A 144179-nucleotide genomic window follows, 5' to 3' on the forward strand; every position below is an offset into this window, starting at 1 on the left:
GAGAATAATTTAAAATTCACAGATAATTTAATATCTTAAATATTTTAATTAGTCAAAACAAAAGCTTTATGCTTACAGGAAGCCCTGTAGGCTCAGGTGAAGATTGTCTACTCCCTTTGAGATAGAAATGCAACTGGCCCAGAAGGTGCTGTTAGTCTTCTGAGAGTCTAAATAACTTGAATTTATACACTGCCAAAGCCTCTCAAAGAGAAATGATTACAGATTATAGATTTCTAAGTCATCTCAACATGCTTGGCACTATGTTATATTTTCGTTTTAAATTGAGGGGTTGTCCATAATTTCAGGTACAATTATGATTGTAAGGATACATTTTAATTGCTAAAGAATAAACAACACTCAAGTATATATGCTTGGAAAGTTTGTAATCGTTTATCACTAAATGTCACCATTCTCAAAAACCAGAGTTTTAAGTTATTTGTGTTAAAGAAAGCAGTTCATGTTTATTTTCTTTAATTTTTTGATTCTGGTTTTTGTTTGTTTGTTTGTTTGTTTGTTTGTTTGAGAGACAGACAGATGGGGTGCCTGGGTGGCTCAATCGGGTGGCTCAGTCGGTTAAGCGTCAAACTTCGGCTCAGATCCGGCTCTCACGGTTCGTGGGTTTGAAACCCGCGTCGGGCTCTGTGCTGACAGCCAGCTCAGAGCCTGGAGCCTGTTTCAGATTCTGTGTCTCCCTCTCTCTTACCCTCCCCTGCTCACGCTATCTCTCCCTCAGGAAAAAAAAAAAAAAAATTGAGAGAGAGACAGAATAAGAATGGAGGAGAGATAGAGGGAGACACATACCCAGAGTCTGAAGAAGGCTCCAGGCTCTTGCCTGTCAGCGCAGAGCCTGATATGGGGCTCGAACTCATGAACCGTGAAATTATGACCCGGGGCAAAGTGGGGCGCTTAACCGACTGAGCCACCCAGGCGCCCCAGCAGTTTATATTTAAAATCACATATCCACAAAATTCAATCCTTTATGACCATCATTTTGTCTTACAGACATCAAATAAAAAAAAAAACAAGTTTATATATTTTGCAATGTAACCTTTTTAAGTAAACTCTAAATAAAAACAATGACATCAGCAGAATTTAAATAGTCCATATTTATTCAACAAATACAGAATATTTGGGGCGCCTGGGTGGCTTAGTTGGTTAAGCGGCCGACTTTCGCTTGGGTCATGATCTCGCGGTTTGTGGGTTCGAGCCCCGCGTTGGGCTCTGTGCTGACTGCCAGCTCGGAGCCTGGAGCCTGTTTCAGTCTGTGACTCCCTCTCTCTCTGACCCTCCCCTGCTCACGCTGTCTCTCCTCTCTCCTAGAAATAAATAAAAAACATTTAAAAAAAAAAAAACAAATACAGAATATTTGATGTATACTAAAAAACAGTTAAATAATTTAATGTTTTGTTTTAAGCATGAAGTACATGAGGCATAATTTTAAGTAATCTCTTTGAATAGAACAGTAATGCTTAATTTGGAAATTTTATCACTAAAATTAGATTGTTATTAAATTATCACTTTTTGAAAGATAATATGTACATGTCTTTGGTGAGATATTATGCCCTTGATGATTTGCTACACTACATAATGAAATACATTTTTTCTATTTAAAAACAGATCATTTCAATCTTTTTAGTTCACATTGTTTTCTAAAACATCCCTCAAATATAATAATTAAGTTAGACTATGAGGCAGTTGAATTAAAATAACTTTTCTAAAATGTATAATTAAATTAAATCATATAGCAAGTGAAGCTCATTCCACTTTCCAGCCATGAACAGCATCTACTTATTTACGGTTTTCTCTCTCAAATCTGTTATGTAGTTAAATTATAGACATGTTTAACACACACACAAAAGCTTTCAGGGCACAAGGTACTTATGTTTTTCCAGTAACTTTACAATTTGTGTTGGCCACAGTGAAGCATCTATTACCTTGAATTCATCTCATACACATGAACTGCCATTGGAGAGAGCTTTTTTACCTTTAATACATGAAGAATTTTAAAATTAGATTGATGAAATGCAACTGAACAACAAAATCCAAATGGGCAAATACCTTATGCATACCCAGCAGAAGCAGTAAACAAAGATTTCACTCTGAACCAGTTTATTGATTTCTGGGAATTAACTGCACCAGGAGTAAAAAATACTTCTGTCCTGAAGATAGATAGCAGTTGCTCACTCACGGTGTAATTTTATGTGTTTCACAAAGATATTATTATAGAAAGGCTTTAGAGCTTAACTGTTTTGGCTAGTTAAATGTATTTTTATGTAATTAATACATTGTTGAAAACACCATTTCTTATAACGATATATTCAAATAGTATATTTTAATGAGCATCAGTCTCTAGTGTTCTAATATTTTCATCTGAAACATAAGTCAAAATGTCTCTCAGAGGCCTCAATTAAAATAATTCCCACCTTTCTGGCACAGTAAATACATTCAAGTCTTTTTGCTAACTCCCTCATGTCAGCCATATTGATTTTCTAAGTTTTTTTTGACTCAGAGTAAGTTTTTCTCCCTGTCTGTTATTTTCTAGCCCTTTCTCCTACTAAAACCTTTATTATTTTCACCTGGCCTGAGTGCACAGAGCAGTCAAGAAGTGTTTCTGTGAAACCAAAATAAATATTTGAAATGGACTTTTTATTCAGATTTGTTTACTACCCATGTAATTCACAGTCCTTGCCAATTTGTGTAAGGGGACTTTTTCCCCAATGACTTGAGGGCATGTTGGCCTTGCGGTGGTACTGTTAAGGGTCAACATAGCATATGACATATTGTAGCTCTCTCAGTCAGATGGAGGAGAAAATCTCTGCAGACTACCTAGAAGTGCATAACAGCAATGTTACAAATGTATTAGAGATGAGCCAGTAGGTCAGTATCAGCATGAGAAGGCCACATTCACAGGAAGATGCCAACAGATACATTTGAGGGATACGTATTTGTTAATGATAAAGGACATGGTAAGTTCCCCAGATATTCCCAAAGCAAGAGAAACCATGATGTGTGACTCAGCTGAGATGCCAGACACTTAGAACTCTCCCAACTGTCACTGGGATGGACATGAGCTGATGAAGAGGCATACAATTGTGCCACATACACAAGCGAAATAGTCTCATTCTCCTCTTATTAATTTCCTCCAAACCCTTCCTGCCTCCTTTAATCTGGCATGCTTTCCATATGTAATTCTGTATCAACTTTGAGTGTTTAATGAAAGGCAGAGAGAATTTTCGAGCAATGTCCATGGTGTTTATACAGATGTACTATTCTTTAGCAGAGCCTAGCTTCAGTCTTGCTGGAAGCTATATAAAATTTTAAAAACCACTGACATATTTTCATGTACCAAATAGAGTCCGTTTATGTAGACCATAAAAATGTTATTTGGATGAAATAGTATTTTTAAACCAAATCTGGTAAAATCAAGAATGGCATGGATACAGCTTTAATTGAAATTTAACTCATACAAAATCTCTTCTAAAAAGCTATTAGTGTGGCATTCTTTCTATACTACCACAAGGTCTTAGCACAGCACAATTTGTGCATAAACACTCTTTAAAAAACACGTTTATTTATTAATTTCGAGAAAGAGTGAGGGAGGGGCAGAGAGAGAGAGAGAGAGAGAGAGAGAATCCCAAGCAGGCTCCACACTGTCTTAGCAAAGCCCAGAGTTGGGCTTGACCTCATGACCTGACCTTAAATCAAGAGTCAGTTGCTTATCCGACTGAGCCAGCCAGGCACCTCGTGCATAAACACCTTCAATCCTGAAAAGAAAATGGAAGAAAGGGGTATTATGCCAGTCTGTCATTATGTGTTTTGTATCAAATTTTTACAGTATTTCAGACTTTTCTATCTCCGGCTAATGGAGATATTAAATACTCCAAGTAAGCAGGCATGTCTGTGGGGTTTGAAGTGAGAGGAGGGGTTTGTGCCCTTGTTCAAAACTTGCTTGAACAAGTGATTTAAGGAGCAACATTATGAAATTATGAATACTGCCTTTTCAAAATCTGATCCATACTCCTGGAAAGTTGAGCTTTGTTTCATTGCCTAATATAACATAAATTAGAGCTTTTTAATTTCTTTTTTTCTTCAAACAAGCAGGCGTAGAAAACATGAAACACAGTTAGGAAGAATAAACACATACTTAAAACTTGTACACAGATGGCATTTGAAAGGGTGAAGCCAGGGGTGCCTGGATGGCTCAGTCAGTTAAGCATCTGACTTGGGCTCAGGTCATTATCTCATGGGCTCAGGTCATGATCTCATGGTTGGTGAATTCAAAGCCCATGTCAGGCTCTGAGCTGCCAGCTTGGAATTGGGAGCCTGGAGCCTGCTTCAGATTCTGGGTCTCCCTCTTTCTCTGCCCTTCCCCTGCCCGCACTCTGTCTCTCTGTCTCTCTCTCTGTCTCTCTCCCTCTCTAAAGTAAACATTAAAAAATTAAAAAAAAAAAAAAGATAAGACAGATGACACAGAATGTCAAAGCATTTTAAGGCACGAACTTTGGCATGAATCTATATTAGACAGATATAAGCTCATAAAACCAGGGTCCTGAGGAGGGTCAACCAAAGCTTTAATTTGTTTCAAATGTGTACTTATATGTTCAGTTTCACACCATCATGTTACACGGCAACAGTGGGGACTTTGCAAATTAGGAAGATGAGATGTGCCAGTCAAAACTATGACTCCTAACGCTAATCTAATTTGAATGGAACACCAGGGACACACACACAAATCAGTTCCTACAGCAAAACAAAACTCATCATTATATATATTTCAAAAATGTTATGGAAGCAGATGTTGACAATTTTCTGTAGATTAAGGCAGTTTACATGGGAATTATCTGTAGAGGCAGTATTATTACATACCTATATTTAATTTTTTTAAATATTTATTTATTTTTGAGAGACAGAGACACAGACAGAGTGTGAACAGGAGAGGGCAGAGAGAGGGAGACACAAAATCCCAAGCAGGCTCCACGCTCTGAGCTGTCAGCTCAAAGCCTGATGTGTGCCTCGAACCCACAAACTGTGGGATCATGACCTGAGCCTAAGTCAGACGCTGAACCAACTGAGCCACCCAGGCACTCCCAGTGTTAGTATATTTTGTCAAGAGTATATTTTCATTAAATTTGGTGTGGGATTTGTCTTATTTTATGGACCACCAGAAGCCTTCCAAGATCTGCCATAGTTTCACTTCCACCTTGGCTTTGCAAACTGTGTTGCAGGTAAGAGCTCCAATGTATCCACTGTGATTTGTCCTAGCACATTAGGTAACATGGACCTGAGCAACCGTACTGAGAGCACATGTCCCATAATGACAGGACTGGAGCTTAGATCACTCTTGATTCAAAGAGGCTGGGTGTCAGGATGTATTAGTGGGTTTTCTCTTTGTAGGAAAGAATTGGACAACTAGGTTCAAAAGAAAGTACACGGAGAGAAATGAAATCCAACTGGGAAAGCTAGTCCAAATAAAATGGGGAGTGGGGGGGAGAATTAAGGCTGAGAGGATACAAAAGAAATATCTGATCTTTTGTTGTTGTTGTTGTTGTTGTTTAATTTGACTAAGGTCAACTCTAAACTTAGGGAGTGTTCACAACCTAAAAAGAAAATCTTGTTTTCTTTTATTATATTATAAAAAATATAATATATAAATATAATATATTATATTATTCTATCATAACACAACTTTCACTTTTTAGGATTTCTTCTGGAATTGTCTTTATGAAAAAGCCTGTAGGAAATGCCATTTGTGCCTAAGCAAGCAGATTTCTTTGTAGTTTAGCTCTGCTTCTGTGGCAGTGCCATTATGTGTCAGCAGAAATCCACAGCCTGAGCAAGGTTAATCTCTGCTAATGCAGAAATATGAGTAAAAGCACATGGAATGTATAGCAGCTCTACTTTTCAATGTAGAAAGAGCTCTGGAATTGAGAAGCATAAGCCTCATACAATGAAAACATAGCATGGAAACATAAAATAGATTAATAAAGAAAGGAAATAAAAACGAAAAATACTCCAAATATCTTTAGAACAGTTTTGCTATGGATTATGAGAGGCAAAATTACATAAAAGTTAAATTTGACATAACATAAATTGGCAATACTATTCATTTTTACATATATTCCTAAAAGACATTACATCATCAAAACAATCATTACAATAGGCAAAGTAGTTTGGTGGCTAGAAATACTTCGTATGATAGTAAGAAAGTTATTTTCCTGAAGGCAAATTAAAGTGATTTTTTTTGCTAGCAACATTTCACTGCAATATCTAAACTCTAATATAAAAATTCAGGTGATGTTTACTTGTGATTTTGGATGAGATAAAGATAATTTCTTATTTTTATTGTCACAATTAGCCCAGCATTTCTTGAAGAATATTGTCTTTTTTTAATCTTTTATTTTAAAGTAATAACATAATTCCATTGATTTCAAAGGAATCAGAAAGCAGATGGTATACTCCCCAGATACTAAATTATTTGAAGTTTAATTATATGAAGATTAATTTAATAAAACAAAATATTTGGGGCGCCTGGGTGGCTTAGTCGGTTGGGCTTCCGACTTTCACTTGGGTCATGATCTCGCGGTTCGTGGGTTCGAGCCCCGCGTCGGACTCTGTGCTGACTGCCAGCTCAGAGCCTGGAGCCTGTTTCAGTCTGTGACTCCCTCTCTCTGACCCTCCCTTGCTCACGCTGTCTCTCTTTCTCTCTCTCCTGGAAATAAATAAAACATTTAAAAAAAATAAAAAATAAAACAAAATATTATATTATTTAAATCTACATATGTGTTGTGATTAAAGTTATGATATTTTGTTTTGAAAATTTTTAGTTATTTTAACAAAAATATTTTAAATATGATTGAAATTGGGAAACTCCACTGAGCATGAAAATATCAGAATGGAAATTTACATATGATCAACATTCTGAAAATTTAGTGATATTAATGAATAAAATCCAGGTCTGGGGTTTACTTAAGACATCTTTGTTCTTAGAAACTTTTGAAAATTTAGAACATAGAATTCTGGTAAGCAACATTACTGTTCTTCAAGATAATGTAACATATAAGAATATGAAGTGTTTATATATCTTGTACCTTTGTGTTTCTCCAAAACACCTCAGATCAGTGCAAAGGAACTATAGTTATTGTATTACTGTGTTAAATTCTTTTTGTGATATTGATAGACTGGATGAAAAGTATAATGAGAAAGTGAGAGAAAAAATATGAGAAATTGGATTTTCTTTGCATGGCACTTAATTTGAAGTAGGTTCCTGTAACCCTCTGTCCTGTAGGATTTAATGGCTTCATTGGAATTTCATCTGATGAAAGCCTCCATGGCAAGTTAGCAACATCTGTCAAGGGTAAAGAAAGGAAAATTAACATTCTGTGTGGGTAGATACTACAGCGCAATACAAGGAGGAGTCACAATAGAGGGCAGCAACACTGACTTCCAAGTTAACAGTAATTTTTTTTTAAATTTTTTTAATGTTTTATTTATTTCTAGGAGAGAGAGAGACAGTGTGAGCAGGGGAGGGTCAGAGAGAGAGGGAGTCACAGAGTGAAACAGGCTCCAGGCTCTGAGCTGGCAGTCAGCACAGAGCCCGACGCGGGGCTCGAACCCACGAACCGCGAGATCATGACCTAAGCGAAAGTCGGACGCTCAACTGACTGAGCCACCCAGGCGCCCCAACAGTAATTTTTAAAACACTGCTATCCTTACCTCACATCTAAACACATGGCCTCTTCTGTAGGAATTTTCTAGTGCTGTTTCTATACAGCATAGTTTTTCTTACCTGATCATATATAATTGATCTAGGAACATCTGTATTCTTCCAAATATAAAAAGGAGGAGGGTGAGAACCATGCATCAGGTTTCATATAAAGCAAAGACTAAAGCAAAGAAACAGAGGTCAGAGGAGGAACAAACACCTTGTAAAGGCCACTGTTTGTTTTCCTTTTGTTTTTGATGCAAATTGTATTTTTCTTAGAATTAATACCTTTTTCATAAGTTAGCTTCAATAGATATTCATTTATGCAATAAAATAAGTGAAGAATATGAAAGTGTATGTAGAAAAGTTTCCCCTCCCATCTTAAAAGAAATAAGAAAAAAGTATGTTAGAGATTTTGTAAATATAAATGCAAGATACTTACCAAAATCAATCTTCGGTTATTGAGAATCAGAAATGTTGGAATTGATGCGAAAATTTTTGTCTTAAAAGCATGTTTTTAAGATAACACACAAAACTCAGAACTTCATTGTTTCTCCTAAGTTTCTATTTATTTTCTTCCCATTGCAGATTTGCGCATTTTATTTCTCCTATTCACATTTTGGAAAATACGATGTTTAACATTAAGTCTGCGTGTAATATGTCCATTTATGTAGAGAAAGAATGTTCTTTCTTTAGTTTGTATTCCAGTTTCCCAGGGAAGAAAGTAATAGTGGCCCTGCCTCAACCAACCAACTTCCCTGGACCAAAGCCAGGTCTTTGTTTTCCTTTGGAGAGCTCCATGTAGCCAGTGAAAGTCCTACCAGGGCTGTGGAAGGGGGTGAGAACCAGAATTGTTCATGGCAGCCTAGTGGGACCCTCTCATTCCCAGTAGATTTAATTTAACATGTTGGGAAATAAGTTTCTTCATTTACAAAATTTCAGTATCAAAACATTCTCTGAGCTCAACATATTATTTGTGAAAAGTATATGTTTTGGTTTCTTCTTTCAGGTTCCTGGAGGAAAAATATTGAAACTTTTAACAAGTTAAATACATATGCTAAATTGCATGCTAAAAAGCAGCCATGAGCAATTCATTTAATACTGGGTAGTCCTTGGGCAGTTCTGTGCTCTCAAACCTAAGTCAAACATTTATTTCTCTGCTAGCCTTGGATTATTATGTTTCAGCATAAATTAAAACAGAAGTTTTATAGAATCCTGGAAATGGAAGTACTACTATTTATGGAATATGATAAACATTTCTTTAATTTTCTATCTCTATATTTTTACAAGACATTTGAAAACTTATGAATAAAATAAGTGCTTTCACCAGTAAACATAAATGAGTCAGTATTATTGGAGTCTATTTGTGAATACAAACGATTTCCTTGTGAAACTCCATCCAAAATCGTCATTAATTATCCATAACCAGTCTCTATAATAAACAATCAATAATGTCTAATGAATCATTGTGTATCTAGAAACCTATTCAAAATGAAGTCATTAATTTTTTTTTAATCATCACAAACTAAAATTTACTTACACTTTTTAATGCACTTTTCTTTGAAGATTAGTAAAGCCTTATAATGTTTACTAAAATAAGAGTATTCAGAGTTTAATAAATGAATAGATGACTAGTAATATTTAAGCTTTCTGCATATTCTGATAAATTCTCAGGCTGTCACAAAGTGTTATATAACATGATGAAGATATAGAAACAATGCTTAAAATAATAATTCTAATAATTCACCTAAGAATATTAGTAGAAAAAAATGGAGGTGTCATTTGAAGTAGGAATGGTAATTTGAAAAAGAGAAATGTAATTATTCAGACAATGTAATAGGAATATGAATATCAATAATGTTTACAAGAAAAAATAAGAAGTGTTAAATATCAGATATTAAAAGTGATTTATATAGTTTCACATAAATATAGTCAACTGATCTTAGACAAAGGGGCAAAGGCAATTGCAATTGGGAAAAAAAAACAGTCTTTTCAACAAGTAATGCTGAAGCAACTGGACATTCACATGCAAAATAATGAATCTAGACACAGTCCTTACATCCTTTACAAATATTAACTCAAATTGAGTCCAGTGTAAATGTAAAACAAAACACTGAAAAAACTCCTAGAAGATAACAATAAAAAAATCTAGATGACTGGGCCAGGCAGTGACTTTTTAGATAAAATAGTAAAGGCACAATCCATGAAAGAAATAATTGATAAGCTGGACTTCATTAAAATTAAAACCTTCTGTCTATGAAAGATACTGTCAAGGGAATAAGGCAAGTGACAGACCATGATAAATATTTGCAAAAGATATTATCCAGTAAAGAACTGTTATCCAAAAAATATAAAAAATAATTCATAAAATTCAAAAATAAGAAAATAGACAACTTAATTAAAACCTAACTAAACACGGGTAAAGGATGTGAATAAACACCTCATTAAAGAAGACAGACAATAAACAAGCATATGAAAAGATATCTATTAGGGAAACACAAATTAAAACAAAAATGAGAGACCACTACCTTGGGGCCCCTAGCTTGCTCAGTCGGTGAAACATCTAACTCTTGATTTTGGCTTAAGTCATGATTTCATTGCTTGTGGGATTGAGCCTTATGTCAGGTTCTGTGCTGACAGGTTGGAGACTGTTTGGGATTCTCTCTCTCCCTCTCTAGTGCCCCTCTCTCGCTCGTGTGTGTGTGTGCACACGCTCTCTTTTTCTCTCTCAAAATAAATAAATAAACATTTTTAAAAATGATATGAAGATATGAAGCAACAGGAACTCTCTCATTCAATGCTGATGGGAATGCAAAGCTATTTAAGTACTTTGGAAGACAGTTTGTCAGTTTCAAAATTAAACATTCTCTTTTCAGATGATCCAGCAGCAATCACACTTGATATTTACTTACTTAAATGAGTTGAAAACTTATATCCATACAAAAATTTGCACGTTGCATGTTTGTTGCAACTTAATTCAGAATCACCAAAACTTAGAACCAACCAGACGTCCTTCAGTAGGTGAATGGATAAAAAATCTGTGATACACTCAGAAAATGGAGTATTATTCAACAGTAAAAAGAAATGAGCTATCAAGCCATAAAAAGACATGAAGAAACTTAAATGCAAATTGTCATGTGAAGAAACTAGTCTGAAAAGGCTCTATATAGTATGATTTTAATTGTATGACACTCTTGGAAAGGCAAAACTATGGACATAGTGAGAATATCAGTGGTTTCCAAGGGTTAAGGAATAAGGAAGGATGAATAAACAAAGCACAAAGGATTTATAGGATAGTGAAACTATTATATATTATACTATTGTGGTGGATGTATATCATATATTTGTCCAAATCGATAGAATGAACAGTACCGGAGAATGATCCTAGTATAAAGTATGCACATGAGATGATACTGATGTGTCAAGATATGTTCCTCAAGTGTAACAGGTGCACCAGTCTGGTGAAGATGTTGATAATGGAGAGGTTGTCCATGTGCAGGACAAGGGGAATATGCCACTTGCTGTTCAATTTTGCTGTAAATCTAAAGCTGCTTACAAAAATAAAGTCTTAAAGAGATTTTTTTTAAAAAGGAAAAAATTACTGACAAATTTATCTACATCAAATATTAAATATTGTTTATTAAATATTCAAACAAGGAACTTTAGAGGATCAGAAACATAAGTACCAGTATAAAATTTTTCAATTAACATTTTTCTGTCTTAAAGTATTCAGGTATGAGAAAGACATTGGATTAATTAACACATATTTCTCTTATGACAGCATTCATTCTGAAATTTCTCAACATATTTGTTGTGAACCACAGAAACAAAATTTATATTCTGCATTTGTTCTTCCTTGATTATGATGTTATATGTCACTATTAGATACAGTTAGTAAAGTCAAATTTCAAAATATATTTCATTTTTTGTAACTTTATTAATTAAATTATTTTTAAAACAAAATCTTTCTTTCTTAAGGCTTTAGGCAGTTCTATTTGAAAATCCAAAGCAGTAAATATCTCAGGTGAAAGCAATATTTAGATAATGTCAACATAAAGCCAAATAATTGCCAATATTGTCATTAAAAACTTTTACTGTTGCGACACCTGGGTGGCTCAGTCGGTTAAGCATCCGACTTTGGCTCAGGTTGTGATTTCATGGTTTGTGGGTTTGAGCCTCATGTCAGGCTCTGAACTGACAGCTCAGAGCCTGGAGCCTCCTTCAGATCCTGTGTCTCCTCTCTTTGCTCCTTCCCTTCTCACACCCTGTCTCTGTCTCTCTCAAGAAATAAATAAACATTAAAAATCTTTTTAAATTTTTTATTGTTAAAAATAGAGCAATATCTAAATTCACTATTTCTATGTTTTATTATGTAAATTTATTTTTTGGAGGAGTCTATTCAGTATTGATTTTCATACCATCATAATAATAGTATATATAGAAATATTTCAAAATGGATTATATAACAATAAACTATCACCAACTAGAAGTAAAATCAATAATACATGCAAACAATTTTAGTGTTTTTAGTTGAAATAATCATAAATATTTTTCTGCATGTTTCTAACTTAAATCTCAAAATATTCTATTTTGAATTAAAAATATGAGATTCCAAATAGGAGATAGTCAGATACACTCATAGTTTCACTAGCATATCAGCTAAATGAAATAGCTTTGTCTTTGTTGTTCACCTATTTCATACATTATTGCACATCCTACAATTGCAATCAGGCTTGATTCAGGGTAGACACCAAATTAATGTATAAGTGAGTATTTGGATAAATAAATGAACATTTATATTTGTAGCCAAAATACTTGACTTTATTATCTGCCCACCTGTTAGAATACAAACTTCAATTAAGTCAAAGTCACATTTAAATCTGGAATTTAAAATGGCATTTTAAGTCAAATATTAGCAATATGACACAGCATAAAACAAAGAAAAATGCTTTTTTAACAGATACCTAGAAACACTTGTGAGAGTAAAATGTCATTTTAATTGCATAGGTCAGTTCATAATAAAATAAAGGTTATTTCAGGGGCCAACATGTAGAGTAGCAAAGGGTAGAGCTGAAGAAGTTAAAGCCGTTCCCAGAACATACTATGTAAAGCCTAAAATTGTGTACATATATAACTCTGATAAAATAAATAAAATTCGGTATATTTAGAGTCAATAGTTATTGTAAAGGAAATAAAAGGAAGAGAAAAAGAAACAGGAAGGAGGGAAGAAGAGAGAAAAGAAGCAATGCACATGACACACATTGTTCCGGCTTCAGATGTAGAGTAAGATAAAAAAATTGAACTTTTATAGAATATTTCATAAATAAACATTTCATAAAATAGGTCCCACCAGACCTTTCTGGTTTGTCAGCTTCCTTTCATACCAATAATTTAAAAAATCATGTAAGCTTGTGTTACAGACTATAGGCCTTCTTCTTTAGAAGCCATTGCTATCCTGGTTACCTTCATCCCATATTAAATGTGTTGGAAATAAATGCATCCTCATGTCTATACTTAGATTCTTCTTTATGAGTTTGGGACAATCTCACTTATGATAACTCACACTTATGAATTTGGGGCACTCTCAGAGTTTGGAGGAAAACAAGAGTGGGGGTAAGAGTACAAGTTGAGATTCCCACAGGTCTGATACTTTATTGGGGTTCTTCATCAGATAGGTGAGATACTGCTTGGTTGATCTGGGGAAAATGCATGAACATTCAATAAAGTAACAAAAATGGAGTGAGAAAACTACTCATCCTTTACTGAGGGGGACTAGTCAGGAAACAGGTACGTAACATTAAACGATAACCACAATTTGCTAAATCATGGTGAGCAATTAGATCACATTGTATCACATATCTCCAGTTTCAGAAAAAGAAAATCACAATTTCATAGGATGAAACATATAGTGGAGGTAACGTATTATGGACTCACCAAAGTGCAGTAATGGAAAGATATGAAATACAAGGAAAAGAAAGAAAAATATCTAGGGTTATGTATATCTAGCTGTGAAAGACTATGATTAGGTTGGATAAAGTATGAGTGAAACCACAATGAGGCTGAGTACTATTAACATATCTTGTGACAGGTAGGTTAAGCAGGAGTCATCACGAGTGAAATTAATGGGAATAAGAGTGATAGAAAGACATGACTATGTAGTGAAAAAATTATTTCAGAATTGAAAATATACAAAATAACATTTTGCTGTTATTTGTTGGTTGTCTAAAGTACAGTGACGATTATTATAAAAAAAAAAAAGTGAGGCCAGAATTTTAGAAGAGTCTTCACTGTGCATTTTTATGATTTCCAAAAAGGATGATAGACGATGATTTCAAGTAAGAAGATTGTGATGCATGAACAGAAATCATTGAAGGGAGAAGAGAATGAGTGTCATGAAGTTTAGTAGACAGCCCCAGTGAGAAAGATGGTAAAATGTTATCAGGACATAAAAAACATGGAAAGGGACTATTAGGAGACAGAGGGTTTAGGGGAAATGAGAACCGAAGCATATTCAATTCCTTTACCAAGGTTATCAAGTATTAAGAAGACATTAGAGGAAAATACAGCTGGGGCGCCTAGGTGGATCAGTCAGTTAAGTGTCCGACTTGGGTTCAGGTCATGATCTCACAGTCTGTGGGTTCAAGCCCCAGGCTGGGCTCTGTGCTGAGAGCTCAGAGCCTGGGGCCTACTTCAGATTCTGTGGCTCCCTCTCTCCCTGACTTTCCCCCACTCACACTATCTCTTTCTCAAAAGTAAATAAACATTAAAAGAAAAAAGAAGGAGAAAATGCAATTTACTTTGGGGAGCATCTCATAAGGTATAATAAAACTAGAAAAAAAATTTTAATTAATGAACAATTGCATATGAGAAGTCAAAACAATAAGGGAGTTTCTTCATGATAAAGATGTTATCAGAGAGTTATTGCAAAACCTAAGTATGAGAGGATCACATTCTAACACACTTTACATTTAGATTTTGACTTAGTCCCTCAGAACAAAGAGAGAGCCGTTAACACTTAGCAATTGGCTATGCATCACAACATGTATTTATTTTTTCATTCAAAGATAATAAGGATATAGAATTCTACCATGCTTTAGTAATGTCTAGCAATTATTTGAACTTTGCCACTGGCATGGTAAATATTCGAGCACACTCAAATAAATTCAAGGGTCCGCAAAAAAGTAATACATGATTGTTATTGAAGTTTGTGGATTAAACCTGCCTGGAATCACAAAGATCTAAATCTTGTTGTTATGAGATATTTACATTCAAGTCCATGCAAGTCATTAACAGAAGTAATCACATTCAGTATACTGTTACATAAACTTCAAATGTCATTTACTGGAACTTCTGATTCACTGTCAAAATGACAAAAATAAAATATTACTGTGACTGTTAATTATGAATCCTAATAGAACACTTAGTATGCTAGAAAAATAGGTTTAATTACAAATTGCATTTACCAATATTATTCTGAAAGTACTAAGTTATATTAGAACCCTAAGTAGTCATTACATATTTACTTATGAGAACTAAAAAGAACTATCATAAGCGGTATAATTTAGTTTATTAAAAACAGATACATTTAGTATCTTTCAGTAATAAAATATTATGTTTCTATAAATCAAAGGCAAATTCATCAGCTCAAGTCAATTACTCTGTATTTCATGTAATAATTATATACATATGGGGGCACCTGAGTGGGTCAGTCTCTTATGTGCCCCACTCTTGATTTCAGCTCAGGTCATGATCTCACAGTTTGTGGGACTGAGTCATGCATCAGCCTCTGCACTGACAGCGTCAAGCCTGCTTGGGTTTTTCTCTCTCCTTCTCTCTCTGACCTTCCCCACTTGTGCTCTTACTCTCAATAAATAAATAAACTTTAAAAAATGTTTCTACACATATTTAACTGCTCACCCTATTCCAATCCTATGCGAGTTGCCAGAGATACAAGAAATAGTAAAGATGGCTTATTTTAAATCATAAAAATCTTTAATCATTTTTATACTGAATATATTTGTCAATATTAATTAACTTAGAGTTTAAACGCATGTCAATTAAGTTGTCTCGGTGGGATTATTCAGTTCTTTGATAATATTAGAACTAAATAGTAGTGAATATTAGCCACTGAATATGCCATCCCAGATATAATGTTGGTTACTTCTAGCCATTATGATTCTATATAATACAAAATCTCAGTGGTGTCTAAAAGTGGTTTTATGCACACTCATGGTTCTGTGTGTTGAAGAGAGTGGCTCTGTCTTATATGTCATTCTAGGGCTTAGACGGAAGAGGCAGAATCTACTAGGGTATAGAGTTTTCTCACTGAGGAGACAAGGGCACATAAGACAGACAGAACGCACAATGTCTCTAAAAAGACTCAGGTTGGGAATTGGCCTGCCATCATTTCTGACCACATTCTGTTACATGACCATAGAGAGGCGGAGATGAAAGGAACCACAAAGTCACCACAAAATCTATAGCTAAATGCTATAGATTCAGGGAAAGGGAATGAAATGGGAATGATGATCACACTTCCAATATTATTCCAGTATAGGTAAAAGTGGCATACATTATTTCGACCTAACTGAATTTTCTGAAGAAGCTCAGTTTGAAGAAAGAAAAAGAAAAGTATGAAAGTGAAGCCTGAGTTATCATGAAAAAAGATAACTTACATACACTTGGTTATTCGTAAAATACCACTGGCAGGCTTCAGTGTACTCCTAAATACTATACAGAATAAACACATATTCTATAGTGGTAATTTCCAAATTATGTTGGGTGCCAGAATCACAAGGAAACCATGTTATATAAAATATTGATGTGCGGCCCATAAAATAAAATATTGATTTGGAGATTTTTTAAATAGGTGTTAGAGGACTCAGATATGTGAATTTTTAACAGAGTCCACAAATTATTCTGCTGCTTAACAATATTTCAAAACTATTGGTATAGTGGTATACTTTACAGGTTAAGTCAAAATTTTGTTACATTCAACCACTTTTTAATTATTTGCAAGGAGAGTTCCTATGAAATCTTCTTTTAAATAAAAAAGGAGAATGTGACAATGGCTTTATAGAATCCTTTTAATTTTCTTTTTAAATTTGAATATAGTTGACACACAATGTTACATTAGTTTCAGGTGTACAAATCATAATTCAATTTCTCTATGCATTATGTTATATTCACCACAAGTGTACATACATCTGTTCACCATACCACACTATTATAATATATTTGCCTACATTCCCTATTCTGTGCCTTTTATTCTTGTTATTTATTCACTCCATACTAAAGGCCTATATCTCCCATTCCCTATCATCCATTTTACCCATTCCTCACTTTCTTTCTCTGGCAAGCACCAGTTTCTTTGTATTTATAGGTCTGATTATGCTTTTTGTTTATTCATTAAAAAAAATTTTTTTAGATTTCCTATATGCCTGAAATCATATGGTATTTGTCTTTCTCAGTGTGACTTATTTTACTTAGCATGATACCCTCTAGGTCCATCCATGATGTTGCAATGACAAGATACCATTCTTTTTTACGGTCTATTATATATGTGTATATATAATACACACACATACACACACACACATGCATGGATGCACACCACATATTCCTTATTCATTCATCAATGGGTAGACTCTTAGGTTGTTTCCATATTTGGCTATTGAAATTAATGCTGTATTAAATATAGTGGCGCATATATCTTTTCAAATTAGTGTTTTTATTTTCTTTGGGTAAATAACAGTAGTGGAATTATTGGATCCTATAGTATTTCTATTTTCAATTTGAACAACATAATATTTTCCACAATGGCTGGCGGCACCAACTTACGTTTCCAACAACAGTGCACTAGGGTTCCTTTCTCTCTACATCTTTGCTAATACTTATTCTTGGCTTTTTAAAAAATTTTAATCATTCTGACAGGTGGGAAGTGATATTTCATTGTGGTTTTGACTAGCATTTCTTTGATAATTAGTGATGTTAACCATCTCTTCATGTGTCTGTTGGTCATCTGTATGTCTACTTTGGAAAAATGTCTATTCAAGTCCTATAACCAGTTTTTGGTTGGATTGTTTGCTTTTGGCTTTGAGTTGTATAATTCTTTATATGGCTAGCATATTAACCTCTTATGAAGTATATCATTTGCAAATATCTTCTCCCATTGAGTAGGTTGCCTTTCTGTTTTCTTGATGGTTTTGTTAATTGTGCAAATCTTTTTATTTTGATGTATTTTCAATTATTTGTTTATTTACTTTTTAATTTCTCTTGCCTTAGAAGACCAATCTAAAAAAAAGTTGGTACAGCAGATGTCAGACAAATTATTGTATTCTCTTTTTGAATTTTTATGTCTTTAATCACCTTTAGGTCTTTAATACATTTTAGATCTTTAATTCATTGTGAGTTTATTTTTGTGTATGTTGTGAGACAGTTACATTTCATCTTTTTGCATAACACTTTTCTTAAGCCAAGTTCAATTTCTGTTTTCACTTAAATGACTTACCCTTTATGTTAATATTCCAAATCAGTCACTTATTATAATAAATATTGTTTTCAAAATTAATAATATAAAAAATGGTATCTACAGAAAACACTCTAGCCCATAGGTAGTTTCTCAGGTTCACAGAATAATTTTATAATTTGCAGATGAAGAAATTGAGGCTCAGACAGGTTAATTACATTTCTTAGGATCAGGCTTCAAACTCATGTTGGTCTGCTACAAAAACCATGCTGTTCTCACTCTATGTTACTCTAGTAACATTAAGACAGAACTTTTATCTGCCTGTATACCTGGCTCAGGCAGTAAAGCTCATTGTTAAAGCATTCAAATTTGGGAGTATAGTAACTAACTGTCTGACCCTGAAAATAATTTACTTTTTTTTTTTTTTTTTTTTTTACCATTTTCCTCCTCAAAAAAGATGGAAATAACAGTAGTACCTACTTCATAGTATTATGGTGAGTATAAATGAGATTACATATTCAAAAGCAATCAGAATACTAGAGATTGGCATATACTGAGTGACAACATTTATTCAGTGTTTACTATAACCTCATAAATTTGGGCGGAGGTTTCAAGTGAGTAAATATAGATCAAAAGAGGGGCACCTGGGTGGCTCAGTCGGGTAAGCATCTGACTTCAGCTCAGGTCATGATTTCGCGGGTTCGTGGATTCAAGCCTCGCGTCGGGCTCTGTGCTGACAGTTCACAGCCTGGAGCCTGCGTGGGATTCTGCGTCTTCCTCTCTCTCTGTGCCCCTCCCCAGCTCTCACTGTGTCTCTGTCTCTCTCAAAAATAAATAAATGTTTAAAAAAATAGGTAAAAAGAGTCAAACTGTCCAGAACATGATAAAGGTTAGTAAAATGTAGTTTTACACTAAGTCCCAAGATTAATTGATTAGTTTTTCATTGTTCCTTACAAACTAAGAATATTGTAAATTAAGTAATGATTAGTAAGGGATCAGATTATATGTACAAATTTGACTTCATGTATCTAGGGTGATTTTTATGATTAGCCAATTTCATCAGACTTACAGGAAAAGATATATGTGCAATAAAACATAAGTTTTAAACAAATTTTAAATGGTGACTATCAACTGATTGATAATATGTGTACTTACCCAAAAGTTAGATTGTGTAAAGCTCAAGACAAAAAATATATCAGTAGAAGAGAATACATAAAGACATAAAATGGACAACTAAATATGTAATTGACATCATGTAGAGCAATGAGTAACAAGACAGAACAATTAAAATTTAAATCCAAAATTGATGTATAAGAGTAGGATATGTTATAGGAAAATTTTTATACCTGTAATGAATAGGTTCAGATGAACAGAATTCAGTGGAAGTAACCGTGACTTTACTTTTACTTTCAGAATTTAATCTGTTTCTTTGAGAAATAATTCATTAAGATCCTCAGCACTAATAATGGCTTCTAACTCCACCAGTATTTCAAATGAAACCAATTAAATAAATAGGGTGGCAAATACTGTTGTATGACTGTTAAAAAAACTACTGCAGTTCTTCACTTATTATACAGTATGTAGTCCTGAAATGACAAAGCCATTTGAGATTAGGGAAGAAAGAAAACCCACCAACGTGCTAGATTTGTTTCTTCTTTGATGTTTATATGCACTCACAGAATAAAGGTAACTAATGGATATATGCATAGAGCTGATGTCCTGATGTCCACACCACCTTTACCATTCACCACACCTGCACTCTGAATGCTATTCTCATTAAATACATGTTTCAGATGTTTTCAGATGTCATGATCAACTAGAACAAATTGGTGATTTGAATAATTATTGAGATTGTGTCTATAGTTAAGGCTTAATGAGCATGTAAACTCTGGCAATTTGTGTTCATATAACATTATCACTACCTGCTGACTGAAGTTACATAATTGGGTAATAAAAATTTACTTAATCTTTTTTTCCTAAAGATCTCTGTACTTTAACGACAGCCAATTTAAACAGAAGACGGTATAGTATTATCAACATGACAGGGAGTTTTGACGATTTGAATTAATCTACACAAAGTGCTTAGAACAGTGTTTGAAAAGAGTTCGTTCTTATTATTATTACTGTAATATGATGATTATCACTTTGATTCATTTTGGCTCATGTTGAACACATTATTACCTGGCTATCTCTAGTTATTTTGATCCTTGGGTGTTACCCATATATGGGGATAATGGAAATGTATTTTTTATTGAAGAGTAGGGAATATATGTACGTTTCTTTCAAAAGAATCATCAATACCTTTTTTTTTTTTGAATTCTGTTTTTGGATAAAAAGGATGGTGGAGCAGGGAAGAACTTACATTTATAGAAAGTGTCAAAGAACTAGTTCTCTTCTTTCAGGTCATTGCTTATGATCACGGAAAAAAATAGCTATTAAAAAGGAAATAAAAAACATATCTCTAGAGGAATGTGAGCCACATGTTTGGAAAAAGACTCACTGACTGATTCATAAGGGCTAATAAAACTGTGAAAGAAAATATTTTAGAGAACAGCTGCTTTGACATAGAAAGAACCATAGTGAGTGCATTAGTTTAAACAAAATCAAGACAAATCACAGGGAAGTGAAAGGCAGTAGTTTTGACCTCATAGAGTTGTAGGCCACAAATTGGATATGAATAGAATCCAAATGGACTGAACATTTTAACATAAGGAAGTGAATATAATCTTAGAGTAATACTAAGTATGATAGGATGGGATTTATAATGAAAACATCCCATAATAAGACCATGCATTATAACAAAAAATGGCCTTGATAGAGTGAAGAGTAAATTGTTATGAAGGTATATACTTTTATGGAAAAACATAAATCTGGGACTTCATAAAGTAAAATACATTAAAGTAAAGCCTCTCCCTCCAGTCCTCTGTCTAGAATTTCTCCCCTGACAACCAATGTACCAATACCGCAGGATTATTTGTCTTACTCTGATCATGCCTTAGGGTTTCAAATTCCAAAAATTGCTATTGTGTGTGTGTGTGTGTGTGTGTTTTAAGAATGCACAGCAATTATTACCCAATGGTCACTCCACTTTTACATTTAAGGGTTAATGCTCTCAAGGTAACCTAATGTCCTTCTCCTCTTCAAAACCAACACAAGTTCCATGTAATGTTTTGTAGATTCTATTCCAATCAGTGATATATCCATAAATCTTCCTCTTCAGTGGAGCTTCTGAGAAGCAATACTGTAGTCATTCATTTCATCATTATTTGTATAGATATGTGTCAGACGTTCTGCTAGGCACTGAAGATACAGGAATGAAAGAGACCTTAGCACATGAGGGAAACAGTGAGCCACCAAAGTTAGGGCTGAGAGAAGACATAGTTTGGTGCTAAAAAAATCTTGGTAGATTGAGGATTGGAATTTCTTTAAATTTTTTAATGTTTATTTACTTTTGAGGGAGAGTAACAGAGTGTGAGCAGGTAAGGGGCAGAGAGAGAGGGAGACACATAGAATCCGAAGCAAGCTCTGGTCTCTGATTTGTCAGCACAGAACACAAGGAGCTGCTCAAGCCCACGAACTGTGATATCATGACCTGAGCTGAAGGTGGACTCTTAACTGATTGAGCCACCCAGGCATGCTGAGGATTGGAAATTTTATCTTAAGTGATGAAATGCATTAAACTATTTGAAGATTTCAAATGCCACAGCCAGATTTGCATTGGATGATAAACAATGGATCTATGAAAAGGAAGAGAAAAACTTAAACATAGACAGAGCAATTAAGCATTGATTGTTAGGGGCCCCTGGGTGGCTCAGTAGGTTAAGTGTCTAACTTCAGCTCCAGTCATGATCTCACAGTTTGTGGGGTCGAGCCCACATCAGGCAATGTGCTGACAGCCAGCTCAGAGCTTAGAGCCTGTTTCAGATTCTGTATCTCCCTCTCTTTCTGACCCTCCCCTGATCACGCTGTCTCTCTCTCTCAGAAATAAAAAAAAAAAAAAAAAAAAAAAAAAACATTTAAGCATTTTTAAAAATAAATAGTGATTCTTAGAAGGCTACAAATTAATAGGATACTAATTTAAAGACCTGCAGAAGGATTGTGGCTGTATCCATCGAGAAATAAGGATGAATTCAAGAGTAATAGAGTCATAGTCACACATATCATGCACTTTCTCATGATACTTTCTCTTGCACACACATTATCCTTTGGTGGATTGGTGAGCATCTAGTTATTTTTTCAAGACTAAATTTAAGCAGCATGCACAAAATTCAGTTTATGGGTCATTCCAGATCCCTACACTTGAATTTTTATCTGGTCAGATCTTCCCTAGCATAGACTTATGTGATTCCAATGGTAATATAAGTTGCTGTTGCTGCTACTGCGACAACTATTGCTACCAGCTGAGGGCTCTCTGAAGCCACTACTCTTGATGTCTTTCCTTACTTCCATTCACACCCTCTAGAGCAACACCTCACACAAATGTTTCTGCTGCTGCTTGTCTCCAGATCTGGGGTGTCTTTATTACTCCTCCAACATGAGAAGTAGCAAAATTCAACAGGTATTCAACATGCTACCTGGAAATGATACATAATTAATTAGTCCTGGTAGGAAATTTTGATCAAGGGAAGATGAGAGGTATTTGAAAAGCATGGCTGTCTTTCTTCTCCCTCTGCTTCATGTACCATTCATAGGGCCTTTGTGAAGATCTCCAGGGAAACAGGAAAAAAATGCTTGTCAGGAAGTTGTGGCCAGCTTTTATTCATTCCTCTTCTTTGATTCTATCTCCTTCACTCCTTGTCATGCATTGTACTCCTTAATAAAGTTTTATTAATAAGCTTCTGCCCTTCTGTCTTTGTTTTTTAGAGATTCTAGTAGGAGTCCCCAAAATCTCTTCACTGAAGTTCATCATGGCCTAATTCCAGATAACATGGGACATGTGTTTGTTCTTTCTTCTATAGAATTCCACAGACATATACACACAATACCTATAAAATGGTACTTTTCACCTTTTAGTAAATCTACATGGCTATTTCTCTACTAAACCTTAAGTTCTTAAAAGATGTTTATATCTCTGAGACCTATCACAGGACCCCTCTGAATACAGTAAAAATGTTTAATTGATATTTGCAGAATGAATGAATAAATACGAAAGGTAATACAGTCATTGCAAACATTAATCTGGGACTTTAAGGTTTAAAAATGTTTGTCTCCCCTAAATAATTATTATGTTCTTTAATATTAGAATCCCAAACAATAAATTAATCATCAATCATCTTCTTTTAGTGTTTACTTCTTTTCATTTTTATCACACACACACATGCACAGTGCTTTCTTACTTTAAATTGCTGAACTTTCTTCAAATTTTGTTCTTATTGTTCTTATTTTTCCTTACTTATACTCCTCTTCTCTCCAGTACTTTTCTCTTTTAGGGAAAGTAATGATCACTAATACTGACAGTAACATTGATGAACTGGAATCTCCAGAGATCATGAAATGTTGAAAAATTCTGTAAAATAGATCATATTAAGGATTTTCAAAACTAATGAATATTTTTCTACAATTGCTAAACTATGATAAGATCATTTGCTAAAGAGAAAGAAATTCACATACTTTTCAAATAACAGAAATATATAATATAAATAACTTTTTTTAAAAGTTTATTTACTTATTTTGAAAGAGACAGCATGATCAGGGACAGAAAGAGAATCCCAAGCAGGGTCCACATTGCTAGCCCAGAGCTTGACATAGGTCTCAAGCCCACAAGCCATGAGTTCATGACCTGAGCCAAAACTAAGACTCCAATGCTTGATCAACTGAGCCAGCCAGCTGCACCAATAACTATTTTTAACTACAGGAAAAATACACCAAAGAAGACATTAAAAACATTGCTGGGTTATATAAAGCCCTCTTACCCAGTGTGGAATCACTTTTCATTCCATTTATAACATTGATGTCATATTTCTCTTTTATAATTTTAGCAATAGAGAATCTTCTACTACAACCAGACTAAAAACAAAAAAGAACCTGAAGCTCTTAAATAACTACAATTACAATAATTTAATTTTTCTTTTTAAAACAGCTTTAAATAGAACTTTAGGCTGATTTATACATTTAATTTCTATTTCATAATTTCAGTATTTTTCTTATCTGAATGTGACATTGTAAAACTATGAGATTACAGGCATTGTGAGCAGATTAGTTACATTCTTAGAGGTCTTTTTTTAGAGAATTTACTACTATCATAATTAGAAGTGATGGGTATGACTTATGCATGGTAATAGATTTTCAAAGGTTAAGAATTAAAATAATGATACATTTTAAAATGGAAGAACAGACCATAGAATTATATAAAAATGAGCAAATGTATTTTTGCCCTTGTATTGCTCTAATCATCAGAGGTTACCACATAATTCAAATAGTGGCTAAAATTTAGCATTATCCAAGCTGATAATTCATAGTTAGGTCTGAGTCACAAGCCTCTTTCTTCCCCAGTTTCTTTGTTTAAAAATAAAAGTGGTTATTATAATTTAACACTTCAGGATTAACACAAGAACTTCTCAAAGATTATTTTAATTATATAATGTTTGTTCCTATGGTTCCACTGAAACGTAATCATTGGCAAAGATGTGTTAAACTAGTAAAAATAGTCCTACATTTTCTGGCCTTTCCCCTATCACTCCTACAGATAAATTTGCCAGTCACTGATTAATTTGAAAATGAGGGGAAAAAAGAGAAAAATAAAATTTAAAAAAAAGAAATAAAAGGGTGCTTGTGTGACTCAGTCAGTTAAGCTTCCAACTTCAGCTCAGGTCATGATCTCACGGTTTGTGGGTTCTAGCCCCATGTCAGGCTCTGTGCTAACAGCTACCTCAGAGCCTGGAGGCTGCTTCAGATTCTGTATCTCCTTCTCTCCCTGACCCTTCCCTGTTCATGCTGTCTCTCTCTGTCTCTCCCTCTCTTTCTCAGATATAAATTTAAAAAAACATTAAAATTTTTTGAAAATGAGGGAAAAGTAAATAAATCATTGAAACATTGACCTTGAATTTTAACTCATCCAGGCTTTATTTTCACTAAATTTGACTGCCTTAAGGCAAATAAAACTTTACTTTGCTTCTGGGCTTGACTTATCTTTTAGCCTCTCAGCTAGTACATGAGAGTAAGACTACGAGGGTCTGTATTGAAATGACCATAGGACAACATGCATTGGTGAATGTATTCATAAACCAAAACATTATACTTTGCCAGTTCAGAGGTTTCCTACCAGTGAGCTCCAGTGAAATTCTGTTCCCTCTATCTTCTAATTAGTGCAAGTTAAAATGGAATTTCTTTTTTAAAATGTTTATTTATTTATTTTGAGAGACAGAGAGAGCTTGTGCATGAGTGAGGGAGGGGCAGGTAGGGTTAGTGAATCCCCAGGACATTAGGTGCTATCAGTGCAGAACCCGTGATGTGGGGCTTGATCTCATGAACCATGAGATCATGACCTGAGCCAAAATCGAGAGCCGATGCTCAAACGACTGAGACACCCAGGGGCCCCTAAAGTGAGTTTTATTTTGAAATTAGATTTGTTTGTTGTTACTTAGGACTTCAGTTATTACTGTTAATTTTATTAATTTAAATAACATCAGAATGTACTTGGTGGCATGATTAGACTTCTGAAAATGATAATTAAGTTTTGGTAATGGATGATGCCTCTATAAGTGTAAAAAACATTAATTATTGTCACTTGAGTGATTTTAATTCAATATAACTTCCTTTATCTCTTTTAATAATCTTTTATCCCTTCCAGTTTCCTTTATTCTTGATTTTTTTAATGGCATATAAAGGCATATTGGAATGACTTCAATTCCACTGAACGTGTACTTGCAGATCTTTTCCCAAAAAAGTACTCCCCTCCCACTCTTCTGCTTCCACTGTGTTTAATCAGTTATTCATGTAGATGATTTTAAAAACCTGCTATTTATAAGCAAATTGCTGTTTTATGACTACTTAAAATTAATTCTGGTGAAGGCCATTTGATAATAAGAAGACTACAGATGTCTATAGAAAGTTCTTATGGTCAGACCAATATCTTGTTCAGAGAACTGCTATAGGCACCAGCCAAAGCAATTGTGACTGTGGCTTAAAATATGTCCTCTTTCAGAGCAGCACCACCATATAACCTACAGGCATGTGACCTGACAAAGTCACTCAGTAATTACTTCCACGGCCATAAATTTCTTAATACAACGAAACTAACAAATAGCTAATTTTAGCTGATATACTCATATCATCTGCACTAAATAGTTATCAAACAGTTTCAAACTTGCATGAACTCTTTTTCCTTGGTCCTAAATCCCACTAGTCTGCCTGGTTGGTAGAAAATATATCTTAATTTTTTCCTCTTCTTCCTCATTCAGAGATGTTACAGACCAGCAGTTACTTTAAAATATTGCTAACCTTCAAGTTTATGACCTCACTATCAGGAATTCTACATCCAATTGAAAGCAGCTTGAAAGCTTCTCAGAATGCAGAAAACTGTGGATAAACTAGAGGGGTCATGTTGGGTCCATGACAACATCTTTAGAATTCATATGCCATTTGATTTTGTACATTCCTGTGGCACATAGGGTGATTTGGGGTCATCAGGGATATGTTTTCACAAGCTCTTTGATTAAACCATGTTGGCGAGACATGTCCTTTTCATGGCCCTCACTCTAACCATGAGGGTCTATATAGTATCTTCACACTGATTTGGGCCATTTTTAAAATTTGATATAACATGCTCCGCCCTGGGTATTTAAGCAAGATGGCATAAGGTCAACTACCCTCTTCCAACCTATTGCAACAGAGAAAACCCTCTCATCATTTTCGGTTCACTCAAGGAAGGTGGCGGTTGCCGCCACTTCCCTCTGTCAGGTTTGCCATTTCTGTTGTATGTTTTTATCTGCAATCACTGTATCCATCTCTCAGTTTAATTACTCACCAAATTCCAAAGGAAAGATGATCATTTTCCTGCTTCACAAAGGGAAATATTTGGCCATTTATAATGAAAAGGAAGGACCTACCATTATCATCACCATTGCAGGCAAGGGAGGAGGAAAAGCAGAAAAACTAAACTTTGTTTAAATCAAATTTCATGAAGGTTTATGAGAAAAACTACGTTAAGGGTATATTTAGCAAAAGTTGGAGAATTGTGTATGCTATCTTTTGTCGCAGCTGTCTAGAGGCAAATCTGCCCTGGTAAATGGTCTTCTCATTATTTTGCCAAATTAAATAATGTTGTACACTCAGCAATAAACTGCAGACATTCACAATTTTATGTCATATGGACTCTATTTCCCTTTCTTATAGTTGATATTTAAGAGTGATAAAATTTGGAAGTTTTACAGGGGTGAAGGATGCAGAAAACATGTTGTCACTCTAAATATCACAGAATCGGGGGGGTGATGGACATGGAGGAAGGCACTTGTCAGGATGAACACTGGGTGTTATATGGAAACCAACTTGACAATAAACTATTAAAAAAGGAATAAAAATAAATATCACAGAATCTGAACATTCCTCAAAATGAGATATCTAGAGACAGATCAGGACAAATATCTTTGAAACAAGGGCCAAGTTTGTAGTGATAAGCTGACTTTTTCCTGATAATAGTCTGCTTATCATGGTGTTTGGAGGGATTTAAACAGTAGAGAGAACAAAGTGCTACAGTGAGAGAAAGGAGTCACATTGAATTATATGACCCTGTTAAAGATAAACAACTTACATTTTAAGTAGGAAATCTTCACATATATGCTTTCAAAGAAACAAAGATGACACACAAAAAATCTGATTTCAAAGATATTCAGTTTTCCCATTTTTGCATATGTTGTAGCATAGTGTACACACCATTCTGCAATTAAGAAAATAACAATATATGTTGGAGATAATGTCATACAAATATGTGAAACTCTTTCCAAATTGCATAGCACTATACTGTATTTTTGGTCTTTACATTCTTTAACCCTATTGGAAAACATTTGTTTTGTTCTCAATCTTTAGGCATTATATCAATTTTATAATGAATAGAGAATGATAAAAATTACAATAAGAAGCTCTTGTCAAAAGAATGTTCAATTATAATTTGAGTTGACTTCCCAAAATGCCATAAGAAAGCAATTATATTAACTTACATTCCCATCAATAATATTTGAGAGAGACTTTTCTTCCACACACTGACTAAGGAGGAGTACTATAATTCAATACAAGTTTAATATGTATTTACTTAAATTAAAATATTGAATACTTTTATTATATATTATGTGTTTAGAATTTTTTCTGTTAATTCTTTCATAATATTCTTCAACATGTTTCTATTTGGTGTCTACCTTTTTTAACTTCATTTATTTGTAGAAATGTTTTATCGATTGGGGAAATTATCCTTTTTTGTGATATAAATTGCAAAATCTTTTGACCAAGAGTAATTTATCTTTACATGCCGTAGCTTTTGCTTTGCAGAATGTGTGTATTCATGTAGTTTAAGATACTGCATATTTATGTTTTCTGGAACTGCATTAAAGTTATAAAGACCTTATACACTACACTCTTAAAATAATTAAAAAATAATCTTCCTACATATTATTAAATGCCATTATAGTTTTTATTTTTACATTCAAAAATATTTGATTGATATGGTTTAGTCCAATATAAGATGAGAGCTATGAGTCCAACTACAGTTATTCTTCCAAAAAGCTACCCAGTTGTCACAAAACTACTTATAAGAATAATCAGTAATGTGGTTGCTCATAAAACTAACTAGTTAAAATAATAGATTTCACGTATTACAAATAAACTGAGGGTTGCTGAAGGGGAATTGGATGGGGGATGGAGTAGATGGGTGATGGGCATCAAGGAGGGCACTTGTGATGAGCACTGGGTGTTCTATGTTAAGTGATGAATCACTAAATTCTACTCCTGAAATCAATAATATACTATATCTTGATGAACTAGAATTTAAATAAAAACTTGAAAAACAAAATTTTAATGAATACACACACACACAAAAATAAAAATCTACTTTAAAAATTAAATAAAACAAACAGACAGACAGACATTTGTATATTACCATTATCATAAGAACCCCAAAGATAAAATATCTTGGGCAGGTTCCTTGGGTACATTTTATTTCTTTCCCTGAGCTCTAGAAAGAAGCAAGGTGACTTGCTGCTCTCCTAGAACAGTGAGTGTAGCTTTTCTGTCCTTTTACTAAGTGGATGAAGGTGTAACTTACTTTACAAAGGACAATTCTGCTTGGATATTACATGTAAACAGATGTCTTTCCTGAGAGATCCACCGTATATGGTCACTTTGAAGTCCTCTTAAAGGCCTAGATCTATGAAGTTTCTTAGTCTCAATCCCCTGTCTCACATATATCCAAACCCTTCAAAAGTGCATTTGAAGGGCCCGGGATGGCCCTGAGGTCAGAAGTACACATGGACAAGGAGACAGAAGGACCAGAGGTTCTAACATAAAGCTTATATGTAATACCTATGTCTAGTGTCAGACGGCTTGCATTAAAAAAAAGCCCAGGTTAGACACTGGGGAGTACTCTGAGCAAAATGTTCTTCACACAAACTCTGTGCTTCTTGGCATCCACACATGGTTTTTTTTTTGGTAGATCTAATATCTAGTATCTAGTACCTAGTATTTATTGTGTCAAATTATAAAACACTTTTCCATAATACATTCTCACTGAGACTCCCAGAGCTTTTAATATCTCCAGACTATTTTTCCATTTTCCATAAGACTAAAAAGTAATGTATGTCCTAAAAATATCCACTAAAAAGACTCTACAGCAAGTAGTAGATGAAGATGATTTTGATGGAGAGAATGATCAAAAGGAGAATGAATGAGCAGGAAGAGGAAGTTGAGGAGGAGGACCCCAGTGTGATAAAAGACATAAAAGCTTAAAAAAAGGGTATCCCCGGTGGCTCAGTAGGTTAAGCATCCAACTTTGTCTCAGGTCATGATCTCAGGGCCCTTGAGTTCAAACCCCACATCGGACTCTGTGCTGCCAGCTCAAAGCCTGGAGCCTGCTTCGGATTCTGTGTCTCGCTCTCTCTCTGATCCTTCCCCACTCACACTCTTTTTTGTCTCTCTCTCTCTCTCAAAAAATAAATAAATAAATATAAATAAATAAATAAATAAACAAACATTAAAATTTTTTTAAAAAGAACTGCAGTTACTGTGAGAAAATATACAAGAAGAGATCTAGTGCATGCTGAGGCCTGAAGATACAAGATCTGCTTAATTACACTTCCAAGCTGTTTTTGAACAACAACAGATGTTTTCGATAATCTGTATTTGATGCATAGTATGTAACTTGGTATGATATATTACTCAGAATTTATGAAAATTAAGAAAAAAAATTAAGAGTTTCTGCTCATTGGGGCACCTCCTAGGTGGCTCAGTTGTTTAAGTGACTGACTCTTGGTTTCATCTCAGTCATGATCTCATGGTTTGTGAGCTCAAGCCCTGTATAAGGGTCTGTCCTGACAGTGTGGAGCCTGCCTGGGACACACACTCTCTCTCTCTCTGTGTCTCTCTCTCTCTTTCTCCATCATAATCAAATAAAGTTCAAAAAATTTATAAAAGAGTTCCTGCTCAGATCTTTCAAGTGTGAACCAGAAAGGTAAATTTTTTGTTTCAAATAAGGTTAATTTGAATTTGAACATCCTTCCCCCTTCCTTAGACTTACATAATTATACTTTTATTGTTCTAATTTAGTGAAAGGGTAACACTGAATCACTTTTTCCTAGCAAATTCTGTGGCCTATTTCCTCACACGGTGAAATATATGTTTCTTTCCAAACATTTTATTTATAAGGGAACATGATAAAAAAGGACCATATTCCTCAATAAGAATAATCAATGACAATGGTACTTTAAAATTTGTATTGAGGAAATATGTGTTCATTTGTTGTAAATTGTAGGTTGCACTTTGAACTCTGGCCTGTAAACAATCCTTGAAGTCTCTGTTGAATAAGAATAATTCCAGATAAAGTTTGATGATACTATTCTGTCTTTTTAAAAGAAACATCGACATAAAATAGATGGATAAGCAGTTTGCATTCCATTCTCCTTAGTACTTGATTCCATTGTCACACAGCTGTCATATTCACTCATCTTCTCCCTGTGTATATTTGACTCACAAACGAATGGGATACCCAATATTTTTCCTTTTCTTCCATGCACTGCACACTACACTTTAGGCCATTTCATGTGTCCTTTGTGGTTCTAGTAACACTAACATTTCAATTCACTGGAGGAAGTTGAGCCTAGACAGAACAATGGAGCTAAACAGCACTGGGAGGGGTGGTGTGGGTATGGGTGTGGGTGTGTGTACCGGTTAGCTCTCTATGTGGCGTGGGTTTGTGTACGTGTGCACTTAGGTAGAAATGGAGGGTCAGTGTTGAGATTCATTGAGAGTTTTCCTAATGCTGTGGAAAGTTGTGCATTTCTAGGTCACCTAGCTGTGTGATGGAATGCGGTGCATCGGCACTGCTGACTTTTTGAATGTAAGCATATTTGGCTTGGTTGATTTAGACGTTAGCCTGGGAATATGTATGACAGGCAGATAGTGAGTGAAGATACATATGTAGTGACAGAGAAGAAATATGAAGAGAGGAACTCTAAGAGACAAGCTGTTTAGAAAGATGATGTGTGTATGAGAGTGTGAGTGACAAGGAATTGTATGTCAGAGAGAATCAGGGTCTGGCAGACAAGATGCATAGGAAAACCAGGCTGCAGATGTCAGAAAAGAAGTGCATGTATGTGGCAGTACAAGTGGGGAGCAGACAATAAAAGAAGTAACGTGAGAGAGTAAAATAGGAATGTTTTAGGGGAGAAGGAGAAGACTGGAGCTAGAAGGAAAATGGAACGTTAGCAAACACATTTATTATGGTTGTTCAGGTTTTTAAAAATACAAACAAACATGATGTTTTTTTGATGATAAGTGTAATTGATTTAGGGGCGCCTGGGTGGCTCAGTCGGTTGGGCATCCGACTTCGGTTCAGGTCATGATCTCACGGTTCATGGGTTCAAGCCCTGTGTTGGGCTCTGTGCTGACACCCAGCTCAGAGTCTGGAGCCTGTCTTGGATTCTCTGTCTCCCTTTCTCTCTGACCCTCCCTTGCTCATGCTGTCTCTCTCTCAGAAATACATAAAACAATAAAACAAATTTTTAAAAAGACTAATTGATTTAAATTATGTGGAGAGTTTTCAGGAAATATAATTTTATTTTACTTTTTAGGAAATGTAACTTTAGCAGTGACAATACAAAGACAAAAATAATCGACAGCACTTTAATATCTCTCTTCATTTTCGATCACCCAAAATGATGCGGAGGTATGATGGAACCCAGGGGAAAAAACTGAATTTCTTTCAATTATTTACAAAGTTGTAACATTTGATTTTGGATAAACAGCATTCTGCCCTGGCTTTTCAGTGTGAAACAGCTTTGATGCCGTTGTTTCACCGGCCTAGGAAATTGACTTCCATTAAAGCTGAGCCATACTCAGGTCTGCTCAAATTGTTTCTCTGCACCTACTCTAGCTCACCATTCATGCTCCATGCAGCCCCACCATGTGTTTCCTTTTTTCTATTTCCCACAATGTCTTCTACGCCTCCAGGTCAAGAAGTGTGCCTTATTCACCATTGCATGCTGGAAGCCTAAGGATTAATGAATGGAAGGGGTGGGAAATCCCCTGGTAGGCCCTACAGGTGAAGGTATTTGCCTTGGGCTGTGAGACAGACTTGCCCAGACTTGACCACACGTTAGAGATCCTGGATACAAAATCCTCATGCCTAAATGCAAATCTGCTTTGTTAACTGGAGGCTCTGACACCAAGCCTCTGTTCACAAGCACACACAAATGTGGGAGGCTTCCCCCTCGCAAAATTTCAGAGATTATGTTATAACAATATTCAATCTGTAATCTCCCAGGATTTATGAACAAATGTATTTACAACAGAAAATAAGTAAAGCTAAGAGTGAATTTAATTGTATTAGTGAGACATGAACTCTCCGTTTTCCCCATGATTTTTACATGTAGATAAGAGGAAATATATGCTTATTTATTAACTTGTTGCCACTTTGAAATATTATATGTCATATTAAAAAATAGTTTTTGACAGCACGTTCTGTGCCAAGTAATCTTCTAGTACATTTAGGTAGATAGCAGCAAAAGAGATAAGCTCTTCTGTAGAGCAAGGAAAATGATAATGATAGACATCAAGCAGACAATTATATTTTTGTTTAAATTAAAACATACTGTTGATCACATCCTGTAATCACAGACTTGTAAAATCTATTTCGATATATACAATAAGAGAAAAAAACGTTATGTGCTTCCAATAAATTTTACTTTTGTGAGTAGCACAACACTTAAAGTAACAGACTCTTCAGAGCACAAGATCATGATTTTTAAATGACATTGTAAAAAATGTGTAATTTAAGAGGTACCTAGGAGATAGAGAGCTAGATCACTATGCTCCATTGATACCAGGAAAGCAATGAAAACATCCAACCCTTTTTCATTATGTAGCATAATGTTTCAGGTTGAACCACTGCAAAAACAACTGCAGATCACCAAGAAAGGAAAAAGGCAAGACACAAAAAATAATTTCGCCGTAGCTATAAATTTTTCAGAGTAATTATTACATTTAAAATATGGTATGCTAAGGCAATACTACTACAGCAAATCACTACTAAAAGCATCTTCGGTATCTCAAAATCGAATCTCAGTTCAATTTTAAATTTATAGGTAGAGCAGGAACTGAGCAATGGATTTCCGTGCATTGTGTGGTGTAGCAGCTATGCATTAAGTAATGCACTAATCAATTTCATATGGATGCCACTTCGTTGCTTCATTTTGTGTTTCCTGCTTGGTATTACTTCTCTAAACTTATTCTGGAATGTGGTCATGTCAGTAATATTTGAGGGAACAAGTTTATTTCATTATTTTTTAAAGTGTCTTTTTTAGGGGCACCTGGGTGGCTCAGTTGGTTTAAGCATTCGACTTTGGCTCAGGTCATGACCTCACAGTTTGTAGGTTTGAGCCCCGTGTCAGGCTCTGTGTGACAGCTCAGAGCCTTGATCCTGCTTTGGATTCTGTATCTTGCTCTCTGTTCCTCCCCAACTCATGCTCTGTCTCTCTCGTGTCTCAAAAATAAATGTTAAAAAAATTTAAGGGTCCTTTTTAAAGACAAGCATCTTCTGAAAATATCATTTGACATTAGGACCTCCTCTCTTTGCCTTTTTTCTTTCTTCTTTCTTATTATTTCTTGTGTTTTCTTGTTCTTTCTTTTTTTCTTTCTCTCTCTTCCTTTTCTATCTTATTCCTTTTGATTTCTTCCCTCTTTTCTCTCTTTTTTTAAATAAACATTTTCAATATCATTCTTACTAAGCATATCACTCTATTCTTTTTTTACTTTGAGAGAGAGAAATAGAGAGAGAGAGAGGAAGAGAGAGAGAGAGAGAGAGAATCTTAAGAAGGCTCCAAACTAAGCACAGAGCCAGACACAGGGCTTAATCCCAACACCCTGGGATCATGACCTGAGTCAAAATCAAGAGCCCAGTGCTCAACCGACTGAGCCACCCAGGCATCCCTACCTTTTTTTTTTTTTTTTTTTAATTATCAGATATTGACCTATCTCACTTGTAGTTTTGGTTTATGATAACAGGCCTCAAAAGATTTTTTGCTCTTATTTTGTCCACTGCTATACAACCTCTCTATGTGTGTATCTAATAATTTTTCACTTTAATGTTTAACCAATCTGCCATTGGTTTTGAACATGGAAGAGGAGGATTATGAGCCCAAGAATGCCTATAATCTCCAGAAGCTGGAAAAGGCATAAAAAGGATTTCCCCCTAAAGCCTCCAGAAAGGAATGAAGCCTTCTCAACACCTGATGGTAGACCCATGAAACCTGTGTTGCACATCTGACCTCTGGAACTATAAGATAATAATTTTTGTTGTTGTTATAAATTGCCTAGTTTGTGGTAATTTGTTACAGCAGAAATAGAAAACTAAAAACCTCAAGAAAAAGGGGAATGCTGAAAATTTAATATTAGGCTTCATCACCAAGTTTAGATTCCTAAATATATATATATATATATATATATATATATATATATAATCATGCTTGTAAATATTATGGAGCAAACTCACACCTACTTCATCCATTCTTGTCAAAAAGAATCACCCATATGTAAAAGCCTCACTTCCCATTCAGTCACCTCTTAGGACCATTAACTCAATTGTGTAGATTAAATGTGTGTGCCTGTCTAACAAAGAGAAACCTGTTTAGAGCAAATAAGTGGTATTGTGCATACATATCCTGAAAGGAGTCGCACCATAAGGTTGAACTCCCGAAGCTGAGGCCACTTAAAATGTAGCACGGATGAGCACTCAGCCTGACTCAGCTCGCCGGGGTCAGCTCCTGGCTGACCCCAGTCAAGTCTGCAAACAATCCTTGGGGAACCATTTTATTGCTCAACTATCAACTGCAGAGAGCTGAGCAATATCCTGTAAATGTTATATAATGAGGGGATTTTGTTCTAAAGTGTGGCTATTATATGGACAAGCACTACAGAAATCCTGTGTTTATACTGTAGGTCAAATTCTCAGCAAGCTTTTAGTCACCAGCCTCCCAAGCATAAAAGAAAAGTAAAATACTCTGCACTTCCCCACAATCTGTTTTTCCTTCCTGTCAGGTTTCTGCCTAAAATACAGTCTCGTGGCTGAAGTTAAACTGCATCCAGGTGCTAATACTGGCAGAGGGCTAAAGGTAATAAAGTTCTACCTGGAGCAGAGCTGCTGGGCAGCAGATGGAGAGTGATTCCATGCAGTGATTCCTGGCACAGGCTCCTTTATCTACAACATAGCACATCCCATAGGTATGAGCCGAGAGTATGAAAATATGTGTTCAGATTGAATGCCTTTGACCATGAACAGAAGCTTAAGAAGAAAAAAAAAATCTCTCTGTGAAAGGAGAGAAAAAGGCTCCAAAATAATTCTATCACATACATGGCGAAATATTTATAATGCACTACACACAATTTCCCAATTTTATATGAAAAATATTAGCATTTACTTCACCAAACTCCATTCTATGTTTCTCTTTAATCAAACTTGGTGCCTGATAGAATTACATCCTCAAGAACTTCGAAGGGCCTCTCAATGTCAAGAAGTCTCACCCTGCTGATCCTCCACAGCAAGATACAGTTGAATGATTTTTTTCAAAAATCAAGTCTATAGAAATGTTTTCCTTTGCAAGGAAGAGGTAGAAGCTTTCCTCTCCTGCCGTAAACTAATACTGTTAATCTCTCTCACGTAGGAACGCAAACACTTTATTCTTTGCCAGAATACTAGATAAGGGCTTAAGTTTAGGTACTCATTCTATACCATTTATGAGTCCATATGGGGCTTTGAAGGCCAGTTCCAATTGCATGGGAGGAAGGTTCTAACTTTACAGACTCTGTTAACTCAGCAGCCTTCCTAAGTGGACCCACGGGTTCACCAATCTATGCACTCTTCATATCAAAGCTTGCATCAACATAACAGTTATTACTCTGTACCAATGGGAACAATTTCTTCTTATTTGAAAACATTTTTTAGGTGACTAGGGAATGAAAAATTTGTTGACACATTTTCAAGGAACATTCTCAAGGAACATATATAACAGAAATCACTCAGTATGGGATTGCAATTTAGAGATATAATATTTAATGAGAAAGGGTTAGCCTTCAAGATACAGTGGAATTAAAATGTCTATTCGCTTCTATATCTTACTAATGCAATTAGATAAATGTGAAATCTGTAAACCTCATAAAACATAATATGTAACCAGTTATACTGAAGAGCTCAACAGTAATGAATTATTGCAGAAAATAACATGCAACATGAAAGACAATACAATTGATAGGATACTGACTTTTAGCTAATGACACACCAAAGGCCAGAGCATCTTTTTATGCACATGTGCAAGCAATGATTCTTTTAAGTATATTTTTCATATTCAATGTTAGTAGATAGTAGATTATGCATTTTTTAAAAAAAATTTTAACATTTATTCATTTTTGAGAGACAGAGACTGAGCGTGAGTGGGGAATGAGCAAAAAAAGGAGACATAGACTCTGAAGCAGGGTCCAGGCTCTGAGCTGTCAGCACAGAACCCTATGCGGGAATAAAACTCACTGACCGTGAGATGATTACCTGAACTGAAGCTGGACACTTAACCAACTGAGCCACCCAGGTGCCACAGTTTATTTTTTAATGTAAACAAGGTTTAACTAAATTTGGAACAAGAATATATAAAACCCAATTATTTAAAATTGAAATGATACATTTATCAATGGATAAAAACACAGACATATAGATTGCTAAGGAAAATGATCCAGTAGAATTATTTGTTCCTTTTGTCTAAAGAAGACTTGGGACAAAAGACATGCAGGAAAGGTGCGAACAAATATATAGTTTTAAATACTTCATTTTTTAGGAACAGTTTTAGGCTCATAGCAAAATTTAAAGGAAGGCAAATATATGGATAATAATGATGGATATATGAAAAACGAACAAACATGCCCAAGAATGCCTTCCCAACTATGGCCTCCCACATCTCAGAAAATCAAATCTACCTAGACTCATTAAAAATGATTTTTGGAACTTCGAATAGTTTTAGTTTCAATATATGAATAACAGCTGAGTCACTACATTAATTTACTGAGGATTTAATACAGCCTATTAGAAAGTTATCATGTATGTATGTGTAGGGTGGCTTTGTTTTCCCTTTCATACAAACATCAAGAAGAAATATGGTTACAAGGAGTCCAAGTGCTTACACTAAGTTTAGAGGAACTAGTATAATATCAGAGACCCTCTCCATGGAATGGTCTTGCTTGCTTTGGCACTGACCTGAATCAGGAGACTTCATGACCATATCGACAAGGGGGGAATGGGCAGCATTGACCACAAATTCTTCATTAACATCCAGAATGCTGGGGGCCTCTTTCTAGGATTCTAATTACCCACCTAGCCCAGCTTCTACTCTGGACTCCAAAGGAGACAGAAAAGACTTTCAACCAATCTGGGTATGCTAGTGCTAAAGCTGTAAATGCTAAAGTGAACGAAAATTTTGAAATATGACAATCTTTGTACTCCAAGGGCAAAGGAACAACAATTCTTACCCTTTATACTACTGGTACTTCTTAATTCTCTTCTGGATGGTTCTAGCATGCATCTGGAGGACTTTCTAGCATGTCACTCACCATCTTTTCATTTCTATGTAAAAATATCCCCTTTCTTTCCCATATTTTATGATAGGCAAAACTTTTAGAGGAATTTTATTAAAGAGTCTTAGTTAAAAAATTATTCACACCTTTTTTGGCTCATTTTTATTCAAAATGAATATGGACCTCTATCTATTGAAATTTTTGAGACATAAATCACTTCAAAAGTGTTAAACTCAGGTAAGAGACATAGTTTGTCATATTTTAGAATGCAGTGTTGGTGGGAGTCTGGGAGAGGAGTGCAGGAATTGAAGGAGATATGGTAATGCTTCTCCCACATTCTAAATATTCTTAAATAGAGGAAGCTACTTTCATGTAACAATACTAAATTAGGAGCATTTATTGACCCATTGCACAGCAATAAAAATGAAACCAGTTATGCAATTGGTGGGTTTAGAAAGAAACAGAGGGCATGTGTTGATCAGATGCTTTCTCATCACTCTTAGTAGTGAGGGACACACATGACCATGATTCTGCTCTCCTCCAGGTGTAGGCTCTGTCCTTAAAAGCATATGCCTTTGTCAAACTAATCCATAAAGAAATGTAAGTCCTAAACCTAGTACTCGGTGCTAGGCAAACCATTCACCAATACCTGTTTTGTCTCTAATATACATTTCTTGTCATTATTTTTCAACTAGTTTAGCATTTAGGTGCAGGAGGGTCATGCTATTAATTCAGCTCCCTATTGCCCCAACATATGACATACAGGCTGAAAATGCTGATATATATATATATATATATATATATATATATATATCCATATACATATATATGTATCCATATATATATATATATATATATATATGGAATAAAATATGTAGGTAGGAGCAGAATGAACCTTATAGAAAGATTGTTGTTGGAATTAGGGTACATGTGTGGTGTCTAGACCTATTTTATATGGTGCCTTTTGAAGCTATCTGTATATGCCTATTTCAAGCCAAGAGGCTGTATTCCACAATAGCATGAATGTATAGTTGTTAAAATTTGTCTTTGTCTTTTGCATTGGCCGGGGCAATAAGTATGAAGCCTTAGGCTTCTTAATGTTTTATCTAAATCTTTTTATCTAAAACTTATTGATGCTTTGTCCCCAGGTAAGTGACTACTTTTATGGATCATGAATAATTTCTTAGTATCTAAACTGAATATGCCAGACCACAAATACATGACCATGGGCCTCAGATATCACAGGAGACCTATAGGCTTCACCAGAGGCAAAAGTATGGGGGATGTTTGATTGAAGCTAGGGGTTGGCTCAATCCAATTTGAAGTTCTAGTGTGACCTTAGCAAGTGTCAACCATAAGAGGCTTGGCAATCTGGGCAGGCCTCAGCTAAGGGGTGGGATTTAGCAGACTCAACTAGCTGCAGGATGCTGACTACTGGTGCTTGACCATGAATTAATTATACAGTTACAGCTGTTACTGTTTCAATTATAGGGAACAGAATCTTCCATATGTAAGCCTTTCATATACCAGAAGCTAAAGAAAATATTTGCTGTTTTTAAATTTTAAGGTACCCATGTTCTGAGTGTTCTATAGAAGACTTAAGAATGCTTTAAATGGTTAATATCACGGCTTGCTAAGCATGTATAGATTGATTGCCCACAAATCCATTTCTATTTAAGCTGTGAGGGATTTTTGAGCACACAGTTTACCTACATGCTCAAAAGTTAAAAGAAAGAAATTAACTCAAAGAATTGAACAGGAATTTCTAGGGCCACAAAAGTATTTTAATACAGCAATTGCCTGTTCCCTAAGAAAAAGGCCAAAGTAATTCCTAAAATTAATAGTCTACATGAAAAAAATAAAGGGGGAGCACATGAGAAGAGAAGCACAAGTATTTTAATATATTGAGTTCAGGTCTGGATTCAATGCTGGTTGAGATTTCTCAACTTAAGAAATTGGAAGTTGATAAGATTAATTGCCATTAGTGAATATTGTGTTCAGATCACCTGAGACAAAATCCAGAAGGCTTTATTACGGTATAGGTCAGCAAGAAAAGTAAAAGCAAAATAGAGAATGGTTTTGCAATACTTGCGCTATATATATATCATGGAAGGTAAAGGACAAAATTAAGAAACATTAAACAGGTATTCAGTGAAATCTTTCTGAAATACAGGAATGTACAGTAGAAAGAAAGAAAATATGACAGATATTCTTGCACTGCTGCCAAGAATATGTAACTAATAAAAATGTAGTTTTCCACATTTCATTGAATGAAGAAGCATTTTATGTACTTATAGGCTATAATGAAAATAGACAAAAGGTACACAGTCATGTGATTAATTGAATGGTATATTAATTGTTCATATATCTAAGAGATATCTTTGGGACAGTGAAAAAGAAATTGATAACCTGGGAAGAGAAAGTGAATGTCTGAAATAAAAGGATCTTCTTCCTTCCTGACCATGAGTCATTTCATGGTATACTTTCATACCCTTTGATTTGCACATGAATGTTATTGAAAATAAATACCCTAAAGAAGTCAGGCAAAACCTGTTAGAATTAATAAACAAACTCAGCAAATTAGCAAGATCTGAAGTCAGTATGTAAAAATGTGGTGTATTTTTGTATACTACTAATGAATAATCTGAAAAGGAAATTAAGAAAAATTCCATTTCCAATAGTATCAAGAGCAATAAAACAGTTAGGAACAAACTTTACCAAGTAGGTGAAACATGTGTACACTGAAAACTACAAACATTGCTGAAATATATAAAAGAACAACAAATAAAGATATACCGTGCTTATGCATTGAAGATTTATGTTGTTAGAATGTCAGTATTACTCAGAGTGATATACAAATTCAATTTGATCTTATCAAAATTCCAATGATGATTTATAAAGAAACATAAAAATCTATTTTAAAATTCACCTAAAATCTCAAGAGAAATGGAATAGCCAAAACAATCTTGCAAGAGAATAACACAGTAGGACTTATACTTTCTGATTTCAAAACTTGCTACAAAGAGACATTAGTCAAAACAGTGTGGTACTGGCATTGACATATAGCCCAATGCAGTACAACAGAGGTCTCAGAAGTAAAACCTTGTTTATTATCATCAAATGATTTTTGACAGAAGTATCAATGTTGTTCAAAGGGGAAAGACAAACTTTTCAAAAACTGTGGTGAGACAATGGAATATCCACATTCAAAAGAATGCAGTTCGATACTTACATAAAAATATTTATGAAAACTAACTCAAAATGGACAAATACCCAACCATAAAAGCTAAAACTATAAAACTCTTAGAATAAACAGGGGGGAAAGCTTCAAGATATTGGGTTTGGCACCCGATAGATATGACATCAATGGGTGCTTGCAGTAGGAAATTGTTGGAGAAGTATAATTAAAAACAAAATCTCCCGCAAGCCTAGCTAAACTATCTAAAGAAGTAGAAGAGAAAAAAAAATAATTCTATGTTGAATACGCATTAAACCAGAATGTGATGGGCATCACATCTCAGGCAATCTGCTAAGAAATTGAAAAGACAATCTTTTATGATAGAAAATAGTTTTGCACCTTAAAGCTAGACACCCTGAGGAAGTTAGTCCTTTACCTCCCCACAAAAACTGGAAGATAGGACACTATTTTCCTTGATGTTTACATTTCAAAGACATGGTGACCATATTCTTAAGAAAGACTTTCCAAGGTCATAAAGCTGGCAAGAGGCTAATTCACATTTTTAAAAAGTTTAACATTCATTTCAAAGATACAAAGAACTTACTATTACATTTTTTCCCCTAAAGTAAATTCTCTTTACTTTAGAGTATACTTTAGAGAGAGGAGATAGAGTGCCTGGGTAGCTCAGTGGGTTAAGTGTCTGACTTTGTCTCAGGTCATGATCTTAAATTTCCTGGGTTCGAGACCCTCATCAGGCTCTATGCTGACAGCTCAGAGTCTGGAACCTGCTTCAGATTCTGTCTCTCCCTCTTTCTCTGCCCTTCCCTTACTGGCTTTCTCTCTCTCTCAAAAATAAGTAAAATATTAAAACAATTTTAAAGGGAGTAGGAAAACTTGTCCTTTCCTTTCCCTTATTTTTAACAAGCTGAAAGACCTCTCATTTTTAACTTGTATTTGCCCTTACAATAGATATCGCGATCTTAGTTGGAATCCTTCCAGAGTTTCAAACATGAGTGGGCCACTTTCATCCTGCTATGGAAACAGAATCCAAGATTTGACTTGGTATCTTGAGAAATAGGTGCTGGACTCTCACCTGAAGGCAGGAGGGTAGAGAGAGCAATCTTAATAACAATACAAAAGAAAAAAAATACAGGATAAGAGTGGTATAAGACATGTTTTCATGTGGATGGCATATTGAAATTCTAAATGCTAGGAAAAGTAGACATCAGACAGGTAACAACTGAAATAAACATAAAGAAGAACCTCTGAAGAGGTCAAACAGAGGAAGCAACACTCAGGGGATAGTGCAGTTCGGAGATGATGTGTTGATGGAGTCATCCCAAGAACCCATTAATGTGCCCTCATTGAAATACATTGTAATTAAGTGCCTCTCATAAAAGAGAGAATTGAAATGTGAGATAAAATGACTAATAGCATGGGCTAAATAAAAATGCTTTCCCTGTGGAAGTTTTATTCCTCCCATTTTTATCCTGGAGTTACAAAAGCAAGGAAAAGGGGAATATATAACAAAGAGGGTGAAAAGAATCAATCCTTCCATCTTTTTCCTATTCTATCCCCTGCCTGGGGTAAGTAAAAGAACATTGAGTTGTGTATAAACTAAGGATGTATTTAGATTGTGTGAATATTTTGGGGCCTGAAAGTGGCTGGAAAGCTATAGACTCTGGCCAAGATGTGAATGAAAGGGAGTTATCACTGTTGGAGAAAGAAATCCAACAAATTTTTTGAGAGGAGGTGAAGGGTTGGTATGTTTTCCAACAATATCATACTTAGATAAAACCATTTATTAAACCATGGCCTATGCTACATATGTATATTCAAAATACTGTACAAATTTTTGCAGTAGAGGAAATGCCATTATAAACTCTATTTTCTTCGTTCTTTGGCTACATAATCTGTGCTTTCATTTTTTGTTGTTTTGTTTGGGGTATGTAAGTGGGTATGTTTTACCCTATGTAAAGAGTATAGATGTATTTTAGTTATCTTTAAAGTTATTTCCGTAAATCATATCATTTAATTACTTTGCACACTACTCCCTCCACCATCCCTCTTTCACTTTATCTCAGAGTTTTATTTAGCAACATAGCATTATCCTATATTGTCATGGTTTATGATATTTTTGTCTTTTGTGTACCATAATTCTTACAACTCTGGTACTTTTATACACCTAAATGGATTCATTGACAAAGAGCAGCTATTTCTTGACATGGTTCTTATATTTCTGAATTCTCTATTTCACTGTATCTGTGGGCAGTATTTCATCTTCAAGTCACGCCTTTTCAGAGTCTATGTGTGTTATGTCTCCTTTGTAAAGCTCTTTCTCCTGCATCTATGTGTAAATGACTGTTTGTCTGCATTTAACATTTGACTCACTTTTTGCATCACTTAGAATTCACCTGCCATCACATTACCGTAAGTTGGAATTTACTGTTGGTATTGAGACATCTGAGCCAAACTCAAACTTTTCCTCTTCATTAGTTGTCTTACATGTTTTTCTGCCTGAAATCTTGGTCGACTCCCTCTTCATGTTTAAAATTCATTACTTTTGCCCCTGACCAGTGGCAAAGTCGAAGATGCACAGGGGTCTTCAGGTGGGAGGAGGTCTGAAATCAGTAACAGCATAGGGTCCTAGGATGAGTGTGGGGTCTAGGAGGAACAGAAGAAAACAGTGAGAAAGCTACTATGGCTACCATTGTGGCTTTGGTTGGGCTGCTTTTTCTGGCAATGCTCCTACCCAGAAGGTCATAGAATCCAGAAATATACACATCAGCTCCATCAAATGCTTCCACAACAGCCTCTAAGCCAAGACCACCAAGAAGGATGGCAGTGAGAAGTCCAGTGTGACAAGGTGAAAAAGATCTTTATCTAACCCAATAAGTTCATTTCTTATAAGCACAGAAAATGTTGAAAACTTCAAATATGACTAGTTTTAGGAGGATATGAAGGATTTGTATAGAAAGAACATACGAATATTTAATCTTCTGAAGTTTCATGCACAAGAGGGAAAGAGAAACATTTAAATATAAGATATGATATGCATTTCTCTGATGATTAGTGATGTTGAGCATCTTTTCATGTCTTAGTCATCTGTATGTCACCTTTAGAAAAAGTATCTACTCAAGTCCTCTGCCCATTTTTAATCAGATTATTTTTTTAATGTTTTATTTACTTCTGAGTGAGAGAGAGTGACAGCACTAGCGGGGGGTGAGGAGGTGTCAGAGAGAGAAGTAGATATAGAATCTGAAAGAGGCTCCAGGCTCTAAGCTGGCTGTCAGCACAGAGCCCAATGCAGGGCTCGAACCCATGAACCATGAGATCATGACCTGAGCCGAAGTCGGATGCTTAACTGACTGAGCCACCCAGGCGCCCCAATCAGATTATTTTCTTGAGCTGTATAAGCTCTTTATATAGTTCAGATATTAATCCCTTATAGAATATGTCATTTTCAAATATCTTCTCCCTAGAGTAGGCTGCTTTCTGTTTTTTGATGGCTTTCACTGTGCAAAAGCTTTTTATTTTAGTGTGATTTCAATAGTTTAATTTTGTTTTTGTTTCCATGACATGAGGAGACCTGTCTAGAAAAAGTTGCTATGGCTGCAACTTTTTGGCAGCAAGAATTTACTGCTTCTATTTTCAACTAGGAGTTTTATGGTTCAGGTTTCATATTTGGATCTTCTTTTCTTAAAGCTTATGTATTTATTTTGAGAGAGAGATAGAGAGAGACAGTATGAGTGGGGGGGGGGGCACGGGGAGAAGAGAGAGGTAGACAGAGAATCCCAAGCAGATTCCGCACTGTCAGCATAGAGCCCTATGTGGGGCTCAAACCTATGAAGCAGTGAGATCATGACCTGAGCCCAAACCAAGAGTCAAACACTTAACCCACGGAGCCACACAGGTGCCCTCACATTTAGGTCTTTAATCCAGTTTTTAGTTTATTTTGTGCATGGTCTGAGAAAATGACCCATTTTTATTGTTTTGCATGTAGCTGTATAGTTTTTCAGAACCATTTGTTGAAGAAGCTGTCTTTCCTCTGGTGTATATTCTTGCATCTTTTTTTGTAGATTAATTGACGATATAAGCATGAGTTTATATCTGGGCTATGTATTCAGTTTCATTAGTCTTTATATTTATTTTTGTGTCAGTACCATACTATTTTGATTACTGCAACTTTATAATATATCTTGAATTCTGTAATTGTGGTATCTCCAGCTTTGTTCTCCTTTTGCAAGTTGCTTTGGCTCTTTTGAGTCTTTTGTGGCACCATACAATTTTTAGGATAATTTTTTGGTTCTTTGAAAAATGCTGTTGATATTTTGTTAAGGAGTACATTAGCTCTGTAGATTGCTTTGATTAATATGGACATTTTAACAATCTTTGTTCTTCCAATCCATGAGCATGAGATATATTTCCATTTGTTTATGTCATCTTCAATTTCTTTCATCAATATTTTATATTGTTAAGAATATAGATCAGAGTTTTCTTTCACCTCCTTGGTTAAGTTTATTCCTATGTATTTTATTCTTTTGGTGCAATAGTAAATAAGATTGTTTTCTTAATTTCTTTTTTCGCTAATTCATTATTAATGCATATAAGTACAACAGAATTTGTATATTGATTTTGTAGCCTGCAACTTTACTGAATGTATCTATCAACTCTAGAAGTTTTTTGGTGGAAATCACCTAAACTGGTGATTAGGGTCAAAATCAAAATGCAGTATCACCTTGCACCTGTCAGAATGGGTACAATAAAAATTTTAAAAATTACATAAGAAATAACAACGGTTGATGAGGATGTGGAGAAAAAGGAACACTTGTGCATTGCTGGAGGGATTACAAACTGGTGCAGTCACTGTGAAAAACAGTATAGAGTTTTGTCAAAAATTTAAAAATAGAATTACCATATGATCCAGTAATTCCACTATTGGGTATTTGTCCAAAGAAAACAAAAACACTAATTTGAAAAGATATATACACCTCTATATTTATTTCAGCATTACTTAACAATAGCTAAATCATGGAAGCAACTGAAGTTTCCATCCATAGGTGAATGAATAAAGAAGATGTGGTATAGGGGCACTTGGGTAGCTCAGTTAGTTAAGCATCCAAATTCAACTCAGATCATGATCTCGTGGTCTGTGAGTATGAGCCCCTTGTCAGGCTCTCTGCTGACAGCTCAGAGCCTGGAGCCTGCTTCTGATTCTGTGTCTGCTTCTCTCTCTGTATCTCCCTCGTTCACTTTCTGTCTCTCAAAAATGAATAAATGTTAAAAATTTTCAAAAAGAAGATGTGATTTATATATGTAATGGAATATCACTCAGCCATAAAAAAAAAAATAAGGTCTTGCCCTTTGCTTCTGGGATGGACCTAGAGAGTACAATGCTAAATGAAATAAGTCAGCCAGATAAAGACAAATACTATATGATGTCCCTCATATGTTGAATTCAAGAAACAAAGCAAATGAACAAAGAAAAAAGAAACAAAGAAACAAAAACCAGACTCTTAAATACAGATAACAAACTGGTGGTTACCATAGGGAAGGTGGATGGTAGAAAGGGTGAAACAGGGGAGGGGGATTAAGAGCACACTTATGCCGATGAGCACACAGTAATGTATAGAATTGTTGAAACATTATATTGTACACATGAAAAAAAAAATAGCATTATTATATTCCAAAAAATAAAGCACCACACTCAGATGGTTACACTAGTGTATTCTGTCAAGTATATAAAGAAGAAATGATACAACTTTCAACAATCCCTTCCAGAAAAGATAAACAGAGAGAACACTTTCAAATCATTCTGTGAGGCCATAATCGTCCTAATTTCCATAAAAAGAGAAAAACATTTTAAGAAAGGAAAACTACAGAAAATTATATTTCTCACAAATATAATGAAAAAATTCTCAACAAGATGGTTACAAGGTATAAGAAAGTGAGAGAGATTTATCTCAGAATTAAAATTCTTCTCACTCTATGGGGCGCCTGGGTGGCTTAGTCGGTTAAGCGTCCGACTTTCGCTTAGGTCATGATCTCGCGGTTCGTGGGTTCGAGCCCCGCGTCGGGCTCTGTGCTGACTGCCGGCTCAGAGCCTGGAGCCTGTTTCAATCTGTGACTCCCTCTCTCTCTGACCCTCCCCTGCTCACGCTGTCTCTCTCTCTCTCTCTCCTAGAAATTAAAAAAAAAACAACAAAAAAACATTAAAAAAATTTTTAAAAATAATAAAATAAAATTCTTCTCACTCTAGCCTTTCCTCTAGTCTTTCAATTTTACTTTTGTTTGACTTTCTATGTAGTAAGTGACACGTGTGAGGTCACTGGTAGATTGCAATCTACTCCAAATACAAGTATAATGAGTAAATCTTCCTTATACTCTTACAAAGTCAAAGGATAGAATTTTCATACAGTCACACAGTAACCTCAACTAAACCTTAAAATCCTTTTTATTTTACAGCTGTTGAATAATTTTCCAATTAAAAAAATTGTCTTCTTTGAAGTCATATTTGGCAACTTTTGAAATTAAGAGACAAACATTTGAAGAAGCCAAAAATAATGTAAATTAGGTACTGAGAAGTGAAGACAAGAAGCTCAAATACATTATATTCACAAACAAAACACACACACACACACACACACACACACCATTTTATATTTCTTTTTTTTAATTCATGAATCACAATAGTCATATCTGAAATAATTTCTGTACCAATCAATAGTTTTGGCTAGAACTTCATCTTCAAGCTAATAGGGGCTTGATCTGGAAAACAATTCTGGTACAACTTCATTGATTGCACACACACTTTTAGAAATAGACATCCCATGATTGTTTTCTGGTTAACATGGCCACAAGCTGATACTTAGAGCTTCCAGTATTTAATATTATTACAGTAGTGTCAATAACAGTCAAATTTTACCATCTTTAGAACCTCATCAAGACAACCAGATCCAACAGACCTGAGGCTACTGTGTATGTGAATGTACGTTCCCTTTTGCTTCTTATCTGAACACTGTGCATAAGTTTTGGATTCTGCTTTGAGTTTATTAATCCCTTGATTTGTAGTAGCTTCTCATGTTGTGGAATTGATTTGCACTGAGGAAAAACTACCAAATGAGCAAAAAAAAAGAGAGCCAAACATATACTCAACCAGGATATACTTCAGTGAATATCATTGTGTGTAATTTTTTCTTGGAACATGGAAGATGATATTTATTGCCACTATGCAGATTCTTATCTTTAGTTAGATAAAGTTTTCTTTTATTATATTTTAATGGATTTCTGTTCCATTTTGTTTTCTGTTAGCTTTTTCAAGAAAGCCCTCACTGCATATTCTGGATATTTTTTGTGTTTTCTCCATATGTAGAACACATTTGTTCCTTTGGGTGACTTTTACCAGCTTGCTATTTATGGCATTAGATACGTGTTCAGTGACATTCTTTTAATTCTTCCTGTTTTTAATATATATCTCACTATTGTAATGGTTCAGTGGTTCTCTTAGCTTTGCTCATCATTCATCATTTTTTTTTTTTTGTGATGTGTCATAGTCAATAGAGGCAAGTGACTAAAGAATATGAATTTTAGAGTCATCCTTCTTGGGATCCAATCTTTGCTACAAAACTTTGATCAAGTTACTTCACTTATCTGTAATTAAGCTATCTTATCTGGAAAAATAGAAATAATATTAATAAAGCTATTTACCTTATTAAAGTGTTGTTGTGAAAATTAAATGAGCCCTTCGTAGAATATCTGACAGGAGAAGATTAAAGCACTCAGTGATTGAGTACATAGTAAGCACTATATAAGTGTTACTTGTTATTTCTTCTTTGAATATTCCCCTTTCTCTTTTGGGTGTGTTTTAACAGACTTTTTTTTATTTGTTTGGTTTTTTTTGGTTTTGTCTATTTTAAAATTTGTTTTAAATAGGTCTATTCTTTTCCTCAGAAAATCAGTTAGGTATGAGCTAAGGCATCATTGAGTAAATTATACTAGAAAGTTATACTAAAAGTCAGGTAAGTACATCAGTGAAAATAATTTAGGTCTTTATGATGCCATATCTATTTCTGAAATGAAGCTGAAAACGGATTAATTATCCAATTAAAAGACAGAAAATGGCTGACTGAATAAAAAATCAAGACCTAACAATATGCTGCTTACAAGAGACTCACTTTAGGGTTAAGGACACACAAAAGTTGAAATTGAAGGTATGGAAAAATAATTTCCAAATAAATCATAACCAAAAGAGAGCAGAAATGGCTATACTTAGATAAAATAGACCTTCAGTAAAAATCAGTCTCAAGAGACAAAGGAGGCCACTATTGAATGATAAAACTGATCAGCTTACCGATTGTAAATATGCATGCACTCGATATTGAAGCACCTACATATTTATAGCAAATTTTTATAGACCTGAAGGGAAAAATTGATAGCAATACAATAATAGGAGAGGACTTCATTAACTACCTTTTATACTGGGTAGCTCATCCAGACAGAAAATTAATAAGGAAATAGTGTTTCTGAATAATGCTATAGATCAAGAAGACCTAGGAGACCTATAAAGAACATTTTATTGAATAAAACCAGAATACATATTCTTCTCAAGTACATATGGAACATTATCCAGAATAGATTATATGTTAGATCACAAAACAAGTCTTGATGAATGTAAGAAGGTTAAAAACATGCCAAATATCTTCTATGATCACAATAGTATGAAACTAGAAATCAGAAACAGGAGCAAAACTAAAAAATTCAAAAGCAAACAAGTGGAAATATATTAAATTTAAAACTGTTTCTGCACAGCAGAGAAACCAATCAACAAAGTGAAAAGACAACCTATAGAATTGGAAACAATAGGGGCGCCTGGGTGGCTTAGTCGGTTAAGCGTCCGACTTTCGCTTGGGTCATGATCTCGCGGTTCGTGGGTTCGGGCCCCGCAACGGGCTCTGTGCTGACTGCCAGCTCAGAGCCTGGAGCCTGTTTCGGAGTCTGTGTCTCCCTCTCTCTCTGACCCTCCCCTGCTCACGCTGTCTCTCTCTCTCTCCTAGAAATAAATAAAAATATTAAAAAAAAAAAAGAATTGGAAACAATAATTGCAAGCCATATAGCTGACGAAAGGTTAATATTTAAAATATATAAGGAACTCAACTCTATAGCAAAAACAAAAACAAATAGTCCAATTAAAACTTAGGCAATGGGGGGCCCTGGGTGTCAGTCGGTTGAGCTTCTGAGTTTGGGGCTCAGGTCATGAGTTTAAGCCCTGCGTCAGGCTCTGTGCTGACAGCATGGAGCCTGCTTTGGATTCTGTGCCTTCCTCTCTCTCTCTGCCCCTCCCCCATATTCTCTCTCTCTCTCTCAAAAGTAGGTAAATATTTTTAAAATATAGGCAATGGATCTGAATAGAAGTTTTTCCAAAGAAAACATAAGTTGACCACCAGGCACATGAAAAGATACTCAACATCACTAATTATCAGAGAAATTCTAATTAATGCCATAATGAACTACTATCTCATGCCTTTTAGGATGGCAATTATCAAAAAGACAGGAGATAATAAATGTTGGCAAGGGTGTTGAGAAAAGGAAACCCTTGTACACTGTTAGTGAAATGTAAATCAGATGGATAATAACAACATGGTATATATATAGATATATATTATATATATACACAGAATATATATCTATATATATATACAAAAACACACACTGGATTGTTATTCATGTTTAATAAAGAAAGAAGTACTGCCATTCATTGCAACATAGAGAAATCTGAAGATATTATGCTAAGTGAAATAAGCCAGAAATATCAAGATAAATACTGTATGGTATCGCTTATACGTGGAATCTAAAAAAAAAAAACAATGTCAAACTTACAAAAGCAGAGAGAGGAATGGTAATTTTCATAAGCTTAGGGTCTGGGAAAATGGGAGAAAATGACCAAAAGGTACAGATATTCAGTTTTAAGATAAAGTAGTTCTGAGGATCTAATGTAGGGCATGGTGACTATAGTTAACAATATGATGCATACTTGAAACTTTAAAAGTAAATCTTGAGGATTCTCATCACACACACAAAATATGTTTGCTATCTCTGTTCAAACTGTGATTTTTGCCATTACTTTGTCTTCTCCTTGTTTCTTGATAGCAGAATTTTTTTTTTCAATTTACTAAGTAATCAGCTGTAAATAAGCCTTTACCAATGTGATGCTACGGTGTTAGGGAGGGGAAGCATTCTGTAGCTGCTTGATTAGCTCTGTTCAGTGAACCTGTGCTTCTGGGATGTGAATGTCACATGTGCTTCTCATGCCCCGCCCCCGCCCCTCCCCCCCATAGGTGGGATAGGATGGCTACAATGGGCTGGATCTGGATATTTCCCTCCCTCTTTGTGGAAGGCTAGAGTCACCTGGAATGGGCTCTTTCTCTTTCCTCTGTCAGTTAGGCTCAATAAAACCCCAGTAGGTCAGGCTCTGACTAATACTTTTCTCCTGAGGGCATGCCTTGTTAAGAAGAACAGCGTGCTCTAGAAAATTTCAAAATGGTTCCTTTTCTCTTCCTGCTGGAAGGATGAGGGAATTGTTCCCCACTATTCACTGTGAGAAAGTGGTAAAACCACAGGAGGTAAAACTCACAAATGTGTGCCCTCCTACCTTGCCAAACTTTGCCCCCCATCCCAGACTTTTTAATTCTCAGGGTTGTCCACACTGAGGATCCAGAAATTTGTCAGTTGTAGTTAGGTTTCTTTACTCTGACGCTTCTTCCCATGAAGGTTTTGGCTTCTGGATTTCTGCTCAGGTAAGGTGTGATTTTCTTTATTCTCCCACCAGCCTCTTGAATGTGGGGGTAGCATTTTACCCTGTAACCTCACTTCTATTATAGATTGAAGAAGAGTTGTTGATTATTTAGGGTTTTTTTTTTTTTTTCCAGCTTTTTACTTGCTACGACAGAGTGATGTTTTCCAAGCTGCTTACATGCCTGGCTGTCTCCGCTTTTAGTTTTTGAGGTGCTTCTATCATCTGCTACTTCAGTCTTGACAATCAAAAATATGTTAAAGTAATTAAGGGTTTGTTTCTGAAAACAAACAATAGGCTAAGCCTTTCAATTGAGAGTGTTTTTTTCTTTAAATTTTCTAGTATTGAAATACATTTTATGTAAAAATCTCTTTTCATCTCTCTTTATATCCCCTGAAATCAAGGCAAGACTTTTTAAGTTTATTTATTTTGAAAGAGAAAGAAAAATGGGGAGAGAGCACATTCATAAGCAGGGGAGGGCTGAGAGAGGGAAAGAGAGAATGCCAAGCAGGCTCAACACTCCACACAGGCCCTGATACTGGGCTTGACCTCACAAACCGTGAAATCGTGATCTAAGGCAAAATCAAGAGTTGGACGCGTAAGTGATTGAGCCAGCCAGGGACCTCAAGGAAAGTCTTGGGCCTAATCTTCATGCAATTTTGATAAATCCTTTAGACTTCAATGACTGTTTATGATGCCTCCAAAACAGCAAAGCACAGTCACCAACCCCATATTATCAGGTGACAAGCGTTCTTTTTTACTTTGAGCATTTCCTTGAAAGTGTTCCAAGCCATTGTAAGCCTTGCACTTTAATACCCAGCATGACACTCTTTGTTTCTGTGCAACAATTCCAGCACCATCACTTGAAAGCCTTTTATCAGTTACAGGTTGAAACTCTTAGCTCAAAGACACAATTTGCCAAAAGAATTAAACTCCATGCTATAAAGAACACAGGTTTTCAAACACATTGAAAACTAGCGTAGGAAAGCACTGAGAGCAATTTCCCGTGTGTGTGTGTGTGTGTGTGTGTGTGTGTGTGTGAAATACAAACAAATGCATTGGGTAGAGTTGAATTTTATAAGTGTATTATTCCTGTGGATTTTTTCCCCCCACTTCAGGTGGCATGTTTTCCTATTACACTTATTTAGGTGGGACAGCACCTTTGAAAATTTCCTGGAAACTTCCCTTCATAGTTTTGGTATGAGTCCTGGAGCTACATTCTTCAGGTTCAGATCCTGATCCTCGCTCGGCTTTATGATCTGGTAAGTTATTCTGTCTTCCTTAGTTTCCTCACTTATATAAGGAGGGTTAAAAAATATTTTATGATGCTTAAACATAGCAAACAAGTATGTGATCTATTCCAGGAGGGTGGAAAAAAGAAAAACCAGGAAAATGAAGACTCAATCAGTTAGTAGTACTGAGTAATGATGAGTTAGAGGTTAGACCTTGATGAATGAAGTAGCAGATGTACCTGATTATTGACCTTATAATGAGCCTTGTAATTTACATTTTAAGAGTAGTACTTCTTTTCTGAAAATTGTTATTTTTTAAAAATAGTTTACTGTCAACTTGGTTTCCATATAACACCCAGTGCTCGACCCCACAAGTGCCTCCCTCCGTGCCCATCTCCCCGCTCCCCCCCACATCCATCAGTCCTCAGTTTGTTCTCAGCATTCAAGAGTCTCTCATGGTTTGCATCTCTCCCTTTCCCCCACCATTTCCCCCCCTTCTTCTCCCCCATGTTCCTCCGTTAAGTTCCTCCTAATCCTCCTATACGTGCAAACATGATATTTGTCCTTCTCTGCCTGACTTATTTCGCTCAGCATAACACCCTCAAGGTCCATCCATGTTGCTACACATGGCCAGATTTCATTCTTTCTCATTGCCATGGAGTATTCCATCGTATAGATAAACCACATCTTCTTGATCCATTCGTCCTTTGATGGACACTTAGGCTCTTTCCATGTTTTGGCTATTGTTGAGAGTGCTGCTATGAACATTGGGGTACATATGCCCCTATGCATCAGCACTCCTGTATCCCTTGGGTAAATTCCTAGCAGTGCTATTGCTGGGTCATAGGGGACTACTATTGATCATTTTTTGAGGAACCTCCACACTGTTTTCCAGAGGAGTTGTGCCAGTTTATATTCCCACCAACAGTGGAGGAGGGTGCCCATTTCTCCACATCCTCACCAGCTTCTAGAGTCCTCTGATTTGCTCATTTTAGCCACTCTGACTGGTGTGAGGTGGTATCTCAGTATGGTTTTGATTTGTATTTCCCAGGTGAGGAGGGATGCTGAGCATTGCTTCAATTGTCTGTTGGCCATCTGGATGTCCTCTTTGGAGAAGTGTCTGTTCATATCTTCTGCCCATTTCTTTACTGGGTTGTTTGTTTTCGGGTGTGGAGTTTGGTGAGTTCCTTATAGATTTTGGATAGTAACCCTTTGTCTGGTATAGAATTTGGAACTATCTTTTCCCATTCCATTGGTTGCCTATTAGTTTTATGGATTGTTTCCTTTGCCTTGCAGAAGCTTTGAATCTTGATGAGGTGCCAATCGTTTATTTTTGCTCTTAATTCCCTTGCTTTTGGGGATGTGTCAGGTAGGAATTTGCTGCAGTGGAGGTCAAGGAGGTTGTTTCCTGCTTTCTCCTCTAGGGTTTTGATGGTTTCCTGTCTCACGTTCAGGTCCTTTATCCATTTTGAGTTTATTTTTGTGTATGGTGTGAGAAAATGATCTAGTTTCATTCTCTGCATGTTGCTGTCCAGTTCTCCCAGCACCATTTGTTAAAGAGGCTGTCTTTTTTTCATTGGACACTCTTTCCCTCTTTGTCAAAGATTAGTTGGTCATACATTTGTGGGTCCAATTCTGAGTTCTCAATTCTATTTCATTGGTCTATGTGTCTGTTTTTGTGCCAATACCACACTGTGTTGATTACAGCTTTGTAGTAGAGGCTAAAGCCTGGGACGGTGATGCCTCCCTATTTGAATTTCTTTTTAAATACTGCTTTGGCTATACGGGGACTATTGTGTTTCCATACAAATTTTAAGATAGTTTGTTCTAGCTTTTTTTTTTTTAATGTTTTATTTATTTCTAGGAGACATGAGCATGCAATGTTTTTCCATTTCTTTGTGTCTTCTTCCATTTCCTTCATAAGATTTCTATAGTTTTCATCATACAGATCTCTTGTATCCTTGGTTAGGTTTATTCTGAGGCATTTTATGTTTTTTTGTGCAATTGTGAATGGGATCAGTTTCTTGATTTCTCATTCTATTACTTCATTATTAGTGTATAAAAATGCAACCGATTTCTGTACGTTGATTTTGTATCCTACAACTGTGCTGAATTCTTGGATCAGTTCTAGTAGGCTTCTGGTGGAGTCTGTTGGATTTTATATGTAGAGTATCACGTCGTCTGCGAAAAGTGAAAGTTTGATTTCTTCGCTGCCAATTCTGATGCCTTTGATTTCCTTTTGTTGTCTGATGTCTGATGCTAGGACTTCCAGCACTATGTTAAACAACAGTGGTGAGAGTGGACATCCCTGTCGTGTTCCTGATCTCAGGGGGAAAGCACTCAGTTTTTCCCCGTTGAGGATGATGTTAGCCGAAGGCTTCTCAAAGATGGCTTTTATGATGTTTAAATAGGTTCCTTCTATCCCAACTTTCTCTAGAGTCCTTATTAAGAAGAGTCGCTGTATTTTGTCAAATGCTTTTTCTACATCTGTTGACAGGATCATATGGTTTTTACCTTTTCTTTTGTTGATGTGGTGGACCACCTTGATTGATTTGTGAATATTGAACCAGTCCTGTAACCCAGGAATGAATCCCACTTGATCTTCGTGAATAATTCTTTTTATGTGCTGTTGGATTCGATTTGCAAGTATCTTGTTGAGGATTTTTGCATCTGTATTCATCAAGGATATTGGCCTGTAGTTCTAATTTTTTGCTGGATCTCTGTCTGGCTTGGGAATCAGAGTGATGCTGGCTTCATAAAATGAATCTGGGAGTTTTCTTTCGATTTCTATTTTTTGGAATAGCTTGAGAAGAATGGGTATTAATTCTGTTTTAAATGAATGGTAGAATTCCCCGGGGAAGCCATCAGGTCCAGGGCTGTTATTAGTTGGGAGATTTTTGATCACTGATTCGATTTCCTCACTAGTTATGGGTCTATTCAGATTTTCTATCTCTTCCCGTGTGAATTTTGGTAGTGGGTGGGTGTTTAGGAATTTGTCCGTTTCTTCTAAGTTGTCCAATTTGTTGGCATATAGTTTTTCATAGTACTCCCTGATAATTGCTTATATTTCTGAGGGGTTGGTTGTCATAAGTCCATTTTCATTCATGATTTTGTCTATTTGGATGTTCTCTGTTTTCTATTTGAGAAGCCTGGCTAGAGGTTTGTCAATTTTGTTTATTTTTTCAAAAAACCAACTCTTGGTTTCATGGATCTGTTCAATTGTTTCTTTGGTTTCTATGTTGTTTATTTCTGCTCTGATTTTTACTATTTTTCTTCTACTACTGCGTTTAGGACATTATTGTTGCTCTGCCTCTGGTTCCTTTAGGTGAACTGTTAGATTTTGGACTTGTGCCTTTTCTAATTTCTTGAAATAGACCTGGAGTGCAACATACTTTCCTCTTAGGACTGCCTTTGCCATATACCATAGATTTTGGATTGTTGTGTTTTCATTTTCATTTGTTTCCATATATTTTTTAATTTCTTCTCTAATTGCCTGATTGGCCCAGTCATTCTTTAGTAGGGTGTTCTTTAATCTCCATGTTTTTGGAGGTTTACAGACTTCCTCATGTGATTGATTTTAAGTTTCAAAGCATTATGATCTGAAAGTGTGCATGGTATGATCTCAATTCTTTTATGTTAATTGAGGGCTGATTTATGTCCCAGTATGTGATCTATCTTGGAGAACGTGCCATGCGCACTTGAGAAGAAAGTGAATTCCCTGGCCTCACGATGTAGAGTTTTAAATATATCTGTCTGATCCTTCTGGTCCAAGGTGTCTTTCTAGTCCATTATTTCTTTAATGATTTTCTGTCTGGTTGCTGTAAGCGGAGTATTAAAGTCCCCTGCTATCATCACATTCTTATCTATAAGATTCTGTTTGTGATTAATTGTTTTAAGTATTTAGTGCTCCCGTATTCGATGCATAGACATTTATGATTGTTAGCTCTTCCTGATGGATAGACCCTGTAATTATTATGTAATGCTCTTCTTCATCTCTTGTTATTGTCTTTAATTTAAAGTCCAGTTTGTCTGATATAAGTATCGCTACTCCAGCTTTCTTTTGATTTCCGGTAGCATGATATATATTTCTCCATCCCTTTACTTTTATTCTGAAGGCATCTTCCAGTCTAAAATGAGCTTCTTGTAGACAGCTAATAGATGGATTTTGTTTTTTAATCCATTCTGCTACCCTATGTCTTTTGATTGGAGAATTCAGCTCATTTGCATTCAGTGTTATTATTGAAATATGGGGGTTTAGAGTCTTTGTGTCCTTTGTGGGGTTCATGTTTGTGGTGGTGTCTCTGGTATCTTTGTTCCTTACAACACTTCCCTCAGAGCGTCCCCCTCAGGATTTCTTGTAGGGCTGGCTAAATGGTGACAAATTCTTTCAATTTCTGTTTATTTGGAAAGATTTTTATCTCTCCTTCTATTTTGAATGACAGGCTTGCTGGATAGAGGATGGTTGGCTGTATATTTTTACTGTTCATCACATTGAAGATCTCCTGCCATTCCTTTCTGGCCTTTCAAGTTTCAGTAGATAGGTCTGTCAACACTCTCATAGGTTTCTTTTGTATGTTAGGGCCCTTTTCTCCCTAGCTGCTTTCAAAATTCTCTCTTTGTCCTTGTATTTGGCCATTTTCTCTATGATATGTCATGCAGAAGATCGATTCAAATTACGTCTGAGGGGAGTTCTCTGTGCCTCTTGTATTTCAACGTTTACTTCCTTCTCCGGGTCGGGGAAGTTCTCTGCTATAATTTGTTCCAGGACCCCTTCAGCACCTTTCCCTCTCTGTTCCTCTTCTGGGATTCCTATGATATGGATATTGTTGCGTTTGACCTTGTCACCGAGCTCTCAAACTCTTCTTTCATGTTCCTGGATCAGTTTGTCTCTTTTTTCTCAGCTTCTTCTTTTTCTATCATGGTGTCTTCTAAATCACTTATTCTCCTTTCTGCCTCTTCAATTCGTGCATTGGACGCCTCCAGTTTATGGTGTATCTCATTTTTCACATTTTTAAATTCATCATGCCTATTTTTATGTTCCATGTTTCTTGTTGCCATGGTTTCTTTGATGTCCTCTATGCTTTTTTCAAGCCCAGCGATTAATTTTATGATTATTGTTCTAAAATCTTGTTCAGTTATGCTGCTTATATCTGTTTTGAGCAGTTCATTAGCTGTCAATTCTTTTTGGAATTTTTTGGAGGAGAGCTCTTTCATTTCATCATTTTAGTTGGCTTTCTGGCTCTTGTTAGTTTTAAAGACTCATTATGCTCTCTGCACCTGTGAGCGCTGCTGTACCCAAGAAGACTCTTTGACTGTCCAGGGCCTATCCTTTCAGAGAGTGTTTTTTGAATGGTCTCTCTTGGTCTCTCTTGTTGAGACCTTGGTTATTTTATTTTCCTACTCTTAGTGATATTTGGAACCCTCCACTTTGTGTACTTTGGCTTGTTTCTTGAGGTAGCCCTGGAGAAGAAAACAGACAAAGGCACAGACAAATCTGATAAACATGCAAACCAAGAGGGAAAATGAAAAAGTTAAGAGAAAAGATGGAGGAGAGAAGGCAAATAATAGAAAATAAAAAATACATAAAAAGGTCAAAAAGAAAAGGAAAAAAGAAGAAAACCGATGGACAAAGAACGATTTAAAGCATATAACCGTATTTCCCAGCTACAATTAAATAGCCAGGTGTATGCAGTGCTGGTTGAAGAGCATAGAGAAAGAAAGATAATCCAGGATGGGGATGAGGCCAAATTGGAAATAGAATGAACAGGCAGAAGGGATAAGAAGCTTTTTTCAAAGAACTAAAGGGTGGAATATGGTTGGAGAGGTGAGCGAAGGATGCTGGTGTTATCCAGAGAAACTATATATTCTAACTACTACTGAGAGAAAGAGATAATAAGGTAGGTAGGTGTAGAATTTTAATCTACAGAATGGACTAAATGTTACTGTTTAAGCAAGCCGGTGACCAGAGTTAATCAGGTCAGTGTCCCAAGGAAAAAAGAAAAAAAAAAAAAAAACACCAAAAAAACAAAACAAAACAACAACAACAAAGGAGAAGGGAAGCTCTCTAGCTGTGATGGGCGTGGTTTGATCCACTGCCTCAAGCGGGAGTTCTGCCTTGGCAGTTGTGGGGAGGAGAGTGGAGGCACTCCAGTCCCTTTTTGAACCAAGCGCTGCACATCACTTTTTTGGGTGTGTAAACTCTCCTTGCCAGAGGCGCAGCCAAAGTGGGTTGCGCTCTTTAACCCAGGCCAGGCCTAGTTTCCAAATCCCAGTCCGTGCGCCCCTCTGAAATTGCCATAGACACAACCTCCCAGGCGATCCTCTCAGGGCAATTCCAAGCCTCTTGCCTAGCCCTGGGGATGGAGCCAGAATCACTGCTCCCTTCTCCTCCAGGTCGGGTTGGTGAGGAAGGAAGGGGGTTTGCCTGGGGGGCACACCGTGCCCACTGGAGAGGGGGAAACAGGGTCCCTCTGTGTCTCATCACCCGAAACACAAACTCGTGGGCTAATCTCCCAGATTTAAGCCCTTCGCCTCCCCTCTAGAGGTCCAGCCAGGCCAGGAGCACAGATGCCCAGTACTCGCATGGCTCCTCCAGGGACCCAACCAGCCAGGAGCACAAAGGAGCGGTGGTGTGCAGCTCCTCTAGGGATCCAGCAAGCCAGGAGCCCAATGGCGTGGTCTGTGTGCCACTGCTCCTGGATAAGTTGGCGCCTGGGGAGCTGGCGCGCAGGGATTTGGAGCACACAGTCCTTCTGTGCCTCGAGCGGAGATTTTTCTGTTCCCCAGCGACAGTGGCCGTGTCTTGAGTAGTTTCAGACTCTCTTTCCCCTCTCACTCCCCGCAGGGAGGGATTGCCCCCGTCCCTGTGAGTCTCTGATCCTAGCCAGATTTTATCTTCCCCAGTTCGCAGTCACGTTAGAAGTCTTTCTCAGTGGATTCTGTGTCCTTTTTCTCCCAATCTCTTGGGTTCTGTAAGGTTTCCTATGGCTTCAGTTCCTTTCCATGTGAGATATGGGGGCAAGTGCAATGTACGGAGCTCCCTACTTCTCCGCCATCTTGCCCCTCCCTCTCTTAAAATTGTTTTTAATGTTTATTTATTTTTGAGAGAAAGAAAGAGTGTGAGTAGGGACGGAGGGGTGCAGAGAGAAAGGGAGACACAGAATCTGAAGCAGGCTTCAGGCTCTGAGCTCACATAGAGCCTGACATGGGGTTTGAACTCACAAACATGAGATTATGACCTGAACCAGAGCTGAAGTTGAATGCTTAACCGACTGAGCCAACCAAGTGCCCCAAGAGAAGTACTTCTTTTTGTGGGAACAAAGGAAGGCTACTGAAGTTATTATTTTTTTTTTTAATCAGATCAAATAGTTTAGAAAGGTTTCTGTAACTGAATTCTGTAGGATAAATTTGAAAGGATCAAGAATGGAGGGTCACCTGGGTGGCTCAGTCAGTTAAGTGTCAGACTGGATTTCAGCTCAGGTCATAATCTCACAGTTGTGAGTTCGAGCCCCATGTCAGGCTCTGTGCTTACATTCCAGAAACTAGTTGGGATTCTCTGTCTCTCTCTCTGTCTCTCTTTCTCTCTCTCTCTCTCTTTTTCTCTCTCTCTCTTGTCTCTGCCCCTCACATGCTTGCTTTCTCTATCTCCCAAAATCAATAAATAAACAGTAAAAAAAAAAAAAGAAAGGAATGGAAGCAGGAAGGTATGTGGGGGAATGGGTGAAATAAAGGGGATTAAGTACAAACTTCCAGTTATAAATAAATCAGAGATAAAAAGTACAACACAGAGAAAATAGTGAATAATACTACAATAATGTTGCATGGTGACAAATGGTCACTACACTTATCATGAGCCTTCAGTAATGTGTAGAATTGTTGAGTCAGTATGTTCAATATACTGAAACTAATATAACATTGTATGCAAATTATATTTCAATTTTTAAAAACTGTCATTAGAGAGAATGGAAGCAGGGAAGCTAGTTGAAAGAATAGAGATGGTAGTAGGTATAATAGGAAAGGAAGATAGGAGAGTTTTGGTAGATATTAACATCACTATAATAACAGTTAATGACAATAAAAACCTACGTAAGGTTTTATTAATAACATATTCAATTAATTAGCACACTATTTACACTCATAAACTAAATAATAAAATAAAATATATGACCAGTTTAATACCACTTAATGTTATTCCATTTTCTGCAACAAATACAATGTAATTTTACATAGCTGGAACAGCCTTTCATAATGTACTCCAACTTAGCTTGTACTTTTTCTTCTGCAACCTTCATACTTCACTACCATGTTTTACTTACAATCCTTAAAGCACTCTTAAGAGTTTAGTCCTTCATTGCTTATGTTATTATCTGACCCTTAAATTAACCTTTTTTCCATTTCATTTGTAGTCTATAAATCCCAGTTTAAGTGCTCTCTCTTCTTTCTTTATCCCATTCTTCTTTCCTTCCTTTTTAAAAAGTTGCTCTTATGTTTGCATGGATGTCTTCAACCTATCTCTCCAATTTAACAGTCACATCTTTTAATAAAATGTCAATCGCAGAGTGACCTGCAATCATTTGTCATTCTTGTTTTACTAACATATTAGAGGAGTCTCGAGTTTAGGGATTTAAAGTTGTTTCAGTTTATAACTCAAAGAGTTATTAAAATAGTTAACTTCTTCAAACTTGTTATTTTTCTATTTGCAAAAGATTAAAACACAGGCAATGTCAGCATTGACTCTCTTAAGACCTTTCCAATTTGTGTTTCTACATTTCCACAGCCTTAGCATTCTTAGGTTCCTTGGGATTTTTTTTTTTTCATTAAAACCTTAGTATGAGATGATTAATACATATGTATGAATCCTGCCACTAGGTCACTTGGCTATTGGGTAATCATATAATGAAGAATTTAAAAATATTTGGACTAGGTATAATGTACTATATAGTTTAGAAGCCTCTAAAGGCTCAAGCAATATTGTTCTAATATACCTGTCAGTTGGTGTCCTTACCTCTCAACCCTTAGGGCACTATTCTTTAACACCCTCCATTATTTTACAAGACTTGCAAGCCTTAGCACACTGTAATGATTGTCTGGTGAAAGGTTGATCTACTCAGCAGAAATCTCAACATCCTGCAAAACCCCATAACATTAAGCTATTGTGATGGACATTTAGCTATATAAAGTTGGTTATTTCTCAAATCACCAGAACTCAAATACAATTGACATATATTATATATAACATCTGTGACAATATTAGCTTCAGTGGAAAAAAAAAGGGAGGGGGAAAGAGAGATAAAGATGAGCAAGACATACATATACACAAAGAATGAGAGAAAAAAACTATAAATAAAGTTAAAATAGATTAAGTTTATGATCTATGCTCAACATAATAGATGCAGAGATCACACAATACACATTTTGGGGGTTGTCTCTTTTGTATGTCAATGAAAATGGAAGAATGGACAAAGGTTTACCTTTGACAAACAACACTGATAAGAGAAGGTGAAATTGCTCTTTTGCCTACCTTTATAGACCTCGCAGCATGGGAGTTCAAGCTCATGGACATTAATGTCCAGAAATCTCAGGTGCTGATCCAAATTAGACAACCTATTATAAGATGAAACTACTCCTCACTAATAGATGTTATACATAAAAATACCTTGGAGGTGCATTTGTTGATTTAAGTATTTATTCCTTAAGACAAAGAGCATTCCACCTGCTCTTGAAGACTGTCAGTAACCAAATATCTTTAAAACTTTATTTACTTTCTTTTGCACTTAAATTTATAAATGTAAAAATAGAAGAATAGTTTTTCTCTCTAATACAAGACCTAAGAATATTTCTACTGTTCTTCCCTAAGCAATGAACATTATGATTTTAATATCAAACATAGGGCTCTTTCTTAGAGCACCTTTAACTAAAGACTGATGGCATAAATATCAAAAGAAACTTCCATATGTTTCTTTTCTTCAAGGGGACCAAATTCTGTGCATATATAAGGTAATTAAATTATCTTACCAGGTTAAAAATTAAATGTAAGGTTATAAATTTAAAAGTATTTAATGTATATCTTTAGATAAAATCTCTATTTTTCTTTAAAATGATGTAATAAATCTCTATATTTATTTAGAATGATGTTTTTATCAGATGGGACAGTGAGGTTCAAGATAATATTATCTAACAATTCATTGAATTATGGGAATTCTGTGTTGTAGATCAAAGACAAGTATATATACTTTGACAATCACCAGACAAGAGCAGAATTAAAATAATCCATTTCATTGTAAAGTAAATGAATTAACCAAACTATTTATTGATTCATTGCTTCAGAAAATGTTTATTGATTGTTCAGTTGAAAACTAATCATGTTGGGGTAAAATGGTAAACAAGATGCTTTCATGCTTTTTTCTTAATGATTATCAGCCCAAATCAGTTTGGATGCAGGCTCTAATAGTGCTTATGGAAATGTCCAAAATATCTTTAGAAAGATCTCTGAGTTTCGAAACCTCTATGATCTGAATCCTGGAATATATCTAAAAGTTTTAATTGAATTTTTTCAATCTTTGAAGTCCCGTAACTTATTAACATGTTTTGATATTGAATGCACTTTACTAGTTTTTCCCGAGACATGATACATCTTTTCCATCTGAAGATATGCCATCTTTTATCTACAAAATTTTACAAACTATATTTTAATAACAGTTTTTTATTATTTAGCTTTTATTAGATGAATTGTATATAAACAAGATTTTAGTCTCTTATTTTTGTATTTATTTCATTAATCATCTTAATGCATATTATTTTATGTTGGTTTTTTTTTCATTTCTCTCCAGTCTTCATTTCCAATGGTTATACAGGCATCACAACTGCTTTGTGCATTTTCCCAAATTTTATATTATGTTTAATTCTTTCCACTGCTTGCCAGCTAACATACCTCTTTCTGTTACCTCAGTATTTCTTCCTTGTCATATATTTTTACTTTGTACTTTACTGCCATAGAAGGCAATATGTTATCGCTCTTTACAGTTAAGACATTTAGTAATGTCTTTAGTCAGGTTCTGTTTGTGGCTGCCTAATCAACCCTTTCTCTTTCCCTTTCTTCTCTCCTTCCTTTCTCTTTCTAGTATTAACAGTACAGTACTTATTCTGGCTCCTTGTTAGATGATTTATCTTTTTTTTTTTTTAATAGACAAGTATTTTTCCAGGGCTAGCTATTGGTAAAAGAGAAGTGTATGTGTTTGTTTAAGGTACGTTGTGTGTGTGTGTGTGTGTGTGTGTGTGTGTGTGTGAGAGAGAGAGAGAGAGAGAGAGAGAGAGAGAGAGAGAGATGGGAAGGTGGGAAGAGGAGGGTTGGCTGTTTTTCCCAGCCTAGAACACAAGTATTTTGCTTAAACCAGGAGTTGTGTTTATGTAAGCCTACTGAGTACATCTAGCATGAACTCTCCTCATCCCTGTCCAGTTACCTGAGTTACGTAGCTGTGGAGCTGTTCAAAATTCAGTCTTTCTTTTTCCTTCCAACTGCAGGAACAAATTTGTCCTACAAGTAAACATGACCTGCCTAGTGTATTTTTCACTTACGTCCATTTCTGCTGCATCTTAGGCCAAAATAGCATTAGAAAAAGATATCTTGCAGACAGTGCCTACATTTGTTGAAAACATAGGAAATGCCACTCACTTCTAGAGAGCCTACTGCAGAAATGCTCTCTTTGCTTCCACAGTCATTTGTCTTGCTTTATCTCCTCTGTTTTGGCAGCTATGCCACCTAATTTGCGTTTTGTGGCTTCTAGTTCTCTTCATTTTTGTTGACGATGGTGCCTGCAGTTTTTATTCTCCTCCTATATGAAACATTTTTCTCTGTTTATAATAGCATGGACTATATAAAAAAATGCTATCAAGTCACGATGCAAAAACAGTGGTTTCAAAACACGTTTACATTTTATACCATCTTAATTTTTTAGCTCACCAGGCAAGAAACCATTTCTTAAAGCTCTCTTACTTAAAATGATATTAACATTCTCTATAAATACCAGTAACTAGGGCTCCCTGTTATGTCTTTTACATCTCTGAGTAACATGATGTAAAATGATGTATGCTTTACTGAGAATAATGACTTCATAATGCTTTTTTGTATTAGTCTGTCTCATTCCTCTTCTAGATTATGAAGCCCTTTTGTTAAAAACATTTTACAGATTTGTATGCCTTAGCAGAGAGCCAGACACATATGTGGCATGTAAAATGTCCTTGTACATTAAAGCTATGTAGATGAATGTTAAAAAGCTAAAAACCATTTTAACAAAATATTTGAGATGGAGGGCATTTATATGTTCAGAGACATCATTCTATAAAATTATTAGGAATAGATACACCATATGATATTTATCACAGAAAGTGTCCAATTCTAATCATTACTCTCAAGGATATTTAAGGCTAAGCACTATATTTTCATAGTTTTAATCTCACATGTCTAAAAATTATTTTCCAAATCCCTATCCAGGTGACATTTTTCATACCTATTCATCACGGCCTTTGTTACTCAATGGCACAGTGGGCAACAGGGCTTGGACAGTACTTTTAAAATAAAAGATAAAACAAAGCAAAATAATTTACATATATATGTAGATATGTTTGATATGTTAATATATATGTGTGTATATGTATATATATATATATTTAACATTATACACACACAGAGATACACACACACACACGATCAGAGTTTGTTGGCTTTCCAAAATGGCTAAATTTGGGATTCAGTAAACATCTTGGAAATCTTAACAGATACTCATTAAGTCACTTACACAATCTTCATTTTCAATATAGTTTATTTAAATCTAATTTTGCTTATATTCCAATTTATGGTTTTAAAAAATACTTTAATATTTACCTGTTCATCTGATATATCTTGCTTCCCCCCAAAAGAATCTTTTCCCATATATTTTCTTTATTTGCATTTTTTAACCATATATAAGTACAGTATGAACTGTTCAATAAAAATACTTTAATTCAGTGAATATGTATAATTCATCAGTCAGCCATTTACTCAACTCACAGCTCTCTCCTGACTGCCTGTCTAAATACCATGAAGAAAGTTAAATAAGGATTTGACGTTTGTTCCTCTGAGTAGATAGGCTCTAATGTCCCAGATTCATAAAAGAGGTGGAGTTTGGGTATTTACTATGCAGCTGGACTGCTGCACCCACACCAGACGTCACCAAATCTGATCTGAACCTGTAATGTCTTCCAGTGCATCAGGAGACCCACTTCTACACAGCACTGTTCCTTCCCAACTTCTTTGATTTTCCCCAGAGTAAGGGAGATCACAATTTAATTTTTTATGACATTATCTCTGATTCTTAACAATGGCTAGTTTTCTACACAAACAGAAAGCAGCTACGGAAAAAGAAAACCAGTTTAAAAAAGAAACAACAACAAAGCTTTTGAAGGAGTTTGTATGCAAATATTACAGGTTTTAAAAGAAAATTTTTCTTCCTTACATTTCTTTCTTTCCCTCAATACATCAAATAGAGGTAGGTTACACTTTCTCCCTGTATATACTTCTGGAGATATTCTTTATTTACATAAAAAAATGTTTAGATTCTGCACTTGAGAAAAATGGTCCCATAATATGCACCTGTCTGGGTCTTGTTTTTTCACTATTATCTATTACCATTCCATACACACACACACACACACACACACACACACACTGTAGAGTTTGGAAATTAGGAAATGGAGGGAGAGTGCTCTGGAGTGTGAATTAGCGAGGTGCACTATCCTCCACTGAAACAAGGAAAACAGGGTTTTTGTTTTTTGTACCTTAACGCAAATCAGTCATTAGGGCAGGGGTAGTGGGGGAGGACTTAACCTTCCTGGGGAGGCAACTGCAGTCAGCCATGTCCACTGCGAGCAATATGTCATAGCAGAAGGGCAGCCATTTGCCATGAACAACCACAACTGAAGAATGGGTGCCTGACCTACTAACAGAACTGGGTGGAGTCTTACATTATATATATATATATAATATATATAATATATATATTTTAATTTTAATATCTTATTTAATAAAATAAGTGATACTAATTTTTAGTCTATAATTTTAAAAGTAACTTACATTTTCTTTGTGTTTTACATATTAAAACATTATTTATAAATCTTACACCTTTAAAGTAATGCTACACTGACAAATGTATTCTTCCTTTATTTTTATTTTATTTAATAATATATTTTTAGTTTTAAGTTTTTATTTAACTTCCAGTTAACATATAGTGTAATAATGGTTTCAGGAGTAGAATTTAGTGATTCATCACTTACATACAACATCCAGCTGTATGAATGCTTGATGAAAATTTTAGTTAAATAATTGTTGAGTTATTTGCATTTAATTTCAAATCTCAGCTGTATCTGTGGGTAGGATTTGAAGTCTCTGATCACTCTCACTGCCCCCTGCCCAGACACTTTATGAGGCTTTTAGGATTCTCTGATTTTCTCAAATTTTCTTCTGCCTTTACTGACTCCCTTTCTTTAATTACCTTTATTTCTCCTCATCTCCCCAGACTTATTGCTGATATTTCCAGATTTCCAGTCTCGAATCTCTTTACATTTCTATGTCATTTACTCTCTTGATTTTCTCATCCAACTTCATGATGCTAAAATCCATCCACTGTGAATCAAAAATTCACACTTCCTCCCCTGACCTCGTCCAAGAAAGTTAGACTCCTATTTGAACAACTACTGAATTCCTCCATCCATCTCAAATTCACTGTTTTCAAAACTCTGCTCTAATCTCCACTCCATGTCTGCATCTTCCAGCATTTCTTTATATTAATTCATAATTGCACCATCTTTCTGATTCCTCGGGCTGAATTTTGAAGGCATCTAGAATCCTTTCCTTCTTTCCTGTCTGACCTCCAACACTTCAACAATGTTTTATTTGCTCCATATTCAAACTAGAACTATAGTATTACTTCCTCTTATTGTCTCTACTTCCACCACCTCAAATCACAGTCCTCTCTGACTTAGGATATATCAAATGCCTCTTAGAGCCTGATGCAACTTGTGGTCCTCTTCTGTTGATTTTCTTTCTTTATTATCTTTTCTTTCTTTTTTTCTCTACTTTTTCTTTTTAGTTTTATTTTTTAAATGGATAAATTTATTTATAGATCAAGAGTATCATCAAAGTTTTATTTGATTTAAATTTTAGTTAACATAGAGTATAATAATGGCTTCAGGCATAGAATTCAGTGATTCATCACTTACATTAAACACCCAGTGCTTATCACAGTAAGTGCCTACTTATACTCATCACCTATTTAGCCCGTCCCCATCTACCTCCTCTATCAACCCTCAGTGTGTTCTCTATCCTTAAAACCCTCTAGTGGTTTTTTTCTCTGTCTTCTCTTCCCCCAGCCCATATGTTCATCTACTTTGTTTCTTAAATTCCACACAAGTGAAATCTTATGGTATTTGTCTTTCTCTGACTTATTTTGCTTAGTGTAATACATTCTACCTCCATCTACATTGTTGCAAATGACAAGATTTCATTATTTTTGATGGCTGAGTAATATTCCATTATGTATATATACCACATCTTCCTTATGTGTTCATCATTCGATGGACATTTGGGGATCTCTCCATAGTTTTGCTATTGTTGATAATCCTGCTAAAATCATCAGGGTGCATGTACCCATTCAAATCTGTATTTTTGTATTCTTTGGGTAAATACCAAATGCAATTGCTGGATCACAGAGCATTTCTATTTTTATTTTTATTTCCGTTTTAAATCTTTTAATTGTGTAATACAATGATCACCTACATGCTGAATAATCATTTGAAGAAATAGAACATCTTTAACAACTTACACCTCCTTCTCTTTTTATTTTTAAATTAATTTATTTAAATTCAAGTTAGTTAACATATAGTGTAGCATTGCTTCAGTTATATATAAGTGATGAATCACTGGGTTCTACCCCTCTTCTGTTGATTTTCAAGTCAGCTGCCAGCAATATTCTGTTAAAAAGTAAATCGGATCTTACCACTCTGCTCAAAAGCCTCCAAGGTTTCTAGTATTACTCAAAATAAAATAAAAGTTTTTAAAGCCTACAAGGCCTACATGATCTGCAATTCCAGCTAACTCACTGAAGTTATTTTTAACACTCTCCCATCACTTCCCATTCTTCCCACACTGGCTTCCACACTGTACTTCATTGCTGGTCCAGAGCCTTTGCACTTGTTGCTCCCGTTGCTGAAACTACCTTTTCGCAAGTAACTGTGTGATATATTTTCTTATATTCTTTATGTCTTTATTCAAATATTAACTTCTCAGTGATAAGTTGCTGTCTTCCAACACTATCATTTCTTTTCTGCTTTTTCTTTGTAGAAAACTGGACATCTAATATACTATATATTTTTATAATTTTTTTATCTGCCTCCCTCTGTACTATATAAGATCCATAAAGACAGATGAATGTTTCCTTTTTCTTTACCTTTTTTCATTATTATATGCTTACTTCTAAACATTATATGGAACATATTTATTCATTTCATGAATAATAAATGAATAAAATTATTTGTTACAGTACGTTAGTTCTGAAGTAAATAATTATAAATACAATTATAAATATATGGATGCAATGCCAAATGCATCCATAATTATATGCCATGATGTAAGCAGAGAGGTGCTCAGAGTTGTTTATAAAAGTATGTCATTAGGGCATTATTCACAATATATAATCATTTGAAACAACTTAATTTTTAAGTAGTAAAATAATTCTTTTTTTATGGTGGAGTACAATAAAACTATTAACATAATTTTGTGTTTATAAATTAAGAGAACATGGGAAAGTCCTTCAATTTATTGTGTGTGCAAATGTGTTTAATTGAACTACATTCCCTATGCTCTATTTATAAACATTATGTTCATGCCTTAATTGTTCATCATAAACATTAACGTACATGTATACACCCCTAGTTTTCTTCCCTTATTTTTGTTTATAAATAGAGGGAAAGGAAAGGAGGAAAGGAAAAGTCCCTCAATTATACACAGTGAATGTTATAACTAACTATAGATTATATAACTAGATAGATAGATAAGTAGATAAACTATGGATACCTTAGTTTACAACTTGTCTCAAGGATTTATATTGCTCTTTACATGGATATATATAATATATATATATATATATACATGAAAATATGTTAGTTGTTTCTTCACACTTTAAGTATGTAAATAAGTTAGGCAGACCATGCTACAAATTGATTTTAAATGTAAATTATTTAATTTAACAATGTTCATTAGTTGGAATGAAATCTTTACAGATATTTTTAATGTGTCATGCTTTGGCAACCTCCCAGAAGCAATCAAAGTCTTTGCCTTCCTACTTTCTCAAGTATGTCATACAGTTTTATTTTTGATATACTGAGGAAAGTTTGTGGGAAATAATGAATTTCACTACTAGCACACCAGGTCACAAACCACTTTAGTTTTTTAGCATCACATTGAAAATCTCTCAAGTATTAATCACATGTCAAGTTTCCTATACACAGTAAGGGAAAATAATTTAAACCAAAATTTGTAACACGATAAGCATAGTGTGAAAAATCCAAAGGATTAACTAAAATATGCAAAATTACTGTTCATTCAAGAGTTTTATAAAAGAGCTCTTAAATATCTTTGTTTCTACTAAAATAAACAGTTGATCCTTGAACATAGGGGTTGGGGATAGCTGAAAATCTGTGTATAATTTTGCTTCCCCAAAACTTAACTATAACATCCTACCATTAGTGGGAAGACTTAATGATATACTTTGATTAATATATATTTTATATGTTACATATATTTTATGCTGTATTCTTACAATAAAATAAGGTATAGGAAAAGTGTTAAGAAAATCATGACAGAAAATACATTTATAATACTATACTGTATTTATAAAAAGTATTCACACATAACTGAATCCATGTAGATCATACTTGTATTGTTCAAGGGTCAATTGTATTTCAAATTTTATATACCTGTCTTCAGACAAATACATCTAATAGTCTTCAAGTACAGTATGACTTTAATGTCTCCAATGAATACTGAGGTTCATGACCTTGGAAATATCAAAATTTTCTACAATAACTTGTCCTTTTGTCCTTTAACATTACTTATTTTTGCATGGCTATTTCCTTCTCATATAAAATATTACATGATGTTTTATGTCAAATCTCATTATCTTTTACACTTCTGAGATTTCTTGATTTTCTTGACATGTTTTCTGGGTTTTTTTTGTTTGTTTTACATTTTAACTACAGATAAGTATTTCACTGCTATTCAACAATATTTCAACATCATTTTTTAAATATAAGGAATATAAAAAAGCTTTAAAGTCTATGAATTACATAATATTTTAAGGGGCAAGATAGAGAAAAAAATTTTCCCTAAAGGAGTTCAGGTTAGTTTAGGGACATCCAATTCCTCATTAACTTTCATTATACCCTGGGAGCCTATGATCTCATATAATTCCCATTAACCAAGAGTATAATGTAAAGGTGACAGGCCAGAAAGTCAGCAGGAAGTCATGGAGAATATGATTGAGTGATCTCACCTCCATGCAGTAAATGATAAGGTTACAAGGAGATCCAAATATGAAGGAAAATTATTTCATTAGCAGCTGAAAAGTGGGTTAACATAAAGGTCTGAAATTCAATTTCTTCTAATTTTATAACATAGACCACTCTACAATCTCTTTGTAATAGTGAAAGCAAAAAATGTAGTCAGCCACAACCAAGTTTGAATTTCTGTAAACAAAGAAAGGAAGAGTTGAACATTATGTAATGTCTTATTTTATGATCTGGAGACTTTTAAATTCTTTTCATTTTTTTTATGAACTTGGCATATTTAAACTAGCTATTGCATCCTCTTTTCATAAACTAACTGAAAATTGTGAATGATGGGATGAACGGGTATGAAAGAGGTAAGCATAGAAGCACATATTAGCCTTTTTAAAAAGTATTTACTACATATAATAAAGTTCAAAAATATATGTGTAGTTAAAACAATTTTGCTTTTCAAATCTAACAAAATAAGTAGTTATTACAGATATGATAACAAAGGACAAAAGATGGCAGAAAAGATCGTGGGGGACAAAAAGAGAAAAACTGAATAACAATCTAAATTCATGTAATTGGGCAATTTTTAAAATAAATTTGGAGAATTCAATGATATTACTGTTGCTTTCCTAATAATGCTGAGTATTCTTCTAGAGTATTTAAATATTTCTCATATACTTATCAAATGGCATTAATTGCCTTTAAATAAGTGATTATTAATGTTTTGTTTGTTGATAATTCATTTTCACTCTCATCTTTTAAGATATTTTTTATCAATACCTAGCATATCCCCTACTCTCTGGTAGGCCTTGGGAAGAGGAAATCATGAATAAGAGAATGAATATGCTTACTATAAAGAATATTCCATCTTTTGTGGGAGATAATAATATAAATTACAACAGTACATGGAATAAAGAGCCATACAGGAACAATAGATAAGTGCTTTTGAACATCAGTGAAAGAAAAAATTATGTCCTCTTAAAGCTATGTATTATACCATTCTTTTTGCATGACTAAGAACCAAACAGAAAATATAAAACAACATCACAAACAAAACTTAAGTTTGGTACATATTTGTGTTTTAGTGTACTTTATATATTTATTCAGTGCTATATCCCTAAGAGTTTCAGTACAATTTTGTTTAAGCAGAGTGAATAAATAAAACACTACTAATAATGTTAATATTAGATAGCAGTTATTTTGATAGGATATAACCCTGCAAATATAATTGACAGAATTCACTATTTAGAGGCTAATTTCTCAAAGTAGTTACTTTGAATAAGTATCATAATCTGTTTTAGGGTAATTTTGCCTGTTCTACAGGAAAATACAGAATCAAATGATTTAGTTATGTTTTTTACTCGTTAGTGCTAATTTAATGTCAAATTTTATAGTATTAATGTTTAACCCTTTTTACAGATTAAATTTTTAAATTTTGAGGTATAATTGACATAGGTTATATCACTTTCAAGTGTACAACATAATGATTTGATATTTTGATGAAATGATCACCACAAATCTAGTTAACATTCATTACCACACATAGTTACAAAATTTACTTTGTTGTGATGAGAAATTTTAGGATGTACTCTCTTAGCAACTTCCAAATATACAGTACACTATTATTAACTGTGGTGACCACACTGTACATGACATTCCCATGAATGTTTAGTTTATTACGGGAAGTTTGTACTGAAAGTTTTGACTACTTTCATTCTTTTTTTGTCCACTTCCCGCCACCTACTTTTGACAACCACAAACCTGTTCTCCATATCTATGTTAGTTTTTTGTCGTTTTGTTTTTTAGTTTCCACACATGAGATCATGCTGTATATGTCTTTCACTGTCTGAATTATTTCAGTTAGCATAGTGCCCTCAAGATCCACTCCTGTTGTCACAAATGAAAAGATTTATTTCTAATTTATGGCTTAATAATATTCCATTGTATTCATATATGACATTTTCTTTCCCATTCATAGAACAAGTAGCACTTAGGTTGCAAGAAGCAACGTAGGTTGCTTCCATGTCATGGCTACTGTAATAATGCTGCAATGAACATGAAGTTGCATGTATATTTCTGAATCAGCATTTTGATTTCCTTTGGATGAATACAGTGGAATTACAGGGTGATATATACTAGCTTAATTTTTAATTTTTTGAGGAATCTCCATACTGTTTTCCATATCTGTTGTACCATTTACATTTGCACCATTAGTTTAAAAATTTCCCTTTTCTCCTCATCCTTGCCAACACTTATTATTTTTTATCTTTTTGATAATAGTCGTTCTGGCAAATATTAGTGATATATCATTGTGGTTCCTGACGATTAGTGATGTTGAGCACCTTTTCATGTATCTATTGTTTATCTGTATGTCTTCTTTGTAAAATGTCTATTAGATCATTCAGATCCTTTGACTATTTCTAATTGCTTTTGCTATTGAGTTGTGAGAGTTATTTATAGATTTTGGATATTAACTCTTTATCACATACATGACTGGCAAATGTTTTCTCCTATTTTATTGATGGTTTCCTTTGCTGTGCAGAATCTTTTTTTAATTTAATATAGTCCCACTTGTTTATTTTTGCCTTTGTTGACTTTGATTTGGTATCAAATCCAAAATATCATTGCCAATACCAAGGATACGGAGTTTACTGATTAGCTCTTCTTCTAGGAGTCATGATTTCAGGTATTACAATGAAGTCTTTCTTCTATTTTGAGTTAATTTTTATTTATGATCCAAGATAGTGATCCTTTGCACGTGGCCATCCATTTATTTAAGCAATTATCTTTTTCTGGGGTGCCTGGGTGGCTCAGTCAGTTGAGCATCTGGCTTCGGCTCAAGTCATGATCTCACAGTTTGTGGATTTGAGCCCTGCATTGGGTTCTGTGCTGACAGCTAGCTCAGAGCCTGGACGCTGCTTCAGATTCTGTGTCTCCCTCTCTCTCTGACCCTCCCCTGCTCACTCTGTCTCTCTATCTCTCAGAAATAAATAAAAACATTAAAAAATTAGAAAAAATATCATATTTTCCCCATTGTACAGTTTTGGCACCTTTGTTGTTAATTAACCGTATATGTGGGTTTATTTCTGGTTTCTCTGCTTTGTTCCATCAATCTATATGTCCGTTATCATGCCAATATCATACTGTTTTACTTATTATAACTTTGTAAGCTAATTTGAAATCAATGAGTGTGATGCCTCCAGCTTTGTTGTTTTTGTCAAGATTGCTTTCGCTATTTAGACCCTTCCATGGTTCCATATAATTTTTTTATTGTTTATTCTGTTTCTATGAAAAATGACATTAGAATTTGATAGGGATTGCATTGAATCTTTAGATTGCCTTGGGTAGTATGGATATTTTAACGTTAACTATTCCACTCCACAAGCCAAGAATATCTTTCCATTTATTTGTGTCTTCTTCAGTTGCTTTCATCAGTATCCAGAGTGCTCAGTGTACAGCTCTTTCATCTCTTTGGTTAAGAGAGATGAGATGAAAGAGATGAGATGGTTAAGAGATGGTTAAGAGAGATGTATTCCTAGGTATTTTATTCTTTTTTGATAAAATTATAAATGGATTTTTCCCTTAGTTTCTCTTTCATTATTACCGTGTAGAAATGTGACAGTTTTTTTTATATATTGATTTTATACCCTGCAGTTTTCCTGAATTCATTTATTAATTCAGTTTCTTTTCCTCCTTCCTTTTTTTCTCCCTCCCTGCCTCCCTTTCTCTCCTTTCTCTTTCTCTCGCTCTTTCTCTCTCTTCCTTCCTTCCTTTTGTCCTTCCTTTCTGAGTCCTTTAAGGTCTTCTATATATACAACATTGTATCAACTACAGGAGCACCTGGAGGGGCTCTGTTGGTTGAGTGTCTGACTCTTGATTTTGGCTCAGGTCAGGATATCAGGGTTCCTGAGATAGAGCCCAGCATCAGCACTCTGCAGTAACAGTATGGAGCCTACTTTGTATTCTCTGTCTCCTTCCCTATCTTCCCTCCCCTACTCAGATGCTCACTCTCTCTCAAGGTAAATAAACAAAAATAAATAAAAAATATTGTACCCTTTGCAAATAGAGACAGCTCTATTTCTTTTCTAAATGCCTTTTATTTCTTATCTGATTGCTATGGTTGTTAGCACTTCCAGTATTATATGGATTAAAAGTAGTGAGAATAGGCATCTTTGTCTTACTCTGGATCTTAGAGGAAAAGGTTTTAGCTTTTCACCATGGAGTATGAATTTAGCTATGGGCTTGTCATATGAAGACTTTACTATGTTCAACTATATTCCCTCTATATTCACTAGTTGGAAATTTTTCTCATAAACGCATATTGAATTTTGTCCCATGCCTTTTCTATATCTGTTAATGATATTAGTCATTTTTCTGGTATATTACACTGATTTATTTGTGGATGCTGAACCATTCTGGACTCCCTGTAATAAATCTCACTTGATCATAGTATATAATTCTTTTAATATATTGTGAAATTCAGTTTGCTAATAGTTGTTGATGGTTTCTGCATAATATTCATCAGGGATATTAGCGGGTAATTTTCTTGTGGCATCCTTGCCTGGTTTTGGTATCATTTAATACTGATCTTATAAAATGAGTTCGGAGGAGTTCCTTCCTCTTTTTGGAGTATTTGAAAGAGCTTAGGAAAAATTAGAATTAATTCTTTTAAAAATATTTTTTAGAATTCACGAGTGCAGCATCTTCTCTGGGCCTTTCTTCATTGTGAGTTTTTTGGTTACTCATTAATCTCCTTACTAGTAATTGGCCTGTTCAGTCATCTTGGTAGATTGTAGTTTTCTAGAAATTTATCTATTTCTCCTAGGTAGTTCAGTTTGTGAATACAACTTAGTCATAGTAATCTCCTATGATACTTTAAATTTTTGTGGAATGAGTTATAATATCTCTCTTGTCATCTGACTTTATGTCTTCTCTTTTATTTTCCTCCTTCATGAGTCTAACTGAAGGTTTATCTGTTTTGTAAATGTTTTTAGAAAAGCTAACTCTACTTTTACTGATTGTATTTCCACTCTGATCTTTGTTATTTTCTCTCATCTATTAACTTTCAGCCCTGTTTACTCTTCTAGTTCCTTGAAGTATAAAGTTAGGTTATTTATTTAAGATATCTCTGTCTTAATGTTAACTGATTTTTTATTTAACATTGATTGCTGTGTGGCTGAGACTTAAAAAAATGTGGCTAAAATATACATAACCATGTATTTGGTTAGCCTGAGAATTAGATTTCCCAGAACCCCTTTCTTTCTACTTTCAGTTAGAATTGGCCTAAAATTGAATTTATATGAGATTTGGAAGGAGCAAGTTGAGCAATGGCCTTTGCTCTCTAAAGATCATTGCAGTCAGTTAAAGTGATGCAAAGACAAGCACTCTCAACAATAGCCAAAACATAGAACGAGCCTAAGTGTCCATCAAGAAGATGGATCAAGAACATTTGGTTTATCTATACGATGGAATACTACATGGCAATGAGAAAGAATGAAATCTGGCCGTGTGTAGCAACATGGATGGACCTTGAGGGTGTTATGCTGAGCAAAATAAGTCAGGCAGAGAAGGACAGATACCATATGTTTGCACGTATAGGAGGATNTGACAAGGCTATATGTAACTGGACTGGAAAACCCTGGAAGTCAAGGACTCTGTCTTTTCAGCTTTTTCACCTTTGCAGTGCTTGGAGCAGTGTCTTGCACTAGCACATAATTTTGTCTATTGGAATTAAATGGGCGAGAATTTTGTATGACTTTAAAGGATGGGGTCTGTTATAAACTGAATGTAGCCCACCAAAAAGTCTAACATCCCATCCTTGACATCCCAACCTCTGATGTGATGGTATCAGGAGATACTTCATGAATGGAATTAATGCCCTTACAGAAGAAACCCCAGAATGGAATCTGGCCATGTGTAGCAACATGGATGAACTTGAGGGTGTTATGCTGAGCAAAATAAGTCAGGCAGAGAAGGACAGATACCATATGTTTGCACGTATAGGAGGATTAGGAGGAACTTAACGGAGAACCATGGGGGAGAAGAAGGGCAGAAATAGTGGGGGAGAGGGAGAGATGCAAAACATGAAAGACTCTTGAATGCTGAGAACAAACTGAGGACTGATGGGTGTGGGGGGAAGGGGGAGATGGGCATGGAAGAGGGCACTTGTGGGGATGAGCACTGGATGTTATATGGAAACCAACTTGAAAATAAATTATTTGTAAAAAAAAATAAAAATTGAAAAAATTAAAAAAAATAAAGTGATGCAATGACAAACAGAGGCAGACAGATTATATTTTGAACTTTATTCTCTTTTGCTCTGTGTACTATTATTCTTGCCTACTGTGTGCACTGTTCAACAACTGTCAATGACCCACAGGAGGAGTGTTGTCTATAGCCAGAGGCAGAATCTACTTAGTAGCAATCACTTCCTACAGACTTCCTCATCAGCATAACACTATGGAATCAACATGCTTCACATCACAAAATGAGCACTTGACAACTTTTCCCATTGTCCAGCTCTAATGTGTATTCACTGTCCCACTCTTTTCACAAATGTACATATCCTAATCCTAATAATAACTTTGTTCCATAATACAGTTACCTTGCTTTGCTGACTGAACCCCACCTGATAAACAATTAAAATTTTTCTACAAATATCTGCATCACCATATAAGTTTCAGTGACTAAAAAATCTAATAGTTATCATAGTAGCATGTCTAAAGAAACAGGTTGCTGATTGTTCCATCTTGGTACTTTAGTTTTAGGTGGACAGTACAAAGGAAGTGGTAGAATTATTGTAAGTTAATGAAAAAATAGAGCTAGCAATAGTGACTAAACGACAAATTTCATGATCTTCTTACTTTCAAAAACATAAATGTAAATTTGAACTTATTAGGAAATTAAATATTAATAAAACTGCTCTTTCAATGAAATATCCAAATGAATTGGCCATTTAGTTCTGGTTCTATTTCTGTGTTTTTTATCTGTTCTATTGATTTATGTGTCTGTTTTTGTGCCAGTACCATACTCTCTTGATGATTATAGCTGTGTAATATTGCTTGAAGTCTAGAATTGTAATGGCTCCCACTTTGCTTTACTATTTCAATATTACTTTGGTAACTTGCAGTCTTTTCTGGTTCCATAATGGAATGCTGGTGTTATTTTGATAAGGATTGCTTTGTATGTGTAGCTTCCTTTGGATAGTATAGATATTTTAACAATATTTACTTTGCCAATCCATGAGCATAAAGGTTTTTTTTTTTTCCTGTGTGTCTTTTTCAATTTCTTTCATAAGTTTTCTATAGTTTTCAGAAGGCAGATCTTTTATCATTTGGTTAGATTTATTCCAAGATATCTTATGGGTTTTGGTACAATGCAAATGAGACTGATCCCTTGATTTCTCTTACAACTGCTTCATTATTGGTGTATAGAAATGCAACAGAATTCTGTATGTTGATTTATATCCTAGAATTTGCTGATTTCATGTATCAGCTCAAGCAATATTTTTGTGGAATCTTCCAGGTTTTCTACATAAAATATCATGTCATCTGTGAATACTGAAATTTTGACTTATTCTTGCAATTTGGGTGCCTTTTATTTCTTTTTGTTGTCTGATTGCTCAGAGTAGGACTTCCAGCATTATGTTAAGTAACAATGGTGAGAGTGAACATCCATGTCTTACTCCTAACCATAGAGAGCTCTCAGTTTTTCCCCCTTGAGTATGGTATTAGCTGTGAGTTTTTCAAATATGGCTTTTATGATGTTGCCCTACTTTCCTGATGGTTTTTTATTAACAAAGGATGCTGTAGTTTGTAATAGGGATATTGGCTTGTAATTCTCCTTTCTAGTGAGGTCTTTGTCTGGTTTTGGAATCAAGGTAATGCTGGCTTCATGAAATACATTTGGAAGTTTTCCTAATATAATCTATTTTTTGGAAAAGTTTCAGAAGGATAGAAAATAACTCTTCTTTAAATATTTGGTAGAATTCCCCTGGGAAACCATCCGGCCCTGGACTCTCGTTTGTTGGGAGACTTATGATAACTGATTTGATTTCTTTCTGGTAATGAGTCTGTTCAAAATTTCTAATTCTGATTGTTTCAGTTTTGGTAGTTTATATGTTTCTAGGAAATTATCCATTTCTTCCAAATTTCTCAATTCGTTTATATATAATTGCTCATAATATCCTCTTATAATTGCTTGTATTTCTGTGGTGTAGTTTGTAATCTCTTCTCTTTGATTAGTGATTTTATTTATTTTTGGGTCCTTTTTCTTTTCTTTTTGATAAGTCAGACTAGGTGTTTTTCAATTTTGTTAATTCTTTCAAAGAACCAGTTTCTACTTTCATTAATCTGTTTTGTTTGTTTGCTTTGGGTTTTTTTTTTATATTCCTATATGCTTTATTTCTGCTCTAATCTTTATTATTTCCCCACTTCAGCTGGTTTAGACTTTATTTACTGTTCTTTTTTCCATCTCCTTTAGGTTATTAGGTTGCATCTTTTAGACTTTTATTGCTTCTTGAAGTAGGCCTATATTGGTATATGCCTTCCTCTTAGGACCACCAATACTGCATCTCAAAAGTTATGGACTCCCATGTTTTCATTTTCATGTACTTCCACGTATTTTTTATTTCTTCTTTAATTTCTTGGCTAACCCATTCAGTCATTAATAGGATGTTCTTTAGCTTCCATGTATTGCTGGTTGTTCCATTTTTTTTCTTGTGGTTGACTTCAAGTTTCTTATTGTTGTAGCTGGAAAATTTGTGCGGTATGATCAAAAACATTTTGTATGGTTTGAGACCTAGTATGTAATCTCTTCTGGAGAATGTTTCATGTGCACTTGAAAAGAATGTTTATTCTGCTACTATATGATGAAATGCTCTAGATATATCTTTTAAGTTCATCTGGTCCGGTGAGTCATTCTAAGCAAATGTTTCCTTGTTGATTTTTACTTAAATTATCTGTGCATTGCTGTAAGTGGGGTATAAAGACATTTACAATTATTGTACTATTATCAATGTGTTTCTTTAAACTTATTATTTATTTATATATTTGGCCTCTTCCACGTTGAAAGCCAAATTATTTACAATTTTTAGATCTTGTTTGATTGACTCCTTAACTTTGATATAGTGCCCTTCTTAATCTCTTATTCCAGTTTTGGTTCAAATTTAGTTTGTCTGATGTAAGTGTAGGTACTCAAGATTTCATTTAATGTCTATTAGCATGATGAATGGGTCTCCACCATCTCACTTTCAACCTGAAGGTGTCTTTGTTCTAAAACAAGTCTCTACTAAGCAGCATATCAGTGGCTTTTGTTTTTTGTTTGTTGTTGTTGTTATTGTTGTTCAATCCAGTCTGATAATTTATGTCTTGATTAGAGCTTTCAGTCCATTTACATCCAGAGTAATTATTGATAGATATGAATTCCGTGCCCTTCTATTACCAGTAAAGTTGCTCTTCCTTTATATTGTCTCTGTTCCTTTCTAGTCTTTGTTGTTTTTGCTTCTTTTTCCTGCTCAAAGGGTCCCCTTTAATATTTCTTACAGGGCTGGTTTAATGGTAATGAACTCCTTTAGTTTTTGCTTGTTTTGTAAATCTTTTATCTTTCCTTCTATTCTGAGTGATAGCCTTGCTGGATAATGTATTCTTGTCTGCATATTTTCCCATTTAGAATATTGAATATATCATGCCATTCCCATCTGGCCTGCCAAGTTTCTGTGGACTGGTGTGCTGCTAACCTTGTGTGTCTACCTGTATATGCTAAGACCCTTTTGTCCCAAGCTGCTTTCTGAAATCTCTCTTAATTTTTGAATTTTGCAAGTTTCACTATGATATGTCTTTTTGTTGACCTGTTTTTGTTGACTTTGAGGGGAGTTGTCTGTGCCTCTTGGACTTGAATGCCCATTTCCTTCCCTAGATTAGGGAAGTTCTGATTAACTGTCTACCCCTTTTCCCACTCTTTGTCTTCTGAGACTCCAATGCTCTGGATATTTTTGTGTTTTATGGAGTCACTGAGTTCCCTAAGTCTTTATTTATGACCTAACACTTTTCTTTTCCTCTTCTTTTCAGCTTCAGTCCATCAGTTTTGCATCTCAGTTATAATTTTTTTTTTTTAAATTTTGGCCTGACTAATTTTTAGGTATTTTATCTCTACGGCAAAGATTTCTCTGGTGTCTTCTATGTTTCTTTCAGGCCCAGCTAGTATTCTTATGACTGTTGTTCTAAGTTCTTCTTGATATATATTGGTATATCTGCTTTGAGTAAATCTCTGGCTGTGATTTCTTCTTGATCTTTCATTTCAGGAGAATTACTCTATCTTGTCATTTTGTCTAGGTTTCTGTCTTTTGTCTATTATGAAAATTGTTCTTTTCTTCTCCTGGAGGTAATGCTATATTAAGAAGGGACCATATACTGTCCAGGGCCTGGCACTTCAGGAAGTGTATCTGCTGTATGCTGTGTGCACTCTGCTTTTGTTTACTGTTTGCTCTTTTCCACTGGTCATTTCTCTGTAGAGCTCTTTTTGCTTGCAGTGAGGAGTGTTTGGACCTTTAAGAAGGTGTGCTTTGATTTGTTTATTAAATAAGTCTTATTAAAAGAAAAAAAAAGGAAAGAAAAAGAAACCCTGATCCAAAAAAAGAGAAAAGGAAAAGGACAACAACAGAAGCCCAAACAAGCAAGCAAACACAAATTAGCTTGTTTCCAAAGAAAAAGAAAGAGGGGTGCCTGGGTAGCTCAGTTAGTTAAGCCTGACTTCAGCTCAGGTCATGATCTCATGATTCATGGGTTCAAGCCCCGCATCGGGCTCTGTGCTGACAGGTAGCTCAGAGCCTGGAGCCTGCTTCGGATTCTGTGTCTCCCTCTCTCTCTGACCCTCCCCTGCTCACACTGCTTCCCTCCCTCTCTCCCTCCCTCCCTCTCTCTCTGTCTCTCTCTCTCTCAGAAATAAATAAAAAACATTAAAAAAAGAAAGACACTGCCTCATCCCAATAAAGATAAAAGGAAATGAAAAATTAATAAATAAATAAACATCTGTAAGTCAGTTCTAAAAGAAAATGAAAAGAAAAATAAAAGACTGCCTGGTCATATTTCCACTAGAACTGTAGAACTGAAGCTGATGCTTTGGAGCACTTTATGATCAGTAGGCTTGGTGCATACAGGGTTCCTGGGTTGGTCCTCTGGGGGAGAAGCCCACTATGTTGGCTCACAGTCAGACCTGCCTTAGTAAAGATGCCTACAGGGCAAAAGCGGTGGAGTTTGGTTTAAGGGCTCCAGCCTCCACTACTTGTACTGTGTTGCTCTTTGAAGTCCAGTAGTGCTCTTCCCTGGGAGGGGAGCTTGTACCTGGTGCTGTTCAGGAAACCCTCATAGAAAAGCCAACAATCTCCTTTCTTGTTTCTCTCTTGATTTAGTCAGACCCCTCCCTTTAACCTGTCTGTGCCTGGGCAGTCAGCATACCTGGAGCCACTGTTCACCTGTACTTTATCTCTAGTGTGAGGTTGGGATTCAAAACTCCATTCTTAAAGGAACTGGCAAGGCATGGACCTGCTCCCCTTCTCTGGAGGAGAGCTTCGCAGCACTGTGTCTGGTGCCATTTTGTCCCAGGAAAGCAATTGCACAGCTGTGCAGGTGCTTGGAGTTTATAGTGAAGCATACTGACAAGCTGCAACTGCATTAAGGATTTTCAGGGCATTGATATTTATTATATTAGTTGCTGTTATCCTAATATTTACTGAGAGCATATAAATGTAGGATGCAATGATAATACAATACTCTTTTTTAACAAAAGAAGGAGACTAATTGTGCATTCTACATAAAATATGTATGTGATTAAAAAAATCACTGTTCAGTGTCCTGGAAAGGAAATGACTAGGAAAGAGTATCTTCACAAAAAATGTTTTCTCCAGGTTATTTTTATAGCATCTGTTTTTAGAAATAAACATTGAATGCCAAGATATTTATAAATATTAATTATTGTCTCCAGGATAGCAGCATTTTCAAAACTACATTTAAAAAAAAAGTAGAAGGGTCTTGCAAGAAGATGCTCTGAAACAAAATATATAATAATATATAGGTAATAGTAATACTATACCTATATTCAAATAGAATTAAAACAACAGAAATGTATTCTCTCATATATCTGAAGGCCAAAATCCAAAATCAGTTTCACTGACCTAAATTAAGTAGACCATACTCCATCCAGAGGCACCAGGGGGAATCTTTTCTTTGCTTGATAATTTTCCTTTCCTCTTTCGTCTAAGGATTCATGTGATTTCACTTAGAGCCCACCTAAATAATCCAGAATAATTTACCCCAACAGGATTTTTAATTTAATCACGAATTTAATTTAATCATTACACTTTTTGTTTTTAAATTATTTATTTTTTGATGTATAGTTGACATGCATGTTAAGTTAGTTTCAGGTGTAGAACATAGTGATTTGACAAGTATGTTCATTATGTTTATTACAGGTGGTACCTATCATATTTCACCATACCATGCTATCACAGTACAATTGACTATATTCCCAATGGTGTACCTTTCATCCTTGTAACTTATACATACCCTATCTGGAAGCCTCCTTTTAAAGTAAAATTGACAAGTTCTAGAGATTAAGGACCTAATATCTCTAGGTGACCTTTATTCAGCCCATTACTAGTATATAGAGTAGGACATATATTAAAGAGTTATAAAAATATATGCAGTTATTTTGGGGACATAAAAAAGTAGATGATACTGAAATAAACAATTCCAATGATTTTCTACTCACTGATATCTCAGAGAAATATAGTTAAAGTATCCTTAATTAACAAGGCTGCTAAACCACCGATTCTTCTTCTTTAGACCAATTTACAATTCTTTTTTTTAAATATTTGTTTATTTTATTTGGGGGGGAGGGGCATAAGAAGAGGGTGGAGGGAGAATCCTAGGCAGGCTCCACACTGTCAGCACAGAGCTCAACACAGGGCTCGATCTCACAAACCACACACAAGATCATGACTTGAACTGAAATCAAGAGCTGGACTTTTAAATGACTGAGCCATCCATGTGTCCCTAGAACAATTCTATTTGAATTTTAATGGAAAAAGTTGAATGGGTAAGAATATCAATAAATAAATTATCCCTGTTAGAAAAAATAAGAATAAGATACAGAATCTATTTTATTCTACACTTATGAAAAAGGTTATATATATGTGTGTGTGTGTGTGTGTGTGTGTATAAATAAAACTTGATCTCCTATAGCCCCTTACATCTGATGATGTAAACTCCCCTGTCCTTCAGTGTAGACTAAAACAAGATAATAAATTCCCTTGTAATTCACAGATTTTAAAAGGCCATTTTAAAACAAAGAATACATCTCAAGTTGGAAATTGGAGCATGTCACCACATATATGTTTATATATAGATGTTAGAATTGATGTAGAATTATGTCTTCTTACTTCCTTTCTTTTGTGTTGTGCATCTGATATAGAAAAGGGATTGGGACAGATTTGGTCTTGTCCTCCTTTTTTCCCCTCTCCAGTCCTTCTGCACTCACTAGAGCCGTCTTTCTCTCAGCCAGGCTATGAGTAGATGGGGAATAAAAGGAGATAGGAGGTAGAACAATGCTTCTTAAGCTAGGTGATCTACAGCACCCTGGGTCTAGTGGGTAGTTGAAGCTGGTCGCCCTAAATTGCCTAGAGAAAATTCCAGTAATTTACTCCTGAGCATGTTGTGGGTCATTAGTAGGTCCTTCTTGGACTGACTAGCAGTTTCCTTATTGGAATGCCTGAATCTTTGTAGCTTCATTTCCCTTTGTCAGCCACAGAGTGCTTGGTGTAATAAATCCAGTCTCTTTTTGCTAAGATTTACTTACCCTATCAGGATGCCGTATTGAAAATGGTCCATGGCAACCCCACCATGGGCCAACGTTCCAATGGAAACATTCAGCCATCCCGCAAACTCTGAAAAAGTTATCTGGACTCTGCTGCTAAAAGGGTGAGTCTTGTGACATTTCTTTTCCACTTTAGAAAGTCCTGAAGGAATAGCTAGGGGATTGGAATTTAGACCTCCAACCACAATTCCAATATAGCTTTCCAAAATGTGCCTCAGATATAAATCCTTGGTCTAACCTGCAATGGACATATTTACATATTCTAATTTATCCAATCACTCATCAGTAGGGGAATAGCCTTGTAAAACTATTTGACAAAATCTCCTGTTCTCAAATTCTGATCTTTTTTGTATTCTTGGGGGAGGTGCTAAAACTCAAAAGTGGTGGTCCATTTTCTCTAAAAAGCTCCACACACATATTGGTCTCACAATCATTTTGGTATCTAATTTTGTCTCAGTGACATTTCAATAGAAACTGGGGAAGAATGAGTCCTTTTTAATGTCCTGTTATAAGGATTTAAAATGCAGGAAGCTAACATAGTTTTGTATGTAATGGAAACGGTTGGAAGTGCTGTATTTTTAACGGACAGTATAAATGCAGATTGGGGAAAAAGAATTCTTAGGGTAAAGAAAGAGCATCATCTTCAGATTAAACAGAGACAGGCACCATCACATCAGAGTTACTCCACAGAGGGGAAATTAAAGCCTGAGCATTCCATGTAAAAGGCACATTATAGCTTTTCAAACACCTAATTTCTCTCAGTGGTGTGGGAGATATAATGATAGGTAGCACTTCTGCAACTTAAGTGGCTCTTGTACATCATCTACTTTTAAATGGCATAAACTGCTTTACAGTTTTTAATTTTTCAATCTTCAAGGAAGTATAAGAGTAGAGCAATCATGTACATAAGATCATCATACTTTTTTAGTCTTTCAAAGCAGCAATTTGTGACTCCAAATACAGGGTTGTATTTAATGTTTTTGCATTCTTTTAGATTTTTCTCTGGTTAGGTAAAAATAGTGAAATTATTTAACTTTATTCTTATACTAATAGATACCACTGAATCATGTAAGATAGATAGGGTATGGTCTGCTTACCTTTAAAAGAAAACAATATATGTAAGGGAAAATAATACCAAGTAATACAGTGACTTGACGGTGTGTGTGTGTGTGTGTGTGTGTGTGTGTGTGTGTACATACAATAACAAATTATGATAAATTCTGTGAAAAAAAACCAAAACACTGAATGTCAGGAGTGTCTTTCTCCAACAAAACGAAAAGAGCATAGAGCATAATCATGCATGATTTATGCCTGTATATACACTGGAGTTTATTACAGGTCAGAAACCCTGAGATTAGAAAACCCAAATCTTTTATAAAGGGCACCAAGTCTCCATACTCTTTGCTTTGGAGGGGGTTGTTACCTTAATTATACTGGGCATTAGGCATGCTTCCAGAGTAACATAACATCCTTCAAGAATAAAGCAAAGGGCAGTTACTGCCTCACACAAGATGTGCACAAATGGAAAGGTGCAGGGAGAGTGGTCTTTCAATAGTGAAGAGACTATAAAGGACACTAGTGAGAACCAAGAGGAAAACAAATATAAAGCCAAGAAAAGTGTTAAAGGGGGAAAAAAGGATGTACCTGAGTGGCTCCAATTGGTTAAACATCCGACTTAGACTGGAGTCATAATCTCACAGTTCAGGAGTTTGAGCCCCATACCAGGTTGTCAGCACAGAGCATGCTTTGGATATTCTATCCCTTTCTCTTTCTGCCCCTCTCCAGCTCATGTGCACTCTCTCTCTCTCTCGCTCTCGCTCTTGCTCTCTCTCTCAAAAATAAGTAACATTTAAAAAATTTAAAAATACAGTAAAAAGTCAGTGGTGGAAAATATCAAGAAATCAAGTCATATAATGACTGAAGTACTCAGTATATTTAGCAACATGGAAGACATTATAAGTGATTCAGTTCATGTTTTTGGTAGCATAAAATATAAAATGACTGACAACTTGAATAAGAAGGAGATCATACAACCCCTTTTGTTGGGAGAGACCTAGTTACACATGTTGTCTTGATGTAACGACTAATAGCATCCTTGTTAACTTTCAAAAGCATCTTGGTTTGGACTATAAACTATATTTAGTTAATAGAAGTGTCTATTAAAGTAATATAAGAGTAGAGTATCTAAGACCAAGAATCTTTCAGTGGAGAATTTTATGGACATTATCTGGAAGAGTACTGATCAATGACAGTTTTTAGTTTGTGTATCTCACTGTTTAAGTATTTAAATCCTATTTAAAGATTTATAAATGGTTCACTTTGGTTAAGCTGACTCTGCACTTATTTTAATCAGCTCTAGCCAAGAAATATCAGAAGATAAAAGAAATTTTCACTGGAGGATTGTTAATGAGCCATGATTTAGCAGCTATCTCATTTGATATTTTGTACAGTGATAGTAAAAAGAGAACAATTTAGGTGGCACTGTGGGAGTAAAGCCAGATTAGATTGAATGGAAATATGACTGGAAAAAATAAATAAAGATTACCTATACAGACCATTCCTACAAAATATTTGGCTTTGAAGGGAATAGATGAGAGTATCAACTGATATTGATGGGAAAGGGGTTAAAGATATAGGAGAGTCTGTAACAATTTATGTAATTTCTCATTGGTGAGGATCCACTGCACACAGTATGATTGGTTTTTGGAAGGAAGAAGGCATTGCATCCGTTATAACCAGAGATAGGAAGGAAAACACAGCTAGAAAATAGAAGTGAATTGGAGATTTGATATCAAAAAGGTGAGAAAGCTCTTAGCCGAGGGCATATTATTTTACGTGAACCGTAAAATAAGATTATATATTAAGGATCAGGTAGGGGAAGGGCAGCTTTAGGATTAAGGGTAGAGTAAACAGGAAGTTGTTTCAGAGGCAAGAAAAACAAGGACAAAATAAGACTTCTGGGTAGTTCTAAAATTTCAGTCCATATTAGTATTTGTGAAAGTGTAGTGTTACCACCTTGCCAGTTATGGGGTTCATAGTGACAGCAACCATATTTATGTCAATTCCAAACCAAAAATAGCATATGTAGTCTATTAATGGGACACAAGATTTTAATTTCAGAATAAGTGCTCAGTCTATATTTTTTTCTCAAAAGATATTAGTAAGACTTACCGAATGATTCATTCCTTTAATTTTTTGAACATACAGTAATTTTAAATCTAGAGAGTAAACATATTTTTAGAAGAAATAGTAGGATTATAAGAGCAATTTTGTTTTCTCCCTAAGTCTCATGCCTCATACGTTATTCATAAATGGAAATATCTGGGTATTTTCACTATCTTCTAATTGGAAGTAGCATTTTACTCAGAAATCAAAAGGTACTGAGGAGAACCTGGAAGAGAAGAGCACAAGATGCTGCTTACAGGGCCTGTGTGGTGCTGGTTCAGATTATTCACCTAACACCCATTGGTTTAAGGGGGCTGGGACGTGGGAGGGATGTGGAAAAGAATAATAAATGAGGAAATAAGTAGAATAGGGGCCAGAACAGGCCAGAGATTTAATTTGAAAATTTCTTATTTAGGGTATAGAATATTCATTTGGCTAGACTCTCCACCAGACTCTGTTTCTCAGAAATCTCAACATGGTATTAAGTGCAGGATAGGAATTTATCTCTCTTTATCTTTCTGCAGCAATTGTCCCCTTCTCTTAAGGCACTTTCAATTTCGTAGTTTGTGGGGGAGGGGAATCAAGTCAGTTAAATTGCTAAAGTATGTCTCTTCATTTTTTTTCATGTGGCATGATGTTTAAAGTGTTGGAATTAATCATATTTTATTGGAATCTGTTAATATTACCCATGATGCATAGTTTTTGTTACCTTTTAAATTGTTTCCTCTTTGTATTCCCAAACTATCCATTTCCCTAGAAATCTATAACTTCCTCCTTAAGACATAATCAAATTATATGAGAGTTCCCACTTGAGTCTGCAGCTGGTTATAGAAGAGTGAATTTAAAAGTTATTTATGTATCTTTATCAGTGTTTGGTTGACTTTTTTCTGAAGCTTATCTGCAATACATAAAAAATATGAATTAATCTATCATCATAATCTGAGTCTATATTTCAAGACTGATGATCCTTATTTTACTATATTGGGAGATTATTTGCCCTTCTCTGGGTTCTAGCATGACCGCACTTCATAACTTCAGTTTGAAGAATGTAACAGATACTGAAAACTGGGTTAAAATAGTAACTGCAGCTGTGGAGTTTTTTGTTTGTTTGTTTGATTTTCCTTTATTAGCTCACAGTTAAATTTCATCCTTTATCTCTTCATAGATTTGGAGTTAATGCAACTATTCAAAAATGTTGTATTTCAATGTGGCATATAGTATTACTATATTCCTACTCATGCTATATACTTTTTACATATTATCCTTTGGTTTGAGCTCGGGATTGTATATTTGTTTGCCTATTTGTTGGTTCAATTCTAACATTTCCTTTCTATTGACTTGTTATAACCCTATTATTATTTTAAATTTTACACTTGAGATTATACTAGGCACGCCCAAATTAAAATCTAGTATAAGTTGTTATTTTCGTATCTTCCTAAATGATACAAAGACATTAAAGAAATTAGGGTGCCTGGATAGCTCAGTCAGGAGAGTATCTGACCTTGGCTCAGGTCATGATCTCGCAGTTCATGAGCTCTCACCCCACATTAGGCTCTGTGCTGATGGCTCAGCCTAGAGCCTGCTCCAGATCCTGTGTCTTCCTCTCTTTCTGCCCCTCCCCAAGTCACACTCTGTCTCTCTCTCTGAAAAAAAAAATTTTTTTAAAGACCTTAAAGCAATTTAACTTACTTTAATTCTTTCCTAATTTATGTATCATTTTCTATGTATATTTGAACTTACATATGTAAACATATATTTATAAATACTCATATATATATAAAACATAATATATAATATATGTATCATTTAATACTTCCAAACCAATATTGGTATTTTTCATAAATCATTCGCATGTGTATTAGCCTATATATTTATTTTTCAATTTTTTTCTTTATAATTATTGTGTCATTTTTCTTAGGCCTGCAGAGTGCCAATTAATGTGTTCTTTTATGTTGATCTGGTAGTTTCAATTCTGATTTATTTTATCAAAAATATATTTATTTTACATTCAAATATAAATTATAAACTGTGTATAAAATTATAGACTGTCACATTATATTTCAGCATGCAGATTCTGCTCTATTGTCTTCTGTGTCCCACTCTCCAGTGCAATAATGTGATCTGTTCATTACTACTTGTTTCAATGTTACCTGCCTTTTTTCTCTGTTTTTAAGATTATCTTATCATCTTTGATCCGAAATAGATTTTAGAAAAATGTGGCTTTCCTTTACTTCTCCGTTCTCTCCTGCCTCTTTTTTAGATCCACATACAACTATATTAGACTTTTTCTCTCTATTTTCATTGTGTCTTACCTCTCAGTACTTTCCAGTGTTTTGTCTCTTCATGCTTCATTTGGATATTTTCTTTGGACTTTTTTTTCCTTTTATCAACAATGATACGACATGCATATAGAAAATATAAAATAAGCTACATGGCAATAAAACTGATATTTGAGGAAGATAGGTGTGAATGTAAAATTCTTCTACAAAACTGATTTGTATTTCTATCTCCTAGCAGAAGACTAATATAAGATGAAAAATATAGTGTTCATTACAATAGCATAGAATCATCAAATACATAGGAACACGTTTTTTTAAATTATATTAAGAGAGAGAGAAAAAAAAAACAAGTGAGGGAGGGGCAGAGAAAGAGAGAATCCAAGCAGGGTCTCTGCTGTCAGCATAAGGTTTGTCACAGGACTCAGTGCAGGGCTTGAACTCATGAACCATGAGATTATGACCTGAGCTGAAATCAAGAGTGAGATGCTTAACAAACTGAGCCACCTAGACCTCCCGCCACCCCATAGGAACAAATCTTTAAAAAGATGTCAACGTCTTGGGCACCTGGGTAGCTCAGGCAGTTAAGCATCACATTTTGGCACAGGTCGTGAAATCCTGGTTGGTTACTTTGAATCCTGTATCATCTTTATGCTGTCAGCCTGGAGCCCTCTTTGGATCCTCTGTCTCCCTCTCTCTTCTCTTCCCTTCCTCACCTGTATGCACTCTTTCTCCCTCTCTCTCTCAAGGATAAATAAACATTAAAATAAATAAATAAAAATAATTTTTAAAAAGATGTGCAAGATATCTACATTGCAAACTAGAAGAAAATTGCTGAAAGAAGACCTAAATTTAATAAAGAGATACATCTCTTGGTATGCCAAAATCTTTTCTTCCTAATATGAGTGCTGGTTACAAGTATATGAAAATTTGTATCACTACTCATTTATGATATTCACACTTAATTTTTATTTTTTTAATTCAAGTATAATTAACATACAGTGTTATACTAGTTTCAGGTGTACAATATAAGTCTACAACTCTATAAGTTAGTCAGTGCTCATCAAGATAAGTATTCTCCTAATCCCTTTCATTTATTGCACCCATCTCCCCATCAACCACCCCTCTGGCAACTACCAGTTCTCTATATCTGAGTCTATTTTTTGTGTATCTGTTTTCTTCTTTGTTTTGTTTCTTAAATCCCACATATAAGTGAAATCATCTGGTATTTGACTTTCTCTGACTAAATTATTTCATTTAGTATTATACTTTCTAGATCTATCCATGTTTTGCATGTTACATATATTGCATGCATTTCCATTGCATGCATTGCAAATAGAAATATGTTATTTTTTATGATTTAGTAATTTCCATTATGAATGCATATATACATATATAATTTTCTATTTATGCACACACATACACACACACGTACACACATACACACACAACATCTTCTTGAACCATCCATGTATGGATAGACATTTAGGTTAGGTAATTTTCCATTATGTGTGTGTGTGTATATATATATATAATTATATATATATAATTTTCCATTATGTGTATACACACACACATATACACACACACCATCTTGAAACATCATCTAAGGATAGACATTTGGGTTAAGTAATTTTCCATTATGTGTATAATATATATATATGTATATATATATAATTTTTAATTATGTATACACACACACACACACACATCTTCTTGACCCATCCATCTATGGATAGACCTTTTGGTTGTTTCCATGTCTTGGCTAATGTAAATAATGCTGAAATAAATATAGGGATGCATGTATCTTCCTGAATTAGTGATTTTGCTTTCTTTGAGTAAATACACACTAGTGGAATTACTGGCTCATATGTTAATTCTATTTTTATTTTTTTAAAGAAAATTCATACTGTTTTCACAGTGGCTGCATCAATTTACAATCTCACCAGCAGCACACAAGAGCTTATATATATTTTGTCCATACCCTCACCAATACTTATTATTACTTAAGCTTTTGATTATAGCTATTATCACAGGGGTAAAGTGATATCTTATTGTGGTTTTGATTTGCATTTCCCTGATGATTACTGATGTTGAGCGTCTTTTCATGTGTCTGTTGGCCACCTGAATGTCTTCTTTGGTAAAATGTCTATTCAGGTTCTCTGTCCATTTTTAATCAGATTATTTGCTTTTTGGTGTCAAGTCCTATAAGTTCTGTATAGACTTTGGATATCAACCTTTTATTGGATTTCATGTTCAAGTATATTCTCCCATTCAGTAAATTGCCTTTTCGTTTGTGAATGGTTTCCTTGGCAATGCAAAATCTTTCTATTTTCATGTATTCCTGATAGTTTCATTTGTTTCCCTTGCCAAAAGAGACATTTCCTTAAAAAAATATATTTAAGCTTTGTGAAAGAGATTCCTGCCTATGTTTTCTTCTAGGAATTTTATGGCCTCATGTCTCACATTTAAGTCCTTAATCCATTTTGAGTTTATGTTTGAGTATGCTATAAGAAAGTGATCCAGTTTCATTCTTTTGCATGTAGTTTGCCCAGTTTTCTCAACACCATCTGTTGAAGAGAATGTCTTTTACCTATTGCATAATCTTGATTCATTTGTTATAGATTAATTGTATAATCATGGGTTGATTTCTGGGTTCTCTATTCTGTACCATTATTCTATGTATCTATTTTTCCCTAGTGCCATACTGTTCTGATTACTACAGATTTATAGTTTATCTTAAAATCTGACGATGTAATGCCTCCAGTTTTGTTCTTTTTCAAGTTGCTTTGGCTATTGGAGGTCTTCTGTGGGTCTATGCAAATTTTAGTATTATTTGTTCTAGTTCCGTGAAAAATTCTTATTATTATTTTGATAGGAATTGTATTATATCTATAGATTGTTTTGGGTACTATAGAAATTTTAACAATATCTGTTCTCCCAATCCATGAGGGTGAAATATCTTTCCATTTCTTAGTCTTATTTTCCAATTCTTTTATCAGTGTTTTATAGTTTTCTAGTACAAGTCTTTTACCTCTTTGATTAAGTTTATTTCTAGGTATTTTATTGTTTTTTTATGCATTGGGATTGTTCTTAATTTCTCTTTCTGCTGCTTCATTATTAATATACGGACATGCAACAGATTTCTAGCTATTGATTTAGTGTACTGTAACTACTGAATTCATTCACTAGTTCTACTTTTTTGCTGAAGTCTTTATGGTTTTCTATATATAGTATCATGTCATTTGCACAAATAGTACAAGTTTTACTTCTACCATATAAATTTGGATGTCTTTTACTACTTTTGGTTGTCTGATTGCTGTGACGAGGACTTCCAGTACTATGTTGAGTAAAAGTGGTGAGGATGGGCATCTTGTTTTGTTCCTGAACTCAGGGGGAAAGTTCTCAGTTTTTCACCATTGAGTATGATATAAGCTGTGTTTTTTTCATATAAGGCCATCATTATATTGAGGTATGCTCACTCTAAACCTACTTTGTTGGGAAAGGGTTTTTTTTTTATGAATGTATATTGAATATTATTAAATGATTTTTCTACATCTATTGAAATGACCATATTATTTTAATACTTTCTCATGTTAATGCCAATACTTTTCTTTATCTATATTATACTTTATGGAAAAGTTCATTAGGAAAAATAAATAAGACATTCACTGTGGAGGACCCATGAATAGGCAACTCCAAGAAAAAGGAAAAGAATTAAAATTTCTATAGAGTATAGAGAGAGTTAAAACTATAGATGTAGGTGTTTATTCATTCCACACATGAGAGTGCCAAATCCTAACCACTAGACCACCAGGGATTCATTCCACACGTGAAAATGACATGACACCTTTAAAGGAATTAGTTGCCACATCCTCAGCTTTTATGAATTCCATTTCCTAAAACTAATCTGCCAAACACATGCTTTCAGTCAAGAAATTGTGAGGTTCTTCTTTTCCTTTACCACCTAAAACAAAACAAACACACAAACCAAAACCAAAACCAAAACCAAACCAGTGTCTTTTATGCCTTTTGAATTTTGGCGTCATGTTTCAAGGTTTTCAAACTTCCAAAACAGCACTGAAAAAGACAATTTGAAATGTTTGTGTTCATAAAGCCTCCTTTGATCAAGACAGCACATACTAGTTCAGGCTTCATATGTTCCCCAACTTATAGATATTTCTGTTACAGAAAAAGATTACATTAAAAACAGGATCGTTGACCCATAGTGGTGTATTCTGAATTCAGAAAATTTGTTATGTGGGGCAGCAAGCATGATGATAATTTTAATTTAATGACCTTGTTTGTTTCATACTATTTTATTGTCAAATAATGCATTGCTCCTATGAAGTGTCCTGGGACAGAAAAAGATCATCGGAATGAAATATTGAAGACTGTGGCACTAACTGTATTCAGATGAGAAATTCATAGCAAAACACCATGCTTTGCTGTCTGCTGTTGCCTCTTATCTCCCTTCCTTCTTCCTTCCTTCCTTTTGCTTTTTTCTTTCTTTTTTCATTCTTTCTCCCTTCCTTCCTCCCTTCCTTCCTTCCTTCCTTCCTTTCTTTCTTTTTTCATTCTTTTTTCATTCTTTCTCCTTCCTTCCTTCCTTCCTCCCTTCCTTCCTTCTTCCCTTTCTCTTCCCCTTCCCCCTTCCTTTCCTTTCCTTTCCTTTCCTTTCCTTTCCTTTCCTTTCCTTTCCTTCTTCTTTCTTTCTTTCTTTCTTTCTTTCTCTCTCTCTCTCTCTCTCTCTCTCTTTTTCTTTCTCTCTTTCTCTTTCACTCTTTCTCTTTCTCATTTTCATTTTTTCCTTTATTTCTTTCATCTATCTATCTATCTTTCATCTATCTAACTAGCAAATAGAATATTCAACTTTGTAACAAACATGCATACATGCTGGAAAACATAGACTTACTCTCAACTTAAGTATTTACATTTTCTTCATTAATAGGAATGAGAATCATCTTGGTGAATATTCTTGTTCATGAGTCAACTAACTGTTCCCCAGTTGTATACTTTATGATTTACAAAAATATCATCAAGAACACAATTTGCAGAACTTTATAAAGCCACCTTTTACTAATTACCACAACTCTTACATCTTACATCTATATGCTGTTCCAGTTCTGTATTAAGCATAAGTAAAAGCTATTAATTATTAAAACATTAATTTTATGACAATTAAAATTATATATATATAACCTATAGCTAAGACTCCAAGTTTTGCCTTCTGACTCCAATATGATTTATGAATAAGTGAACAATCACAATGTTTATGGATATTATCTTACCAAGAGGGAAAGAAGTAGTCTTCAGGAATAATCAAATTTAATTAGAGATCTTCAGGTTGGTACAAACTCAGAAAACTTGACTATTTTGCAGGTTATTGAGACTTAATTTTTCTGTATTTTGGTGTTTACAGATGAGGTGAAGTGTGTAAATATATCTTGAAGTCAAATAATTCAGATATATAAGAATAATTAATATAATAACAGACTCTCATGAGGAAAGAAATGAAACTGACCCACATGTCTGTTGAAACCAGTGTGTTTCATCTGAGGATATAAAATCTGGACTCCACTTTCACTTTCAAAACCACAACAGAGAAATGGATTATTGTTTTGGGAGGGAGGAAAATAAAATTAATTTTATTTAAGGTGAAAACTACATTTGTAATCCTGTCAAAATAGTCTCACTTTTGACAATTTTAAATAGGTACACATAATCAAGAAGATGATTGGCTTTTCTCTATTAATTTATTTCAGATGTCTTGCAAAAATGTTATTGGCATAAATTAATCTGTAATAATATAATTTGTTTCTGTGATTTAAAATTTTATAGTTAGTACTTTTTGACTACTTCAAGAAATCTACTATGGGGTGCCTGGGTGGCTCAGTCAGTTCAGCACCTGACTTCAACTCAGGTCATGATTTCAGTTTGTGAGTTCGAGCCCCGTGTCAGGCTCTGTGCTTGCTGGTGCCTGCTTCAGATTCTCTTTCTCCCTCTCTCTCTCTGCATCCCGTGCTCACTCTCTGTCTCTCTCTGAAAAATAAACATTAAAAAATTAAAAAAAAGAAATCTACCATGTCAAAAAATATTAATAAGTCCAGCCATTGAATTGCATTTTATTTTACAATGTAAATTAGCTATTTTTCATAAAGACTTCCTAATAATTTGAAAATTTTGAATTGTCTTCAATAAACGGAAATAGCAAAAGCTCAGATTATAAAAACATATATAAGTGGTAATGGAAAAATTGGCTTACATTTCAGTTTCTTGAAAAAATGGCATTAGAATTCATGTCACTAGTGATGAAAGATATCTAAAATAAAATATTCACTGAATATTGGAATTTGAAACACTTATCTCCTAAATCTATGAGAGGATAATAAGAGAGAAAAAAGAAACAGATATGCCAACTGAATTCTATGTCAAACTCAATACATTGAAAGGAAATAGTATGTTAAGTTGGGCAAATTAGGAAGTACATAATAGTTTCACAGCTACTTTGATTGTTGCCTAAGATCATAAAACTACAAAGACACCTAGATGTATTTCAACATGATTTCTTAATTTAAATGACTACTCACTTTTTAAAAATCTTCCTGCTCAGGGCTCCTCAGTTGGTTGTGCATCCAACTCTTGATTTTGACTCAGGTCATGATCCCAGATTTGTGGGATCCAGCCCAATGTCAGGTTCTTTCCTGGGTGTGAAGCCTGCTTGGAATTCTTTCTCCCTCTGCCCCTCTCCCCTATTTTCACATGTTCTCTCTCTCTCTCTCTCTCTCTCTTATAAGGTAAATAAAATTTAAAACTAAACAAAAAAAATAATCTTCCTGCTTAAGGTAGCCATTATGATTTCCACTCAAGTCACTGAAGCTCTTTGCTTTACATTTATAGAGATAGCATAAAAGACCAAAATAGATACAGTGATAAAATTTAATTTTCAATTTGATCTGAGATGGTAATTGATCTTTTGGTCAATATCCTTTTGACCCACTTGAATTAATAACTTCTTTTTTCCCTGAAAACCATATGAGCACACTATTTTTTTAATTCAATGTAAAACATTTTTCTCCCAATGTATTTTAATAAGAAACAACCCTAGAACATTAAATAAAATGACCATTAAAGCTAAATCAAGTACTTCAAATTATTATTTTTCGTTTCTTGTACGCACACAGATAGATCTTGTGTCCTGTAATCATAGTGTACCTACTGAAATGAAACCGTGAAATTCAGTTGCCAGCCACAGCATGGTTTCTTGCTTCATATGTGGGTCTTCAGGAAACATTAAGTATTTGGATGTATTATAAAGGGTATGCCTCCCACATCATCACTATTACCACATTTATGACTATAATCCTCAACCATTATCTTACCGTCTAACATTCATTATTACTATGGAACATGATACATTAAACTTGAATATAAAACTTCTTTGATATTTGATCCCTTTTATTCTCTCAAATCAGTGACTTTAATTGAGTCATAATGTTTTTGTATATTACATATATACATATATTAATTTTTTAAATGTTTATTTTTGAAAGAAAGACACACAGAGTATGAGTGGGGGAGGGGCAGAGAGAGAGGGATACACAAAATCCAAAGCAGGCTCCAAGCTTTGAGCTGTCAGCACAGAGTGCAATGTGGGGCTTGAACCCTTGAACCATGAGATCATGACCTGAGCTGAAGTCAAATGCTTAACCATTGAGCCACCCAGGCACCCCTTATAAATTCTATTTTTAAGCCTGATTTGGTGACTGACTTGTCACTCTTGCTTATGCTTTCAAACATATTTGCAAAATGCAAACCCAGTTTTCTCTACTACTTTCTATGATTAGGGCAAATTCCACAAACTGAACTGAAAGTATAAGTAGTCAGTATTACTGTTTGCTAAATGGTTCCAGGTATTCACATTCCAGACAAGTAGTAGGTTTGCACCTTCTTGCTTTTCTTTTTAAGTCGGTCATGATTTCAACTTTGCTTTTGGCAAATAAAATGCAAACCAAACTGACATAGTAGCCATTAAGTTGTAGTGTCAATTACAGAGGGGAAATTTAAGAACCAATATGTGAGTTACTACATCCCCTGATAACTCCTGCAGGGATCTTGGAGGTACATATAGGAAACCAAATTAGAAATATAAGAGAACTAGTTAATAAAATAATTTCTAGTCGAAATTAAGGATGTGTGCTCTAATTTCTACTACTAAAAATGACTTTGAAAAATCAATTTAGTATGTTTACTTAAAAACATTAATTGCACTCATGCTCAGACATTACTGAAAAATGAATAAACTCCATCAAATTCATTTGCTCATTTTCATCTTCTCCTTCTCTTCTTAAAAGTGTTCCAAAATATTGATTTAAGCAATGTGCTATACATCAATTTATATCTGTCTTTCTGCAATCTTTCTTGCATCCTCTCTGGGTCACTAAAACTGCTCTGTGTGAAGTCACTGAAGATCTCCATCTAACTACAGACTTTAATCTGTCCGAAATCTGTATATTTCCCCTTGGGCAGTTCTAACTCTCCCCATGACTTTACCAACTTTTGTTTCTTTATTATTGGTTTATATATAACTTCCAAATTGGAACCTCTAGCCATGGCCTTCATTGTGATATCCTGTCTTAAAAATTCAAGTACTTTTGGACATTTTAAGGTGTGCTTAATTCTGAATATAATTTTAATCAAATATATTTTTCAAAGGAGAGATTTCTCAGATTGATTACCTGATTAAATTCTGATAAATTTTCAGTATTTTAATTTTGAAAATTGAGGAGGAAATTAGTTGTTTTGTTGACTGAATCATCTTAATCAAAATCTACTTATTTTTATTTATAATATCCTCTGAGAAATGAGAAAAATCAGAATTATCTTTGATTAGTTTTCGCCCACAAAGATATTGCTAACAAATTTGGTCAATTCTTCTCTTGGTTAAATAGAATCTTATTTATTCTAGACTCACTCATCACCCTATGACCAACCCTTTTTCTCACAAGTACATGATCTGAAACTTTTCTAAGTGATTTCTTTGTCTCCATTCCTTTCTTTCTCTAATATACCTAGATTTATCTGTAATCCAGATTATCAAATACCCTAGTAAATTCAGGTTTATTTGAGGAGACTTAGAAAAATGTTTCCAGTCTATGCTTTATTGTATAGAGCTAAGTCAAATTATATGTCAATACTTGCAAATTTTATCTTGCCAACTATACTACAAAGTCTTAGAGGGTATAGTCAGTAGTTAATTTAATTTCCTAAAGAATAAAACATCTGCCTTGCAATTTGTGTGCTCAGTAATCATCAGATTACTTATTTTTCAGTAACAGTTTAAGAGAATTCTACAATATTGTGAAAAAATATGTTTTTAATTTTGCCCAGATTAGGATAGGGAAAGTTAATAATTATAACTCTTTTTCTGAATCAAAAGGAAAATAGTAGTAACACACATACACATGTACACATTATATTTGGTAAAACTAACAACATTTAAATATTAAGTGAGCATAAATTTTTACACTTCCTTTATCTTACCTCTTTTGTTCCTCTCTCCTATATTTACATGCCTAAGAAATTTTAATACATTACAGACCATGAACCATGTCACTTTTTGGTCACATGAGAGGGTATATCACTTATATTGCATTGATATTGCATGGATTTTATTAGGATTAACTGCTTTGCATTTCCATTGGAATCTCTTCAGGTTGCTTAATGGATTTCTTTTTCCTACACCTCATTTTATTCCTGTTTCCATTACATGATGAAGTAATGCCTACTGGCAATAGTAAAATGTCCTGTGATATTTCTATTTCTCATACCATATTTCATAGATTTAGTACCAACCATAAATAATTGTTAGATGAGAAACTAGAAGGGAAATTTAGACTTGAGATTTTACAGGTGCTGAATTCATTCAGCTTAGTTAAACTTTACTGCTATGTTTCAATCTGTAGATGTTAACTGGTGATTTTCTAATTTATGTTATTTAAAGTTATGTTAATTTTATAAAGTGCACGTTAGTTATCCAGGATTATAGAAAGCATTTTACTTCAGGAAACAAACATTTTTTTTCTAATTTTCCTTTATTTCTACAATGGGAACTCTACTATAAATTATGTTGTTAGTAAAAACATTCTGTGACTTAAATTATACATTTATGTTTGTAATATGCTATGTGTTGAAAATCACTTTTCACCCTCACATTCCCTAAATAATGTAGATTTGCCTGATATACTAGTTTGGGTCTTTTCATTCATCCTATATAATGGGAAGGTACAGATACATAAATGCACCAGCTATACAAGGTCATTAACTTTTAGGTCACTCAGTACCAAACGAGCACAATGGTAAGAAAAGTAGAAAATACCTGATTTATTCCAGGAGATAATTGTTTTATTTGAAAGTGTTGAATAAACATATTAGAAATAAGATTTTTTTCTTGTTGAGACTATTTCATTACTTCTGTAATGAAACTATTTTAACCATAGTTTTTGAGTGACATTTTCAACAGTCTTTCTAAAACAATCTTTCATGTAAAAAAAGCAAAGTATTCCTGCTGTGCACCATGTTAGATCAGGTTATTTAGCTTTTATCTTAAAATGACCAGTATACTTTGAATAGGATGACAAGTATATCTTTAGTATTCAGAAAAAAAAATGTTGATGATCAAGGGTTAACATTTTTAATCAAGTACATAAAATAAATCTCCTCTATCTCTTCCACAGATAATTTTGGAGTAAAAGTACAAAATACTCAGGTTTGTCTTCATTTTAATAGTTACTTAACCTGAGAGTTCAAATTCCTTCTGACAATCCTGTTTTCTCTTATTCAGTTTGACAATAATAGTATGTTAATATCTTCCTAGTAAAATAGAAAGTATTGACCAGAAATGTTTATTACATATGTGTTAACAGAAATACAGCAATATTTGGCACATCTGCTGCCCTACATGTTCTTAACTAAAATCAGGGAGTGACTACGTATTTTTGAAGAGCTAATCATAGTCCAAATAGTGGTAATGGTGTGAAACATGGGAATTTGCAGTTAATCTGTGAAGAGTATAAAGTCAATTCATCCAAATCTAAGTTGAAGATAAAACTTTTGGAGATATAGTTTCTATTCTTTTTTTTTTTTCTCTTTTTTTACTCCTGCCTAATGTCATAGATTCTCAATTTTCAGGTAAAGAAATATGAGCAAGTATGTTCATTATATGAATGCTCTTACTAGAAAATGTTTTAAAGTTTCTATCCACGAGTGTATTATTTTTACAGCTACAATAACAAAGTACCACAGGCTGGGTGTCTTAAAGAATAAAAATGAATTTTCTCACAACTGTGGAGGCTGAAAGTCCAATAAAGAGTCTTTAGTTTCTCCTGAGGCTTCTTTCTATAGTTTGCAGATAGCTGCCCTCACACTGTGTCCTCATATGGCCTTTGTGTATTTCCCTTGTGTGTCTTATAAAAATACCAGCCCTAATGAATTATGGCCAAACCCTCATGACCTCATTTAACCTTAACTGCCTCATTAAAGTCTCTATTTCCAAATACAATCATGTTGGGAGGGAGGGCTTCAAGATATGAATTGTGAAGGGACACAATTCAGTCAATAATAACCAACCAAAAATTGATTAAATTTTTGTGTCTATTTACACAATAAAATATTCAATAGCAATGAAACTAAATGACATCAATTAGCTTAACCTAAGTTCTTCTGTGGTAATAAATGACCTCAGTCACTTACAACAAAATTTACTATTCCCTCACACATCAATGTTTTGCTTCTGTCTTATTCCCCAATCTTTGCATGTGGGAAATAAATTGACAAATATGTCCCTATATGGTTTATCTCACTTTTCATGGAAGAGAAAAATAAATCACAAAGGCACATCATGGACACTCATCTCTTCCATCCTCATTTCATTGTCTACAATAAATTCTTTAATGTTTATTTATTTTTGAGAGGGAGAGAGAGTGAGCACATGGAGAAGGGGCAGAAAGAGAGGGAGACAGAATCCAAAGCAGGCTCCAGGCTCTGAGGTGTCAGCACGGACCCCAACATGGAGCTCAAACTCACCAACCGTGAGATCATGACCTGAGCCAAAGTTGGAGGCTTAACCAACTAAGCCACCCAGGTGCCCCAATCTACAACAAATTATATGAGCATTTCTCACACTAACAAGACACAACTAATTCCTTCACTGGAGAAGTAGTAAATATTGTAAACTTAAGTAAAAAGAAATCAATTTCATTTTATCTATCTGTATAGATAAATCTTACATGAAAAAATTCTAAGAAGTTTAAGATACAGAGTAATATAGTACTAGCATAAAATACAACCAAATACTAGAAAGATACTTATTTAGGGGCACCAGAGTACCTCAATCAGTTGAGCATTTGACTCTTGATTTTGGCTCAGGTCATAATCTCATGGTTCATGATATCTAACTCCAAGTCAGGCTTTGTTTGGAATCCTCAGTCTCTCTCTCTCTCTCTCTCTCTCTGTCCTTCCCCCTACCCTCTTTCTCAAAATAAATAAATATTTTAAAAATATATTGCAAGTCAAATACACCATTTGTAATCACAACCTCCTCAATTTTTCACAAATATCCAGCTTTGGAGCTTACTCGTATGGGTGTAACCAAGTGACAAGGGCAAGAAAGGTAAGAAAGGTTAAGACAGTGGCAAAATTGCTGTTAAATGGCAAACGTTTTATGTATACAGCATGCATTGTGGTTAGTTACCTAGTAGATTTTTGTTTATATTTCTTACTATTAAAATCTCTTTTAGTTGAAAACACACAAGAAGATGAATTAAGATGGGGTAAGGGGAGAACTTTTGAGAATTATTTTTTTCTTTTTTTTACTTGTTTGTTTATTTTGAGAGGGGGGAGGGTCAGAGAGAGGAGAGGGAATTCAAAGCAGGCTCCATACTGTCAGTGCAGAGCTCAACATAGGGATCACTCTCACAACCATGAGATCAGGACCTGACTCAATATCAAGAGTTGGATGCTCAACCTACTGAGCCACCCATGTGCTCTCTTTGTGATTTAAAAAAAACCCAAAAAACAAAGAAAAAAACCTCTGTTGTTCTTTCTTTTCCTTCTTTCTTGAGAAGACAATATTTGGTGCTGTAGAATTCATCTACTGACCGTGAAAGACATACCAAAAAAAAAAAAAAAAAAATTGCACAGACATTAAATTATTGAGCTATTGGAGAAACTTAAGACTTTCCCTCCAGAAAATTGCTGTATAAGAAAAAAAAGTTATCTTTGTAACTCAGTTAAAGTCATATATGCACCTTATTTTAGCCAAAATCAATCTTGATGACAGAATCAAAGCTAAAGAAGAAAATTTTATAGGAAATAAGGTACACAGATTGGAGGCCAGTTGAATAGAGAGTGAAAATTAGAGAAAACTCCATTGAGAGCTAGGTTCACAAAATATAGCAAATTGATTCTAGAATTATTTTAACAAATTAATTCAAGACTGCCAACTTCAAAAGGACTGTATATATTTCTGAAAATTTCTACTGAGTTTTTCTACTCAACTCATCCTTGGTTTTCTTCAATGATATCTCTACTCTCCTCAAAATGTCATATTTCACTATTTTGACTCCTTTTCATCAGAAGACATTTCCCTCTTTACTGAGAGGAGGAAGCTCTTCAATAACTTTCTGAACTTCATCTCACATTAGTCTTAGTTTCATCATCCCCTTCCCTGCCTCCCTCTTAAAATCCAGACCCTCTTCTTTCTCTCATGGAAGGAAAGTTCTTCCCTCATTTCCTAAGATTCAGTCATCTTCCTCCTAATCCTGAATCAGACTTTTATTTATCCTTACTATCTCCTTAAAACTTTCCTTGAAATGTCTTTTTTAAAAAGTCTTAAATTCTTTCATGAGGTATCTCACCTAGTCTTTTCTCTTTTTTTTTCTTCCTGTTTGGTTGTCTGCCTTTCACTTATTAATTTATAATTCTTCTATATTCTATACATATGGTAGATATTTTGATAATTGTTAGACATATGTATAATAAACACATTTTTATCACCCTGATCCATGTATTTTCATGCCGTTATATGTGACTTCTGATAAAATTGTTAACTTAAATCAAATTCATAAATTTCCTTTAGTTTTTGGTAATTATTTTAGAAAATATTTTGTCTACTCCAAGGTTATGAAGTTATGTTTTTCTAACTTAACCATTCACACTTAGAAATACAATTTATTAATACAAATGATACCTGTATGTTTTGAAGGAAGGGTTAAAATTTAGTTTTTTTCCAAAATTTATTTGAGCATATATCATTTAGTGAAAAGATTAAAATTTCCTAACTATAAAATTGGTATGTTTTTTGTCATTATCAAAGAACCTCATATGAGTGTGTTTTTCTCTGAACGCTATATTCTCTGAATGCTGTATTCTATTTCATTTGTCCATTTGTTTATCTTTGTGTCCATATCTCACTGTTTTATTATCTTTACAGTAAGTCCAGATATCTGGCCAAGATCTTTTATTATCTGTTTTATTATCTTTACAGTAAGTCCAGATATCTGGTGAAAGCCAAGATCCTTTCACTGATATTCTTTAAGAATATCTTAGAAATTTTTATTACTTTACATTTTCAAATGAATATCATAATCAGCTTGTTAATTTCCATGAAACAACCACACAAAAATTATTATGATTCTTTTGAATCCATGGATAAATTTGAAGAGAGTTGGCATTTTTACAAAGTTAATCCTCCAATATATGAACATGGTATATTTTACTATTTATTTAGAATTTTGAAATATTTTTAATATGCTTTTATAGCTTTCAGTGAAAAGTTTGATGCATCATACTAGAGTATAATTTAGGATTTTGATGACTTTAATTGAAAAACAATTCTACTTCTGTCAGTAGTATATATAAAAACAGATTTATTTTTATATATCTTACAGTGTCAGGGCTGCTGTAAAAATTCTTTATACATCTTTATAGATGGTCTATAGATTCTTTGAATGTTCTAAATATACCAAATTGTTGTCTGTGATTAATGTCAGTTGTATTCATTTATTTACTTTTTTCTACATCCATCTTACTTCTTTTCTCATCTTCTTGTTCTGGCTAGAACTATCATTATTACTATAGAACAAAAGGAGTCATAGTGGGCATCTTGTCCACCCCATCCTCTATTCAAGAGGAAAGCTTAGAATATTTTACCATTAAGTATGATGGCTCTGGTGGATGTTCTGTAAAAATTCAATTTCTAAAAAAGTCCATTCTACTTATGATTTGTTAAGATTTATTTTTGTCATAAACTGGTGCTAATTTTTATCAAATTATTTTCCTGCATTTATCTAGTAACCATAATGTATCTTATTTTTACATTTTGTTATGGTTTATATTCATGATTCTTAAAATATAAAATTTTCTTTCATTCCTGGCATGTTTATGCTTCCTTTGTTATTTTCATTGTGTATGGCTGAATTAAGTCTGTTAATATATTCCCTAAAAAAATGTTTATATCTTGGGGTGCTTGGGTGTCTCAGTTCATTAACCATCCATCTCTTGATTTTGGCTCAGGTCATGATCTCATGGTTTATGGGATCTAGCCCAGGCATTGAGCTCCATGCTGACAGCACAGCAAGGAGCATCTCTCCCTCTCTCTCTGCCACCCCTCCACCACCACTCGCACTTTCTCTCTCTACCTCTCAAAATAAATAAGTAAACTTTAAAAAAATAAAATGTTTATGTCTTCATTCATGGGAGATGCTGTCTATAATTTGAGCATCTTGTAATGTTTTCAACAGATTTTGGCATAGAGATTTTATATAGTAAGTTGGGAAATAATTTTTTAATCTATTCTTTGGGAGAGTTTGTGTAAGATCATGCTATTCTTAATTATTTGGAAGAATTTACTTCTAAAGGCAACTGAACTCAGAAATTTCAGTGTATAATTTTGAATATGGGATCCAATTTTTACTTTGTTTTAGTTGTAAGCATAGAAACTAACATTTTGAAATTTCACACAGATCTTTTTAAACTCCAAGTTTCCTACTTGTCCTACATCAAATTTCCTACTCAGAATTATGTACCAGGTTTAACTAAATTTGTATAATAGAAACTTATTAGCACAATAATGAAAAAATGCTAATGCACTCAAAATGAGCCTAAGCAGTAATACAGTGTAGCATGGCAATATCTTCACATGTCAGCATTATTATAATATGGCAGATCGCTTTTTAAAATATTTTTAAGAATAGCAGTTTAACGCATATTTTTAAAAGAGTGACAAGCCAATATGGAACAAGAAGAATATGATTAAATTAAGAGCATTCTGTAGAAGAAAATGTAATAATTTCTTCTGGTTGTGGCATATGACTGATCTAGCAATCAGTAAAAGAAAAAGGTATCAAATCAAATACCATCCTTATATTTTTCAACCCTATCCATGTTAGTCCCTTGAAATTTTAGTTTTTTTTCTTATAGAAAGTATATGTGTCCTATATTAATTATTCTCTTAAAGAAGTCATTTGATTTTGGCTGAGTTCCACATTTTTAGAATTGAAACCAGGAAAAATGTTGCTTTGTGCATATAAAATAATAATCACAGTATTTTTTAAATATATTTTATCTCTATGTTACCTATTAGCCAATATAGGGTATTTTTTGGAGACTCAAAAGCAGAAGGAAAATAACATACAGGAAAATATTATGTCATGTATTTGTAATTTTACATGCTCTTCGTGCAATAATTTGAAGCTACCATAGGATTATGTCAAAATTATATGCTTTTTTGTTGACTTCATTGCAAAAGGGGAAATTACTACTATGTACACTTACAACAAATGTAATATACAGGGGTTAATATGAGAGAAAAGTTTCAAATTATCTTGAAGCATAGTTTACTGTCAGGAAAGTTTGAATATTACTGACTTGTAAGACTGGTTAGTTGTACTGAGAGTTGCTCTCTAAGACATTTCCAACCTGACTAAAAATGAATCAATATTTACGGATGAAAGATTCTACAACTTTGAAAGAGATAGACAAACTCTGAAATTGGTCTCTTACTACCTGAAAGAAACTCCCATCATTGTACAGTGTGGGGAAAAAGAAGAAGAAAATAGCATTACCTTTGACTTATAATTGATTTTAGTTGTTGGAAGACACTAAACTAATCAATAACCATAATAATGACAGGAGCTAGAGTCTCATGTTTGGAAGTTCACTGAAAGAATATCTGTATTCAAAGCAATGTGAAGGTAATAGTCATGAGCTTCCTACCATGAAATGCCTCTCCAAATAGCTAGAGTGATGTGCAAATCAATACATGTCCAAAGCGATGCATGATATGCAGAATCTTCCAATTGAATCCAATAGTAGAAAGTGGTATAAAAATAAATATGAGAATCAAAAATCTGAATTTTGGTAAGGCTGTTGTGGCTGCAGGTATAGGATAGCTAGTTATAATGGATAAAACAAACAAGTTCATTTGCTCATACAGCTAGAAGTCCAGAGGTACACTTGGTTCAGTCTAGCTAAATCCATTGGATCTAGTCTGTATCTTTGCAGTTTTCCTATGAATTCATCTGGTCTCTCTTGAAAGAACAAAATAACCATGGAATGTCAAAGCTTTGCAGTCACATAGCACAAAATCAGCAGAATGAGGAAAAAAGTATCTTCTGGTGGTTTATTTTAGGAAATAGAAACCTTCTTTATCTTTAGCCCCCAGTAACCTCTATTTTATCTCTTTGTCTCAATGTCAGGCATATGCCAATCCTGGAGCCAAAGAGATTTTTGTATTTAATTGACTTAGGGATAACCACTGGATTTATCAGGCTCATCCCAGGACCTGTGGATTAAAGAAGTCTCTGTTTTTTATGAAAGCAATATGGTACCTTAAAAAAAAGAGTTCTCCAAAAAGTAAAAATGAAAAAGTTTCATGTGTTGGTAAATTAAAAAAATAAAAATACTACCAGTCTGTTTCAGCTATCTTTACTGAAGCAATAAAAAATGTACTCAAAAAGCAAATATAAGTTTTATCCATAAAAGGAATTGTCCCTCCACCAAAAAAAGTCAATATCCAGGTAAAAATCTACTGTCTGTTCCACATTAATTCTCTAATGAGGTCTTCTCTCATTGAAATTATATTCTATGTAGGAAGACAAACAAGTCAATAATTAAATGAATAAAATAATTACATAACACTAAAGATGTATGGAAGAAATCAACAGGGAAAGATGAAAGAGAACAATAGGCGAAAGGTCTGACTACTTTTCATAGAATAACAAGAGCAAGATTCTCTAAGGAGACAACATTTAAACTTCATTTAAACTTCAACATAAAAGTTGAAAAAGAGGCAAAGAGCATTAGGGCATGTTGTTTCAGAGAGACGAGATGAAAGCTCTGGAACACACACACGCACACGCACACTCCATCCAGTCTTTACAGAATCAGGTCTCCCTCTTTTAAGGATGAAAGTGAGGTAGTGGAGACATATAATAATGAAACAAATGTAAAACAATAAACACGTAAGGTTGATCAGCACTTTAGACAAAAATGGGCCAGAAACGGTTAAATACAATGGTAACGATGGGGACGGAGAAAGGGTTGAAATGTTAGAGTGATCAGAAGAGGAGAGTCTCAAAGAAAAGGTGAGATTTGGACAACAGACTAAGTGAAACAACAGGCCATTCAGAGATCTGGGGGAAATGAAATTTAGGCAGAGGAAAATGTGAATTCAAAGACACAGCTGAGAGCTTTCCTAAGATTGCTGATAAAAGTAGTAAGGCCAGATAGCTAAAGCTTAGTGAGCAAGCTGGAAGAACAGAAGGAGCTGAAGCATTACAGGGCATTGAGGTCTTGGTGAGAATTTTGACTTTTACTCTGAGATCAAAGCCATTGGAGGAGGAGTTGCATAAGAGAAGCAACGATCTACACAATCTGACAGACTTGAAAGATCACTCCGGCTGGTGTATGGTCAACTAGAACGCAAGGGGGCAAAGGCAAAATGGGGGTCATATCAAGACGCTATTGAAAAGTCTAAGTGGGAAATAATGGTAGTTGAGACAGGGCAGTAGTAGTGAAGGTGGTAGGGATTGGTTGAATTCTGGATAAGTGTTAAAGGAAACACTGAAAGGATTTGCTTATGGAATAGATGTGGATTTGAGAAAATCGTATGTATAAGGAAAATATGGCAGTTTCCAAGTTTCTTGGGGGAAATGTCTGTTTGCAAGTATTTATAAATACCATAACAAGATAACAGTTGCTTTGTGTATTATAATTTCATGTCTTCTTCAATAATTTTTAATTTTATTAGTTTTAAAAAGAAGAGCACATAGTGGTGAGCCTAATTTTACCTTTGGAAATAAGTTCTTTGTGTGAAGTAAACAATAAGCGATGGCACCAGCATTGTTTTTACAAGTGTTATTGTAATGAGGTAGCATACCTCTTTATGTGTTTTATGCAGATGTATACTAACTGGGAAAAAAAACTGAAAAGCAATGAGTGAAGAAAAAAATGAGAAAAAAATAGAAATGATTTGAAAATATTGACAAAGACTACGTATATGAAATATAAATACATACAAAGGGTTTTTCTTTTTGTTTTAACTTTTTATTGAATTGCAATATATACACGGCAAGAAGGTGCTTATACTGTAAGTGAACACCTGACTTTTCACATTAGGTGAACTTGCTAAACACAATCTTGTAACTAGTGCTTAAAAAAGAAACATAAAGTAAACAATCTCTCAGAAACCATTTTGCTGCGCTCTTTTAGTCACTACCCCAATGGGTAACCAACACCCTGACATGTAAAAGCATAAACTGGTGATGCCTGTTTCAGTATTTTCTGTGCAAATGGACATAATCAACATGTACTCTTGAGTCTGGCATCACTAACTCAACATAATGTTTGAAAGATTGATCTGTACTGATGGATGAAATTGCCCATCAATGTATTTTGTGGTAGATTGTGTCTCTAAAAATGACGCCAGCAATATCTCCCAGCCTACATGTTCTTCTGCAAAGTGAATCTGCCACTTCCAAGGTTTGGAGTTTAATTCTCCTCCCGTTGAATCTTGGTGACCTTAATGAGTTGTTTGTATCAATACAAGGTGGCTTAAGATATAGGGTGATTTGTGACTTCCAAGACTAAGGTAGAAGAAATATTAGAGCATCTATCTTGGTTTCTCGAAATGCTAATTCTTCAAACACTTCCTCTAAGGACTCCCCCTTCATAGAATGAAGCAGAATGCTCAGAGAAGTTTAATACATACCTTCTAGCTGAGAACAGCTTTCTAGGCTTTCCAATAAGTCATCAAATGTGCGAGTGAAGAAGCCTTCAGAAACTTATGGTTTCTAGCCACTAAAGTCATCCCTAGCCATTGGAGTCTTTCCAGCTGAAGCCCTGGATATCATAGATCAGAGAAAATCCATCCCAATTGCACCCTATTCCAACTATTGATTTATAGTACCTGTGATCAAAGTGTTTTTTTATTTTAATATACTTAATTTGGATTAGTTTTGTCTGCAGCAATAGACAACTGGAGTATGTAGTATCCATTCTTGGAACGTACCAGAATTTGTTAAGTCAACTGTAGATGAAAATTTGGATTTTTACCAGTTTGTGACTCTTATGAATGGTGCTTATGTGAACACTATAGAGTCTGTTGTTGAACCTGTGTATATATTTGTGTTGAGTCTGTAAGCAGAAATAGAATTAATATAGTATTCACTTATTCAGGTTAAGAGATGGAACAAAATAATTTTCCAAAGGAGAGATAACAATTTGCATTCTTCTAAGCAGTATATGAGTTCTGATTATTCAAAATTCTTCTCCACACTTGAATTTTAAAAGCATTTTAAATTTTAGCCATTCTAGTGGATATAGATTGGTATCACATTGTAGTTTTCATTTGCATTCCCTTGTCATCTTACATTATAAGCAGCTTTTCATGTTAACTGATTATGTGTATGTCCACTTTTCAAAACTAAGCCTTTTCCAATTGAATTTTCTTTCTTTTTCTTGCTTTTTAAAAATAATTCTTTGTATATTCTGGATATACATATCAAAAATAGCTTCTCCTACATTATGGGTTGCCCTTTCACTCTCTTAATGATGTATTGAATGAACAAAATATATTAATATAATATAGTCCACTTTATCATTTTTAAAAGCTTTTTGCCACTTTATTATTTTTAAAAGCTTTTTATATTCTATTTTAAAAATCTGTGCTTAAACCAAAGTTACAAACTTATTCACTCAAAGCTTTATTGTTCTTTCATATTTAGTTTTTCAATACAATTGAATTTTTGCATTTGATATGATATGGAAATTTTGTGTATGTGAGAAATAAGAAATCATTTTTACTTATTGATAACCACTTAAACAACAGATAATCATTTCTGAATACACTGCATTGCTGCCTTTGGCATAAATCACTATTATGTTTCAAAAATTCATCATTGCTCACCTTTTCTAGTTGCCTTCTAACTTGACTAGCCTAGTCTCAATGTTCTCAGATTATACCTGAAATCTAGAAATAAGAAAATACCCATCCTCTACATAGCAAGGTTAAGTGATTTTTAATGCCTAAAACAATGTTTCTCCCAGTACAAACCTTAAAATGCAAATTCTGTGGGTCCTGCAGGGAAAAAAAAAAAGATTCTAATGGAAAGAAAAGTTGACTGTAGCAGAACTCTTGGGATTCTGTTTTTCTTTTTTTTTTTAAAGTGCAAAGTATTATGTACTTAGGAATTTAAGAGCCATTGATTTGGTAAATTAAGGCAGAATTCCTTAGTATGGATGGAAATATACAGATACTTTATGATTAAGTTCCTATTTATATTACCTAGTCTATGTTCTATTAATTTGTATCTCCATTTACACATATTGCTCCAAAAAATACCATTTTAGTTCCCAGTACATGTACCATGCCTTTTAATCCATCCGTGTCTTTGCATATATATTGCCATGTATATAACACATTTCACCACCAGCCTATGAAAGCCCAGTAAATCCCTGCTATATTTCAAAACCCAGTGCAATAATTACCCCTATTGTTCTGCCTTCACTGTTGCTGTTCTGTAACCCCTTCATTTCCTACGTAAAAATAATCTCTCTCACTTTTTTAATACTCCAGTAACTTGAAAATATTCCCATTATTCCAGGCATCTATCCTTCTTAGAAAATTCTAAGTTCCTTGTTGGCAGGGCCATGAATGATATCTGATAGTTAATATATACATAACAGTTTTAAGTAGAACTGAGATGACATCATTTTTATAAAAGTATATTTCTAAAACTATTTAGGGAAATATAGTATTGGATTAAATGTGTAGTTATAAATTATAAACAAATAATCTAAGAAAATAATATTAGAATATTATGGTCCCATCTAACAGTCGGCCTATAAATAAAATAATAAATTTTATTTTGTACTAGAAAAAAACCACATTGCTTATGAGTAGCTTCTATCTACCAGACTTATCACAAACTGACTTGTTTTGCTTCTAATAGTTTGCACTGTAAAACTGAAAAATGATTAACAGAAGAGCCAAGCCTATCCTAGAATCTCAGTCCTTATGAGCGGCCACTTTCATTAATCTTGATATTCTCATCCCTTTTGTTGTAAAGAATTTATTCATCTATACTGATTAGAAATAAGTAGAAAAGCTCATTATAAATTAGGCTCTAAAATTCTTTTTGAAAAGATTACCTTAGAAAATTTTCTGAAAAGATATATACAGCTCACTGATAAAATTAAGAAATGTAAGGGTTTTTTTTTTTCAAACTTTATATGTTCACAAGTCTAAATTTTGCAGTTTAATAACTTCAGCCAAGTGGAAGAAAGAACCATGAGGGGGAGTATATCACTACTTTTATAAAGTAATCAGATTCCCATTTGTTCTGTTATTAAAATATCTCCTGAGCTCTGCAGTTTGTATCTGAACACCTTGAGAGATAGGCAATAATGATTGTGCTTATTTTACATTCTTCGTGTAGTACATAGTAGTGCTGAACACAGAGCTGTCACTTATTAAATTCTTAATTAATAGGTATTAGTTACTATGCCAATTGTGCATACCAAGTTCATGGAGCATCAGTGAAATCAGGAGGGACATGTGGCAAGAGACAACATGGCTTAAAGCAGAGACTACCAAATGACTCACAACCCTGACTTACTCAGGCAATCATTCAATTTCACATATAATTTAATTTCTAACTCTATGAACACCCAGGCAAGGGGGTAAACAAATTAATATCTATCAAGCACTGAATTTGTTATGCACTTTTCAACATACGTTATTTTATTTAGTATTTCTGTAAGAATGTATGATACAGTAAATACGCTTTCACAGATAGATAAGCTGAGGGTCAATTAAATTAAATCAGTTACTTAATATTATTTAATAAAAAAAAAGGTGCATGAACAGAATTAAATGTCAGCCTGACCTTAAGGAAGATACTTTATCTGCTTTACTTCACTGTTTCTTTTTTCACTGATGTGATAGTAGTTCAAGGGTGATTTAAATGCTGAAGCTGAACCATTTGGTTTTCCTATGCAGCCCTTTTCGACCTCTCTGTAGGCTCAATCTCATGGATTTTGCAGGAACTCTGTCCCACAGAGGAGTCAGCCTCCCTGATATAGCCAAAACTTATGCACATTTTCTCCTTAAGGAAAGTGATCTCCTCAGGACCTCACCATTTTTTTTTTTTCCTGTTCCACTAAGGACTGTAAGTGGAAGAAAGCAATATAAAAATTATTTTTCTATGAATATGAATTATGTACCAACATTAGAAGGCAGGAGCTGTTGATAGTTTTAAAAAGAAAAATTTTCCTCTTTGTATTTTTATGAACTAAATATAGTAAATCCAACATTAATTTATAACGATAAAGGCTATTGTAAGCAAATTCATTGTTTTAGCATTTTGATAAAATGAATAGAGATGAATAAGTACTATCTGTTTAAAATCTATTATTAAAATATTATATAAAGAAAAATATTCCTTTCAAATATCCTGAAAAATTTATATGCTTTACTATGCTTCTAAGGCTTTGTTTATAATTGCGTATAGGCCTACCCATAATTTCTCACTAACAATAGTAGGAGGGTAAAAACTATAATTATAGATCACATTTTCAAATGCCTAATCATTATTCAAATATACCTCTTATTCTATGCATAAAATTTTATTTTGAAGAGAATGTATGGCATGCAAACATTTCTTCTATATATTTACTTTTGAGAAATAAACAAATATTCCTACATAAAAGAATTTAGCTATTTGAATTTAGTGACACATCTTAGGTTGCCAGTTCTTATTTGTAATATTTGTGGGGGGGGAAACAGAGAAGGCATTTAATTTAATTTTAAAAATAGAAAATACATTAACATATTACAAAAATAACAGTATGAAGATGACTACATATGTGCTACATAGTTTATCAAAACCTAATGATGACAATACTTTGAGCCCATTATTTCTCAGAAACTAAAAGAGAACTTAAGACTGCTTATTATATTCTCAACTGATTTTTTGTAATAGTGCCATGTATTGTAGTTCAGTCCCAACTTTTTAACTGCACACATTGTTTAATAAACTTAACATTTGTTCTTGGAGTTACCAATTCACTTCTTTTGCTCCAATTCTTATGTCACAGGTGTTTCTTTTGAAATTACTTTCCTTCTACCTGAAGAATATCCTTTCAAATTACCTTTCATAATGGCAACCTCTGTGCAGCTCTGAAAATATCTTTGGGGTGTATAGATTTTTAGGTCAAAACTGTGTGTCTTCAGTGCCCTGCCTTCCCTTATTACTATCTAGAAGTCAGCTTGCTATCAGTCTCACTATCATTCCTTTGAAGATTTTTTTTCCCCCTCATCATGTTTTTAAGATTTTTCTTTGATGTTTTAATTCATTTGGTTTGACTTGTCATGGTTAAATGTATACTGTTGCTATTTATCTGGCTTGGGATTCATTGAGCTTCTTGAATCTGTGGCTTTTGTCCTTAACTGCTAGAAAGTTCTCACCAATGGGCAATACTCTCTTCAGTATTGCCAGTGTCCTATTCTTGCTGCTCTCTTTCCACTTTAACTCACAAGGCTTTCTCACCTTAGTCGCTATCTGGCCAGACTTTTTATTTTATTTTATTTTAAAAATTTTGTTCTATTTTATTTGAGAGAGAGAGGGAGAGAAAGAGAGAGAGATTGAGTGTCTCCATGTGTAAGTGGGGGAGGGGCGGAGGGAGAGGGAATCTTAGACAGGCTCTCTGTGTAGTATGGGACCCAATGTGGGCTCAATCTCAAGACCCTTAGGACCATGATCTAGGCTGAAATCAAGAGTTGGATGCTCAACCAACTGAGCTACCCAGGCACCCTTTCTGGCCACTTTTCTTAAATATTTCCAATGGTTACTCCCTGCTGTATTTTGGATAATTTCACTGTGCTATTTTCCAGTTCCTCAGTTGTATTATTAACTACATTTAATTAGCTTATAAACCCATTCACTCAGTTTTTATTTTTTTAGTTTACTCAATGTTTAATTTATTCAATTTCTATTCATGTTATTCATGTTTTACCCCTAAATCAGCCATCTCACTGTGTTTAGTGTCTTTGCCATAGAGGTTTGTGACTTTGAAAGATGCATGAACAAAGTAAGCTGAGATGTTTATTTTGTGTGTATGATAATTCTGGTATCAAGGCTTGGTAGGTCTGTATTTACTCTTTGTTTTTAAACACTGATTTTCACTCATGGTACATGGTTATTTTTTATTCTAAGTGTCAGGTTTACCTTGAAAAAATTTTATTGGAATACTTTGAGTCTTAAGATGAAGTTTTCTTCCTCCAGAGAGGGGCAACTTGACTTCGCTTTGAGCATTTTGATTTGTTTTTAGCAGGATGGTTTGTCTGAATATACTAGTCTGCCATAATGTGGGGAATAAAAGCCTCATGCCATCAACTACTAAATCTTTTAAACATAAATAAAATCTCTCTAAAAATTTATGGTGCATTTAGTGAGTATATCCTTTAGCTAATGTTCAAGTATTAACACTAATTTGTTTTCTTTTGAGAACATAATAAAAAGACCTCTTTGTAGCTTTTCTTTATTTTCCCTCATTCTTTTTGCTTTCTTCTGTCTCTATTCTTTAGGGTAGAATTTTCATGTGCCCCGTATCAGTACATATATTCTATGTTTTGAAAAGTGTTATTTTTGACAGCTTTATTGAGATATAAAATAATTTTCAGAAACATTTTAATATATATAGTTTGATAAGTATGAAGATATGATGGCTGTGTTATTACCTTACCTATGATGATTGTATGCATATGGAGATTTTACTCTTAATATGCACAATTAACATTCTTACTTGTACCATTGCTCAGGCGTTATCCCCTGTTGGTCTCAGTTAAAAGATTCCAAGTCCAACCTAGAAATACCTATTTAATTTCTAGGGTTACTCAAACACTTAGCTTTTGTAATGAAGATTAAAAGCAACTAAAATAATGTGAGGCAGCATAACTAAATGAATAAAAGAAAAAAATTTTAAATGAATAATGACTTTTTGAATTTTATATAAATGCTGACACTAGAAAAAGATGCAAATTTAATTGGAATGTTTATTGCAATTTTGAACATATTTTCTAAAGAGCTTAATGGACTTAAATGTTAATAGCATTCATACTTTTTTACTTTTTTTAATGTTTATTTTGAGAGAGAACATATGCATGAGCACATGACCGGGTGAAGGGTAGAGAGACAGAGTGAGAGAGAATCCCAAGCAGGCTTCATGCCCAGCATGGAGCACAATGAGGGGCTCAATCTCAGGACAGTGAGGTCATGACCTGAGCCAAAATCCAGAGTTGGTGCTTAACCAGCTGAGCCACCCAGGTACCCCTAGCATTATTTCTTTATAATGTTTTGTTTCACTTTAAAAGCTTATAAACATATTATGTCAGGACTGTTGATCATGGGTATCTTTTGGGAAAGTCATATATGAAATGTGTGGAGGGAAAATTAAGGTAACTTTGAAAATATGGTTTTCCTTCTATGCCAAGCAGTTGAGGTAAAGGAGAGTGAAGGAAGAATATTGAAGTCCTTGAAGCCCTATTAAATAGGTCACAAAAGTAAAGTCTCCACTGATAAAAGCTTCAGGAAAAATTCAAGTCAATATTTCTATAACGTGTCCATAGTTAAGGAGGGGGGTGTGAAAAATAAAAAGATTTCTGCTGTTCGTCTGCTCAGTGACCCTAAACATGTTAACTCCTTCAACTTCAATTTCTTTGTATCTAAAATGGGATTGATAATACTGACTTTTTCAACCTACTATAAGTATCTAACATATTATATGTAAAATACTACACACATACTACAAATTTGAGAATTTTTACCTCCTGTTATTAATGTTGATTTTGTTGTGCTTAATTTGATCCTCCTGCTGTTTTGTGTGTGTATATCTCACAGTTAAAATTATATTAATTTGATTGTCCTTCACTTATTTAAACAATTATTTACCTGGTAGGTACAGTTCATTATGCGTTTTGCTAAGCATGCTTGAGCAGGCAGGAGGCCACAGAGGCGGTAGAAGTATCCTGCAATTCATACAAGAAATACATGTTTTCTGGAGACTAAATAACATCGTCCAAATCGTATTATACTATTGTCCAGTGTGTCTAGTTGTGATTAATAAAGATGATTAAAGTAAACATTTCTTTAAAGTTTTTTTTTATCATTTTGAGAGAGAGAGAGAGAGTACAAGCATGGGAGGAGCAGAGAGGGAGAGAGAAAATCCTAAACAGGCTACCCACCATGAGTGCAGAGCCCAGCACAGGACTCAATCCCATGAACCATGAGAATACAGCCTGAGCCAAAATTAAGAGTGGGATGCTTAACTGACTGATCCACCAGGTGGCCCTCAAAGTAGACATTTTTAAAGAGAGGACTTCTTTTATCCCTTGTTAGAGATGAATGTATACTAGCTGAGAAAAAGTTGTATGCATAAGTGCATATAAATGTGCGTATGTTCAGGGGAGCAAAAAAGAGACAAGCGTAAGGGAAGAAGTTGATTACTTTTCACCAATAAATATTGAGCAGTTACTCTGAACAAGACACAGAACCAAGCGCTGCTTAAGTTAGGATTATAGCTACTTGACGGGTGAACCATGATGTAGGTGATTCTCTGTTAGAATAAGAGAAGAGATGTGGTACCATTCCTCTTTGGTTCCCACAGCCCTCCCTCACATAGTTCAGTCAGCCTAGAACAGTCTATCCAGGCCAAAGTGCAAGATCTGTGCTAGCAGGTAAAATTCATAGCCAGGAATAGTCTGCTCTGCTGAAAAGAAATTATCACCAGAGACTCCACCCGTCTCCACATCCTGCTTTCCCTAGGGAGGTGAAACTGGAAGAAGGACCTCTTTTTTGTTCAACAAGCATTGAATTTATTGGATTGTCTTTGAAAAGTTTGGCTAGGGAAGCTGCTGTCTTTAGGCACTGAAGTAGGAATTTATACAGATTTTGTGAATCAATATCTTATTTTTCAGTATCTGTATATTTTCCTAGAATATATTTTATAAATTATTTGGCAGTCTTACTCATTGAGACCTAAAGAAACTATTTGACAAAGATTTTCCCTGATTTATTACTCCCACAAATCCTTTGTCCTCAACTCCACTTAGTTTCCTGTGTCTTCTAGAAATTGTTAAAGTCTCTAATGAAAGACCTAAATTGTGAGTATAAGCCCCAATCTTGCTGTTTATTGCCATTAAGCCTATTACATCTTGACTTATACATATTAGGATGTGGAAATTCAGGTGACTTTATTTGAAAGAAATGATATATCTCCTGCCAAATTTCTTGTTTTTCTATGACTATTCAAAAGGGAATATTATCTAAATAGAGACATGGAATGCATGTAGTAATTTTGTCTAGTTAAAAGAAAAGAGCAGCTATTCAGTGAAGAGGTATAATAACATGACTATTTTTCTTTTTTTTCTTACAAAGTTTTTATCTCTAAAAAAAATAAAATGTATCATCTTTATTCTCATCCCCCATAATTGTAAAGATTCGATAGAATCTATGTATGCTGACATAAAAGATTCAGTTAGATCATATGTAAATTATATTTTAATAAAATTTCATTTGATTTCTAAAACATTATTATGAAAACACAGATTTTCACCTATAATTTCTACTTGTCACCAATGATATAAAAAAAAGTCAGCTAGTGACACTCTATTTTTATTTTGATAATTCTTTAATTAACAAAAAGTGTAAAATATTTGGTGCTTCAATCCAAACTTTTTTGAAGCAATAATTTGCAAAATTCTAAAATACTATATGGAAGTCATACACATCCATATTATGAATATTATACTATCCCCACATTATTTACATACATGATTATGTCTTCATATGGTGTTGTTTATTACAATTTTTTACTCTAGTGAGTTTTTAAGAATTTTATATTTTTTACTTGTTATGCAGCAGATCTCTTGAACTTATACATCCTGCCTGACAGAAACTGTATCTATTGAACAGCAAGTCTCCATTTTCCCCTTCCCCAAGCCTCGGGCAATTAGGGTTCTCCTCTGTTTCTACTAAGTTTCACTCTTTTAGATACCTTGTTAAGTAGAATCATGCAGCATTTGCCCTTTTGTGATTGACTTTAGAAATAGGCAGAAAGAGAATCTCTAAATCCTACTCCTGAAGCTAATATCTCACTATATGTTAGCTAACTAGAGTTAAAATAAAAACTTGAAACATTAAAAAAAAAAACAAAAAAAAAAGAACTAGCTAAAAAGAGTACTACAATGTTTGAGGAATTGGGCCTGTAACTGGGTCATCCATAACTTGTTGGAGGCATCTTTCTCAATGGTACAGGAATGTACCTCAAGACCCAATAAATAAGCATAAAAGTTTAACCTTTAAGAATATTTCATCCTCCGGGCACCTAGGTGGCTCAGTCGGTTAAGCACCCAACTTTGTCTCAGGTCATGATCTCTCAGTGCAAGTTCAAGCCCTGCCTCAGGCTCTGTGGTGACAGCTCAGAGACTAGAGCCTGCTTCAGATCTGTGTCTCCCTCTCTCTCTGTGTCCTTTCCCCACTTGTGCTCTTTCTCTCTCTCAGAAGTAAATAAACATTAAATAAAATTAAAAAAAGAATTTTCATCCTTTCTATTCCTATCATGATCTTTTATTATTTCCAGAATTGTCACTGAACTAGCCAGGCTTCTTTTGTATGTAACTACAAATGTGTTGTCTATGTTTTGACTAGAATAGCATGTAGCTAAGCCTGACCATGTTTTTTGCTTGTTTGTTTGCTTGATTTTTTTTTCATTTCTGTGTATTTTGGATAGAAAGGAGTAAGAGAAAAAATAAGTTCTTGTCCCTCATAGTAGTCCCTGGCTCATTTTCATGTCTCTGCCTACTGTGCTGTAGTGTTGATATTCCAGTGCTCTTTGATTCCCTCAACCCTGTGCTGATACTAATTGTTTGTGAGAGAAGGTGATTCTGCCAGAACAAAATTTTAAAATAACTTATTTACTTTACAAACATCAAATAACACTTCTATAAATTTGTGAAAACAAACTTGAATTCCTGAGATGCCACATATATCTATAAATATTATTTCTTACTATTTTTTAAATGTTTTATTTACTTTTGGGAGAAAGATAGAGACAACATGAGCAGGGGAGGGTCAGAGAGAGAAGGAGATACAGAATCTGAAGACAGGCGCCAAGCTCTGAGCTAGCTGTCAGCAGAGAGCCCGATGCAGGGTTCAAACCCACAACAGTGAGATCATGACCTGAGCCGAAGTCGGACGTTCAACCGACTGAGCCCACTCAGGTGCCCGTATTTCTTACTATTAAAACTTAATTTCCAAAGGTGATTTACTTACGTATTCACCTTACTGTTGAATTTTGTTCAACAAAATTGTTGTTTATGGTAAATTACATGTTTGATGGTAAATTACATTGTTAAATTAACAAATAGCCAACCTTAAAACTAACAAAAAGGACTATTTGTCTAACACATAATTGATGGGTACATTAGAGTCTGTTGCTTAGATACAGCATTGCTCCTTTGCCAATGACTAAAACCATAGAGTAGACCATTTCAGCACCCTGAGTGACATTGTGATATCTGTCTCTATTGTTTTTGGCAATATGTTCAGAGACTAAGATGTGAGAGAGAAGAAAAAGTTTAAAAGTTGGCAGCCCCTGGCAATATTCATTAGAGCGCATGGCACAGAAGTTAAAAAGCGTGATATGGAGCTGCAGTCAGCATTAGCACTACAGGGCTCCAGCATTTTCCCAGAAAATGCAACACCTCGGGCATTCTCTGAATTCCAGTCGCCAGCCAAAGCAGAGCTCCACAGGCCAGAGAGAGTAAGAAAAATTGATCTTCCATCAACACCAAACGACCCCATAATCTTTGCCTACTTTAAAATTGTTAGTAAGCTGTGAAAGGCTTGGGAAAAGGAAATTTGGTAGCAACACCTTTCCTGAGATCTTTCTAGATTACTCAGGGCTCATCTTTGAGAAATATGTGCCCATGGATGGTTAGGGAAAATAACAAGAAAAATAATATTTTATGTTTGCAATATAAGAGATACCCTGATAAGCACCTTAAGTGGATTTCTATTTAACACTAATGACAACACTATGAGGCTGGTACTATTATTTCCTCCATTTTACAAGTGATAAAACTGAAGTGAAATGAAATTAAGTAACCTGTTCAAGTTGTATAATCAGCAGATGATAGAAGTGGGCCTCAAGCCAAGAGGTCTAATGCCAAATCTTGCTTATAGAAGTTAAGTAACTACTATAATACATTGCCTCAAAATAATACTAAAATACAACAATTCAAACCTTATTTCTCCTATGCCAGAGAGAGGCTACTCCTTGCCTTCAAATATCTCCTAGAATAATCACGTATGAAAACACTAAATAAGTGTTAAAAAGGTTAATTATTTGACAACAAAACAACTAATTTACATGCAACCCCTTTGCTCAAGAATATTATTAAATCTTTAATACTCTCTATGACCGCATAATATCTTTCCCACAAATGTATTTCTAATTTACCCTTTTCATTTTTCTTACAAAGAGGCTTTTCTTATTGTTACTATATTCCACCCTCTGCCAACAGAGAATCCTTGAAAACAGTTTTGCTTTTTCTGTATTTTAGAATGAATATGAACCATTAAGCAAATCTTGTACATTTTCTAAGTATAACACTCTGAGACCACACCACTGATAAGGTAAGTCAGGAATCCATTTGCTCTGCCAGAAGCTTCGTTAGTTCTTATAAAAAGTGGCAGCAGTTGAATAATACAGGATGATGTTTGAAAGTTCCACCAGGAGATAAATATAACTACTGGTTTGAACAGTTATGCTCAACCAATATTTTATGACACCACAACTTGGGCTAGGATTTTAAAGAAATACACAGACGTGAACTATATCTATGTAATGATTATTTTCCCATTGATTTTCATGTTTTATTTTAGATATCTTTTTAATGACCGTCAATCAAATTAACTCATTATTTGAACTGGATTTTCCATATATATTTTACCAGAGTACCTTTCATTATGCAAATTATTTTCTAAAAAAAAGAGAGAGAGAGAGAGAATACCTACGATTTAGCCTGGCTTCTTTTACAAGCCTATTTCAAATTTATCAAGGATGTATAATTCAAAAGAGCAACTATTTAGGTCACTGTTAGGCATATGAACAGCAGCATTATCTTGCCACCAAGTGGTAGTTTCTGAATTACATTTCAGGAATACTATATTTTTACAAGTATATCTTTTATATCATCTTAATGCTTAGTTAAAATCAGAAAACTCAAATGTAAAACTAGAAATAAAAAGTAAAAATAGAAATAGCTAATAATATATGCTTTCACAAAAATGTTTATATTTGACAAATTTTTATGATAAAAAGACTTGGTATTTGTGCTTCCCAATTTGTTGGATTGATTTAAATTCTATCCAGTTTTAAAGTATCCAAGATAAGGGCGCCTGGGTGGCTCAGTTGGTTAAGAGTCCAACTTCAGCCTAGATCATGATCTTGCTGTTCCCAAGTTCGAGCCTGTGTTGGACTCTGTGCTGACAGCTCAGAGCCTGAAGCCGGTTTCAGATTCTGTGTCTCCCTCTATCAACCCCTCCCCTGGCCATGCTCTGTCTCTCTGAAAAATAAATAAATATTAAAAAAAATTAAAGTATCCAGGATAAACAGAGGGTGATTGGGTGTAAGTACTCCAAGAATTTAATTAAGAGCTTTATATATGAAAGCATGATATCATTCTTTAATCTCTGTTAAGGGTTGAATTCTGTTCCCAAAAATAAATGTTGAGTCATTAACCCCCATTACCTCAGAATGTGACTTTATTTGAAAAGAGTTGTTGTAGATCAAATTAGTTAAGAAGTCATATTGGAATAGAGTGATCCCCAAGACCAAAATGACTAATATCCTTATAAGAAAAGGAAAATTTGGACCCAGAAATTTACAGAGGAAAGATGGTGTGAAAACACACAGGGAGACATTGGCCATGTGAAGATAGAGGAAGAGGATTAAGGTGATACATCTATAAGCCATGGAATATCAGGATTGCCGGTTCACAGACCCCTGATGATACCATGATTGCAAACCTCTAACCTCCAGACCTGGGAGAACATAAATTTCTCTTATTTTAAGCCACCCTGTTTGTGGTACCTTGTTACAGCAACCCCTCCAAAACTAACATAATTTCCCTTTCAAAATTAAAATTTTTGAGCTAGGTGACCAGTTAGAAACTGATGCTGAGAATGCAGATATTTATGGAATGCTTAGTTTTAACTGAGCTTCCCAAATGAAAGAAAACATCTTTATGGAATTATTAGTTCATGCACTTCTATCTGAGATAAAAATCAATACAATTCAGAGAGGTGAATGTCAGGGTAGAGCTAGAGTGAAAAAATACCAAGAACAATAACATAGATGGGGTGACCATCTGTGTTAGCAATTTGCTTGGTCCAAAGGGAAAATAAACTTCAAATATCTTTATGGCAAGAAGCAGTTTTGCAAATTGGAGGTAGATGCCTGTCTTTCCACAGTGACTGAGAGATGGGGATGGTTTCTTCCTTGATGACTGAATTTCAAAGATCAGGTTCTCAGGTCCGTGAGAAAGACAGGCTTGGGTTGGGAAACTGGCATGAGGCTCTTAAAATGATTTTATATCTCAAAGGGGTAGAGAAAAATAACTGCAAGTACACTATTTCCAAGGAAATACTGTAAGTAAAGAGAAGACCTCTGTGGCTTGGCCTGATTGAAGGAGGAATCAGGGGTCTAGAGACACAGAAAGCAGCTTTGTGAAGTTTATCCAACTGAGGGAAATGTGAAATCAGTTTTTCATCTAGTTTCTTACTTCTGATGAAAGCTACAGGTGTTAATCTCAAAGTCTTCCTCTCCCTCAGGTTCAATCCCAATGCCTGTGTTTTTATCTCCCAAATGTTTTCCATTTCAAAGAATCCCCAGGTCTCTCTCATTGCTGAAACTGTCTCTCATACTTTGGCCTGTACCATGACAATAGTCTCTTTGTCAATCTCTTTTTCTCTAGCACCCTTGCCATTGCTGTAACTGTTTTAGAACTTAAGCCTGATTCTGCCACTTGGATGCTTAAGGTCTGTCACTAATTGATCGTCATCCAAAGTAAAAAACTCCAGCTTTGAGAACTTTATTAACTTGGCTAACTGGAATATTTGTCCCCACTTCTTGCAAAACAGATGCAATCATCTGTGTAAGTGGAAACAACTTGGTAGAGACTGACTTGATAGGATATCATTCTTATAATCAAATGCCTGATAACTAGCTTTATGGCATTGAGCAAGTAAAACAGATTCTGGTAACATGACCATGCTGTCAACCTAAATAAGGAGGTAAACTGATGCAAACCCAAGTGACCAGAAATTGAGTCTTTTTAGGAATAACAGAGGAACTACAATTTTGGAAATGCATGTGGTAGCATGCTACAGGCAAGCTCGTTCAGGGTTTAGGGCAGACCGTATTTTATGGACAAGGCGAGTACAGGGAGGGACGAGTCCAGCTAGAGTCCAGGCAGTAAATTCATTGGTTTGAGGATGGGGAGAGATTCTTGGTGGACTGTTCATAGGTCAGGAGACAAGTCTCCAACTTCTGTAGAAGCATTTAATGTAAATCAGTCTCGCAGTTCTTAAGTCCCATTCTTCTGAGAACAAATGAATGAGATTCTCCACTTCATATACCCTAGTTCCATCTGAGTTTGAAATCGTTTCACAGTGTAACCAATCTGTCAAAGATAAATTAGAGAAGGGATCTCCCACCCTTCAATCCTACAGTGTGTTAAAGGGGCAGCACAAATGTTTTCTTCTTTGGTCTTTTTGCTTTTTGGCTAAATATGTCTTCTGAAGATACAGGAAAATACAGCACTAGAGAGATTATCTATGCAATAATTTCAGGGGATTTATTTTATTTTTTCTAAAAAGATTTATGGGGACAAAAGTTAAAAGACTCACCAAGATATTCCCTCTGGCAATTTTCTTGTGTTCTAATTACCTAGGCCATTAAGGTGTTCTTTTGACTATTATCTATGGGCATTAGTGTGAGAATTTTTGATAAGAGAATGGAGGAAATAATAAAGTTTAAAACCCTTACTTTCTAGGACACCTACACTAGAAGGATTCTAAGACCTCAAATCAATTTACTTTAAACTTGCTAAGAATCAATCTCTCTAGAAATTTTTATTGTATTGTATTTTTAATTTTTTTATATATTTTTTATTTTTTATATTTTTTTTATTTTTTATTTTTTTACAAATAGTTTATTGTCAAATTAGTTTCCACATAACACCCAGTGCTCATCCCCACAAGTGTCCTCCTCCATGCCCATCCCCCCTCCCCCTCACATCCATCAGTTATTTTTTAGATAGAGACAGAGTGTAAATGGGGGAGGGGCAGAGAGAGAAGACACAGAATCTGAAATAGGCCTCAGGCTCTGAGCCATCAGCACAGAGTCTGAAGCGGGGCTCGAACCCACCAACCGTGAGATCATAGCCTGAGCAGAAGTCAGATGTTTAACTGACTGTGCCACCCAGGCACCCCTGTATTGTATTGTATTTTAATATTTTATTAATTTAATTTAATTTAAAAGCTAAAATACTGTAACTCAGTGAAGGAGACATCATATCAAGGTCTAACATAATAAAACCATTCAATTAAACATTTTTATTCGAAAGTGCTTATCTTTGCCAAGATAGATACTAGAGATATGATGAGAGGAAGCTAGTCTAGGGGCCCATGACTATGTACCTGTACATACTAATTCTCTGCAAGTATGTAAATGACTCTGATAATCTCAAAACCACCCTGCATCTGGGTGGAAATTGACAGAGCAAATGGTGTAGAAAGGAGTAGATTGTAGACTTTGCCAAAATATCGACTCCTAGATGGGCACTTTGTTTAGTATACAAACTGTAAAATGCCACTGAATGGCCAGAGATAGACATAGGCATTTCCCTCATCAGGCTCTAATCTGATGAAGAGTACAAATAATTACAACAATGAAAAAGATAATGAAAAAAATAAATAAAAGTGAAAACTGAAAGTATAGTAACTATTATAATTTAGGAAGGCTTGTCTATGTGAACTACATTGTAAGAACACATACCTAATATGCTGAGACTTAAAAAAAAAAAGTAAAACCAGAGAATATTTTGATGTCTTCATCCTCTCTCATGGAAGGGCTTCTCTCCACCATGATTTCACTGAGTGCTGTCATGAGAGATATTTGACTTTTAAGTGTGAACAGTCCTGCATCTCTCAGAGGACAGAAAATGTGGAGAATGATTTTTCTCAAAAACAAAGAGACAAAACTTTTTCTTTTTTTAAGTTTGTTCACTGACACAGAGAGAGCAGGGGAGGGGCAGAGAAAGGGGAAGAGGGATTCACAAGCACGCTCCATGCGAACAGGAATCATGGATCTCAGGAACTGTGGTATCATGACCTGGGCCAAAATCAGGAGTTAGACGCTTCACTAGCTGACTGAGCCACCCAGGCACCCTGAGAAAACTTTTATTTTTCCAGTGAACGTAATAACTGGTAAAGCAGTTTAAAAAGTGTTAAGCTGGAAAAGCGTTTAAAAAATAAAAATAAATTTTAAAAACAATTTTTTTTTCACTGAATGTCAAATACTGAGCACAGGCAGTAACTTTCTCAAATGTTTGTTGGGCTATACAGTTATAGGAAAAAGCATATATTGTATCTTAATTTGGTGTCTACTTCCACTTTAAGGTCTACCTATTAATTTAAAAACAAGTACATAAATTAAAACAGAAAGTCTAGATCAGAAGAAAGATAAAAGACTTTCATATATATATCAGATAATATATAAAAGACTTTCATATATATATGTATATATGTGTGTGTATATATATATATATATATATATATATACACACCAGATAATAAAATATCCAAAACTCTAACCATAATATATTTTTTAAAACACACTTTTGTCTTATTAGTTTACTCAGTTTTATATAATTTATTCTTATTCTGATAGACAATCTATGATTAGGAATGACAATAGTCTATTTTAAAAAATAGCAGAATTAATATAAGGATTTTTAAACTGTTTAAGATGTGAGGAAATTCTGTCATTTGTAATTTTTTTTTAAATAAGAGCAAGACAGATTCAGCATAAAAGCACATAAAGCTATTCTAGTACGACAGAAAGTTTCCACCTGGGGCAGATTACACTACTTCTCCTTCAGAGCAAGTTAGTACTCCAAAACCAATTTGTCATTTAACAAAGTGAAAACAAAATTCTAGTCATGTAGTAATATAACAATTGGCAGTAAAGAATTCAGAAGATTTTATTTTTTCCTTTGAATAAACCCATCCTAACAGAAGCAACTTTGTCAAAACTGTAGCATATTTCATTGCTTCCTTTTAGACTCATTTTTGCAGATATTTAAATCAAAAGACATTAAGTCCACTTTCCCTCAAACCTTTTACTATTTTCTGTATTCATGCAAATTTATGTTTTAATATGTTTTTCACTTTCTGGTACAACCATACATTTTTACTTTAAGGTGTTAGTCACTTTGCCCTTTTTCCTTCGAGAAGCAGAAACTATAGTCCTAATTAAAATATACACCCACACATACATACACACACTTCCTAAATATACATCATATTTCTTTAATAGCAATGACTCTATTATAGTCTTGATTATCCATATTAATTACAATTGTAATTGGAGTAATTTTATTTCCTACAGAAATAGAGAAAATTGGGAAAAGGATAATATTATCTGTTATACATAAGATCAACATGGCTCACAAATACATACTATGTGTCTCCCTATAATCACACATATCTGTTTATGTTTCTTAAACCAAGAAAGATATAGCATGTAAGTTGTATTAATTTTCTGTTGCTGCATAGTGAATTACTACCATCTTTCCAGCTTAAAGTAACACACATTGATTTTCTCTCTTTTCATGACCCAAGAGTTTGGGCCTACCTTAGTTAAGATCCTTGTTCAGTTTCACCGGGCTAAAATCAAGGTGTCTGGTTGACCAGTGCTGAGTCTGGGGTCCTTTTTGTAAACTCATGCCAGCTGTTAGTTTAATTAAGTTCCTTGTGACTGCGGACTGAGCTCTCATTTTCTTCCTGGCTTTTGGTAGTAGTCCTTCTCAGCTCCTGGAAACTGTCTCTAGGTCTTGAACACATCATATCTTTTTCAAAGTCGGCAGGAGAATCTCTAATCTGCTTTCTGTTTTTAACTTGGGATTTCTGTGGGCAGCCGAGGTCTAGGACTTCCTATACTTTAACCTTGCTGACATCAGAAGTTAAGGAATTTTTTTTTATTCACTAGGTTTTCCAAGGGGAGAACAGTATCAACACAATCCTTAAAAATGTGAAATATGCACTTTTATAATAATCTATACAGAATTTTCAAAATTAGTGACTGTGCTAGCAGCTTCTGTGAGGTGTTTTTCTGAACGTTCTAGTATATTTATTAATTTTGTAATGTTTTATTTATTTTTGAGAGATAGAGACAGAGTGTGAACAGGGGAGGGGCAGAGTGCAAGGGAGACAGAGAATCTGAAGCAGCTCCAGGCTGAGTTGTGAGCACAGAGCCAATGCAGGGCTCAAACCCTAAGGAACCTTGAGATCGTGACCTGAGCTGAAGTCTGACACTCAACTGACTGAGCCACCCAGGCATCCCTGAACCTTCTAGTATATTTAAAGTGCCAGTTTAGCTATTTCTTCTATCTGTGTAATCAAATTACACTCTATTATATTTATATGAACATTTCTATTAGATTTATATAAGCACTTATTCTTTAATAGCCAATTAGAATAAGAGCTTCTTTAAAGTTAAGAAACTTTATAATCTAATGTGTTATATCCTAGGAAAAGATTTTGCACTAATGTTAACACAGCAAGAAATAAAGCCCTTCTTTTACAGACAAAATGCCCAAGATCACAGAGGGCTTGCAACTTCTGTTTTACTACTTTATCTATGGAAGAAATAAAATACAAGCACAAAAAGATATGAAAATAACTCCTTTGGGGTTAAATGGACCAACCACCTTTCTCATCTACCCCCTCTGCCATACACACAAACACTTTCAAGTAGGGAGACCTCTACAAAAAGATAATTTCTTACCCTAAATATATTATATACTATGTATTTCACTCTTACTTCAGTTGTAAGACATACAGTCTCCTGTGTGCTTCTGGTTTTCTCCTACTTTGTGAATCTACGCTCCTCAAGCTACGAAATTCTTTAAACAAAAGAAACACTAACTAACAGACACGTGAATGTTTATTATTTGATTTTGCCTTTTGAAGCTTTCACAGATTTTTCCCATTGAAACTATGCATCGAGCACCTGGGTGGGTCAGTTGGTAAAGCATTGGACTCTGTTTTCGCTTAGGTCCTGATCTCACGGTTCTTGAGTTTGAGCTCTGCACTGGGCTCTGTGCTGATAGTGTGGAGCCTGCTTCAGATTTTTTTTTTCTCTCTCTCTGCCCATCCCCCACTCTTTCAAAATAAATAAATAGACTAATAGAGAAAAGAAGAAACTGTGGCATCACACACGGTATGCCAGTTTCAAGTCTAAAAAGACAGGTGTCCAACAAGAACCAGATGTACAAGACTCTGAGTCTGGAAAAAAGAGTGCTGTGATGAACTCCGCACCTAGCCAGGCTAGAGATTTCAGACTCCTCTTTGAAAGATAATAAACAGAATAATGCGGCATTAACCATCTTTTAACCAGTGCTCAGTTATTATTTATAAGTCTTTCTATTTTATAACTTTTGAAAGATAAGGACATGATAGGTCAGTAGACAATAATATATGAAAACTCTGAAAATCAAGTCCTTCTGCCACAACTCAGCAAGGACTCACTGATCAGGAAGGTCAGAGATTTCAAAGTTGTACTTGTGATTTCCTTGAACCATGAACTATTTTCCAATCCAGTGAATGTAACATCTCAGCAGGACTTCCATAGAAGTCAGTCATAATTCTCAAAATGTTAAAAACATAATGCTCAAACAAATAAAATGCATGTATCAAAGTTTCATTTACTTAATGAGGAAACCAGCAGGATGCAAAGCTAGTTTAAAAGGATTTGAGAACTGACATTTTATATAGTCAGTGAAGAAAAGGAACAGTGAAGTGAGTTCAATTCATTACAAAAAAATTAATGTTTGTTAAGCTTTTGGGGGTATCCTCTCTGTACTGGACAGCAATACATCATGCTTCATCATTTTTATAGAATTATAAACTATACAAGCCCCAAGAAATACTTCAAAGTTGCGTTCTTTAGAGTGAGGCAGCATCACTTACTCAGGCATCCTTGTTTAAAAATGCTCTCGCATGCTCTTTTACAATCACATAGTCCTTTTTTTCACTTTATTTTCATATTTGGTTTATTTTTATTTCTTGTTCAAAACAACCGTGTATATTTATTAGCAAACAGATACAAACCAATCATATAACTTGCCCCTTAAAGTTGAGTGACGTACCAGTGCTCTGCATTTAGGCACTCTACCCAAAACCATGCAGGAGAGGTTCATTTTAGACCCAGATGTACTGGAATTCTGTTGCAGAATTCAGCATTCCCTTTGGGTGGATCAGGAAGAGAACCTGCCTCTAGGGGGCAGAACTCAAGAGTGCAGGCGTGCCCTGCAGTGCATTAGGCCTATAGGAGGTACCAGGATGTTATACCCAGGCCAGAGGACTGCACTGCATTTCTAGCCCTCTCCCTGATAGGAAAACCCCTCAATTCACCAAAGAAAACCTTATCTCTGTCCTTTCATATGTCAACTAAAAAGTCCTCCAGGTTAGATTTAGAAAAAGATAGTGGAAGTTCTAATTAAAGCTTTTGTACAGCTCCATAGCATGGACCTCTGAGCAACTTTCAAATACCAATCTATCACAACATTTTTTATTGTGGCAACATATACATAACACAAAATTTGCCATCTTTACCATTTTTAAGCATACGTTTCAGTGACATTTAGTATTTTCACGTCGTTATGCAACGATCACCTCTATTCATCTCTAGAGCTTCATCCTCCTTTCCTGTACCCATTTCTCTCTTACTAATCCCTGGCTCTGGTAACCACTGTCCTATATTCTGTCTCTGTGTGTTGGACTACTCTGGGTCCCTCATATAAGTGGAGTCATAAAATATTTATACTTCTGTGTCTGGCTCATTTTGCTTAGCAGGATATCTACAGGGTTCATCCATGTTGTAGCATATGTCAGAATTTTATTCATTTGTTTTAAAATTTTTTTAGTTGAGGTATAATTAACATACAACGTATTAGTTTCAAGTGTACAACAGAGTGATTCAGTAGTTGTATACATTGTGAAATGATTACCGTAATGTCTAGTTACTTAGGCTAAGTTACAAAAGACAAAAAAACACGCTTTTTTTGTGATGAGAACTTTGGAGGTCTACACTTTTAGCCACTTTCAAGTATGTAATATGGTATTTTAAACTATAGTCATCATGTTCTACATTACATGCCTGTGACTTATTTATTACACAAGAAGTTTGCGCCTTTTGACCCCATTAACCCATTTCTTTCACCTCCAACCCCTACCTCTAATAACTACCTATCTGTTCTCTATGAACTTGGTTTTTTGTTTGTTTTTGTTTTTCAGATTCCATATGTGAGATCATGCAGTACTTGTCTTTCTCTAATTGACTTATTTAGCATAGTGCCCTTGACATCCATTCATGTTGTTATAAATGGTATATACACACACACATACAGCACACACCAATTTTATTTATTCATTCATTAATGAACACTTAGTTTAGTTCCATATCATGGCTATTATAAATACACTGCAATGGACATGAGGGTGCAGATATCTTTTCAAGTTAATATTTTCATTGTCTTCAGAAAAATACACAGAAGTGAAATTGCTGGATCAGTATGGCATTTCTATTTTTAATTTTTAGAGGAACTTCCACTGTTTTTTATAGTCTATTTTACATCCCCACCAACAGAGCACGAGGGTTTCCTTTTCTCCACAATATCGTCAACACTTGTTATTTTTTTCTCTTTGAATGATAGTCATTTTAATAGGTGTGAGGTGGAATCTCCTTGTGGTTGTGATTTGCCTTTCCCTAGTTATTAATGATGTTGAGCATCTTTGCATGTACCTATTGGCCATTTGCATGTATCATTTGGAAAAATGACTGCTGAGATCTTCTATTTTAAAATCAGATTGCTATTTTTCTTTTTGTTGAGTTACATGATTCTTTCTATATTTTGTATATTAGCCCCTTATCTATACAGGATTTACAAATATTTTCTTTCATTTCATAAGTTGCCTTTCATTTTCTTGATGGTTTCCTTTGCTGTGCAGAAGTCTTTTAGTTTGACATAGCCTATCTGTTTATTTTTGCTTATTGCTTGGATAATTTTTTATTAACATGTACAAATAGATATTTTTCTTTTTACTATACCAAATGTTCATACATATATGTGTGTGTATGTATGTATGTATATATACATATATATACACATATATATACACATATATATACATATATACATATACATAATTTGCCCATGTGTGTATGTATATATATAATTTGCCCATGTTAATAAGAACTCACTAAATCATAACCCAAGATAGGTTTCAGGAAATGGCAAAATAACCATTTTTTTAATCTTGCTTATGCATTCACTGATTCCAACTCTCTCTTCTTACCCAGAGAAAATCACTTGCTAGAATGTTGCATTTAGAATTTTGTGGTTTTGGTTTTTATGTAAATCTACACATGCCCAACCACTTACTATCTAGTTTTATAGGATTTGATCTTTATATTTACTGGATCATACTGGATATTTTCTTCTATGACTGAATAGGAAATATATCTGTTTTGATACATGGGACAGTACTTCATTCATGTTCACTATATGAACATGTTGTAATTTATTCATCCATTTCCCTATTGATGAAAATAAATTGTTACTAGCTTTTTCATTTATAAATAGAATTGCTTGAGCATATTGGTGTTATACCTGGAACATATCTATTGAGTAGGTATCATAAAGTTCAGGTCATAAGTTGTTTACATTCTCAATTGTACAAGCTAATACTAAAATGGTAGTCAAAATGTTTGTACACTTTTTTTTATTCCCCTGGAGAGCATTTCAGCATTGTTTTCATTTATTCCACAATCACATGATAATTTTGTTTTATAACACATATAGAAGAAAATATATTTAAAAAATCAATGTTCTTCAACCAGCAACCAAGAGGAAAGCCTCTGCAGTTGAACAATTTGAATTCACTGCTTGTTGCAATGAAAGCGAACACACAGCATTGGGAACTGTGAAGTGTTTCAGTAAGAGAATGTTAGAAAAAAACCTATTGTAGAATTCAGGCTTTGGTTGGGTAATTGGGGATGGTACCAAGAAAGCAAGCTCTCATTCTGGATTGCATGCTGTCAAAAAGTGGATCAATTATATAAATGGGCATCTTAATAAATCTCTTCTAAAGGAGGGCAGATCAGAATGAAGATAAAACTGTAGCTGATAAAGTCACTTAGTATGAATCAGAGATGTTTGGTATTTTATGAATTCCCTGGAATCCTTGTTTTTGTCTCATTTTATTGTAGTTTCAGAGTAATTTCAAATAGTATAGGTATTCTGTCACATTGTTATGTCACTACTATATACAATTATTGAGCTAAAGGTGTTAAATCAGTCTGTAATAATATCAAAACTTAGCTATGAACATCAGATTAGTTCCTGGACATCAGGACTTATGTGCTTTTTTGTTTTTCCTTGTTTTCCCCATAAAAATCACAAATTCTGGGAAGAGAAAAATGGAAGTATAAAGTTAAGATATTCTTATATTAAGCATAAATAGTATAATATCAATTGAAGGTAAGGGATGATAAATTAAAGATGTATATAAATCCTAAAGGAACCACTAAAAGAATACAACTCATAAGCCAACAAAGGAGATGAGATGTGACTGTAAAAAATAATTTGTCTACAATAAGGTGGCAAAGAAGAAAAATGGAACAACAGACACATATAGAAGAGAGGAAAATGGTAGATTTATGCCCAGCAATATAAAAAATTAAAATGAAGTAAATGTGTTAAATACTCAGATGAAGAGAACTTATTATATTGCATATAACAAAACAAAACAAACTAAAACAAAAGCAAAGCTCAAGTACATACTGCCTATAATGAAAACCACATTGAATACACAACTAGAAAAAATTAATTATAAAATAATGGAAAAATGTTCCATGCTATATATTTCAAAAGAAAATAGAAGTGGTTCGATTAAAATCAACGTAGATTTCAAGGCAAAAGAGTAATTAGAGAACAACAAGAGGATAAAATCATCAAAGCAAAATAAAACAAATCAAAAAGTGATAGATGTTTCTACATCAAAGAACAAACTAATAAAATTGCAAGGAGAAATAAGCCAATCCACAGTAATACTCAGAGATTTCAAAAATCATCTCACAATAATAGAAGAAATAGAAAAACCAGTAAGAATAAAAAACGAAAAGAAAATGAACACTGTCAAGTAAGCATCAAATGGATGCTTCTGGAACACTTCAGCCAACAACTAAAGAATGCATACACTTCTCCAGTGCACACAAAGCACTCAATAAGAACATTCATCATATTTTGTGCCATAAAACAAGTCTCAATAAATTCAAAAGGATTCAAATAATACAAAGTAAGATCTATGACTATAAAGGAATGGTGTTAGAAATCACTAGTCAAGAGATATCTGGAAAATCCACGAATATATCCAAATTAGATGTCATACTTCTAAATAATACATAGGTCAAAGCAAAAATCAAAAGGGAATTTAGAAATATCTTGAACTTGGTGAAAATAAGAACACAACATACCTAATGTATAATAGAAAATGGACCAAAACATAAATGAATGAAAATAATAATAAAGATCAGAGAAGAAATCAATGATACAGAAAACAATGACCAAAAAATTCAATAAAAACAAAACTTGGTCCTTTCAGAAAATTAATGAGAGAGAAGGAGAAAGAAGACACAAATTATAAATATCAGCAATGAGTGATATCACTTATACTAGCATGAAAAATATAAAATACTTAGAGATAATACAGTAAAAAATTCCAAGAACTATTCACTGAAATCTACAAAACACAGATTATCTTGTAGGAGACCTAAATAAATCATGAGATATAAAATCTTTATGGATCAAGAGACTTAGTATATTTATTTAATTTAATTGTAAAATGATCTAGATTCCATATAATCCCAATCAAAATCCCAGCAGGCTTTTTGTGTAAAAAATAAATCAATGGGGGGCACCTGGGTGGCTTAGTCGGTTAAGCGTCCGACTTTCGCTTAGGTCATGATCTCGCGGTTCGTGGGTTCGAGCCCCGCGTCGGGCTCTGTGCTGACTGCCAGCTCGGAGCCTGGAGCCTGTTTCAGTCTGTGACTCCCTCTCTCTCTGACCCTCCCCTGTTCACGCTGTCTCTCTCTCTCCTAGAAATAAAAAAAAAATAAAATAAATAAATCAATCAATGGAAAACCATATTGAAATGCGAAGGACCTATAGTAATCGTAATGGTTAAGTTTATGTGTCACCTTGACTAGGCCACAGGGTGCCGAGATATTTTGTCAAACATTATTCAAGGTGTTTCTGTGTTTTTGGATGAGACTGTCAGTTAAACTGTTAGAACAAAACAGATTGCTCTCCCTAATTTGGGTAGCCCTCATCCAATCTGTTGAATAGAACAAACTGACTGACTTTACCCCAAGTAAGAATTCTGCCTGACTGCCTTAAAACTAGGACATTGCCTTTTTTCCTGCCTTAGGACTCAAACTGAAATATCGGCTCTTCCTGAATATCAAGCCTACCAGCCCTTGGGTCTCCAGATTGCTGACTCAACATGTTGATTTTGGGGTTGTCAGGCAATATATACAAAGATTATATCTATACATATACATTACATATATATTTCATAAATCATATCATATATGATATATATTATATATCATATATGCACACATATGCATATCCTTTCCATTCTGTTTCTCTGAAGAATACTTACCAATACTGTAGCCAAAGAACTTTTGTAAAATAACAAAGTTGGATACTCAATAGAATGTGGTACTGACATAAAGATAGAAAAATAGATCAATATAGAGTTCAGGATTAGAACCATAGTTCAGAATACAGACTTCACAACTAGACCCACACATGAAATGTATGGTCAATTGATATTTGTCAAAAGTGCAAATACAGTAAAGTGGTCAAAGAATAGTCTTTTCAACAAATGGTACATGACCCATGACTAAAACTTCTAGAATAAAATATAGTAAGAAATTCTTTTGCAAGGTTTTGTTAGGCAAAGGTTTCTTTCATAAGACATAAAAAACACAAACACTTAAAGAGTAGTAAGATAAATTGTATTTAGAAATTTCAAGAGCTTTTTTTTCCTCAAAAGATACTGTTAAGAAAGCAAAAACCAAACTACAGAATGAGAGAGAACATTTGCAAGTAATGAATTTGATAAAACACTTATATTTAGAATATATAAAGAATTCTCAAAATCCAACCATAAGAAAACCAAAAAATATATATTTTCAGTGAGCAGAAGATTTAATCAAATAGTTCAAGTTCATCAAAGAAGATACATAGATGGCAACTGAACATAGGGATATTTGTTCAAAATCATTACCCAAGGAGAGGGCAAGATGGCGGAGAAGTAAGGAGCTCTGTACTTGCACTCGCGCCCATACATCACACAGAAAAGATCTGAAGCCATTGGAAACCTTACAAAACCTGAGAGATTGGGAGAAAAAGGACGCAGAATCCACTGAGAGAGCCTTCTAACGGCACCTCAAGAAACAAGCTAGAGTACACAAGGTGGAGAGTCCCAAATATCACTACGAATAGGAAAATAAAATAACCAAGGTCCCAAAAAGAGAGACCAAGGGATACCATTCAAAAAACAATCTCTGAAAGGATAAGCCCTGGAAAGTCAAAGAGTCTTCTTGGATATAGCAGCGTTCATAGAAACAGAGAGCATAACAGGTCTTTAAAACCAACAAGAGCCGCAAAGCTAACTAAAATGATGAAATGAAAGACCTCTCCTCCAAAGAAACTCCAAGAAGAAATGACAGCTAATGAACTGCTCAAAACAGATATCAGCAGCATCACTGAACAAGATTTTAGAATAATAATGGTAAAATTAATAGCAGGGCTTGAAAAAAACATAGGGGACATCAAAGAAACTATGGCTACAGACAGAATGGAAAATAAAAATAGGCATGAAGAATTAAAAAATGCGATAAATGAGATACATAATAAATTAGAGGCCTCCAATGCACGGATTGAAGAGGCAGAAAGGAGAATAAGTGATCTAGAAGACACCATTATAGAAAAACAAGAAGCTGACAAAAAAAGAGACAAACTGATCCAGGAACAGGAAAGAAGAATTCGAGAGCTCAGCGATACGGTCAAACGCAACAATATCCGTATCATAGGAATCCCAGAAGAGGAAGAGAGAGGGAAAGGTGCTGAAGGAGTCCTGGAACAAATTATAGCAGAGAACTTCCCCGACCTGGGGAAGGAAGTAAATGTGGAAATACAAGAGGCTCAGAGGACTCCCCTCAGACGTAACTTGAATCGATCTTCTGCACGACATATCATAGTAAAAATGGCCAAATACAAGGACAAAGAGAGAATTTTGAAAGCAGCTAGGGAGAAAAGGGCCCTAACATACAAAGGGAAACCTATCAGAGTGGTGACAGACCTATCTACTGAAACTTGGCAGGCTAGAAAGGAATGGCAGGAAATCTTCAATGTGATGAACAGTAAAAATATGCAGCCAAGAATCCTCTATCCAGCAAGCCTGTCATTCAAAATAGAAGGAGAGATAAAAACCTTTCCAAATAAACAGAAATTGAAAGAATTTGTCACCACGAAGCCAGCCCTACAAGAAATCCTGAGGGGGATGCTCTGAAGGAAAGGTTGCAAGGAACAAAGATACCAGAGACACCACCACAAACATGAACCCTACAAAAGATACAAAGACTCTAAACCCACATATTTCAATAATAACACTGAATGTAAATGGGCTGAATGCTCCAATCAAAAGACATAGGGTAGCAGAATGGATTAAAAAACAAAATCCATCAATATGCTGTCTACAAGAAACTCATTTTAGACGGGAAGATACCTTCAGATTAAAAGTAAGGGGATGGAGAAATATATATCATGCTACAGGAAATCAAAAGAAAGCCGGAGTAGCGATACTTATATCAGACAAACTGGACTTTAAATTAAAGACAATCACAAGAGATGAAGAAGGGCACTACATAATAATTACAGGGTCCATCCATCAGGAAGAACTAACAATCATAAATGTCTACGCACCGAATATGGGAGCACCTAAATATCTAAAACAATTAATCACAAACAGAAACAAGCTTATAGATAAGAATGTGCTAATAGCAGGGGACTTTAATACTCCGCTTACAGCAATGGATAGGTCAACCAGACAGAAAATCACTAAAGAAATAATGGACTTGAAAGACACATTGGACCAGATGGATCTGACGGATATATTTAGAACTTTACATCCTGAGGCCAGGGAATTTACTTTCTTCTCAAGTGCGCATGGCACATTCTCCAAGATAGATCACATACTGGGACATAAAGCAGCCCTCAATAAATATAAAAGAATAGAGATCATACCATGCACACTGTCAGATCACAATGCTTTGAAACTTGAAATCAATTACAGGAAGAAGTCTGGAAAACCGCCAAAAACATGGAGGTTAAAGAACACCCTTCTAAAGAATGAATGGGCCAATCAGGCAATTAGAGAGGAAATTAAAAAATATATGGAAACAAATGAAAATGAAAACACAACAATTCAAAATCTATGGGATGCGGCCAAGGCAGTCCTAAGAGGAAAGTACATTGCTCTCCAGGCCTATTTCAAGAGATTAGAAAAAGCACAAGTCCAAAATCTAACAGCTCACCTAAAGGAGCTAGAGGCAGAGCAACAAGAACGCCCTAAACCCAGTAGAAGAAGAGAAATAGTAAAAATTAGAGCAGAAATAAACAACATAGAGACCAAAGAAACAATTGAACAGATCAATGAAACCAAGAGTTGGTTTTTTGAAAAAGTAAACAAAATTGACAAACCTCTAGCCAGGCTTATCAAAAAGAAAAGAGAGAGCACCCAAATAGACAAAATTATGAATGAAAATGGACTTATTACAACCAACCCCTCAGAAATACAAGCAATTATCAGGGAATACTATGAAAAATTATATGCCAACAAATTGGACAACTTAGAAGAAATGGACAAATTCCTAAACACACACTCACTACCAAAATTCACACGGGAAGAAATAGAAAACCTGAACAGACCCATAACGAGTGAAGAAATCGAATCAGTGATCAAAAATCTCCCAACAAATAAGAGCCCTGGACCTGATGGTTTCCCTGGGGAATTCTACCAGACATTTAAAACAGAATTAATCCCAATTCTTCTCAAGCTATTCCAAAAAATAGAAGTCGAAGGAAAACTCCCGGACTCATTTTATGAAGCCAGCATCACTCTGATTCCCAAGCCAGACAGAGATCCAGCAAAAAAAGAGAACTATAGGCCAATATCCTTGATGAATACGGATGCAAAAATTCTCAACAAGATCCTTGCAAATCGAATCCAGCAGCATATCAAAAGAATCATCCACCAAGATCAAGTGGGATTCATTCCTGGGTTACAGGGCTGGTTCAACATTCGCAAATCAATCAATGTGATCCATCATATCAATAAAAGAAAAGATAAAAACCATATGATCCTGTCAATAGATGCAGAAAAAGCATTTGACAAAATACAGCATCCCTTCTTAATAAAGACTCTCGAGAAAGTTGGGATAGAAGGAACCTACTTAAACATCATCAAAGCCATCTATGAGAAGCCTTCAGCTAACATCATCCTCAACGGGGAAAAACTGAGAGCTTTCCCCCTGAGATCAGGAACACGACAGGGATGTCCACTCTCACCACTGTTGTTTAACATAGTGCTGGAAGTCCTAGCATCAGCCATCAGACAACAAAAGGAAATCAAAGGCATCAGAATTGGCAAAGAGGAAGTCAAACTTTCACTCTTCGCAGATGACATGATACTCTACATAGAAAACCCGACAGACTCCACCAGAAGCCTACTAGAACTGATCCAAGAATTCAGCCAAGTTGCAGGGTACAAAATCAACGTACAGAAATCGGTTGCATTTTTATACACCAATAATGAAGCAACAGAAAGAGAAATCAAGAAACTGATCCCATTCACAATTGCACAAAAAACCATAAAATACCTCGGAATAAACCTAACCAAGGATACAAGAGATCTGTATGATGAAAACTATAGAAAACTTATGAAGGAAATTGAAGAAGACACAAAGAAATGGAAAAACATTCCATGCTCATGGATAGGAAGAATAAATATAGTTAAGATGTCATTACTACCTAAAGCACTCTACACATTCAATGCAATTCCAATCAAAATTGCACCAGCATACTTCTCAAAACTAGAACAAACTATCCAAAAATTTGTATGGAACCACAAAAGACCCCGAATAGCCAAAGTAATACTGAAAAATAAAACCAAAACGGGAGGTATCACCATCCCAGACTTCAGCCTCTACTACAAAGCTGTCATCCTCAAGACAGTATGGTATTGGCACAAAAACAGACACATAGACCAATGGAACAGAATTGAGAACTCAGAAGTGGACCCAAAAGTATACAGCCAACTGATCTTTGACAAAGCAGGAAAGAATATCCAATGGAAAAAAGACAGCCTTTTTAACAGATGGTGTTGGGAGAACTGGACAGCAACATGCAGAAGAATGAAACTAGATCATTTTCTCACACCATGCACAAAAATCAACTCAAAATGGATAAAGGACCTGAACGTGAGACAGGAAACTATCAACACCCTAGAGGAGAAAGCAGGAAACAACCTCCTTGACCTCCACCGCAGCAACTTCTTACTTGACACATCCCCAAAAGCAAGGGAATCAAGAGCAAAAATAAACTGTTGGGACCTCATCAAGATTAAAAGCTTCTGCACAGCCAAGGAAACAACCCAGAAAATTAATAGGCAACCAACGGAATGGGAAAAGATAGTTGCAAATGACATATCAGATAAAGGGTTAATATCCAGAATCTATAAGGAACTCACCAAACTACACGCCCGAAAAACAAACAACCCAGTGAAGAAATGGGCAGAAGACATGAACAGACACTTCTCCAAAGAGGACATCCAGATGGCCAACAGACACATGAAACGATGCTCAGCATCCCTCCTCATCAGGGAAATACAAATCAAAACCACACTGAGATACCACCTCACGCCAGTCAGAGTGGCTAAAATGAGCAAATCAGAGAACTCTAGATGCTGGCGAGGATGTGGAGAAACGGGCACCCTCCTACACTGTTGGTGGGAATGTAAACTGGTACAGCCCCTCTGGAAAACAGTGTGGAGGTTCCTCAGGAAACTAACAATAGAACTCCCTTATGACCCAGCAATAGCACTGCTAGGAATTTACCCAAGGGATACAGAAATGCTGAGGCATAGGAGCACATGTACCCCAATGTTCATAGCAGCACTCTCCACAATAGCTAAAACATGGAAAGAGCCTAAGTGTCCATCAACAGATGAATGGATCAAGAAGATGTGGTTTATCTATACCATGGAATACTACATGGCAATGAGAAACAATGAAATCTGGCCATGTGTAGCAACATGGATGGACCTTGAGGGTGTTATGCTGAGCGAAATAAGTCAGGCAGAGAAGGACAAATATCATATGTTTGCACGTATAGGAGGATTAGGAGGAACTTGACGGAGGAACAAGGGGGAGAAGAAGGGCGGAAATGGTGGGGGAAAGGGAGAGAGGCAAACCATGAGAGACTCTTGAATGCTGACAAAAACTGAGGACTGATGGATGTGGGGGGGAGGGGGGATGGGTATGGAGGAGGACACTTGTGGGGATGAGCACTGAGTGTTATGTGGAAACTAATTTGACAATAAACTATTTGTAAAAAGTAAATAAATA

This window comes from Hyaena hyaena, unplaced genomic scaffold (genome assembly GCF_003009895.1).
Source record: "Hyaena hyaena isolate Hyena2069 unplaced genomic scaffold, ASM300989v1 scaffold_867, whole genome shotgun sequence".
NCBI lineage: Eukaryota > Metazoa > Chordata > Mammalia > Carnivora > Hyaenidae > Hyaena > Hyaena hyaena.